Source organism: Rana temporaria, chromosome 3, assembly GCF_905171775.1.
Source record: "Rana temporaria chromosome 3, aRanTem1.1, whole genome shotgun sequence".
NCBI lineage: Eukaryota > Metazoa > Chordata > Amphibia > Anura > Ranidae > Rana > Rana temporaria.
The window spans coordinates 385,133,498-385,277,676 of record NC_053491.1 but is presented as its reverse complement, the minus strand read 5'-3'; the positions used below and the strand labels follow the sequence as shown (position 1 = coordinate 385,277,676).

At 44.6% G+C, this 144,179-nt stretch overlaps 1 protein-coding gene across 1 annotated transcript; it reads left to right on the top strand.

Moving 5' to 3' along the window:
• Positions 1 to 40,494: 40,494 nt before the first annotated feature.
• On the top strand, positions 40,495 to 141,058 carry CREB3L2 (cAMP responsive element binding protein 3 like 2). The gene is made up of 12 exons (XM_040345704.1): positions 40,495 to 40,952; positions 108,994 to 109,210; positions 119,594 to 119,769; positions 120,565 to 120,652; positions 123,930 to 124,117; positions 127,956 to 128,102; positions 129,216 to 129,274; positions 131,511 to 131,579; positions 133,914 to 134,013; positions 137,674 to 137,803; positions 139,440 to 139,650; positions 140,374 to 141,058. The coding sequence occupies exons 1-12, from the start codon at positions 40,857 to 40,859 to the stop codon at positions 140,444 to 140,446; spliced, it is 1,554 nt and encodes a 517-aa protein (XP_040201638.1). The 5' UTR covers positions 40,495 to 40,856; the 3' UTR covers positions 140,447 to 141,058.
• The last annotated feature ends 3,121 nt before the right edge of the window (positions 141,059 to 144,179 follow it).

Sequence of the window (144,179 nt, the reverse complement as noted above, 5' to 3'; positions counted from 1 at the left end):
TTAAGCAGGGAACTGTCTTTCCTAGCTGCGTTCAAAATGAATCCAGAGATGAACAATATTGAGGAAATACTCCTGCTGATGCTGTTGCAGATGATCAGAAGTCTGTCGCTACTGGACTCGCCCATTGATGTCTCAGCACATATCTTTGGGATACTTTGCTAAGGCCCCTTTCACATTGAGGAGTTTTTCAGGCGGTAAAGCGCTAAAAATAGCGCTGCTATCCCGCCTGAAAAACTCCTGCCCAGCTACCTCAATGTGAAAGCCGAAGGGCTTTCACACTGAGGCGATGCGCTGGCGGGAGACAAAAAAATCTCCTGTCAGCAGCATCTTTGGAGCGGTGAGAGGAGCGGCATGTATACCGCTCCTTCACCGCTCCTTCCCATTGAAAACAATGGGAAACCACGGCAATACCGCCCGCAATGCGCCTCTATAGAGGCGCATTGCGGGTGATATTAACTCTTTATCGGCCGCTAGTGGGGGTTAATACCGCACCGCTAGCGGCTGATACCCGCGGCAATTCCGGCGGTATAGCGCCACTATTTTTAGCGGCGTTATACCGCCACCGCAGCTCCCGCCCCAGTCTGAAAGGGGCCTAACTTGTATGTTCAGCTGGGCAATTATACCAACAAGTTCTTCAACTTTACAAAGATGTCTGTAGGCACCTTAGATCTTCTAAAGATGCTGCGACTCCATCCAACTTGCATGGATGCCCAGATGAGGATGAGCATGTCACCTGAGAAACACCTGCTGGTGACACTTGTGTATGTAATTATGTAAAAGTCACATGTATATATTTAAAAAAATATATTTGTGTCAATCATTTTTTTCCTTTTTTTTTCCCTTTACTTTATGTTTAATCTCTTTTAATGAGTTTATAGGTATAAGAAGACACAATAACAAATGGTAGCGTAAGTTAACAAAATACAAACATATCAAAGGAACGGAACATTGATATATCGAAGCCCACACATACACTATATTACCAAATAGCATTGGGTAATGCCTTTATGCCTTATAGGTGGACAACCTTCCCAGAAAAGTTGAAGTTGGACCAACTCAATATTGAACAATACAGACTTAGGCCCCATACACACGATAGAATCCATCCGCAGATAAATCCCAGCAAATGGGTTTCTGCGGATAGATTCTATGGTGTGTACACGCCAGCGGATCTCTTTCCGCGGAGAAATCTCCTCTGGAATGGATTCCAGCAGATCGAATATTTGTTGTGCTGCACAACGAATCCATCTGCTGGAATCCATTCCAACGGATGGATCCGCTCGTCTGTACAGACTTACCGGATCCATCCGTCCAAAGGGATTCCCCGCACGCGTCGTAATGATTTGACGCATGCGTGGAATTCCTTATATGACAGCGTCGCGCCCGTCGCCGCGTCATAATCGCGGCGACGGCGCGACACGTCATCGCCAGAGGATTTCCGCGCGGATTTCAATGGGATGGTGTGTACACTCCATCCCATCGAAATCAGCGGATATCTTTGAGAGGATTTATCCGTGGAAACGGTCCGCTGGACCGTATTCGCGGATAAATTCTCCCGTGTGTATGGGGCCTAAGACTGGGATGCCATGAAAGTTCACATGTGTGTAAAGGCAGGCATCCCAATACTTTTGTTTATTTTACATTGTACATTTTTTTATATGGTCAGTTTTGTTGATGATAATTTTTTATCCTGCACCATTCTGATGGGTGTGAGCACTGTGGAAAACTTGACCTTGGAAACCTGCTTGGCACTGTGGGAGGAGTTACCGGTATATATTGTTGTTATGCCTTAGCCAATGGAAGAGATATGGGAAGAGGTGGCTGATAAATTTTGGGAAAAGACTGAATTACATAGGAGCCATGGACAGAAAACATGTTCAAGTCCGGTTCCTGCAATTTCAATTATAATAAAAGCTTTTCTATTGTACTCTTGGGATTGGTGGATGCTCACATGCACTTTATATGCATTGACGACATGGGGGCCTACGAGGCTGAGGGGGATGCCAGAATCTTTGGGCCTGCGCCCCCCTACAGGAGGGGGTGGAGACAAGACCAGTCACCCGGGAGAGAGAGCTGAAGTGACCGGCCTTTACTGCAGGAAGCTCTCTCCTGCACAGTCGTAAAGTTTCACACTGGATTACTGCACAGATCTGGAAGAAACACACAAAGCACACCAAGATTCAAGTAAGAATACACATGACTAATGTTTAGACATTATTTGTTTATGCTGGAGTTGTGCTTTAAATGATCTTACAGTCTTGCCCTATAATAATGACTTAAGCTTGCTGTCACAGATGTCATCATAAGGATATGTACTCTGGATTGTATCCAAAGGAGTCACCTTTGTCCCTTGCTTCCTTGTTCACAGTGTATTTGCCAAGGAAGTCTTCATACGTCAAATCTGAGCAAACTTAGCTGGGAGGAGCGGCGTTATCCATCACGGGTAGTGTCTGAGTTTTACTATTACGTGAGAAGCTTTACATAGAAGTTGTGCCTTTTCCAGCTGTCAGTGAAATGTTTTCTGAATGTCAACACAAAGCCCTAATCAACCTGGAGCCTCCTTATGTTCTGGAATAGCTATATTGTATTACAACAAAAATACATTAAAGTAGCAATGAAGGCTAAAATAATATGTTTTTCTATTATCTGCATATGGTTTGTAAGAAAATTCAGTATAAATACCTTTTTTTCTAACTTTATTTACAAAAGTACAGTACAGAGGTCACTCAGGACATCAGCAACAGTTCAACAGCATCAAGTTGAGGATACACTATACAATAACACAGGTTGTATCTGTGATTATAAAGCACAATCTGAGAAGTTATAGCAATCATGCACCTAATTTGACCAAAACTCACTGAACAACTGGGTAGGAGCCTGTCACGCTGTACACCAGGGAACCATGCCTCTGTTACCATCTGTCCCCCAGCGATTTAAACTTCAAACCACAAGAAGCCGAGCACGCTCAACGATCAGTTCCAAAAAGAGTTGAATTTACCAGGGATGCATAAGCATCTGAGTATACACAGTCATGCCAGCAGCACCATTTATTTCAAGAATTTTCTCACATGCCCCACTCTATTAGATCAAGTCGTCCAGCTTGTTGATTTTCATAATACTCCTCAGTGAAAGGTGACCATTGGTGCTTGTTGTTGTTTCCAGGAGATTGGGATACAACCTTTCGCTGCACTAACAATAGTACAATGGAGTGTCTATTGGTTTATAGGTCTTACAGATGCCGTGGTGATGAAGCAGAAAGAAGGCCAGATCACAAAGGATCTCATAGTCCATATATTTCTGGATTATGCACCAGACCTTGGTCCAAGAGTGAAGTCTATGACAAAATGCACCTCCAACATGTTACTGTGCAATAGGGAACATCCTGTGACCCAATTCTGTGTATACTACAATTGTGTCAGAAGTTTAAAGTCTGACTCTTGATATCTTCAGCAAATGGATGTCTTATAGGTAAAAAGCAGGATCCTCTCAATCTGTTTGTTTTTGAAAGTAATGCCCATGATCAGTTTCCCATTTAGAGATGCAAGGTAATCCTCAGGAGCAGAAATAAGTAGGCAACAGGACAGTGAACTGTATGTCACAATGGAGAATTTTTTGAACAAGGATGTGAGCCGATGCCCAAAAAATTGAGAATTGGAGCCTAAAAAGAGAGCATGGCATAAGCCAGGCTAGCAAAAAGTCGTACTCTCAAGGCCCATTGGTCTGCAGCCACAAAGTGTCTAGCCTTGAATAGTTCATTTCTTTTCAAGGTTTCGAAGCCTGGGTCAGAAAGGCCTGGGCTAAAAACTGGATTCCCAATGATGGTGAGGAGTGGAAAATGGTCGGGAGAAAGGGTTTCCCTCTGGAAAACCTTGTAGCATATGCGCCAAGTTCCTCCTACTGTAGATGGAATTTGAAAGACCCCTCTCCACTCCTCATCAGTGAGACGTCATTCAGGTACCAAGGCAAAAATCTTCAAGGGGGAACCTACAATGGCTTGCTCAATGGATACCCATAGTTTTGCAGAAGTACAATGGCACCAATCAATTACCCTACTCGGGTGATAAGCAGCTTGGTAAGAGGCAACATCCGGTAACTCCATTCCATCTTGCAGTTTTGGAAGCAGTAGGATTGATTGTGGGAGGCGTGGTGGTTTGTGGGACCATAGAAAAGTTAAAAAAACATCTTATTGACCGCCTTCAAGAAAGAATACGAAATGTGGACTAGTAGAGCCTTTAAGAAATATAGCGCGCATGGTGTTCAGTAATTGCGGGCGCGCTCCCGTGATACAGCGAGCGGCCATAGCCGCTCACTGTATCACCCGGCCCCGCCCCTAGGCGCGCCACGTCACTGGATGTGATTGACAGCAGCGCCAGCCAATGGCTGCGCTGCTCTCAATCCATCCGCTCTAGCCAATCAGCGGCCAGGCTGAGTGGCAAAGAGGATATCGGGACCGTGCGGGACTTTCGACGGGTCAGGTAAGTAAAACGGGGGCTCGTGGGGGGGGGGGGCGGCAACACCAGATGTTTTTTCACCTTAATGCATAGATTGCATTAAGGTGACATTTTTTTTTTCATTTACAACTCCTTTAAGTTTCCAGGTATATAAGGTGGAATGTTGCCCACTTAAACGGGAAGGTAACCTTCGGTGATTGGCCATTGAGGAAGGCAGAGAAATGTTATGGGCTTCGGATTTGTGATTATTGATACATAGGGGCCCCATAAGAGTTTAGTTCAGATAGGAGATTCAGTGGGGAGATAAGTGGATTCGTAAGAAAAGAAAGAGGGTCATTGGCATATGTGCGACTTTCAGAGGGAAGAGTGTCCCTAAAAACGGTCCTATTATGTCTAGGTTGTTTCAAATCCTACGAAAGAAAGTATAACGATTAATGGCGAGAGGGGGTGGCCCTGTCAAGTCCAATTCCTAATTGGAATGGAGCGGAGAGATGGTCATTTACTTTGACATTCAATTAGGAAGGACCAGTTCACCCTATTAAATACATTTTCAGCATTGGTAGATGGAAGATTTAAAAAGGTGTTTACGATATTTCCCTCCTAAATCTTAGTGGTCACGTTACAGCAAAGCTTTGGGATAACCACTTAGATTAAAAAGTATTTAGAAAAAAGTGCACATGACATAGTAATGATACCATATATTGATATATTTTCACACCATCTACAGCAAAGGTATTGAATTTAAATGTAGGAAGGTCAGTGAGAGGCCTCATGTTTGTGCTATCACTCCATATACACTGTATAGAGTCATTTTATGTCTATCAAAAAATGAGCAATTTGCAGTTTAATAGTATATATTGTTCATTTTCAGTGCGCTTCCTTACATCAGATGTCCCCATCATGGTGCATCCTTACATCAGGTGTCTCTATCACAGTGGCCCCTTACATCAAGTGTCAAGTGTCATTTTCAGTGTGCCCCGTAAATCAGGGGTCCGCACCCAAGTACCCCCTTACATCCAGTTTCCCATCAGAGTGACCCCTTCAATAAGGTTTTCCCATCAGAATGCCCCTTTACATCAGGTGTCCCTATCAGAATACCCCCTTACATCAGGTGTCCCTATCAGAGTGCCTCCTTACATCAGGTGTCCCTATCAGAGTGCCCCCTTACATCAGGTGTCCCTATCAGAGTGCCCCCTTACATCAGGTGACCCCCACCAGAGTGCCGGTTTACATCAGGAGACCCTATCTCTGTGCTCCCTTATGTCAAGTGTTTACATTAGAGTGCCCCCTTACATCAAGTGACCCCATCTTCATGCCCCTTACATCAGGTATCCCCATTAGAGTGCCTCCTTTCATCAAGTGTCCTTTTTTTCGTGCCCCCTTACATCAGGAGCCCCCACCAGAATGTCCCCTTTCATCAAGTATAATTTTTAGTGTGCTCCCTTACATCAGGAGCCCCCACCAGAATGCCCCCTACATCAGGTGTCACCATTAGAGTGACCTACATCAGAAACCCTCACCAGAGTGCCCCCTACATCAGGTGTCCCCATCAGAGGGTCCCCTTACATCAGATGTCACAATCAATCTGCTCCCATGAGAGTGCCCTCTTACATCAGGTGCTCCCTTTCGAATGCCCTCTTACATCAGGTGCATCCATCAGAGTCCCCCTGTACCTTTTATCGCCAGTAGAGTAGGCTGTGGGTCTGGACAGAATTTGTTCCATTTCCATCCTCTTGATGCTGGAGACTGGAAAAACATGTGACACCATTGGTTGTTAGGACGCTGGAGGTTCATACAACCAATGACTGAGAAAGGGGAAAACTAGCTTGCTGGCGGTTTGGAAAGAACTTTTACTCCCTCTGGACCATGGTTTACCATTTAAGGATGTCTGATCTATAGCATTATATGCACAGCACGTGCTTGGACAGTTTGTTGTGCCTGTAGTGAATGCACATAAAGTAATGGTATTCACCTTATTGTTCATATGCTTCCTAATAACTAATTTGAAAAAAATAAAAGGTATGTATACAGAGATTTCTTACAAACTGCATGCAGAAAAGCAGTGGGCAGGACAATGTGGGTTATTTTATCCTTTAGCCTTTCCTTTTAGTGCATTCGTTTTCGTCCGAATTTCGGGTATTTTTGTAGCGGAAGTTCAGCTACTTAATCGTTCTTACCAGCGGCGGGAAGGGATGTTCCCTCCTCCCGCTGCCCTCCGGAACTTCTACCACCTCACCCGTGCGATCGGCGAGCCAGAGAACGAATCGGTCGCTGCCGGAAGTTGAGCATAGAGATTTATGCCAGATGGTCCCCAGTCATCTCTATAACCCTCAGAGGCCTGGGTGCGACGTTATGATATCACGTTTGGGCCGGCGGAAGTAAACAATGCCTGGGACACGGTTGGAAAGGCAGAGACTGATTTTTTTTGTTTTTTATCTCGGTCTTACCAGCCTGAAAGAGAGGTGTGGGGTTTTATGGACCCCACATCGCTTCATAAAGGGGACCTGTCACACACTGTTCCTATTACAAGGGATGTTTACATTCCTTGTAATAGGAATAAAAGTGATAAAAAAAATACAGAATTTAAAGAGAAAAAAAAAAAGTGAAATAAAGAATAAAAAAAAAAAAGAGAAAAGTGAAGCTCCCCTGTCCCCGTGTGCTCACGCACAGAAGCGAATGCAAAAGGACGTTGCGCCCAGATATGTTAACATTGTTCAAATCACACATGTGAGGTATTGCTGCGTGCGTTAGAGCAAGAGCAACAATTCTAGCCCAAGATCCCCTCTATAACTCTAAACTGGTAACCTGTAAAAAAAATTAAAACGTCGCCTATGGAGATTTTTAAGTACCAAAGTTTGCCGCCCTTCCACTAGAGTGCGCAATTTTAAAGCGTGAAATGTTAGGTAGCAATTTACTTGGCATAACATCATCTTTCACATTATACAAAAAAAAAATGGGCTAACTTTACTGCCGTGTGACATAAAAAGTTGCAACAACTGCCGTTTTTTTTCCATAGGGTCTTTGCAAAAAAAAAACTATATAGTGTTGGGGGTTCTGAGTAATTTTCGAGAAAAAGAAAATATGATTTTTACATGTAGGAGCGAAGTGGCAGAATTGGTCCGGATGGGAAGTGGTTAAAGGCCATTAAAGGCACAATACAGGGAAAACAAGAAACCTTTGCATATAAACCAACTCCAGGAACACAGCCTGCTAACAAAGTTGCCTTTTATTCCACTATCTCAAAGTAGATGAAAATCCAATCACTAAAATCTTGTATGGGTGTTACCATGTTCATCCCTTCCTGCCCAGCCTCAGTATCCTTTTAACTGGGTTTTTAAACCTCAATGGTATGGAAGGTCTAGCTCATCACATGACCACTGTGATTGGCTGTCACATGATTGGAAGCCAGATCTGCCAGCTTTTGATCATTACTAAAGACCAGGAGCTGTCTTTGACAGCTTGATCACTGTGCTGGAAGTGTGTTGTGAGCCCACTCTCAACACAAAAACCTTGGCAGCCCGTGGATGCATATGTACGGCACGTGGGCGTTAAAGCCCACCCTCTTAGCCACTGTAAATGCGCCTTACGTGGGTGGCAAGAGCTTAATGTTTTAAAAATTATTTTCAATATTTGTAAATCTGAAACTGTTATTAAAATATTATCTGGTGATGCCGCCGTGAAGATCTTTGTTTAGACACATCTAATTATAGGGTGGCAATCAGTGCCGATCCTGACCTCCCTGAGGTCCTAAGCAAAATGACATGTCACATTAAAAATTAAAGTTGAGAAGCGGGGGGAGGGGGTGTTCTGCTGTTGGATATGACATCTTACATTAAAGTGAGAAGTGGAGGTGCTGACTTCTTACCTCTTCTCCCATGCAGCCAGCGAGTTGAGAAGCGGGGTGAGGGGCCGAAAAATGACTTCTCACCAGGTGGGGTCTCTAGTAATTTGGGGGGCCCTCTGCAGCTTTGCAGGGCTCTACGCGGCTTGCATAGTGAACCTATAGGGCGGATCGGCCCTGGTGGCAATGCTCTGTCCCTGTCTTCTATTTGTGCTTCTGTGTTGTCACCCTGTCACATGGGCTTCCAATGGAGACTATAAGTGTCACATTTTACACAGGCATGATCAACTGATGTCACCAGCAGGAACCCTGCCTGTGAAATGCCCCCTGCAAGAGAGCATTTTTACTTTTGCTGGACAACTTTAAGCTCTTGCCTCCTCTGTCTAAATCAAATCTTATCCCCTGTGTCTTAAAACCTATGCCTTAAAATGGCGCTACTTAACTTGTCCTCAGCTTCTATAGGTATTCAACCCTCCGAACAGGTAAGTATACAGTAGATGATGTATACAGGGCAAGGCCTTTCCTTTTAAGTGACCTTGTGATGACAGGGTCAATGCAAGTACAGCTGCTGCATGTACATAATGTTCAGAAATGGCAGTTTAATATTTGGGCTTTGGATTCTTTTCAGTAAGAGCTGTGAAAATGTAGATTAGTCCTCAAGAGGAACTGGTTCTAGCCAGCTCAGCAGATTGTTGTAGAATCCGATTTTTTTTTCTAAATGCACAAAATAATTTTTTTATATATGACTGTTTGTGGGGATAAAAAATTATTTGTTCCCTGTTAGAGCAAATTGCAATGCCTTAAAAGGCTGCGTACACACGATCGGTCAAAACCGATGAAAACGGACTGAAGGACCTTTTCATCGGTCCAAATCCATCGTGTGTGGGCCCCATCGGTCAGTTATCCTTCGGTTAAAAAATTTAGAACTTGCTTTAAAATGTAACCGATGGACGTCTAACCGATAGGTCAAAACTGATCGTTAGTACGCACGACCATCGGTTAAAAATCCACGCATGCTCAGAATCAAGTCGACGCATACTTGGAAGCATTGAACTTCATTTTTTTCAGCACGTCGTTGTGTTTTACGTCACCGCGTTCTGACATGATCAGTTTTTTAACCGATGGTGTGTAGGCGCGACGGACCATCAGTCAGGTTCATCGGTTAACCGATGACAACGGTCCTTCGGACCGTTCTCATCGGATGGACTGATCGTGTGTACGCGGCCTAAGTCTTCTTTTTTTGTTTTTTTTTTGTTTGGCAGTATCAATTTTTTATTAAAGAGAAAGAAAATTACATAATCAAAAGATCACAGATGCAATGTTGTACAAAATATAGATAACAGTTGCAAATCGGTCCACAATGGTCCAAGATATTAACCTTATATCAAAAGCATATCGGACAATATGGAGTACTAAAAGGTGTAATCTTTTAGCAGAGATTATTGCATATGAAATAGGAAACAAAACAGTAGAATAAAATAAAGTGGCCCAGATTCAAGAAGCAATTGCGCCTGTGTAACCATAGGTTACGCAGCGCAATTGCTTACTTGCTCCGGCGTTACGAATGCTCCTGATTCAGGAACATCGCTACGCCGACTGCAGCCTAAAATCTGCGTGGCATAAGGCTCTTATGCCACGCAGATTTTAGGCTGCATTCTTGCGTTGACCGCTAGGGGGCGCTCCCATTGTGATCAGCGTATAGTATGCAAATTGCATACTAACACCGATTCACAATTGTTGCGCGGGCCCTGCGTACGCAAGTTACGTCGTTTCCGTACGGCGTGCTTAGCGTAAGGCTGCTCCTGCTAATAGCAGGCGCAGCCAATGCTAAGGATACCCGTCGTTCCCGCGTCGCGACGTTCAAATTTTACGTCGTTTGCGTAAGTGAATCGTGAATGGCGCTGGACGCCATTCACGTTCACTTTGAAGCAAATGACGTCCTTGCGACGTCATTTGCCGCAATGCACGTCGGGAAAGTTTCCCGACGGAGCATGCGCTTTACGATCGGCGCGGGAACGCGCCTAATTTAAATGATTCCCGCCCCGGGATCATTTACATTGCGCGCGCTTACGCCGGGCAATTTTGCCGGCGTGCCCTCGCAATTTACGGAGCTACTGCTCCGTGAATCGAGGGCAGCGGCGCAAATTTGCGGGGGCGCAGGGCAAAATCGTTGCCCTGTGCCTCCGCAACAAAAGAGCAAATCTCTTTGAATCTGGGCCAATGATTATAAGGCTTTTTTTGCCTTCATCTGGATCAAATGTGGGTTTAGAGTTCTGAGGATACATGGTATTTACAGTAATTTTAAAGCATATTTAAACACAAAAACAAAAATATATATATATTGCAGTGTGGTTGCTGCATTCATTTTCTTAAAAAAGCGGCAGTAAACCTCAACCAAAAAAAAAAAAAAAGAATGGTCCCCTGCAAGTTAATGGCATCATGTGCTAGTATGCATGCTAGCACATTATGAAAGACATACCTATAAAACTGATCCCTCCAGTTTTTACGTTTTCCCTGCTGAAGGGAATTCTATCTTTGCGTTGCTCGACATCCCACAGTTGTTGGTGAGCATGTACATATATCATTTACGCGTGTTTTATATGAGTTTACTATTGAATTACATGAATATACACTGTATACCCTGTAAAAAAGTATATGTAACTAATTTACGTCTGTTTACATATTATCAGATAAGACTGTGTCATAGATGACTGCTGCGCCCAGAAGACGCTTTGTGCGAAACATGTCGGCGACCAGCTGTTCCATTCATCTAATTCTTGTCGCATCTTATCTGTCACAGGGCAATCAATGATCTCTATCATTGTATTTTTTATATATTTTGTTTTCATGTATTTATAATACATTTTGATATTTTTCTATATATTCTTCTGTACCTTGTATCATTGCTCACCTATTCATGACACGACACACCACGAAAAGTCCTAGTTTACTGATACGGTTTCATTACCTATTCAGTTTGTTCTCTGCTCTGGAATTCTATCTTCAATCGGTCTTTCTTCTGGGTTCAAGGGCTTTGGTCAGTTGAATGGCTGATCGATGACGTCACTCCCGCAACTGCAACACAGACATTTTTATTGGACAGCGCACCTATCCCTCTCCTCTTCTCCATAACATAGATGGGAAGGGATCTGTAGTGCTCACATATAAGTAACAATGCAGCACAGGAACCTTTTTTTTTCTACTTTTTCCAAATGCTTGTATGCTGTAATCGTATTTATGATAGCACTGCCACATATAGAAGTACAATGGCGCCCAGCCATTCCTGTTAATAGCAAGCTACAGTATATGCTGCACCTGGGCTGCCTGGGTGGAGGAAATATGGCTACAGTTACAATGAATGGGCTTAGCTGGCCCATGTACTAGGGCCCTTACAATGCTACATTTTATGGAACAAAGGGAGTAAATAGGAGAAGTTCATTGTTAGGGTACAGTACATGTACATGCAGTACATGGCAAAGGGAAAGTGCTTTTTTTGCCAGCCCCTACCCCCAAACACAAATTACTTTAAATGCCATTTTTGAGCAAACCACTCACCCAAAAAGTGACCTCATCCCTGACCTCCAATGCTTCTGGAAAAAACAGCGATGTCACCATGCCTCCCAGCAGAGCTCTTAAAGCTGTTCGAATTTCACCCCAAAGAATATTCTTGTGGAATTTCAAGCTTCCAAGTCTGCAACGAGTAGAGATGAGCTCAGGCATGTTTGGATCCTAGATGAATAGAAACTCACAGCGCTATCCTGTACATCCAATCTTTAAGTGCTATATATAAATAAATATATATATTATATAATCATCATAAAATACAATAGTGCTCAAGATCCAAAAAAAAAAGTGCTACGTGTCCTTATTAGTATCTTTGTAAAGTGCTGGTGCTCAAATTAGAGTATTGTGCAATCTTCCAAATACTGTGTACTGCTGTGCAGACCACGTCACTCCTCCACATACACCAAACTCGGCACCATGGCCCCCTCAAGTGGTCCCACACTCACCAGAGCTTGTGGACTCCATGCTAAAGCTTTAAGAGTCATAAGCACTTGTTTTCTGCAGGCTTTATGACAGGGGTGCCCAACCTTTTGAAGAGTGAGGGCCACTTAAGCAACTTCGTAACCAGTCGCGGGCCACAATAAGCAGAGCGGGCAGATGACAGGTCACGGCTATTTTTCTAGGCCCTCTGATCCGCCCTGATGGGATGATTTCCCTTCTGTTTTTCGGATTGGAGGTAGGCGGGCGTAAACGGACACCTGACTCTCTGAAGAGGTGAATTGAGGGTCCCATTTGGTCGGGCTGGTTGTGTGAAAAGGGCCTAAGACTGCTTTCACACTGATGTGCTGCGGTTTACCCACACTGTGGGTGCAGCGTAGTGCACCTGTGTCTATCCTGCGGGTTAGCTGAACTTTGCCATAGACTCCTCTTGTGGCAAAAGTCAGTGCTGTAGAGGAAACATTGGCTTATGGGGCTCTGCTCCTCAGCCACTTTCTTCCTCTACCACCAGCTTCATTCACACCACTGATGCTGTGGTTTGACGGGTCGGCAATCTGCGATCTGGGCTTGCCAACCGCCATTCCAGAGCAGGAGGTCGCGGGCCACATCAGAGGGCTCCGCGGGCCACTGGTTGGCCACCCCTGCTTTATGACATACTCTGTTTGGGCTCCTTTCCATCTCTCACCTCTCCTCTGGTGCAATGTATTATGCTCAATATCATTTGTCACAAAATGTGACTCTTGCCATGTAAAAGGACAAACAAGAGGACTCCTTGCATAGTGTAACTCCACTTTATTGTACAAACACACACATTGAAAAACACTTGGTGCATGTACTGAGAAGCATCAAACACGGAAGTGCCCCTCACTGGTCGCATGTGACATCACTGATTAACTCTGCCCGGCATGTTTCGCCCCTCCTAGGGCGTCTTCAGGAACACGCATTTGAATACTAGCTCATCCCTAGCAGGGAGTCACAGTGACATCTCCCATGCCTCCCGGAAGCATCGGAGTCAGCCCTGAGGTAAGAATATTTCCCTTTTTTTCAGATGAACACTTTATTAATTGACAGGTATTTATAAAACGCTGACAATTTATTTAGTGCTTTACACATATACAGTATATTGTACAATGACATAAGTCCCTGTCCTCATATACTGTAACTTACATAAAAAACTGTCCATAGATGGATTTAAATTTGGCTGAATTTTGAAGAATCTAGGGCCGTTGCCGCTTGAGAAAAGTCAATCTAATGATCAGTTTCTGACGAATGGGAATGATAGAAAATATTAATTTGATCAGTACCTTTAGCCAATGGGCAGCAGCGCTGTTTAGTGTATTCTGACAGCAGAGGAGTCCTTGCTGTCAGAATACATTAACACAGCGGGAAGGACTCCTCCATCCGCCTCACTTGTGTGGATGGCGAAATCCATTTTTTTTTTTCGATCAGCCTGCTTACATATTATAACACCTCAAGTAAAAACGCCAGACCAGTGTTGAAGTAAGCAATCATAACAACAGTTTGGGTATAGTGGGCCAGATTCACAAAAGGGATACGACGGCGTATCTCCTGATACGCCGTTGTATCTCTGTTTCTATCTATGCGACTGATTCATAGAATCAGTTACGCATAGATATCCCTAAGATCCGACAGGTGTAATTGTTTTACACTGTCGGATCTTAGGATGCAGTACAGTGGCCGCCGCTGGGGGGAGTTTGCGTCGTAAACCAGCGTCGGGTATGCAAATTAGGAGTTACGGCGGATCCCCGACAGATTTTCGCGTTCGCTACGTCGCCGCTAGTCTAGTTTCCCGTCGCAAAGTTAGTCGTCGTTTTAGGTGCCCTAACTTTAGTCAGCAAACGTATTGCTGTCTAAAGTATGGCCGTCGTTCCCGCGTCGAAATTTAAAAAATAACGTCATTTGCGTAAGCCGTCCGGGAATACGGAATTACGCTACGCGCGTCGCCGTTCAAAAAATGACATCACTGCGCGCAAAGCACAATGGGAATTACGAAACGGAGCATGCGCAGTAGGTCCCGCGCGGGCGCGCGCCTAATGTAAATGGCACACGCCCATTTAAATTGGCCCGCCTTGCGCCGGAGGCCGCCGGCATAGTTTTCATCGCAAGTGCTCTGTGAATCAGGCACTTGCGATGAAAACTTGCGGTGGTGTAACGTATCTACGATACGTTACGCCGCCGCACTTCTATGTGAATCTGGCCCAGTATTCTCATATCCCGTCGGATTTTAAGACTCTTTTCCTCAAGGGATCAGAGAAGGTACAGAAGAACCCAAGGGATCACTGAACATGATAAAAGCACATCGCACTAGGATAATGCCCACCTACTACCATGCAGCAGGTCCAGGGACATCTTGCTTGAAAGGATCATAGGTTCCACTATAGTGCTGCCTCTGTCAAATACCAAACAATCATCACACCTCCCCAAGGATGAATATTATCCATCTCAGCCAGCTTTACTCATATTAATACTGAGGTCAGACAGAAGCCAATTAACCTACCAGCTTGTCTTTAGGCCGCATTCACACCTGAGCGTAGCGTTTTCGGTTGTTTTTTCCGGCGTTTTGTTGCACGTTTTGTCGCGGGTATTAACACGTATTCGCGCGTTTGCATACAACGGTGTCCGACTTTTTTAACTTCGTCGTTTTTTATTTTAGCCAATAGGAAAAATGATCATCTCTTTCATCATTTGTTGCTATGTTTGTAGACTTTTTTATCTTCTTCCTGGGTGAATATTCTATTTCACAGAACAGATTAAAGCGACAAAACGCCAGTAGAAACGCTCGTTGTCGCGCTAGACGCTTGAATCGAGCGTTTCCATTAGTTTATATGGGAATACAAACATTCAAAAACGCCCAAATCAGCCCGATTCGCGTGACAAAAAAGGGTCCAGAACTTGTTTGAGCTTCAGGCGTTTTGTAGTGGAGATGTAAACCATCTCCATAGAGAATAATGTATTTTTCCCCCTCTAGCGTTTTATAGCTTCAGGCTACAAAACGCTCAGGTGTGAATGCAGCCTCAGAGTGTAGGAGAAAACCAGAATACCCAGAGTAAACTCACACAGGCCCAGGGAAAACATGCAAACTCCATGCAGATAGTGACATGGTTGGGATTCAAACCGACGACCCTAGCGCTGCTAGGCAGAAGTGCTAACCACTTAGGTCCACTTTAACCGCTTAAGGACCGCCTCCTGCACATATACGTCGGCAGAATGGCACGGCTGGGCACAAGCACGTACAGGTACGTCCTCTTTAAGTGCCCAGCCGTGGGTCGTGGGAGCGCCCATGGTGCGCTCCCGTGACCCGGTCCGAAGCTCCGTGACCGTGACAGCGGGACCCGCGAACCTGATAGCCGCTGGAGTCCCGCGATCGGTCCCCGGAGCTGAAGAACAGGGAGAGCTGTGTGTAAACACAGCTTCTCCGTTCTTCACTGTGGCGCCGTCATCGATCGTGTGTTCCCTTTTATAGGGAACCACAATCAATGACGTCACACCTACAGCCACACCACCCTACAGTTAGAAACACAGATGAGGTCATACATAACCCCTTCAGCGCCCCCTTGTGGTTAACTCCCAAACTGCAATTGTAATTTTCACAGTAAACAATGCATTATAAATGCATTTTTTGCAGTGAAAATGACAATGGTCCCGAAAATGTGTCAAAATTGTCCGAAGTGTCCGCCATAATGTCGCAGTCACGAAAAAAAACGCTGATCGCCGCCATTAGTAGTAAAAAAAAAAAAATAATGAATAAAAATGCAATAAAACTATGCCCTATTTTGTAAACGCTATAAATGTTGCGCAAACCAACCGATAAACGCTTATTGCGATTTTTTTTACCAAAAATAGGTAGAAGAATACGTATCGGCCTAAACTGAGGAAAAAAATTGTTTTATATATATTTTTGGGGGATATTTATTATAGCAAAAAGTAAAAAATATTGCATTTTTTTCAAAATTGTCGCTCTATTTTTGTTTATAGCGCAAAAAATAAAAACCGCAGAGTTGATCAAATACCACCAAAATAAAGCTCTATTTGTGGGAAAAAAAGGACGCCAATTTTGTTTGGGAGCCACGTCGCACGACCGCGCAATTGTCAGTTAAAGCGACGCAGTGCCGAATCGCAAAAAATGTCCGGGTCCTTTAGCTGCCTAAAGGTCCTGGTCTTAAGTGGTTAATTCGTTTTTTCTTTAGGTTGAATTTGACGGACATGAGTCTTTTTTGGCCCTATGTAACTACTTTGTTAGCTGCTTTTTATTAAAAGGGTTAACAATTTCGGATTCAATGTACCTTTTCGTTTCATGTTTCATTTTTTGGACTTGGAGAGTCGCTGATCAGTGAAAACTGGCTCGTGTTCTTTATTCTTTGCACTCCCTGCCTCAACACCCACAATGTACAACCAGTTATATTTAGCCAGCTCTTCTTCTTGACAACTGCGTCCTTGTGAGCAGGCCGTGTCATATTATTTGACTTAATTACGAGTATCACAGGCCTCTGTGTGAGCCAGAAAACCTGTATAAATAGGACACTGTACTGCTAAGCCGTCTTACATAATTGTGAATGCCTCTTACAACTAAAGAGCTTTCTTCTCTCCCCCCCCCCCTCCTTCTCCTGTCTTCCTGTTAACACCCCACCTCGAACCTTCCTCAGGTGGGAGACCTAACTGACCCTAATCCTTGTGCACACGACGCAGGGGGAGCAAGCTGTCTGACAGAGGCTCCCTGTGCAGCTCCCGCACAGGGATATTATTGCCTGGGCTGTTACAATGGGTCCTGTGTCTGCTCATTACCTGCAAACTCAAACACTCTTTATGTCCTCCTAATGTGCGGTATTTATAGTCACATTTATATCATACAAAGGTTTCCTCAGGACAGAATTTAGTACGTGGGCTTTAACCTTTACTAAATCACTGGGGGGGGGGGGACCTAACTTTTCCTTCCATAGAAGAGCTGCTTTTTATAAACTATGTACAGTGGATGTGGAGTCATATGTTTTCACATTAATGCAGAGTTTCACCCAAGCGTGGAAGCTCCGCTTATCTACAACCCCCCCCCCGCCTCCGGTGCCACATTTGGCACCTTTTGGGGGGGGGGGGCAGGTACCTGGTTGTGACAGGTATCTGTCCCCACTTCCGAGAGATCTCACGCGGCTAGGAAGTTCGCCCCCCTTCCTCCTTTCCCGCGCCATACAGAAAAAGCAGTGGGGAACCGGATGTCAGTTTCCCTTACCATGAATGGTGGCGGCTGCACCCAAGAGCCAATGGAAGCATTGGCTGGAGTGCCGACACTGCTAGATTCCAGGACAGATAAGTGTCCTAATATTAAAAGTCAGCAGCTACAGCAGGGGTGGCCCATCAATTGTGGGCGCACGGGCGCTGCGCCCCTATCCATGTATGAATTCAAAATAGGGTGGGCTCGGGGAGCAGAGCATTGCGTCCAGAGCCCTCCCAGCAGGGGTCAAGTCCTGGGGAAAAAAGTGTGGGAACTCCCACCCAAGATCCACTCCCCCACCAAAAAAAAAAAAATGATACGCTCATATGCATAATTACTAAACCGCATGTTTCTTTCTAAATCCCGCGATAACTCGCGGCAGACCTCTGCAATGTCTCCTAGGAACAATGGGCCATATTCTCAAATACTTTACGCCTGCGTATCAGCAGATACGCAGACGTAAGTCCGATCCTATGTTTAAGTGTATTCTCAAACTGAGATACATTTAAACATGCCTAAGATACGACGGCCTGCGCCGTTGTATCTTAGGCTGCAATATTTACGCTGACCGCTAGGTGGCGGTCAGCGTAGAATATGCAAATGACTAGTCACGCCGATTCTCTAACGTACGCTTGCCCGCCATAGTGTTTTAACGTCGTTTCCGTAAGCGATACGCGGCGTAAAGATAAAGATGCCCCCTATGTGGCGTACTCAATGTTAAGTATGGCCGTCGATCCCGCGTCGAAATTTGAAAATTTAACGTCGTTTGCGTAAGTCGTCCGTGAATGGCGCTGGACGCCATTTACGTTACAGTCAAAACAAATGACGTCCGTGAGACGTCATTTAGCGCAATGCACGTCGGGTAATTTACCCGACGGAGCATGCGCATTACGATCGGCGCGGGAGCGCGCCTAATTTAAATGATCCACGCCCCCTACCAGGATCATTTGAATTAGGAGGGCTTGCGCGGATGGACTTTACGCGACGCCGCCGCAAGTTTACAGGTAAGTGGTTTGGGAATCAGGCACTTGCCACTTAAACTTGCGGCGGCGTAACGTAAAGGACATACGTTCCGCCGCCTCAGATATTTAAGAATATGCCCCAATGACAAAAGCTCCCAGGAGACATTGCGGCATCGAGGAAGTGACAGAATACCCGCACACTACCCGATGAATCCATATACAGGAAGCGGCCAGTAACATAAAGGATTACTAAGGTTCGCTTGCCCCTGACAGTGACTCGAGCTGGGCATCGCCGCTTAGTGAAGGTTTGGTTTGGGCGGCTCGGCTGCTCTCGGCTGCTCTAGTCCTGCAAAGGGAACTGCGTTCCTGCTGTAAAAAAAGTGCAGGGACTCCGTTCCCACGCGTTCCTGCAGGACTTGAGCCCTGCCTCCCAGGTGTGTTGCAACAGAGAATGATTATTCACTGTTGCAACATTAATACCCATCACCCGATTGGCTGAAAGGATCCCGCTGCTCTTCGTATGTTTATTGCCTCCCTCCAAACAAAAAAAGTCAGACGGAATTTTTTCATCGGATATTCCAACCGTGTGTGGACCCCATCTGAGTTTTTTCCTTCGGAGTTTAGAAATAGAACATGTTTTATTTTTTTCTGATGGAAAAAAATCCTATCGGAAATTCCAATCGTCCATGTGGAAAAAAAACATGCATGCTCAGAATCCCATCTGAAATTCCAATCATGTGTACAGGGCATAACTGAAAGCCCCTAGAAAGGTACAGGCAGAAAGCTGGAAGGAGAGTGTGCAGGAGTCTGACATTGCACTGATTTAACTGATCTCTGTTGCAATGGTTTGCTGGCTCCGGGAAGAAAATGATAAAATGCTATTTTTTTTTGCAAAAATATGTGCATTTATTGTTTTTCCTTAAAGGTGAACTTAACCTTTAAGAAACTCTTTGGAAACAAACATGCCAATCAAAGCTATGTGACTGAACTAAATGAACCCAGATTTTTTTGAATCAACTCAGCCTAAGCACTGTCACTGGAATAAAGCCCAAGGATGTTTTTATATTAAAGGGTCACTAAAGGAAAAAAAAATGTTGCCCAAAATTAATGTCTGCAAGGTAGACAGACAGAATAGTGTAAGGATTCTGTTAAAAAACTAGTAAATACCTATTAAATTCCTTCATCTATATCGCCTCCGGCATTCTAGTTTCTGTTCTCTCATTCACTTCCTGGTTTGCATCGCTCGTTCATGTAAGAACTACATTTTCCAGTATGCATTGCGGCACGCCCAGTAATTCACACCTCCTTGAAGTCTCTAACACGTAGAGAGCGTCCTGCCGAACAGATGTAGTTCCCAGGAGGGGGTGAGCACGTTACTGATCACCGCAGTAAAGCCTCCCATCACGGTGGTCAGTAAAATCAGACAAGCAGGAAGTGAACAGAACAGAGAAGAAATAGAGCAACTTCTGAGCAAAAACGAACAATGAGGAAGTGAAAAGAGGAATGTCTGCAGGTAAAGGATGCTTATTATGAAAAAAATATGTTTCCTTTACAACCCCTTTAAATTGAAGGATGGCTTCTGATAAAAAATAAAGATGAACTACAATTTTTTACTTTTGCTGCATGTTGTGATGTCAAGAATGTATTCATGCAAACATGTACAATTATTAAAAGGTCCACTTTAATTACAACAGCATTTAGGTTCTGTGGGAGTAGTGGTGCTGCTTGAAGAATTTAGATCAATGGAATAATCTATGAAATGTTTTTATAATGTATTTAGCAAATTTACTCACTTAGGTGTCAGTTTAATAAACTGTGAAGTTTTTTCTCTGTTCAGTTCACGGCAGTTCTCATGAGGAGAATTATCTCCTCTGCAGCCGGTTTAATAAACTGAGAACTTCAGTTCTCAGATGGTGAACAGAGGTGAAGTTTTTCCTCTGAAAACAGCCTAGATCTGTGTAAAAGTGGGTGGACTGCCTGTAATCTCGTGAGATATTGTGAGATTATGGTGCAGCCGAATTCAAAAAGTGAAACTAAAGTTTAAAAGAACATGTAATTAATGTTTTCAGACATGTGATAACATAATATATATATATATATATATATATATATATATATATATAAAAATACTGTATGTGTGTGTGTGTGTGTATATATATATATATATATATATATATATATATACACATACATACATACATACATACATACATACATATACCGTATTTATCAGCCTATTGTGCGCACCCGCGTATAGCGCGCACCCCTACTCTGGACGTGAAATTCCTGAATTTTATTTATTTTTTATTACTTACAGTTTTGGTGTCTTGTCTGGCGTCCATCGGCGGCCTTGTCTGGTCTGGCGTCCGTCTGCGGCCTTCGTGGTGTCCTCCCCGCTGCTCCTGCGCTGTCTCTGAGCCGATCCCTGCTTCCCGCGCTGTGTTTGAACGCCGCCGCCGCCGACATATACCGAACGCAGTACACACGAGCACTCTCGGCTCCTCTTGCATAACCTAGAAGGGAGCCGAGCCTGGCCGACTGTACCCGAGTGTACTGCGTTCGGTATATGTCCGCGGCGGCGTTCAAACACAGCGCGGGAAGCAGGGATCGGCGGCAAAGTTCAAACACAGTGCGGGAAGCAAGTATCGGCGTATATCGCGCACCCACAATTTTGCCCTGATTTTAAGGGCAAAAAAGTGCGCGGTATACGCCGATAAATACGGTATATGTGTGTGTGTGTGTGTGTGTGTATGTATATGTATATGTGTGTGTGTGTGTGTGTGTGTGTATATATATGTGTGTATATATATATATATATATATATATATATATATATATATACACACACACACACACACATATTGTTGTTAATATTCATTTTTAACCCACTGGTGTTGAAATTAGGAAGAAATAAGCCTTCTTTCTCTTATCACACCAGCTTCTCTCCCAGATTCTCCACCTCTGAGCTGGTGAATCTGGAAGGGAGATATTTCAGTGGAAGAGCTGTGAAATCTTGAGATCACGGTTTATTAAACTGGCCGTTTGTGACAAAACATCCATGTGATGTGATGTGAAGTGGAGAATGAGTTCTCTGCTCCTTATCACAGTTTATTAAACCGGCAATGCTCTGTGATAAGCAGTGATCAGCCGTGATCATCATGATCTCGGCTTATCACGGTTTATTAAACGTACACCTGACTGGTGTTATTGATCTGAGAAGGGAGTGACTCAGAGTATAGCTGGATGACTCACAGGTAGCATCAACAGGACCTCCCACTTCTTTCCAGAATGTTCTTGTGTTTTCTGGAAAGAGAGGTGGAGAGGAGGAGCTGCCTGGGGTATTCTAAGGAGCCCTGCCCAATCCCAAATCTGGATTGGCAGGGGGCAGGCCTCCTTAGATTCCATGGGCCAGCCGAGCTGGGGAGGAGTTGATCAGGTGGAAGAGGGAGATGGAGTGTTAGGCTGTTTGGGGCCTTTAAGGGAGCTCCCCAGTCTGGGGGGTGACCTTGGGCCTGGGCTCGGGTGCCGAAGGGACACTCTTACAACCCACACAGGTGTCCTAACCCGGAGGCACAGGAGGAGCAAGATAGGACAGCGAGAGAACACTGCTGGGCAAGTCTCCAGGAGTTCCACAGAGGCAGCCAAGAGGGCTAGTGAGTGTTCACACAGTCGGGAGGACTGGGAGGCACGCCTGAGAGGACTGAGATGCAGCAGTCTTGGATGGGTGCAGAGCCAGTCTGGAGGTTTGTGGTGGCATGGGCAGTGGAGAGGGGCAGCTGCAGCCAGGAGGGCTGGCAGTGCCTGATAAGGTGGTGCAGGGAGCAGTATACCACAGGGACAGCTAGCACTGGAACGTTCCATTTTTGCTTCACAATAGGGGTCCGCGGCCCCTGCCTGCAAAGGGCATCTGCTTTGGGCCTAGTTGAGCCAGGGTCAGTGTCAGGCTTATGGTGCTAGCTGATCCAGGAAGTGCAAGCAAGTGATGTGCTGGAGGATTGAGGAGTGATAGTTTGCAAGCAAGGAAGTGCAGGATGAGAAGAGGAGATTGTATATACCATGGTGTACAGGTCGTTCTCAAAAAATTAGCATATTGTGATGAAGTTCATTATTTCCTGTAATGTACTGATAAACATTAGACTTTCATATATTTTAGATTCATTACACACAACACATTGTTTTAATATTGATGATTTTGGCATACAGCTCATGAAAACCCCAAATTCCTATCTCAAAAAATTAGCATATTTCATCCGACCAATAAAAGAAAAGTGTTTTTAATTAAAAAAAAGTCAACCTTCAAATAATTCTGTTCAGTTATGCACTCAATACTTGGTCGGGAATCCTTTTGCAGAAATGACTGCTTCAATGCGGCGTGGCATGGAGGCAATCAGCCTGTGGCACTGCTGAGGTGTTATGGAGGCCCAGGATGCTTCGGTAGCGGCCTTAAGCTCGTCCAGAGTGTTGGGTCTTGCGTCTCTCAACTTTCTCTTCCCAATATCCCACAGATTCTCTATGGGGTTCAGGTCAGGAGAGTTGGCAGGCCAATTGAGCACAGTAATACCATGGTCAGTAAACCATTTACCAGTGGTTTTGGCACTGTGAGCAGGTGCCAGGTCGTGCTGAAAAATGAAATCTTCATCTCCATAAAGCTTTTCAGCAGATGGAAGCATGAAGTGCTCCAAAATCTCCTGATAGCTAGCTGCATTCACCCTGCCCTTGATAAAACACAGTGGACCAACACCAGCAGCTGACATGGCACCCCAGACCATCACTGACTGTGGGTACTTGACACTGGACTTCAGGCATTTTGGCATTTCCCTCTCCCCAGTCTTCCTCCAGACTCTGGCACCTTGATTACCGAATGACATGCAAAATTTGCTTTCATCCGAAAAAAGTACTTTGGACCACTGAGCAACAGTCCAGTGTTGCTTCTCTGTAGCCCAGGTCAGGCGCTTCTGACGCTGTTTCTGGTTCAAAAGTGGCTTGACCTGGGGAATGCGGCACCTGTAGCCCATTTCCTGCACACGGTGGCTCTGGATGTTTCTACTCCAGACTCAGTCCACTGCTTCCGCAGGTCCCCCAAGGTCTGGAATCGGTCCTTCTCCACAATCTTCCTCAGGGTCCGGTCACCTCTTCTCGTTGTGCAGCGTTTTCTGCCACACTTTTTTCTTCCCACAGACTTCCCACTGAGGTGCCTTGATACAACACTCTGGGAACAGCCTATTCGTTCAGAAATTTCTTTCTGTCTTACCCTCTTGCTTGAGGGTGTCAATGATGGCCTTCTGGACAGCAGTCAGGTCGGCAGTCTTACCCATGATTGCGGTTTGGATTAATGAACCAGGCTGGGAGTTTTTAAAAGCCTCAGGAATCTTTTGCAGGTGTTTAGAGTTAATTAGTTGATTCAGATGATTAGGTTAAGAGCTCGTTTAGATATGCTAATTTTTGGAGTTTTCATGAGCTGTATGCCAAAATCATCAATATTAAAACAATAAAAGGCTTGAACTACTTCAGTTGTGTGTAATGAATCTAAAATATATGAATGTCTAATGTTTATCAGTACATTACAGAAAATAATGAACTTTATCACAATATGCAAATTTTTTGAGAATGACCTGTATATAGTTGGTCCCAAACTTACTTTAATTGTCATCTCATAAGTTCCTATCCCCATCCAAGTTAAATTCCCCTCAATAAAATACAAAAAAAAACAAGTGCAAGGACTGCTTTCTAGTCTCTGGATGCTTGAAAAATGGTGTCCCTGGCTGGGCAGGGTGACAGATGGACCACTACACTCGGCCGCTCCTATGAGGATACTGCTACATGTATCCATGTCAGAAACAAGGAAAATGCATGCAAAATATTTGTAATGTGAGTTTCCTAGTCTATAAAAAACATTTACAAAAAAAAAAAAAATTCCCAGTTGGAACTAATCTTTTTAGTAAAAAACATTTTATACCATAATAACTCAACCACCTAGCAATTTTTTTTTACTTTCGTTCAACTTTATTGTTTAACCACTTCCATACCAGGCACTTACGCACCTTCCCGCCCCAAGCCAATTTTCAGCTTTCAGCACTGTCGCAATTTGAATGGCAATTGCGCGGTCATGCTACACTGTACCCAAACAAAATTGGCGTCCTTTTTTCCCCACAAATAGAGCTTTCTTTTGGTGGTATTTGATCACCTCTGCGATTTTTTTTTTTTGCGCAACAACTAAAAAAAGACTGAAAATTTTGAAAAAAAATTACGTTTTTATTTTTTCCTGATAATTCTTTTGTAAATACGTTTTTCTCTTTCAATTACAGGCACTGATATGGCGGCACTGATGGGCACCGATGAGATGGCACTGATGGACATCGATGAGGTAGTACTAACGGGCACAGATGAGGTGGCACTGATTGGCGGCGCTGGTATGCGGCACTGATGGGCACTCATAGGCGGCACTGATGGGCACACATAGGCGGCACCGATGGGCACACATAGGCGGCACTGATGGGCAAACATAGGCGGCACTGATGGGCACTCATGGGCGGCACTGGGCACTCATAGGTGGCACAGATGGGCACTCATGGGCGGCACTTATGGGTGGCACTGATGGATACTTATGGGTGGCACAGATGGGCACTGATAGGTGGGCACTGGGCATGGATGGGCACTGTGGGGTGGCACTGATGGACACTGTGGGGTGGCACTGATGGACACTGTGGGGCAGCACTGATTTTCCCAGGTTGCCAGTCAGTGCCCATTTGTGGGCACTGATTGGCATCTATTTTATTTTTTTGAATGCTTTTTTTATTTTTTTTTCAGACTTTTTGTTTTTATTTTTTTGCAGGCTTTTTTTATTTTTTGCCCACCCTGGTGGTCCAGGGTGGGCATCCCTGGTGGTCCAGTGTGGCGATCCAAGGGGGGGCTGCGCTGATAAACAATCAGCGCGAACCCCCCCTGTCAGGAAAGCTGCCGATCGGCTCTCATCTACTCGCGTCTGTCAGACGCGAGTGAGGAAGAGCCATCAACGGCTCTTCCTGTTTACATCGTGATCAGCCGTCATTGGACACGGCTGATCACGTGGTAAAGAGTCTCCGCCGGAGGCTCTTTACCGAGATCGGAGATGCAGGGTGTCAGACTGACACCCCGCATCACCGATCGCCGCGCGCGCGGCATGAAATCCTGCAGGACGTTCTGGAACGTCCTGTCAGAATTTCAGAACCACTTTCCAGACATAAATTGGCTATAGGCCGGGCGGGAAGTGGTTAATAGACAAAGTGCAATGACAGAGTACCGTAACAAGCATCTCTCTTCATATCTCATCGGACTTCAGTGAACTGAGATTTGATTGGTTGCTGTGGAATACTGTACTGCACATTATCTTTTTACTTTTCACTGTCTAAGGCCGGCCATACTTGGTTCTAACTTCAGCTGGTTCAGCAGGCACCGGCCGAGATTCAAATCATGAATGGGCAGGCTGAATGTACCAAGTAGATCGATCAATCAACCTGGGTACAACCAGCCTGCCGCATTCTCTTTCTTGCGATTATGACTAGCGGCTGCTACAGCCACTATCTATAATCACTGTCTTCTCCTGGCGGAGATTCCTTCACCTGCCCCCACTGTGTATGGCCTGCCTAATTGCATGGGCCTAAGGAGTTTTCTGGTCGCCTCAATTAGTACACATATGAATACTCACAGGGATTCCATTACATAACATTATAATAGAGAGCTGGGTGTGGACATGTTAAAGGCTTAAGGGCAGGTCCATGACCTTTGGATAATATCAGGAATGGAACTCCAGTCTAAGCTTTTTTTGTCTTTTTAGATAGCGGAGGGAAGAGTTCGAAATTGTGTATCTGTCTGTGACCCTGTCGTCACAATAACAGAAACTATTGGGAAATCCAACATTTTGCAGTTGCCACTAGCACAGGCATAGAGGAGAAAGCTACCAACGTAGTATACACTTATTCTGGTGACAATTTGTAAAAGTGTGATTGTCTCTCACTTTACAGAACTTTCCTTTTATTTTTCTGTTGTGTCTTCAATACAGAAGGTGAAGGGAAATCTTCCCGATGGGCAAGCAGAAGAATATAGCCGATGGTTAATCCCCTTTGTGCAAAACTTGTTGATGGTATCCTACTTTATGGACACAGACAATATAGGTTAGCCTCATGGGCGTGCGCACAAGGGGGCAGATCCACAGAGAGAGTACGCCGGCGTATCTACTGATACGCCGGTGTACTTTCAAATTTACCGCGTCGTATCATTGTTTTGAATCCTCAAAAACAATGATCTTCGTACGCCTTCGGATCTAAGATGCAATTCTTTGGCGTCCGCTGGGTGGCGTTTGTGACGTTTTCCGCGTCGAGTATGCAAATTAGCTATTTCCGACGATCCACGAACGTACGAGCGGCCGGCGCATTCCTTTACGTCGTCTCTAGTCTGCTTTTTTCAGCGTATAGTTAAAGCTGCTATTTGGTGGCGTACGCAATGTTAAGTATGGCCGTCGTTCCCGCGTATAATTACATTTTTTTTTTGTTTGCGCAAGTCGTCCGTGAATCGGGATGGATGTAATTCAGCGCAATGCTCGGCGGGAAATTTAGGGACGGCGCATGCTCAGTTCATTCGGCGCGGGGACGCGCTTCATTTAAATTAAACACGCCCCCTAATCGCCGATTTGAATTACGCGCCGTTACGCCGCCAGAGATAGACTACGCCGCCGTAACTTACGGCGCAAAATCTTTAAGGATTCAAACTAAAGCTGGGTAAGTTACGGCGGCGTAGCGTATCTCTGATACGCTGCGCGGGTGCAGATCTCTGTGGATCTGCCCCAAGGTGTGCTAGGTGCGCCCAGGGTGTTCCCCCTACTGCCTTGTCTCTTCCCCTGCAGCGCTCCAGGCTTCCCTCCTCTCCTCTCCTGCCGGATGTTGCTGCTGGGATATATTAGGATAAGTGGGGAAAGGGGCAGGTAAATATATAATTTACAGACCCCTTCCCTTTCACTCTGTGAGTGATCGGTAGTGTGTGTTTGAGCTTTGGGGAGCACACCCTAATGCAATAGGCTGCACACACCTACGGTTAGCCTAATTTGTAAACACGATTCGACTGCCCTCAGACATTATCTGGCTGCTGGGTCCCTAAATATAAAACATTCGCAGTGTGCAATTGTTCTTGTTTAGCCTATGGAGATATCCTTATTTCACCACCACTAGAATATTTTAAATAGTTTGATATGTCAGACCAAAAGAGAGACATCTGAAGAGGAAGGGGGGACAGAGGGATTTGAGATTTGCATTGGATATAATCCAATGCAATCCTTACAGCCTTCAGAAATGAGTGCTGTAGTGACATAACAATGGTTGGCACGCACTGCTGAAACAAGCAGAATAAAGTGGTAGCATCACCAGCACATAAAGGTTATGCAAAACACAGGGATATTAATTGCTTAAAACTTGTGGCAATAAATGTGGCATCACAAGTTTTTGCCAATAAATGCCCCTGCCTTTTGCATAACCTTGGTGTCTTGATGATGCAACCATTTTAATCTGCTTGGTTGTAAAAGAGGACCATTTTTTTTAATCAGAAAAGGTTTTATTGAAAATATAATAACATCCAGTGTATAAATGTTACATAATATAGACAGGTGTGCACACCACCATAGACATCATGGGCCAGATTCAGGTAGATCTGCGGCGGCGTAACATATCGCATTTACGTTACAAGTTTTACGGGCAAGTGCTTGATTCACAAAGCACTTGCCTGTAAAGTTGCGCCGGCGTAGCGTAAATCCCCCTGGCGCAAGCCTGCCTAATTCAAATGATCCAGGTAGGGGGCGTGGATCATTTAAATTAGGTGCGTTCCCACGCCGAACGTACTGCGCATGCGCCGTCCCTAAAATTTCCCGACGTGCATTGCGGTAAATGACGTCGCAAGGACGTCATTGGTTTCGACGTGAACGTAAATGGCGTCCAGCCCCATTCACGGACGACTTACGCAAACGACGTAAAATTTTCAAATTGCGACGCGGGAACGACGGCCATACTTAACATTGGATACGCCACCTAGGGGGCAGCTTTATCTTTACGCCGCGTATCTCTTACGGAAACGGCGTAAATTTACTGCGACGGACAAGCGTACGTTCGTGAATCGGCGTAACGACTCATTTGCATATTCTACGCCGACCGCAATGGAAGCGCCACCTAGTGGCCAGCGTAAATATTGCAGCAGGCCGTCGTATCTTAGCCATGTTTAAGTGTATCTCAGTTTGAGAATACACTTAAACCATACGACGGGCTTAGATTCGGAGTTACGTCGGCGTATCTACTGATACGCCGGCGTAATTCTTTGAGAATCTGGCCCCATGTTACTTCCAAACATATCCATGCCTTAGTGGGCCAAAAGTACTATACACCATCTCAAGCACGTAATAAAAGGGATATTCAACCGATTCAGACACCTATCTAGGCTAGGTACAAGAATTGGTAAGCAAAACATAAAAGAAAACAGTCTACAAACCATATTATAACATTATCTTGTAGAACATTACAGGGTTCCCTAGGACTTAGCCCAGGTGTGTCAAGCCAGGGGGCCCAGAGCCTCTTGAATTTGCTTGTGTTGCACCTGTGTTGATATATGTAATGTTCCATAAGGAGAGTATTCCTCATATGGGTCACCCAAGTGGCCACACGTGGTGGCATTAAAGATTTGCACCCTATTGGAATAAAATTTCTAGCCTGGAATAAAGCTCGGGAGAAGGCTGTTCTGGTCATCTCCTCTGGAATCACTTCCTCCAAAACGCCCAGTAAACAGAAAATTGGATCAAGAGGTACGTCCATCTAGTGTCGAAAGGACTTCACCCCAGTAACTATGTAGATTTGGGCAGCACTAGGGGAGGAGTGCATAAGTGGGCATCTGTTTAATAGGTTTCTGGAATAGCTGAGCCTCCAGGCCATCTGGAAAGGTGTCCACACCAGTGCCTATAAGCATAAGGCAAGCCGCAGAACCAGTTAGGTGGGGGGACATATAGCCAATCAAGTGTTGCAGTTGGGCAGCAATGTAATAAGGCCAGGAAAAAGAGGGACAGTTGGGGACTATGGGCTTTTCAGGGTAAAACAATATTGATCAGGCAAAGTTTTCCAACGTGTCTGATCACTCCTCCCTTCAACAGGCCTTGATGGGTGGTGTCTGCCAGTGCTCCATTGGCATTAGATCTTTACTCAATATAGACAGAAAAAAAAAACACTGGATTTATCATTTAACATCTAGGAAACCCTTGGACTGGAGTTACGGTATGCCATGAATTTTCTTGAGTAGATGAGCATTGGTGCCACTAAATTTAAAAGGTTTGATATTATGCTCTGTAATCTCCTTTAGAATATGGGTCAATACTAGGTTTTAACATTCCTTTATATTTCTGGCTGTAGAATGTCCAGTCTTGAGATATATGTGACACTTTGTACCCTTATATCTTTTTTTCTGGTTTCTATATACTAGAAACTATAAACCAGTGCCCCATTGTTGCTGTCAGTGGAAGGATTAGTGGCCCACTTGTAGGTGTAGTATGGCCTCCCTGCACAGGTGGCGCTGTGATGGCCGCCGATATGCAGAGAGGGTGCAGGACAGGAGGCCTCTGTAGGTGTCATTAGGGGATCAGCTGTCTGATTGGACACTGCAGCCCTGGATGATCTTTAGTGTGGGCAGTGCTAATAAATAGCACCGACCCTCTGCAGGTGGCACGCATTTGCCACGTAGTTAGGTGAGGGACAGGAGCTCGCTGGCTAAGGACATGTGCTTAGCATAGGGAAAGGTTCCAGTGTAGGAGGGACATAGTAGGGAATGCACACCTGTGTCGCCAGCAAGGAGTTTTTCCGGTCTCCTGGCGCCTTGTTGCCAGCCACTTAAATTTTGCAAAATGAAGTACTACAATGACAGATGATATTTTTATCTCTGGAATTACTGGACAGGAAATCACTGTGTTGAAATCCCTCACAACATTCTACCACTTTCTGTTACTCTGGTTTCCCGACATTTTACATGTCTATCTGTGAATGTTAATAAATGGTTCTTTTATATAAAGAGAACATGTACTTAATACATTGCAAATAAAGCAACATCAGGACTTAAGGGCTGAAGCACACCTTTGCATTGGGTACTCTTATGCTACGTACACACGTTCTAAAAAAGGACGTTTTTTTTTTATGTCATTTAAAATGATCATGTGTGGGCTTCAGAGCATTTTTCGGGTTCTAAAAAATGGCAATTTTTTTTTCGAATATGCTCTATTTTTTCACAACGTTTTTAAGGTTGTAAAAAAATGGTCGTGTGTGGGCTTTAACAACGTGAAAAATCCACGCATGCTCAGAAGCAAGTTATGAGACGGGAGCGCTCATTCTGGTAAAACTACCGTTCGTAATGGAGTAACGCTGTAACAGACAGAAAAGCGCGAATCGTCTTTTACTAACACAAAATCAGCTAAAGCAGCCCAAAGGGTGGTGTCATCCGAATGGAACTTCCCCTTTAAAGTGCTGTCGTACGTGTTGTACGTCACCGCGCTTTGCTAGAGCATTTTTTTTTCACGATCGTGTGTACGCAAGGCCGTTTTAATGATCGGGTTGGAAAAAACTTTGTTTTTTCTAGACCCTTAAAAATGTAATTTTTTATAACCCGGAAAAACGGTCATGTGTACGCAGCATTAATGTTAGTGCACGTTATTTGCATTACATTTTGTAATACTATTCATTTAGAATGACACCTCAATGCACTACTAAGGCGATGCACACTGCCATTTTTGGTCCATTATTGTGTATTGGCAGCCTATTCAAAATCAATGTATTGCTTTAAAGTCTAACTCCATGTTTTAGGCAATTTTAAATAGTTTGTTTTCTACTTGTTGAAAAAAAAAATGATTTTGACCAAGCTGGTCCAAATTAACTATTTCCTTCACTAACACATGCAGTGTCTGCCAGTGCTGTATGAACTATATGTAGCCTCAGCTACATACAGTATACAGTGCTGTATTCCAGCAGTGGGATGGAATCTTAGGGCCAGATTCACAGATATCTGCGGCGGCGTAACGTATTGTCTTTACGTTACACCGCCGCAAGTTTTCAGCGCAAGTGCCTGATTCACCAAGCACTTGCGTGTAAACTTACGGCGGTGTAACGTAAAGCCGTCCGGCGCAAGCCCGCCTAATTAAAATGGGGCGTGTACCATTTAAATTAAGCGCGTTCTCGCGCCGAACGTTCTGCGCATGCTCCGTGTGAAAATTTGCCAACGTGCTTTGCGCGAAATTACGGCGCCCCGACGTATTTTTTTGAACGGCGACGTGCGTTACGTCGTTTCGTATTCCCGGACGTCTTACGCAAAAAAAAAATTGGAAATTCGACGCGGGAACGACGGCCATACTTTAACATGGCTGTTCTAAATGTAAGCCATGAAAAAGCAGGCCTAAGTTTGCGACGGGAAAAACCGACTAGCGACGACGTAAGAGATTGCGACGAACGCGCGTATCTTCGTGGATCGCCGTAATCAGCTAATTTGCATACTCGACGCCGGAAAACAACGCAAACTCCACCCAGCGGCCGCTGGAAAATTACACCTAGGATCCGAAGGCGTACGAAGCCGTACGCCTGTCGGATCTTAGCCAAAAGCGTTGTATCTTTTTTGTGAATTACAAATAAAGATACGACGCGGCAAATTTGAAAATACGCCGGAGTATCAGTAGATACTCCGGCGTATTTCCTCTGTGAATCTGGCCCTTACTGTTTTGCTTTCAGACCAAAATCAAGGGCGAGTGCTGCTCAACCAATCAGAGGAAGATTTGCATTTACTAAAAGAATACAAAGCTTCCTCTGATTGGATGAGGTAGAGCTCATGATGTTATCTGCCATCTTTTCACCTCAGCCAAAACAGAGGAAGCCATTTATTCATTTAAAAAATACAAAACTTCTTGTGAATCCCTACCAGACATCATAGCCAGGTGCTGAACCTTCCCGAAACCCTTATTTACACTTGTGTACACTTGAAGCCAAGCAATTTAGAGGCTTTTCTTGTATCTGCATTTTTCACACATTTTTACAAGTAGTACAGGAGAATCTGAAAAATAGGCATAAGCATGCATTTTTTTTTCAAGAGCTTCAAATAAAGTCTGTCTGTGGTCCAAAAATGTGTGATTCTGCCCAAAAGAATCTTGTCTTGTACTTTTTCGAGCTTCAGAAGTGACATATGCTAACTTGTGAAGGGGACCAATAGAAAAAATGGGATTCTTCATCTTGAGCATTGTCATGCTTTGGGAATCACGAAACAAAACACTAAGGCCTCGTACACACTCGTCAGGAAAAAAAACGTTGTTTTTCCCGATAAGATTTTTGGCAAGAACCGCGGATCTCTTGAAAGGCAAGAACGCAGTGAAGTCTTCGCGCACGACGAGCATGCGCTCGTCACATTCGATGCCGTCACCGCCATCTTGCTTCACCCTACCTATGCCGTGGAAGCTACCGCGCATGCGTCAAAGTCATTTCGAGCATGCGCGGGTTTCCACGGCGACAGGTAAGCATACACACTCTCGGGTTTCTCGTCGGGAAACAGGCCGACAAGAATCTCGACGAGAAAATAGAGAGCAGGATCTCTATTTTTCTTGTTGAGATCCTGGCCAGATTTCCAGACAAGAAACCTGAAAGCCTTGTACGCATGCTCGGTTTACTCGGCAAGAAAGCTCTGCCAGCAGCTAACACACAGCTCCTTTCTCTATCTGCAAAGTAGAGAGTGTCCTGACTTGCCTGCTCGCCCCCTCAAGAGGCTGTCTCCACACCAGGGAGAAAGCCTTGCATTACTTTGTGGAGTTACAGACAGAAGAACAGGAAGTGAGGATTTCTCAGAAGAAATAAGGACATTTAAAAGCAAAATCAAAGGATGAGGTAAGTGAAGGAGGACTGCACTAAGGTAAAGGAAGCTATTTAGGGAAAAAAATTTTTTTACAACCCCTTTAAATCATATGGATTTTACTGTGACAGAAGTCTGGCAGTATTTATACCTGGTGAAAATTGACCCCATTATGATGCCAAATTGCAAATGTAGTTTGATGAACGTGACACTACTCAGCAGATTCGAGGTCACATTCTTAAGTAATCCAGCGCACAGATATCAGAGGCTCTGAAAAAAACCCGACTGTTCTGGCTCGACCTGGAGCACAAGTTCTGTGTGTGTTGTATTCTGGGGTGTTGCTCAGCAAGTTGTCAGATTATAAAAATGATTAGTCTGATCATTAAAATGAAAGTCGTGTAATAATAGATAAGAGCTCACAGTATCAGTGCAATTACTGTGTCCCTGTAATGGGACCACGTGTCAGTAAGACATTCTGTGATTCTAAATATCAAACAGGGTTATCAAACGCTGCACCAGGGTTTGAAGGAAAGGAAATTGCTTGATTCCACCATCAATAGGGGAAATCTGTCACTCTGCGCTATTGTATTCTAAAAATGGGAGGTTTCTTAGCCATCACAATACAATGATCACTGTTGGGAGTTAAAGTGATTGTAAGGCTTAATTTTTTTTAATAACAAACATGTCATACTTACCTCCACTGTGCAGTTCGTTTTGCACAGAGTGGCCCCGATCCTCAACTTCTGGACCTCTGATGAAGCCACGTGATGGGGCGTAACCGGTAAGGATCTGATGGACCAGGAAATAGGAAGAGCCTGAACACCGCTGTCACTGCTGCTTTGTTTTTACTTTGATGTAAGTTTCTACAGCTTTATTTATTAAAAATCCCTTGCTGTACTTCACGATGGAGTGCCTCTTTTGATTTTGCTGGGGCTCAAATCGAGGAGAGAACTTGTGAGGCTATCTGTACCCGTGGAGACAGACAGTAGCTGGGAATCTATGTGGAGGAACCATCCCTGGACCTACCCACACTCATACAAGTCTGAATATACCTGCCTTAAAGCGGATGTGCCACGAAAAAAAAATATTAAAAGCCAGCAGCTACAAATACTGCAGCTGCTAACTTTTAATATTAGGACACTTACCTGTCCTGGAGTCCAGCGCTGTCCGATCGCTCGTCACTCTGCTGCTCCCCCCGCCATCCTCACTGAGGGAACCAGGAAGTGAAGCGCTCTGGCTTCACTACCCGGTTCCCTACGGCGCATGTGCGAGTTGCGCTGCGCCGCTGATTGGCTCCCGCTGTGCTCTGGGAGCCGAGTGTTCCCAGCACACAACGGGGGGAGGACGGGAGGTGAGGTTCTGCCCGCAGTTTACCCGAAACTGTGTGGCCGGAAGTGGGTGCAAATACCTGTCTTTAGACAGGTATCTACACCCCCCTCCCCCCTGAAAGGTGTCAAATGTGACACCGGAGGGGGGGAGGGTTCCGATCAGCGTGAGTTCCACTTTAGGGTGGAGCTCCGCTTTAAGGTAAGCACTCTGTGAGCACAGCACCTAGAAGATTTATACAGAAGATTGTTAATTTCCTTTAAGATTTGGATTGCACAAGGACCCTCATCACTTATTTTTTGCCATTTTCTGTCCACTTCTGTTTGCACTTTGGGACTAATAGCATTTATTGCACATTATTGTCACTTATCACTTATTTTGTTATACATTAGTGGTTTTATTATCTATATTATTTATTTATTTGACTGTAGCCCCTGATGTTAACCCCTTCCCAGCCAGTGTCATTAGTACAGTGACAATACATATTTTTGTCACTGATCACTGTATTAGTGTCACCGGTTCCCAAAAAGTGTCAGTTAATGTCATATTTGTCCTAACCAGTATCGCAGTCCTGCTATAAGTAGCTGGTTGTTGCCATTACAAGTAAAAAAAAAACAAAAAAAAAAAACGAATTCCCTAAATATATCTCATAGTTTGTAGATGCTATATTTTTTTTATGCAAACCAACCAATATACGTTTATTGGGATTTTTTTGTAACCAAAAAATTAGCACACTACATATTACTGATGAATAAAATTTGATTGTTTTTATTGGATGTGTTTTAGAGCAGAAAGTAGAAAATAAAAAAAATAACCTTTTTTTTTTTTTTCAAAATTGTCAGGAGGTGAACACATACCACTAAAAGAAAGCGGTTTGTGGTGAAAAAAAAAAAAGACATAAAGTTTATTTGGATACAGCGTTGCACAACCGCGCAATTGTCAGTTAAAGTAGCGCAGTGCCGTATTACAAATAAAGGCCTGGTCATAAAGGGGGGTAGATCTTCTGGAGCTGAAGTGGATATACTGTATGTACACATTTTTGGTCATGGCATACACTATAATGTCGGCTATGCAAACAAGGATCTGATCGAGCAAGTCTAGGTTACAGAAGTGTACAGTATGAGTACATTGATGTGCCATTGATTTTGAACAATCCTGATCAATTGCATTAAAATTATTCCGATCTGGGCGGAAAAAATCCGATGATAGGAAAGCAGATAGAATGATAAGATCGTTAACCAGTTGGTAACCGCCCTATAGCCAAAATACGGCTACAGGGCGGTTCCTGTACTCTAGGAGGGCGTCAATGTACGTCCTCCCAGAGACTGCGTTGTGCGCGCCCGAGCGGGCGCGCACACGCGATCGCCGGTGCTCGCCGGGTCTACGGGACCCGCAGCAACAGCACTCGCGGTAAGGAGCCAATGGAAGCGGCTCCTTACCACGTGATCGCGCCGTCCAATGACGGCGCGATCACTTGTAAACAAACCGGCGTCATGTAATGACGCCGGTTCCTCCCTCTCCTCTCTGTACCGTTCGGTACAGTGTGAGAGGAGAGGGAGGGGGGGGGGATCGGGCGGCAGCAGCAGCCGCCGCACTGTGGGCTGGATCTGTGACAATTGCAGTCACAGATCCAGCCATCCCTGCGCAATACTCTGCAAAATAAAAATGATGATGAGTGCAATACTCTGCAATACCCCACCCCATACTCTGCAATACCCCACCCCATACTCTGCAATACCCACCCTGGGGGGGTGGGTATTGCAGAGTATGGGGTGGGGTATTGCAGAGTATGGGGTGGGGTATTGCAGAGTATGGGGTGGGGTATTGCAGAGTATTGCACTCATCATTTTTTTTATTTTACTCTGCAATACCCACCCCCCCATACTCTGCAATACCCACCCACCCATACTCTGCAATACCCACCCCCCCATACTCTGCAATACCCACCCATACTCTGCAATACCCCCGCCCATACTCTGCAATACCCCCCCCCATACTCTGCAATACCCCCCCCCATACTCTGCAATACCCCCCCCATACTCTGCAATACCCCCCCCCATACTCTGCAATACCCCCCCCCATACTCTGCAATACCCCCCCCCATACTCTGCAATACCCCCCCCATACTCTGCAATACCCCCCCCATACTCTGCAATACCCCCCCAATACTCCGCAATACCCTCAATACTCCAATACCTTGCAATACGTCGCCTATGGGGATTTTTAAGTAGCAACGTTTGGCGCAATTTCACGAGCGTGTGCAATTTTGAAGGGTGACATGTTGGGTATCTATTTACTCGGCGTAACTTCATCTTTCATATTATGCAAAAACATTGGGCTAACTTTACTGTTTTTTTTTTTTTTTAAGCACAAAACTGTTTTTTTTTTAAAAACACGCGTTCAAAAAATTGCTGCGAAAATACCGTGCAAGATAAAAAGTTGCAACAACCGCCATTGTATTCTCTAGGGTCTTTGAAAAAAAAGCATATATAATGTTTTGGGTTTCTATGTAATTTTTTTAGCAAATAAATGATGATTTTTACATGTAGGAGAGAAATGTCAGAATTGGTCTGGGTGTTCCAGAACGCCTGATGGTGCTCCCTGCATGTTGGGCCTCTCTATGTGGCCACGCTGTGTAAAAGTCGCACACATGTGGTATCGCTATACTCGGGAGGAATAGCAGAATGTGTTTTGGGGTGTAATTTGTAGTATGCATATGCTGTGTGTGAGAAATAACCTGCTAATATGACAGAAACTAGATTTTTTTTTTTTTTTTTTACAGAATTTTCAGTCTTTTTTCTTTTATAGCGCAAAAAATAAAAACCGCAGAGGTGATCAAATACCACCAAAAGAAAGCTCTATTTGTGGGAAAAAAAGGACAAAAATTTCAGATGGGTACAATGTTGTATGACTGAGTAATTGTCATTCAAATTGTGAGAGCACCGAAAGCTGAAAATTGGTCTGGTGATTAAGGGGGTTTTCGTGCCCAGTGGTCAAGTGGTTAAGTACTTGGAACATGAAACAGTCTTTTCAATTTTCCAATCATGTTTTTCACTGGACAGTAAATTGTTCGACAATGATTACAACGAATGTAGATAAAGTCTTATGTACTTATCCTAAGTTCAATGAAGTGTTAATTATGTTATCGTTCAATACCTCCCAACATTTTGAGATGGGAATGAGGGACACCTACTAGCAAATGTATGTAGGCACAGGACACGCCCTCTGCCACACCCCTTAAAAGGAGAATAACCCAGTGGCGGCTGGTGCTCAAAATTTTTGGGGGGGCGCAAACATAAAAAAAAAAGTAAAAAAATTGCAGCCTCACTGTGCCCATCAAATGCAGCCACTGTGCCATCAATTGTCACCACTGTGCCATGCCATCAAACGCAGCCACTGTGTCAACAATTATCACCACTGTGCCATGCCATCAAATGAAGTCACTATGCCATCAATTCGCACCACTGTGCCATGCCCTCAAACGCAGTCACTGTGCCATGCCATCAAACACAGTCACTGTGCCATGCCATCAAACGCAGCCGCTGTGCCATACGATCAAACGCAGTCACTGTGCCATGCCATCAAACGCAGTCACTGTGCCATCAATTATCACCACTGTGCCATGCCATCAAATGAAGTCACTATGCCATCAATTCGCACCACTGTGCCATGCCCTCAAACGCAGTCACTGTGCCATGCCATCAAACACAGTCACTGTGCCATGCCATCAAACGCAGCCGCTGTGCCATACCATCAAACGCAGTCACTGTGCCATGCCATCAAACGCAGTCACTGTGCCATGCCATCAAACGCAGTCGCTGTGCCATGCCAAACACAGTCACTGTGCCATGCCATCAAACGCAGTCATTGTGCCATGCCATCAAACGCAGTCATTGTGCCATGCCATCAAACACAGCCACTGTGCCCCTCAATTGTCGCCACTGTGCCAATTGTCACCACTGTGGCCTTTAATTGTCGCCACTGTGCCCATTGTCACTACTGTGCCCATTGATGCCACTGTGCCCATTGATGCCACTGTGCCCATTGTCACAACTGTGCCCATTGTTGTCACTGTGCCCTTTAATTGTTGCCACTGTGCCCATTGTCACTACTGTGCCCATTGATGCCACTGTGCCCTTTGTCACCTCTGTGCCTATTCTCGCCGCTGTGCCCTGTAAAATGCACTTACCTTAATCCTTCGAAGTCCCTCTAAGTCTTCTCCCGCCTTGGTGATGCTTCAGCCAATCAGGTTACTGATAACCAGAATCGGCGAACCTGATTGGCTGAGACGGCCGTCAGTCTTATCCAAGGAACGCACCCCGTACGTTCCCTGGATAAGACATCCGGGAGACAAGGGCTGTACTCGGAAAGCCTATCAGAGCCGCTGGCTCTGATAGGCACTTCCGCACAGCCAACCAGCTGCCGTTATTCAGGTGGTTGGCGCTCAATGTCCGGCCACCTGAATAGACCAGCGGCAGCTGGCAACAATAACATACATTCATGCAATAATGTATGGTATTTTCAGTGGCGGTGCGGAGCCAGAGGGGGAGGCGCTCCAGCGCCCTCTATGGACGGATCGGCTGGAATAACCCCCAAAAAAGGTTAATTGAATCCACAAATGACTTTTTTTTACCACTACTATTTCTTTATATAGGCTTTTAAAATTTATAAATACAGCAATTTAGAAATTGGATGAAAGGTTCGGCACTGGGAAACACTTTTTAAAGATAAAAAGTGCATTTTATATACAACTATATATATATCAGACCAAAATAAGTGACAAATGAGGAGGAAAGAGGGACATTGCTCCAAATCAGGGACAGTTGGGAGCTATATTGATCTGTTTTAGGTGCATGGCATACGTTTAATAATAAATAGTGTTATTAGCATGTATGATGTTTTAGGTCATCATTTTATAGTATCTAGGGTAGACTATATAAATAGCTGTAATCATACCTCCCAACTTTTTGAGATGGGAATGAGGGACACCTATCAGAAAAAGTAAACAGACATAGGACACACCCCTTGCCACGCCCCCTTAAAGGAGAATTGTACAAAAAAAAAATTGGTTAAACCCACAAGGGCTTTTTTATTACTATTCCTTTATATTGTCTTTTGGAATTCACAAATGCAGCAATTTAGAAATCGGATGAAAAGTTTAGCACTGGGAAACACTTTTTGATAGATAAAAAGAGCATTTTATATACATCTATAGAGATCAGACCAAAATGAGGGACACACGAGGAGGAAAGAGGGACAGAGGGACATTGCTCCAAATCAGGGACAGTCCCTAGAAATCATGGACAGTTGGGAGCTATGGATGTAATAATAAATAAATGTTAGTACAATAACACTAATTACTCATTAATCATATTTTATAATAATAGAAGAGTATACATTGGTTGGTTTATAGTCTGGCCCCAGTATTATGATAAATACGGCTCATCCTCTGAATAAGTACAGCACTTCCAGGTACTGCCTGTGGGCGGGGTTTCCTTTGTGTTGGTCGCTCAGATATTCTTGTCCTTATCTGATTGGTCGCGCCATCTTTTTCTGTACTTTTATTGGCCCTTGTTAACATCAGTCATCCCCCTGATACCGGGTTCACGCCTCCGCTCGCCTCACCATTGGCTCCTGGATTTATCAAACAAACCAAGCTCCGCCCGCATTCCTGAACTTCTCAGCTGCGTTATTCCCTGGGGCATTAGAGACTCGCTGATTGGCTGAGACGCACGAAGCCTGGCGCAAAGAGAAAGACGATTGGTGAAGAGAGAGGAGGGGGCGTGTTTGGAGAGCAGGAGCGGGCGGGGCTGGGTTAGACTGTCAGTCTGATCGTGGACAGTAGAGACGGAGGATATTTGGTCTGTGCGCTCACTATTATTACCCTGACCTCCCACAGGACCTCGTAGACTTGTGATCAAGAGAGAAGCCACTCACATCGCACTGATCCCCCGACATTCTCCTAGCAGCATTGCCCTCTCTGCACACACACATCCTGCAACACTTGGCCCTTCAATTCTGCAACTTGCTGACTTCACATTGAGTCCCTTTAAACTTTTGTGATCAGCTGATTACATAGCTTTTGGAGGGTTCTGCTGGATTTTATTGTCAAACTAATTTCACCTTCTGCCCAGAAATCCAAAGTTGTTTTTTCTTCGCTGCTTTTAAATAACAGACGAAAAATGGAGATATTGGAAAGTGGAGACCCCGTCATCCAATGGGATCGCAAGCTGAGCGAGCTGTCCGAGGTGGCCGAGAGCGACTCGCTGTACAATACGGTGAGGTGATCAGAATATGATAAAAATCATCATTTATATGTATTACACACCGACGTCAAGTATGAGCAAGCGTATTCCGCTGCCAAACGCGACGGCGACAGAAAATGTGCGCAAAGAGCGACCAAAGCGCTGCAGAACGTAAATTTTTTAAGACTGGTCGATCGTTAGCGGTTGGTTTTAGCGGCATGATCTAGCTACCAAAATTTGCCTTGTCAGTTGCGTTGTAGCAGCACATACTTGCGATTGGCCGCACAAATTTTGGAGCATCGTTGGCGAATAATCGCAGCAACACCTAATTGTTTCCTATGTGTCAAACGCGACGGGGACAGAAAATGTGCGCAAAGAGCGACCAAAGCGCTGCAGAACGTCAATTTTTTAAGACTGGTCGATCGTTAGCGGTTGGTTTTAGCGGCATGATCTAGCTACCAAAATTTGCCTGCAGTCAATTGCGTTGTAGCAGCACATACTTGCGATTGGCCGCACAAATTTTGGAGCATCGTTGGCGAATAATCAAAGCAACACTTAATTGTTTCCTATGTTTCGCTAACTGCTATCGATTGATCGCAGGCAGTTTTAGTAGCGCGATCACGCTACTAAAATTTACCTGCGGTCACCTGTGATCAATCGCGCTGATGGTAGTTTACGGGTTGATCGCACAAATCTGGACCATTAGCGATAAATCGATACTACGCTCTATGTTCCCTATGGGTAGCGATCAATCCTTAGGCACGATTGATCAGTCGCGGGTGGTTTTAGTACGGTGATCAAAATAATCACCCCCATGTGCGCCCCTCACCCCAACGCTATATGCAGGTCTACTGTTCTCATCTAGATGTGCGATTATCTAATTTGTAACCCAGGTGCGTTTAATTTCAGTTTTTGTGATTTGCGCACCACATCTATTGGTAGTTCTGTCTAAGTGCCCGCTACTCTTCTGTTTACATGTTACTTTATATAATATTTAATGTAGTCGTTTATATAGATTTCCTTAGATCACACTCAGAATATTTTATATATATATATATATATATATATATATATATATATATATATATATATATATATATATAATATAGAGGGCAAACTTATAATAAAGAGTTGATAATTTATTATTATTATGACGCTGTACGTAGGATTATCATGAATTGTACTGTGCTTCCAAGTGAGAAGATTGACAGCTGTTCCAGATCTGGGGTTTCCTTTTGCACCGTTTGCATTTGCTTTTGTGCTTTCTTTGACTTTTTTTTTTTGTTAGCTCTGAATTCCGTTGTTACATCTGGAATAAGAGAAGTGGGAGGAGCTATAACTGTAACAAACGTTAAACCACTGGCGTTCCTAGGAAGGGTATAAAAAGAGCCAATTACATTGCAGGATTTTCCAGTCCTATTCTTCTACATGATCTCATCTTTAAAGGGGCCCCCCGCTCAGAGTTTACAGATGTTGCACCTGGAAGAAAGCCAACGATTGTTGCCAGCTGTGATTAGGAGGGGGTGGGCGGAGTCATACAGGATCTGAAAAGTAGAACTTTTTGAAGTGTCGCGTTTTAAAACGACAAATGTTACATTTATGTGGCTTTTGAAAAGAGGAGACCAAGTAGTCAGAAAGCGATGACAGCAAACGGTTAAAAGACATCAGTTTCCAGTGATGCCGGTTGGTGGCAGTGAGTGGGCGCACCACGGGTACATGTCATTTGTACAGCGTCTTGGGATGTTTTGACACTGACAGCATTTATAGAAACTTTGTCTGGCTGAATCCTCTTTGCTAGGAAGTCACAGATACTTGTGATTGGAAGAGCGGGACCTACGAGGGAGTTTATCACCTTCTTAGGAAGTTCCTTCTGTTTAAAATCCGTATAGTATGTAATGCTTCCATAATTAGGCCAAAGGCAGATATACATCTGTGCATTATAGCTACACATGTTACATGTATTGGCGCACTGTGACGCCATTCATATCGAATTGCGCCCCATTGCATGGCAGCACAATTGTGGCACACGTTTTGTGACATATCTGGCTTTTTTGGGTCCTTCAGAAGCCCATTGATTTCAGTAGGCTGCCTCAATGCAACGCTCGTTAAAGCGGAGCTCCACCCTAAAGTGGAACTCACGCTGATCGGCACCCTCCCCCCCTCCGGTGTCACATTTGACACCTTTCAGGGGGGAGGGGGGTGCAGATACCTGTCTAAAGATAGGTATTTGCACCCACTTCCGGCCACACAGTCTCGGGCAGACTGCGGGCATGACATCACCTCCCGTCCTCCCCCCGTTGTGTTCTGGGAACACTCGGCTCCCAGTACACAGTGGGAGCCAATCGGCAGGCGTAGCGTGACTCGCGCATGCGCCGTAGGGAACCGGGCAGTGAAGCCGGAGCACTTCACTTCCTGGTTCCCTCACCGAGGTTGGCGGGGGGGGGGGGCAGCAGAGTAACGAGCGATCGCTTGTCCTCTGCTGCGGACGGCGCTGGACTCCAGGACAGGCAAGTGTCCTAATATTAAAAGTCAGCAGCTGCAGTATTTGTAGCTGCTGGCTTTTAATATTTTTTTTTCAGGGGAGCTCCGCTTTAACACACGACATAACACGCTTTATTGCGCATGCTTTAAAGCACCGCACAAATGTAAATGGACCTTTAATCAAGTTTTCTCCATGGCTAAATTGCTAAGGCCTTAAAGCATGTTCATATTGCAAGGGAATTTTCACAAACCTTAGAATAGCGTAAAGCTATGCGCACTGCGATCTCCTTTGCACAAATTAATTTCAAAAACGTATTTGCCATCAAAGGCAATGCTAGGGCTCGTTCACGTCTTATGTGCTGCTGCGCATTTTTGAAAATCTCACAGGTAACTTTTTTTTTTTGTTTCATTTCATGCATTTTTTAGGCCTAATTCACACTTGTGCAGGGTGCAGATTGCATTTTGCATTTTGCGTTTTTTCAATACACATCTTTAGGCTGGATTCACACCTAGGCATTTTTTTGTGTTTTTTGCATTTTGCAGATTTTCACTACAGAATGTGTTCCATAGGAAACCATGGTAAATGGACTGTAGTGCAAATCTGCAAAATGCAAAAAGCACTAAAAATGCCTAGGTGTGAATCCAGCCTAAAACCATTGAAGTCTATGGAACCAAAAAGCCTGTAGGTGCTTGCAATATCTCCTTAACCTACACAGTTAAAGCGGAGCTCCACCCTAAAGTGGAACTCCCGCTGATCGGAACCCTCCCCCCCTCCGTTCCCACATTTGACACCTTTCAGGGGGGGGGGGGGTGCAGATACCTGTCTAAAGACAGGTATTTGCACCCACTTCCGGCCACACAGTCTCGGGCAGACTGCGGGCATTACGTCACCTCGTAAGAGATATTTGCAGAAAATCGGGCACCGATGTCTACGGCACAGGCGCACTAAGCGTGCCGGGTCTTGAATGGGATAGTGACATCATCGCCGCTCCGGCCAGTCACAGCCCCGGAGCAGCGATACCCGGAAGTCACTGCGGGTATCATAGCGGCGGCGGAGTAGAGGAACGAGGGTCGCTGCGGGGGCTTTGATCTAAGGTAAGTAATTCATAATGAGCTAGTATGCTAGTCAATTGTCACTTGATCAGGCAGACCTTCCCACTCCCTGGACTAATTGCCCAGTTAAAGGGATGACAGGGCTGGGTGGAAAAGGGTTAATCAATTCTCACCATAACATGTATGGTCATAGTGTACCTTTAGGCCTGGTTTACACCTATGCATTTTATGGAAAGGACAATTTTTTTTCTGGTTTTTGGTTCCATAGACTTCAATGGATGAAAATTGTGTATTGAAAAAAGCAAAATGCATCTGGAACATGCAACCTGCATAGGTGTGAACCAGGCCTAAGCTTACCTTTACGTCATAGAGGCCATTGTTTCCATACACTGCACTGATGATGGCCAAAAAGCCTGAAACAGCTGTATGTAGTTTGGAATAAATAGCTCTATGATAATAGGCTCAATTTGCACTCTACTCCAGAAGTGCATCTGGCTAATGGGGCATAGAGGAATGATTTCTATTGTTGGGAGGGTTTATATAGACAATTAGGGCTTAATTTACTAAAACTAGAGAGTGCAAAATCTGGTGCAGCTGTGCATAGAAACCAATCAGCTTCCATTTTTTTTTTGGGTCAAAGCTTAAGGCCCCTTTCACACTGGGGCGGGAGGTGCACTGACGGTATAGCGTCGCTAGTTTTAGCGGCGCTATACCGTCGGAATTGCGGCGGTATTCGGCCGATAGCGGTGCGGTTTTAACCCCCGCTAGCGGCCAAAAAAGTGTTAATACGCCGGCAATGCGCCTCTGCAGAGGCGCATTGCCCGCGGCATTATCGCGGTGTCCCATTGTTTTCAATGGAAAGGAGAGGTGGAGGAGCGGTAAACACACCGCTCCTCTCACCGCTCCAAAGATGCTGCTGGCAGGACTTTTGGAGCGGTCCCGCCAGCGCATCGCCTCAGTGTGAAAGCCCTCGGGCTTTCACATTGATACTGCAGGTCAGGAGTTTTTCATGCAGTATTTAGGCGCTATTTTTAGCGCTAAACCGCCTAAAAAACTCCTCAGTGTGAAAGGGGTGTAATTGAACAAGTTGAAGTCAGAAGCTGATTGGCTACCATGCACAGCTGCACCAGATTTTTCCCTTTCTAGTTTTAGTAAATCAGCCCCCCCAGTTATGTAGTATTTAGGACTGTGTGTGGTTACACTCCTGTTTCCCATTATTTGGTCGTAGTGAGTTGTTGTCGGATCAGGGGAGGCCATATAACGTTTGCGTGTTGGTTTTGCATTTAAAGCCCCATTTCTATGCATTAAACAGATGTGTAAACAGAGTCGCGGGAAGATGTGTGTTTGTCCAACAGGATCTGCTGAAAAGTTCAATCCGTTGCCGTTGAGATGAAACACTGACCTTTCTAACAAATCCCCATTGTTTGAAGAGGACGTTTGTGTGTTCTTCTCCTTGGCTGGTTGTTATGCACCAGTCCTGTTTGTATTCCTGAACCATTATCTCCAGTGTCACCCCCATGAATGGCTACTATCATGACAAGCACGTCCCTCTCTCTATACACCTCCTGGGAAACCAGTCAAGTTCATCAAATGCACTTTTGTTAAATGTATGTCAATGTAAAAACCTTTTCTTAGTTTTGAATCGAATAGTGGAGGGTTAGAACCCCTCACTGTTTTTTTACTGCTGGGGAAGAAAGAGCTGGATGTTGCTGGGCATCCTCTAGCCAGGATATGATGAGGGCTGGGACTTGCTGCAGCTTCTAATGTACATTGTGATAAGCTCACAGTGTGCAGTGAATATCAGAGTAAGCAATTTCAGTACAGTAGAGAATCCTGTACAACTCTGCAAGACTGGAGGGAAGGCTATAACAAAAGGCAAAACGTTATTATTTAGTTGTAGATAGGGTGGAGAGGGATTAGAACTCTTGATAGTTTTTATTGCTGTCTGTGTCCCCATTAAGGAGATTCACCCTTTCTATTTGCCCTGTTTACCATTCTCATTGAAAGTAAAAGAAAATCCCAAACTTTAGGTTGTCCCCAGAAAAGTAATAGAGGGGAAATCTTCCAATAGGGACACCCAAGAAATTCCCTTAAAGCGGATGTGCCACGAAAAAAAAATATTAAAAGCCAGCAGCTACAAATACTGCAGCTGCTGACTTTTAATATTAGGACACTTACCTGTCCTGAAGTCCAGCGACGTCCGCAGCAGAGGACGATCGATCGCTCATCACCCTGCTGCTCCCCCCTCCATCCACGCTGAGGGAACCATGAAGTGAAGCGCTCCGGCTTCACTGCCCGGTTCCCTACGGTGCATGCGCGAGTCGCGTTGCGCCCGCCGATTGGCTCTCGAGTGTTCCCAGCACACAACAGGGGGGGGGGGCGACGGGATGTGACCCAATGCCCGTCTTTTGCCCGGCATTCATGCCAGAAGTGGGTGCAAATACCTGTCTTTAGACAGGTATCTGCACCCCCCTCCCCCCTGAAAGGTGTCAAATGTGACACCGGAGGGGGGGAGGGTGCCGATCAGCGCGACTTCACTTTAGGGTGGAGAACCGCTTTAATTTGCAGGGATTTTCTCTCACTTCCTGTTTGGCTATGGGACAGAAAGTGAAGGGAAAATAAATAAATCTAACAGGGGTTAAAACCCTCCATTGCTCTATCCAAAATGGGGGGGGGAAAAAGCTTTTCATATAAATCTACTTTTAAAGTAAACCTTTTTTTGTTATTACTTTTGAACAGGGCAGGAGAGCGTTAACCTGTTCAGTTGTCTGTGTTATCTGGGAGAGATCTTTCTATCAGAGACACAACAAAAATAAATCCTGTTTTTAGTGTATTATTAGAACACTACAGTCTCTATTTTTTATTGTTGTCTCTTTACTTCATGTTCCAGCAATAGCGTTGTCACAGGAAATGAGGGGGAACCCTCCACACAGTACAGAACTGAGAGAAAAGGCTTTGGCCTTTATAGAGGATGTTTATGTTCGAGAGTAAATGGAAAGCCTTTAAAGCCCCAAAAAAACGTTCAGTTTAACACAACCAAATACATTTCACGTGCTGTAAAAATAACATCAGTTGTGTAAAAGTCTTAAGCCTCGTACACACGGCCGAGGAACTCGACGTGCCAAACACATCGAGTTCCTCGGCCAGTTCAGCACTGAAGCCGCCGAGGAGCTCGGCGGGACGAGAGCTCCCATAGAACAACGAGGAAATAGAGAACATGTTCTCTATTTCCTCGCCGAGCTCCTCGTCGGCTTCCTCGGCCGAAAGTGTACACACGACCAGTTTCCTCGGCAGAATTCAGCCAGAAACTCGGTCGGAAGCTGAATTCTGCCGAGGAAACTGGTCGTGTGTACGGGGCCTGATGCCTCGTACACACGATCGGTTTTTGTGACAGGAAAAGTGCAATGTGAGGTTTTTGTCAGGAAAACCGACCGTGTGTATGCTCCATCAGGCCCCGTACACACGACCAGTTTCCTCGGCAGAATTCAGCTTCCGACCGAGTTTCTGGCTGAATTCTGCCGAGAAACCCGGCCGTGTGTACAATTTGGCCGAGGAAGCCGACGAGGACCTCGGCGAGGAAATAGAGAACATGTTCTCTATTTCCTCGTTGTTCTATGGGAGCTCTCGGCCCGCCGAGGTCCTCGGCGGCTTCAGGGCTGAACTGGCCGAGGAACTCGATGTGTTTGGCACGTCGAGTTCCTCGGCCGTGTGTACGGGGCCTCACACTTTTTCTGTCAGTTTTCCTGCCAAGAAAAGATTGAGAGCAGGATCTCAATTTTTGTGACAGGAAAAATTGCGTCTGTATGCAATTACGACGCGGAAAAAAATGTGCATTCTCAGAATCAAGCAGAAGAGCCGAACTGCCTATTGAACATCATTGATCTTGGCTTGTTGTACGTCACTGCGTTCTTGATGTTCGGAATTTCAGCCAAGATTTGTGTGACCGTGTGTATGCAAGACAAATTTCAGCCGTTTTCCTTAAAAAAACAAAAACGTGTTTTTCTTGTCGGAAATCGCGATCGTGTGTAGGAGGCATAACAGTTCCCTTTCTTTAGAAAGCAGTCAGAGGCTGAGTAGAAAAACCTGTTAGCAGTTACATAGAAGGACATTGGGGGTTATTTACTAAAGGCAAGTGCACTTGAAAGTGCAGTTAAAGTGCACATGGAAGTGCAGTCGCTGTAGATCAGAGGGGGACATGTAAGGAAAATATAAAACAGCATTTTAGCTTGCACGTGATTGGATAATAAAATCAGCAGAGCTTCCCCTCATTTCAGATCTTCCCTGCAGATTTAGAGCGACTGCACTTCCAAGTGCACTGGCAGTGCAATTGTAGTGCAAAGTGGATCTGGCTTTTGTAAATAACCCCCATTGTGTGTGTGGAAGCAGTGGTCTCTGCACAAGCAAAACTTTTTTTTTTTGCCATTTTGGATAATGGGTTATAGCTCCTGCCATTGTTTAACCATCTAATTGGGGAGATTTACCTTCACTTCCTGTCCCATAGCCAAAACAGGAAGTGATAAGAAATGATGTTTCCACAGAAATCTTTATTTTCAAACGTCTGTAACAGGCTGCACTCAAAGTTCATATCTTTGGAGAAAAATCTATTAAAGGCATAACACCGATTATAGTCCAATGTATTCTATATGTAGAGAACGTCATCGTCCCTAGGATGTCATTAAACTTTTCCCTTTTTCTCCTAACATGAGTTATACGGGTGATTAGCTGGAAGACCTGTCATTAAACTTCAAGAAGAAAGTTATATATGTCTTACACATGGGTGTTACAACAATATACTTATTATTTCACTGTAATTGTATGTTGTAGGTTTGTTTGCTTGTTTAGTCTGATCAGCTGATTATGTGAACCTTTCTACAATCGGATGTGTGTTATACAGTATCTGGCAAAAGTGAGTACACCCCTCAAATTTTTGTAAATATTTTATTATATCTTTTAACGTGACAACACTGAAGAAATTACACTTTGCTACAATGTAAAGTAGTGAGTGTACTACTTGTGTACTACAGTGTACATTTGCCGTCCCCTCAAAATAACTCATACAGCCATTAAGGTCCAAACTGCTGGCAACAAAAGTGAGTACACCCCTAAGTGAAAATGTCCAAATTGGACCCAATCAGCCGTTTGCCCTCCACGGTGTCATGTGACTCGTTAGTGTTACAAGGTCTCAGGTGTGTATAGGGAGCAGGTGTGTTAAATTTGGTGTTATCGCTCTCAGTCTCTCAGGCTGGGTTCACACTACTACACTACTTTTATCCTACTTTGCTCTGTGTTCAATGTTTCCCTATGAGAGCGTCTTAACTGGTCCTACACAAGTCGGTCCGACTTTAAAAATGCTCCCTGTACTACTTTTGGTCCTACATTGATCCTACTTCAGGCCCATTGAATATCATTGAAGTCGGACCAAAGTAGTATCCTGTTCATGAAAGTAGGATGGATGTAGGACCAATGTAGGATAAATGTAGGACCAATGTAGCAGAGCAAAGTAGGATGAAAGTAGTGTAGTAGTGTGAACCCAGCCTCATACTGGTCACTGGAAGTTCAGCATGGCACCTCATGGCAAAGAATTCTTTGAGGATTTGAAAAAAAGAATTGTTGCTCTACATAAAGATGGCCCAGGCTATAAGAAGATTGCCAAGACCCTGAAACTGAGTGGCAGCGCGGTGGCCAAGACCATACATCGATTTAACAGGACAGGTTCCGCTCAGAACAGACCTCGCCATGGTCGACCAAAAAAGTTGAGTGCACGTGCTCAGCATCATATCCAGAGGTTGTCTTTGGGAAATAGATGTATGAATGGTTCCAGCATTACTGTGGGAGAGGTTGAAGGGGTGTGGGGGTCAGCCTGTCAGTGCTCAGACCATACGCCGCACACTGCATTAAATCGGTCTGGATGGCTGTCGTCCCAGAAGGAAGCCTCTTCTAAAGATGATGCACAAGAAAGCCCACAAACAGTTTGGTGAAGACAAGCAGACTAAGGACATGGATTACTGGAACAATGTCCTGTGGTCTGATGAGACCAAGATCAACTTATGTGGTTCAGATGGTGTCAAGCGTGTGTGGTGGCAACCAGGTGAGGAGTACAAAGACAAGTGTCTCTTGGTTACAGTCATGCATGGTGGTGGGGGTGTCATGGTCTGGGGCTGCATGAGTGCTGCTGGCGCTGAGGAGCTACAGTTCATTGAAGAAACCATGAATGCCAACATGTACTGTGACATACTGAAGCAGAGCATGATCCTCTCCCTTTGAAGATTGGGCTGCCGGGCAGTATTCCAAGTTAAGGACCTCAAACACACCTCCAAGATGACCACTGCCTTGCTAAAGAAGCTGAGGGTAAAGATGACGGACTGGCCAAGCATGTCTCCAGACCTAAACCCTATTGAGCATCTGTGGGGCATCCTCAAACGGAAGGTGGAGGAGCGCAAGGTCTCTAACATCCACCAGCGTCATGGTCATGGAGGAGTGGAAGAGGAGTCCAGTGGCAACCTGGGAAGCTCTGGTGAACTCCATGCCCAAGAGGGTTAAGGCAGTGCTGGAAAATAATTGTGGCCACACAAAATATTGACACTTCTGGCCCAATTTGGACATTTTCACTTAGGGGTGTACTCACTTTTGTTGCCAGTGGTTTAGACATTAATGGTTGTGTGTTGAGTTATTTTGAGGGGACAGCAAATTTACACTGTTATACAAGCTGTACACTCACTACTTTTATATTGTAGCAAAGTGTCATTTCTACAGTGTTGTCACATGAAAAGGTATAATAAAATATTTACAAAAATGTGAGGGATGTACTCACTTATGTGAGATACTGTGTGTGTGTATATATACAGTTGTGCTTATTAGTTAGCCACATTTGGCATGTCATTTTTTTGGGGAGGGAGTGGGGGCTTCAGGAGGAGTGGGACTTCCTGTCCCACTTCCTCCTTCCGCCCAGGGACCGCTAAGGCGATACGTCATATCGCCTTTTGGCGGCCCCTCCCTGTAGGCGATCGCCTGGGACACGTGACAGGTCCCAGGCGATCGCCTGACCAATCACAGGGCGCAGCGCTGCTCACACATGCGCAGTGAGTGCCCGGCCGTGAAGCCGAAAGTTGTCACGACCGGGTGCCCACACTAACAATGAGGACGCCGGCCAGAGGGGGGGAGAGGAGCGGAGCTCCGGCCGGAGCGTTGCTGGACAGTGGAGCAGGTGAGTGCATGTTTATTAAACACTTTTTGTAGCTGCTGACTTTTAATAAACATTAAAAACGCCTGGAACTCCCCTTTAACCACTTAAGGACCCCTTCACGCCGATATACGTCGGCAGAATGGCACGGCTGGGCACATCCACGTACATGTACGTGGCTCTTTAAGCCCAGCCGTGGGGTCGCGGGCGCACGCACGCGACCCGGTCCGAATCTCCGTGACCGCGGGACTCGCGGACCCGATCGCCGCTGGAGTTCCGCGATCGGTCCCCGGAGCTGAAGAACGGGGAGAGCTGTGTGTAAACACAGCTTCCCCGTTCTTCAATGTGGGGCTGTCATCGATCGTGTGTTCCCTTTTATAGGGAAACACAATCAATGACGTCACACCTACAGCCACATCCCCCTACAGTTAGAAACACAAATGAGGTCACACATAACCCCTTTAGCGCCCCTTGTGGTTAACTCCCAAACTGTAATTGTCATTTTCACAGTAAACAGTGCATTTTTAATGCATTTTTTGCTGTGAAAATGACAATGGTCCCAAAAATGTGTCAAAATTGTCCGAAGTGTCCGCCATAATGTCGCAGTCACGAAAAAAATCGCTGATCGCCGCCATTAGTAGTAAAACATTTTTTTTTTTTAAAATGCAATAAAACTATCCCCTTTTTTGTAAACGCTATAAATTTTGCGCAAACCAATCGATAAACGCTTATTGCGATTTTTTTTTTACCAAAAATAGGTAGAAGAATACGTATCGGCCTAAACTGATAAAAAAAATAATGTTTTATATATTTTTGGCGGATATGTTTTATAGAAAAAAGTAAAAAATATTGAATTTTTTTCAAAATTGTCGCTCTATTTTTGTTTATAGCGCAAAAACTAAAAACCGCAGAGGTGATCAAATACCACCAAAAGAAAGCTCTATTTGTGGGGAAAAAAGGACGCCAATTTTGTTTGGGAGCCACGTCGCACGACCGCGCAATTGTCAGTTAAAGCGACGTAGTGCCGAATCGCAAAAAGTGCTCTGGTCTTTGACCAGCAATATGGTCCGGGGGTTAAGTGGTTAAATGAACGAATGTGTTTTCAAAGTGCAATTCCTACAGTATATATCATTTAACACTAATCTGTTCCAATTGAAGCAAGGTCACAGTGTTGCTGACGCAAAGTAAAAACCAGGTTTACTGATCTCATTACCGCCGTTCTTGCGGCATATCCAAGTGCTCTATTCTTGGGGAAAAATGCTTTTTAAGATGGTGACCGCACACAATTATATGTACTATCAGTGGGGTCGAGTTACTATTTCCTGGATATTTTAAACAGTATCTAAGAACAAAGGCCTGTAATTTGTTGCCACTGACTGGTTAGCTGCTGGTTACAGCCACGCTCCCACTAATAATAGAGTCTCAGATCTGTGTCACCACATCTGGATGTACATAGGGGCTTGCTCAACTCGGCAAAGCCTTTGAAATTGGAGCTGATCCGGCTTCTGTCTGCAATGGACTGTCAGCTCTGCGTTTGACTGCTGGATATGGTGCCTGGCTAAACGTATCAAAGCTGCATGCTTCAAATCTTTTTTGGGAGACGACAAACGTCAACACTTCGTAGTAGCCAATTATTTTTTTCTTATCTTTTGCTACACATAAGGACACAAAAAAAAAATCATCCCTGGCATTCATTATTCATTAGAGGTCACCTCCTGGTACATGCAGATGACAATGTTTGTCTAGACGTGCTGAATCTGCGGTGACACGGATGAGCTGTCTACCTGGTGTTTTTTTTTTTTTAAATCCTTACTCAGTTTGCGAGTGTTGTCTCGCGAAACAAGCAGAATTTAAGCTAATGGGGTGTGCAGTACCGCATTTGTCCAGAGGCGTGGGAGCGACGGCGACGCTCGGAACAGTTCAGAGCCCTTTGGAATCACTCAGAAATACTCCGTTCTAGAGTGTTTCTGAGCCTTTCTGAGGGTTCCCAAGATCAGCCGAGCTGTCTCCGAGTATTTCTGAGGCTCTCCGGTGCCCCCCACCTCTGGCCACATGCGGTATTGCATGCCATAGAAGTCATTGTAGAAAGAATTATCTTTGACTTCTATGGGGAAACTCGCTTTGATATGCGAGTGCTTTGGATTACAAGCATTCTCCTGGAACAGATTATGCTCGTAATCCAAGGTTCCACTGGATATCACATAGAGCTGCACAATTAATCGTTAAAAAATTGTGATCTCGATTCTACCTCCCTGACGATCTCCAATCCAGAGTTTGATGATTCTTTCATATAACAAGTGGAAAGACTTATCAGCTGTCACAAGAAAATATCTGGGCAGTCTGCCAAGTTTTTAACAGGAAACATTGTGACTAACGCTTCCCTCTTAGATCAAAGGGATAAACTTCTTTGTGTTAAGAAAAAATCTGGGCAGTCTGCCAAGTTTGTAACAACTTGAAACATTGTAACTAACTTCCTTCTTAGATCAAACTTCTGTGTGTAAATGAGGGAAGTTTAACCACTTAAAGTCTAAATCTTTTTCTAACACTTTTTAAGTTAAAATTCATATTTTGTTTGCTAGAAAATTACGTGGAACCCCCAAACATTCTATATATATTTTAGCAGAGACCCTAGGGAATAAAATGGCAATTGCTGCAATATGTTATGTCACACTGTATTTACCCAGCGATCTTTCAAATGCAATTTTTTGGGAAAAAATACACTTCAATGAATAAAAAAAAAAATCACGAAACAGTAAAGTTAGCCCATTTTTTTTTTTGTTTTAATGTGAAAGATGATGTTATGCCACGAGAATCGTGATCTATATTCTGAGCAAAAAAATTGTGATTCTCATTTTAGCCAGAATCGTGCAGCTCTAATATCACAGCACCCTGCCCCAGTAGTCATCACAAGAGCCCTCTAACCTGATGCAAGCAGTGGGCAAAGTGCATTTACATGCATACTGCTGTAGGTAATGCCTATATATAATGCTGAACCTCCATGACCTGAAGAAATCCAATGAATAAATAGAGTGGGAAGACGACGGTCAGGCTGGGGAGGAAAAAGCTAAATGATGCTGGGCGTCAGCTGGCCAGGAAATGAGGCAGGCTCTGTATCACTTACTGCATCTTCTCATGCATACTGTGAGAAGCTCACAGTGTGCAGTGAAATCAGAGTAAGCTATTTTAGTACAGGAGAGGAGTCTGTACAACTGTGCAAGATTGAAGGAAAGAAAAAAGCAATACAGTGGGATGGGAAGGGAAAAAAGCAATATAGATACCATCACATCTAAGGATTGTAAGCTATAAAGTACATGTTTGGGATTAGATATACTTTAATAAATAAATTTAGCTTTTTGTGACCGAAAAAATATGAAATTGTTTCCAACTGTCTCTTTATTGGCATCTTTCTTGCAGCAAAACCACAAAGAGTGGTGTAGTTCTAGAGGAGTCTGGCTGGTTGGTGCCAGGCAGATTCAGAAACATATAATAACACTGCTAAATACATATCTCAATGGGGCCTAAATCCACAAAGTGAGTGCAGCGCAGCGGGGGTTGGGGGGACGTTACACAAAGGAGCTCTCAGACCAGCAGTGGCGGAGTTTAACTCTGCATAATATATACACAATCCTTTGTTACTGTAATGTGATAAGTGCCATTTAAAGGCTACATGCATGAACAGTAACAAGGGGAAGATTGCTATAAAAGTGTCTGTCCCAGCATAAATACCCACTGGATTTAAAAGAGACTGAAAATGTGCATAGACAGCACTGGCCCCTGGGGTTGTCCTGTTTTTAGTGCCATCAATGGTGTTATAATGGTTTTGGTACAGATTGTCTGGTTAGCAGGGTGGTAGCATATAAATCCCAGAGCAGTGATGGTGAACTTTGGCACCCCAGATGTTTTGGAACTACATTTCCCATGATGCTATACTACACTGCAGAGTACATGAGCATTGTGGGAAATGTAGTTCCAAAACATCTGGGGCGCCAAGGTTCGCCATCATTGTCCCAGAGTGTTCCCGCAATTTCCTTCCTTGGTTTGTGGTGAAAGAACAGCTAATCAAAGATTGAAGCACCACAAAACAGATTATTAATGATCCAGATACGGTTTTATCCCCATGGATTAATAGTCCAGGTACGGTTGTATCCCCATGGATTAATATTCCATATAATATTGTATCCCCATGGATTAATAGTCCAGATACTATTCTATTCCCATGGATTAATAGTCCATATAATATTGTATCCCCATGGATTAATAGTCCAGATACTATTCGATTCCCATGGATTAATAGTCCATATACTGTAATATTGTATCCTGATGGATTAATAGTCTAGATACTATTGAAACACAGTGAATTAATAGTCTAGATACTATTGAGACACAGTGGATTTAGACCCCTTTCATACTGAAGCGTTTTTACAGCGTTTTAGCGTTAAAAATAGCGCTATTAAAACGCCCCTCTCCATTGAAATGAATTGAAAGTGCCGTAAAAACGCCTTACCCTTTCACACTGAGGCGTTGCACTGGCGGGGCATTGGAGCAGCTTTTGGGCGCTGAAAAAAATGCTCCAAAAACGCCCCTCTCCATTGAAATGAATTGAAAGCGCTGTAAAAACACCTTACCCTTTCACACTGAGGCACTGCAAAAACGCCCTAAAACGTTAGGGTCTTAGCGGTGCTTTACCAGCACATTGGGATTGCAAATGAGGCTTCGCTCGAATAACGCTCCAATAACGCTAGAAAAAACGCTTGAAAAATGCTCGAAAAACGCTCTAATAACGCTCTAATAATGCCCCAGTGTGAAAGGGGCCTAATAGTCTAGATACTATTGTAACACAGTGGATTAATAGTCTAGATATTATTGTAACACAGTGGATTAATAATCTAGATACTATTGTAACACAGTGCATTAATAGTCTAGATACTATTGTAACACAGTGGATTAATAGTCTAGATACTATTGTAACACAGTGGATTAATAGTCTAGATACTATTGAAACACAGTGGATTAATAGTCTAGATACTATTTTAACACAGTGGATTAATAGTCTAGATACTATTGTAACCCAGTGGATTAATAGTCTAGATACTATTGTAACACAGTGGATTAATAGTCTAGATACTATTGTAACACAGTGGATTAATAGTCTAGATACTATTGTAACACAGTGGATTAATAGTCTAGATACTATTGAAACACAGTGGATTAATAGTCTAGATACTATTTTAACACAGTGGATTAATAGTCTAGATATTATTGTAACACAGTGGATTAATAGTCTAGATACTATTGTCACACAGTGGATTAATAATCTAGATACTATTGTAACACAGTGCATTAATAGTCTAGATACTATTGTAACCCAGTGGATTAATAGTCTAGATACTATTGAAACACAGTGGATTAATAGTCTAGATACTATTTTAACACAGTGGATTAATAGTCTAGATACTATTGTAACCCAGTGGATTAATAGTCTAGATACTATTGAAACACAGTGGATTAATAGTCTAGATACTATTGAAACACAGTGGATTAATAGTCTAGATACTATTGAAACACAGTGGATTAATAGTCTAGATACTATTGAAACACAGTGGATTAATAGTCTAGATACTATTGAAACACAGTGGATTAATAGTCTAGATACTATTGAAACACAGTGGATTAATAGTCCAGATACGATTGTTCCCTATGGATTAATAGTCCAGATAGCCCTTGGATTCAGGCTGGGTTCACACTTTTGCTGCATGCTATTTACAGCAGGGGTCCGGTGCGTCCCAGTTTCAAGGCTGATTGAATTCGGACCTGAAATGGACCAAAAGACACACAGGGCACCTGTGCAAATTCGCAAAGTGGAGATATGTGAACCGGCTCCATAGAGAGCGGCCGGTCACAATCTCCTACTATGCGAATTGAATGCGAATTGCGGGTTGGCCCCATCCAATTCACATAGGCGTGAACCCAGCCTTATAGTCATGATACAACTGTCTCCCCTTGGATTAATAGTCCAAATTCGACTGTCACCCCATGGATTCATGAGTTTGCTTTCCTGGGAGGAAGAGTTTGAACGTTGATTGAAGAGATTTCCCGCCATGCTAGAAGATCTTTGCCATCCACACAGAAGATGGTCAGAAGTTCTAGACTCTTTCCGTTCTTTATAGTGGACCTTGTATGAAAATCCAAAGGTCAGCCTTTACTGACGGCCTCCCAAGTACCAACAGCTTAAATTCCAATAATTTTTTTTATAAATAATAAAAAACTTAAAAAAAATGACATTGTGCCTGGCTCACAATGTTTCCAGGAGATGTAGATAACTTCACTTGCCTCACACCTGCATCCTGGAAAAGCTGTCTGCTCAACATCCTGCACATACCTGTTGTAGGAGAGTTTTGAGGTGGGGGAGTGGGAGCTCGCTGTCATTGCTGACCTCCTTTTGAAATGCTATTTGCATGGGTGCCTCTGATTTCAATACTTTCTGAGTCACTGATCTGGAACAAGCATGCAGCTAGTGAAGTCTGAGGGAAGCCAGAATACATCTGCATAGTTATACTTGCTATAAATAGATTGAAATTCAGCTGGTTCAGTCAACTTTGTCAGAAGTCGATCTAACGATCCATCTATTTACTGATGCCTTCAGATCAACATAAGCTTGAAAATAGAGTTTTCAGGAGGAGAGTTTGACAAAGGCCATCTGTTTTACCCTGAGAATTAACTTTTCCTATTTGCTTCCTTCTGATCTATAACATATAAATCTATAAAATATAATGTAAAAGTAATTTGTTCAAAAAGTAAAAAACAACAACAATGATCCTGCCAGAAATTAGAATTTTGTGCGCTCTGCCTGTGCTGAGTGTTTACATTGTTCCTAGCTTCTCTGCGAACTACAAAACACCTCCCCATATGTTATGCAGAACAGGAGAGGAGTTTTGTACTCCTAACACACTTCCTCTGTAGCATTGTCACTCTAGGACAGGAAAATTATTACTGGCAGGATTACCAGGTGAAAATAAGGGAAAGTACACCATATGTTGGACTGGTAAGCTGCATTGTTTTTACATTTTTTGGCATTTAGATACGCTTTACAGCTTTATAAATCGGTGAATCTGACATACATACATTTTACTGCAGGTAAATCTTTCAAGTATATTGTGTTATCAATGACAGCGATTGATCCAGCGATTGTTAGGGTACTTTCACACTAAGGCATTTGGTGCGCTGGTGGTAAAGCGCCGCTATTTTTCTGCGGCGATTTACCGTCGCGTTTGCCGTAGTGGCCGAAAAAGGGTTAAACCTGCCTGCAAAACGCCGCCGCAGCAGCGGTTTGCAGGTGATACAAGTGCGCTGCACCATTGATTTCAATGGGCAGGGGCGCTATAGGAGCGGTATTTTCACCGCTCCTACCGCGCCTCAAAGATGCGGTTGGCAGGACTTTTTTTTACCGTCCTGCCAGCGCAACGCTCCAGTGCCTTTGGGCTTTCACACTGGATAGAAAGGAGCAGCTCTTTCAGGGCGATTTGCAGGCGCTATTTTTAGCGCAATAGCACCTGCAAAGCGCCTCAGTGTGAAAGCAGCCTTAAGAGATAGTCTCATTCACTGGTTTATACCGTGCATAAGGAACGTATTCACAACGCTTCACTTTTTCCACATTTTGTTATGTTACAGCCTTTTTCCAAAATGGAATAAATTCGTTATTTATTTCATCAAGGATGTCTCTGTACATTGCTGAATTCATCTTTCCTTCAATCCTGACTAGTCTCCCAGTTCCTGCCGCTGAAAAACATCCCCACAGCATGCTGCCACCACCATGCTTCACTGTAGGGGTGGTTTGGACCAAGTGATGAGCGATGCCTAGTTTTCTCCAGACATGTTTTGTTTCATCACACCAGAGAATTTAGTTTCTCCTGGCCTGAGAGTCCTTCAGGTACCTTTTTGCAAGCTCCAGGTGGGCTGTCATGTGCCTTTTACTGAAGAGTGGCTTCTCTCTGGCCGCTCTACCATACAGGCCTGATTGGTGGAGTGCTGTAGAGATAGTTGTTCTTCTGCAAGGTTCTCCTCTCTCCACAGAGAAATGCTGGAGCTCTGTCAGAGTGACCATCGTGTTATTGGTCACCTCCCTGACTAAGGCCCTTCTCTTCTGATCGCTCAGTTTGGCCGGGTGGCCCACTCTAGGAAGAATCCTGGTGGTTCCAATTTTTTTTCCATTTACAGATGATGGAGGCCACTGTGCTCATTGAGACCTGCTGCAGAATTTTTTCTGTACCCTTCCCCCAGATCTGTGCCTCGATACAATCCTGTCTCGGAGGTCTACAGACAGCTTCTTGGACTTCATGGCTTGGTTTGTGCTCTGACATGCACTGTTAACTGTGTATAGACAGGTGTGTGCCTTTCCAAATCATGTCCAATCAACTGAATTTACCACAGGTGGAATCCAATCAAGGGTGATCAGTGGAAACAGGGTGCACCTGAGCTTAACTTTGTTCATTTTGAGTGTCATGACAAAGGCTCTGAATACTTATGTACATTTTTTTCGATACTTTTTTTTTTATAAATTTGCAAAGATTTCAAAAAACTTCTTTCACGTTGTCATTATGGGGTATTGTTTGTAGATTTTTAAGGAAAGTAATGAATTGAATCCATTTTGGAATAAGGCTGTAACGTAACAAAATGTGGCAAAAGTGAAGCGCTGTGAATACTTTCCGGAAGCACTGCACTCTTCTAATGCCGCGTACACACGACCGTTTTTTTGGTTCTAAAAAATTAGGTTTTTAATGGTCTAGAAAAAACAATTTTTTTTTCAACCCGATCATTAAAACGGCCTTGCCTACACACGATCGTGAATAAAAAATGCTCTAGCAAAGCGCGGTGACGTACAACACGTACGACGGCACTATAAAGGGAAAGTTCCATTCGAATGGCGCCACCCTTGGGGCTGCTTTTGATGATTTTATGTTAGTAAAAGACGATTTGCGGTTTTCAGTCTGTTACAGCGTGATGAATGTGCTTACTCCATTACGAACGCTAGTTTTACCAGAACGTGCGCTCCCATCTCATAACTTGCTTCTGAGCCTGCACGTTTTTTTCACGTCGTTAAAGCCCACACACGACCATTTTTTACAACCTTAAAAACGACAACATTAAAAACGCAGTGAAAAAATAGAGCATGTTCGAAATTGTTAATGGCAATTTTTTAGATCATGAAAAATGCTATGGAGCCCACACACGATCGTTTTTAATGACATAAAAATAAAACGTAATTTTTTAGAACCCGGAAAACGGTCGTGTGAACGCGGCATATGTGTTTATTATCAGCCTCCTGTTTGTCTGGCTCTATTGCCCAATGTTTGGGATCACATCTCTCACACCTCTGCCACTGCGCTATATCAGGGAGCTCTTTATTAGCTGAGGACATGGTTAGCTGACCTCGGAACATATGTGGCCTCTGAAGCCTTCCGAAATATTGGTGAGAACGCAAATCCTCTTAAACTTTCCGTCGTTGCAGCAGACATTCTAGAAACGGTTCTAGAAATTCCTTTTGTCCGACTTTCACCTTAAATGACTTTCCAGCTGCGTAGCAGTAGGAGTTTTGAATCCTCGAGAGGAGATAATTCCACTCTTTGTATGTGCGTTGCTTTTCTGCTCCGTCTCATCCAGTGAAGAGGTTTGGAGGGTCCCCTCCAGCTAGGATTGTTATACTAGTTGATGAGTTTAGTGCCTTGCGGAGCGCTAGCTTTGTCCTTACATGCCCATCACACCTGGTCAGCTTCAAGAGTTGGATCAAAGACCAAGTCGTCTCATGTTGGTTGCTTAGTGATTAGCACTTCTGCCTTTGTAGCATGAGGGTCCTTGGTTCAAATGCCAACCAGGATGCTATTTGCATGGAATTTGTAGGTTCTCTTTGTGCTTGCATGGGTTTCCTCCTAGTATTTTCCTCCCACACTCCAAAGTCATTCTGGTAGGTTAATTGGCACTAGTATGTGTATGAATGCAGGTTATGGATTGACCTTGGATTGTAAGCTCCTTGAGGACAGGGACTGAGGGTTATACACAATGGCCCAGATTCACATAGTGTGGGCGCACATTACGCCACCTTAGAGTAACCAATGTACGCTACGCCAACGCAGCGCAGAGAGGCAAGCAATGCATTCAGCAAGCCAGTGCTCCCAACGCTGCGCCAGCGTGGCGTGGGATTCGAAGGCGTACGCCGGCGTAGGTGGAAGTGGGCGTGACCCCATGCATGGAAGTGGGCGTGACCCCATGCAAATGATGGGCCGAGCACCAGACAGATACATATCACGAACTGCGCATGCGCCGTGACATGGATGCATCCCCCTGCGTCTGCTCACAACCACGTCGGAACAACTGCCTAAACTACGCCGGATCACTGCGTACGGCGTGAACGTAACCTACACCCAGCCAGACACACGTCCAAGGTAAAATACGCCGGCTTGTGTTCCCTGGTGCAGACCTTTGCATGTCTGCTGCTGGGTTGCACCTCCTTTATGGGGAATAACTTTACGCCGGATGTACAACTTACGCGCACCTCGCGTAGCCTGCGTCGGGCGCACGCAGGTTCGTGAATCGCCGTATTTCCCTCATTTGCATGTTTGAATGGCTAATCAATGGGAGCGGCACCATGCACCCAGCCTAAATGTGCGCCCACCCTACGCTGGCGTAAGCAAGCTACGTCGGCGGGGTGTAGCCTGGTTTTTGGCGCATATCTGTTTGTGGGTCTGGCGCACAGATACGACGGTGCACATTTGCACTTACGCCGGCGTAACTTGTTATACGTCGGCGTAAGTGCTTTGTGAATCTGGGCCAATATATGTAATTCTGCATACATTCTTAGTGGTATATTAATACTTGAAATAATGCCCTAAAGCTGGTCACACATGGATCAAAATGTGGCTGGTTCAGCAGGGATCCGCTGAATTTTGTTCTATGTATAGGTTAGCTGGTTGTGTACAAGTCGATCTATCAATCGATTTGTGTAAACCAGCGCTGCACGACTATATACGTCGGCAGAATGGCACGGCTGGGCAGATTGACGTGTATATATACGTTGTTCTTAAGGCCTGGGGTTGGGCGCGTGCGCGCGCTTTGTGAGTCTGACAGCAGGTCCCGCGGACTCGATGTCCGTCGGGTGTCCCGCCATCGTCTCACAGAGAGGAAGAACGGTGAAATGCTAATGTAAACAAGCATTTCCCCCGTTCTGCTTAGTGACAGTACACTGATCACAGCTCACAGCGATCGGGAGCGGTGATCAGTGTCATGTCACACATGACACAGTGTCATGTCACACATAGCCCATCCCCCCTACAGTTAGAACACATCCCTAGGACACACTTAACCCCTTCCCCGCCCCCTACTGGTTAACCCTTTCACTTCCAGTCACATTTAGATAGTATCAGTGCATTTTTATAGCACTGATCGCTGTATAAATGTGAATGGTCTCAAAATAGCGCCAAAAGTGTTCGATGTGTCCGCCATAATGTCGCAGTCATGATAAAAATCGCAGATCGTCGCCATTACTAGTAAAAAAAATGCCATCAAACTATCCCCTATTTTGTAGACGCTATAACTTTGGCGCAAACCAATCAATAAACGCTTATTGCGATTTTTTTTTTATAAAACAATATGGAGAAGAATACATATCGGCCTAAACTTTTTTTTTCTATATTTTTGGGGGATATTTATTATAGCAAAATGTAAAAAATATTGCTTTTTTTTTCAAAATTGTCGCTCTATTTATGTTTATAGCGCAAAAAATAAAAAACACAGAGGTGATCAAATACCACAAAAAGAAAGCTCCATTTGTGGGGAAAAAAAGATCGTCAATTTTGCTTGAGAGCACTGTCACACGACCGAGCAATTGGCAGTTAAAGCGACGCAGTGCCGAATCGCAAAAAGTGCTCTGGTCTTTGGCTAGTCAAATGGTTAAGTGGCTGAAGTGGTTAAGCTAACTTTGTTATTGTGGATAGAGATACTGTTGTATACGGAGGACTTTTTCAGAGGGACATTTCATGCACTCTTTTGGACGCCTCCCTGAGGCTGAAATCACAATTCTAAGGAAAATCTCTAAGTGTTAACTGATAAGTCTTTTTTTTCTGCCTTCATTCCTTTCACAGATAACTGTGACCTAGCACTGCCAGAATTCTCCCATCTGACTCGGGGTGGGCTGGACATTCTTCACGTTTCTCTTGGTGGGAATCTCTGCATCTGAGTTTGTTTGGTTCCTCCTAATTTTCCCTGGAATGCGTTAACATGGTCTCAGCGCACTTTCTTTACACCAGAGATCTACCAGCTGTGATATGTTTTCATCTCACATCTACATTTCAATCTCATAGGCTGTTTTTAATCTTACTTTTAGAAATGTTTTTAACACTTCCAGCAATTCAGCCTGTATTTTAAAATGTATATAAAGGCAAATATTTTTTTTTTTTGATAACATATGGAAGGGTTAGAACCTCAGTCAGGTTTTTGTTAATGCAACGTACATCTGTGCAGCATGAATACAGTATGTACATACCCAGTGATCATGAACAAAGTCCACCAGGGACCCTCTAAGCTTATAATAACACTTCTTATAACCACGTAGAGTCACATCTTCAAATTCATCGCAATGGGTGGCTGAGATCCTGTCCCCCTAAAGCAGAATAAACAGCACAGTGCTTGTGCTGTGTAACCTGCCCCTCTCTAAACTGTAAAAAACCTGCCTGATCCTGCCACTTCCTGTGTCCCCCTCTCTGTGCTGACCACGATAATCATGGCTGCTGAGCCCTGGTCACTGTGGTCAGTGTACATCCTTCTGTCATCCGCAGCTCTCCTCCCTGCCTGTCAGCTCCATGTCTGTGTCTCTGTCTCTGTCCCCCCCCGTCGCTATTAGTACAAATAAAATCTTAGAGATTGTCACTCTCTAGCCCCTCTATTATAGCCAGGCATAGCACACTGTATACATGTTATATTAAAGGAACACTAAAGGCAGAATTTTTTTTTTTTTAAATAACAAACATGTTATACTTACCTTCACTGTGCAGCTCGTTATTCACAGAGTGTCCCCGAGCTCGCATGGTGGAAAGCTTTTGCGAGTGCGCTCCCGTGATACAGCGGCGGGCATAGCCGCCGACTGCATCACTCGGCCCGCCCCTCGGCGTGCCTCGTCATCCGCTGTGATTGACAGCAGTGCCAGCCAATGGCTGCACTGCTATCAATCCGTCCAGCCTAGCCAATCAACGGCCAGCCTGGGAACCGAAGAGGATCACGTGGACGCGCGTGGGACTTTCGAGGGGTCAGGTAAGTAAAACGGGGGTTCGGGGCGGTACTGTTGAATGTTTTTTCACCTTAATGCATAGGGTGCATTAAGGTGAAAAAACATTTACCTTTACAACCCCTTTAAATACCTTTTTAGAGCTATCAGGCCGGTCACTTGACTCGCGACCACTTTACATCTTCGATACAGGGCTACTGCATAAGGGGCTGAGCGGCCATGTGACCTTCTCGGCTGACGTCAGAGGGAGATCTCGGCACCTCCTGCAGTAGCCCTGTATCGGAGATGTAAAGCGGCCGCGAGTCACGTGACCGGCCTGAAGATATTTACATGCTTCATTTTAATATAAAACATATACAGTGTGCTATGACTGGCTATAATAGAAGGGTTGGCAGTGATTTAAAATTTTGGGTTACCAACATTTTAAGGCATCAGCTCCTTCATGCTCCTAACTTTGTGGGAACAGTTTGGGGGTGGCCCCTTCCTGTTCCAACATGACTGCGCACCGGTGCACAAAGCAAGGTCCATAAAGACATGGATGAGCGAGTTTGGGGTGGAGGAACTGCCTCAACCCGATAGAACAGCTTTGGGTTTCATGTATGGGCAGACTGGTTGTACGCAAGTTGATCTGTCGATCGACTTGTGTACAACCAGCCTGTTGGGTTTTTCTTGAATGATCAGTGCTGCCAGCTATAGCCAGCAGCACTGATTACTGTATTCTGACGGCGGGGAAGTATCCCCGCCATCAGAGCACAATAACTCAGTGGGAGTGATTCCCCCATCCACTTCAGATGTGTGAATGGGGGAATCGGATAATTTTATGATTATTGTATGGGCTGCCAAAGGCTTATATCCAAAAGTTGCTTGCACAGACCGTATCATCATGTTCTTGGTAAGAGCGCCCAACCTTGGCAATCAACAGCCAAATCTGCTATCCTCCTTCAGCCCTTTCCTGTCTATGGCTCCATTCACACCTTGGTAAGGCTCCATTCACACCTTGGTGACAAAACGCCCGACGCTCGTGCCGCTGGAGGGGAGAATTGCCATTGATGTCTATGAGATGGTTCACATCTCATAAACGCCGTACGCCTGCCACCTGAAAACAAGTCCCGGACCCTTTTTTTCAGGCGGCATTGGCGTTCGGCCATAGACATCAATGGCAATTCTTTGTGAAAAAAAAAAAGTAACCTAATCGCGGCAAAATACGCCGCGTACGCGGCGTTACAATGTGAATGGGGGCTATGTCTCTCACCAACTAATAGAGACACATGCATGGTGAGGTTGGTTGGTGTCGGGGGTCCGACCCTAAAGTGGTATGTCAGCATTTGCATAGCAAGTGCCCCTTCAGTTCTAGGGCTCTGGGGCACTCAGTAAAATAAGACCAAAGTAGGTAAAGCCTACTCTCTGAGCCACAAAGCGTGGTAAGTGAAAAAAAGACAAGCCAGCATAATTTCTAAGATTAGAGTCCATTTTCTGTTCAGCTTTCACTCCCCCAGTTTTTTTCAGTTTTATCTCAGCAGTTCATTATGTACACATTATGCGTAGAATATTCTGGGAAATCTCTGTTATCTTGAATAAATAGAATCACTTAATGTGAATTGTTATGCCTCCGCTGTTATAAAGTTTATTTTTGCTTTCGGCATTCCCAGCTAACGATCTGCCGCTTATTTTTAAACTAATAGGCATTGGCATGCAAGTGATTAAACCTTCATTCCAGGCACAAAAACATTTAATAAAATATATTCCTCAATAGCCACAGAGGATATAACTCCAGCACAACAAACACAATTGAAAATCCAGATATTCAATGTAAAAGTAACAGTATCATCATTGCTGTGCTGTACGTGTAGATGAGGGTCTCTCAGCCAGGGTCCTGTGGAACCAGAGGTTGCTAGAGGTAGAGGGTGCTAGAGGTTCCTTGAGCAATGCAGAGTTTCTACCTCCCAGTAACCACTGTTATCAATGATATTTTAAGCTATGTGTAAGGGGGCAGTTTTGCCGCTACAAGTTTACATTTAAAGGTCTTGTCCCTCCCCCAGCCTGTGACTGGACACTGAAAGGAGAAGCAGCAGACTGATGAGCTCATCTCTCTGTCACTCTGTACTCCTATCCTGCTTCTTCTCCCTCCCCAGGCCTTAAAGGGATTGTAAACCTTCCTGTTTTTTCACTTTAATGCATCCCATGCATTAAGGTGAAAAAACATCCGATGATTACAGGCACCCAGCCCCCCGTTTTTCTTACCTGAGCCTTCGAAAATCCTGCGTCGAGAATGCGCTGGATGTCGGCCCGGTCTTCTTGGCTCTTTTTTGGATAGATTGATAGCAGCGCATCCATTGGCTCGCGCTGCTATCAATAAAATCCAAATGACGCGGGCACCGGGGGGGGGGCGGGGCCGAGTCTTGTGTCTATAGACGCAAATGCTGGACTCGGGAGCGCGCCCGCAACGTAACCCCCTTGGGAAAGTCCTGTTTACCAATTATCATTGAAAGTGAAAGCAAATCCCAAATTTTGGGTTGGCCCCAGAACAGGAATAGATGGGAAATCTTCCAATGGGGACACTAGTTCTGGTGACCTTGTGGTCCCCAAGGAATTCCCTTAATTTGCAGGGATTTCCTCTCACTTCCTGTTTGGCTATGAGACAGGAAGTGAAGGGAGATTTCTGCAATGGGACACAGATGTTGAAAAAAATCTTACAGGGGTTATAACCCTCCCTTACTTGCCTGTAGTTCTACTCTAAAAGCTGGTTTAAAATGGGTCCCCCTTTATTTCTCTAGGAAGGACACTTTATTTTTTTTTAGGGGACCAAATTGGCAGGCTTATTCATGTCCCTCATTCAGAAATGTAACTGATTCCCCCAGCTACACATTTGAGATTGATGCGTAAATCCTCCCCATTGGGCCATTGTATTCTGACAGTGGAACTCCCCCGCCATCGGAATACACTGATCAGCACTGCAGCCGGTTGACTGCAGATGCTGATCAAAGCAAAATTTTCCAATAAGTTTGTTCATGAGGAGTTGATCAATAGATGAACTTTGCAAGAATGGTAACGGCCATACGTGGATGGAAATTCTTCCAGCCAAATTCTGATCCATGTATGTATGGCCAGCTTTAATGCTTTTTTGGAGGACTAAACATCTGCGTTTCAGCAACAATACATGAAGTTTAGGCAGTGGCGTCATTAGCATTGTTCCTGCTTCAAGGCGTCTTTTCAAAATCAAATGTTTACTCCTTTTCTCCAGCTGACCCCTAATGGATGGTTTACTGTAGACATCTGTAATTTTTTTCTTCGAATCCCATCCAGCTCTTCTGTCACTGGTGGAGGAAGGGAATAGAGCTGAAAACTGGCCAAACTAAACACAGATGTTAAAATGTTATTTGGCGAGGGGGAGGGATCATTAATGGTTGCCAGATGCGATTTTATTATTCTGTTGTGTGGTTGCTAATCAGACTGGCACTACACCAGATTTTTAAATGGTGACCCACTCTTTGTACTTTTTAAAAAAGGGATTGTCCACTTAAACTCTTATGCCGCGTACACACGATCGGAATTTCCGATGGACAAAGTCTGACAGACTTTTTCCATCGGATTTTTCGATCGTGTGTAGCCCCATGTGAGTTTTTTCATCAGAAATTCCAATGAATTCCATCGGAGTTTTAGATATAGAACATGTTGGCCCGGATTCACAAAGCACTTACGCTGACATATCTCGAGATACGCCGCGTAAGTGTAACTATGCGCCGTCGTATCTGTGCGCCGTGCCCACAATCTGAGATACGCCTAAAAATAGACTTCCTACGACCAACGTAACTTGCCTACGCTGTCGTATCGTGGGCGCATATTTACGCTGGGCGCATTTTCCGCTCCCATTCTATGCACATATGCAAATGAGGGAGGTACGCCGATTCCAAAAAAAGTTGCGCCCGGCGCATCATATACGCGGTTTGCATAAGTCGTACGTCCGGCGTAAAGTTATTCCCCATATAGGAGGCGCAACTCATGCAAAGGTGGACCAGGGAACACAAGCCGCCGTATCTTTTGTCGTTTACGTTGTACGTGAATATGACTAGGCGTAGGTTACGTTCACGTCGTAGGCAGTGATTCGACGTATCTTAGGCAGTTGTTTCGACGTGATTCTGAGCATGCGCACTGGGATGCGGCCACGGGACGGCGCATGCGCCGTTCATTTTAAGTACTTCTTTGGCGCTTGGCCCATCATTTGCATGGGGTCACGCCTCATTAGCATGGCTCACGCCCACTTCCACCTACACTGGCTTACGCGGAGGAAACCCAGCGTATCTTTAAGAGCGAGTGGGAGCAAGTGCTTTGTGAATCCAGTGCTTGCCTCTGCGATGCGCCGGCGTAGCGTAAAAGAGATACGCTACGCCGGCATAAATATGCGCCGATGTATGTGAATCCGGGCCGTTCTATTTTTCTACTAATTCATTAGGTTGCACAACTTCTCTTTTTTTTATTTACACTTTTTTTTTTAAATTAATGAATTTATATCATCAGGTAATGCGTTTATTTGCATTATTGAAGGTGCTGTGTGGTTGCATTAAAATACTGCTAAGAGCACAACGTAAATCTGAGTTTCTGAGACAATAGGAATACATAACCATGAATAAAGAATATTTCTGCTAAAACATTAAAGTAAGCAAACCTATTCGGTGAGTCCACTGGAGGGAAAAGCCAGCAGGCTAAAATCGTCTGAAGTTTAAAAATTCTTTTAACAGGCCTGTCCACATAAAAGTTCTATTTTAGGTATGGGCGGAAACTAGTGGGGTTTTTCAGCCCCTGGCTACTTGTGTATGTCTTGGTTATTCTAAAACCTAGTACACACTGCTATTTTTTTTTTTTTTTTTTAGTTCCACCAAGAAGGCTTGATAGCTCAGGTCAGAGCCGCTAAACCAACAATCCGATGTTAGTACAGCAAATTTCCCTGCTATTCTGTTGTGTTCTGAAAGGGGGATGCAGCCCCCCCCCCTCCTGGCAGAACACTACAGTCAGCGCTCTCAGAGGAGCCGGTCAGCAGACCTTTTTTTCGGTCATGCTCCTTCGCCAGAAGCTGGACGAATGGCCGACCAGCTGTAGTACACACGGGCCAAATGGTGGCCGGTTTCTATTGAACCGTCTGATGATGCCCGACATTCAGCCTGTGTGTACTGGGCTTAACAGTGAGATCTACCTGCTGTAATTCCCAGATTGTTATTTTTACAGTTTACTGGATTTCCAAATGCCGATGCAATATTTTTACCACAAAACCTTAAAGCGGGGGTTCACCCTATAAACAAGAACATTTTTTTTTTTTTTCTTTTAGCATAAAATCAGGCATTGTAGCGCGAGCTACAGTATGCCTGTCTCGAATTTTTTATCCCCGTACTCACTGTGTAATCGTACATAGACGATTCCGACTGCCCACGGGGAATGGGCGTTCCAATCCAGACGGAAGGTGATTGACGGCCGGCTCTGGCGCGTCACGCTTCTCCGGAAATAGCCGAAATAGGCTTGGCTCTTCACGGCGCCTGCGCATAGCCTGTGCGCAGGCGCCGTGAAGAGCCGAGACCTACTCCGGCTGTCTTCGGGGAGCGTGACGTGCCAGAGCCGGCCGTCAATCATCCTCCCTCTCCATAGGCACGCCCATTCCCCGCGGGAGTCGGAATCTATAATGTACCAGTACACTGTGAGTACGGGGATAAAAAATTCGAGACAGGCATACTGTAGCTCGCGCTACAATGCCTGATTTTATGGTACAATGTTGACACTGAGGGTGAACTACCGCTTTAACTAAGTGCTGTTCTTTATTTTTGATGAAACTGCATACTTTTCAATGATACACTATAATTAAGTGTATGAGCTTGAGAAATGTGGATTCCTGTCAGACCCCTGCTAAGGTCACTGACTGGATAGGACTTTCCTGTCTGCCCTAGGGAACAATTCACCTTGTTTTTCCAGTTTGGCATAGATCAAAGGTGTCCGCCCAGTTAGCCAGAATTGAAATTGAAACACCACACCACTGCTAGGAGATTCAGATACAGCTTTATTCCATTGAAAGTCAGGTATGATCCAAAAGTAGCCGAGTTTAACCATTTCCATACCAGGCACTTACGCACCTTCCCGCCCAAGCCAATTTTGAGCTTTCAGCACTGTCGCACTTTGAATGGCAATTGCGCGGTCATGCTACACTGTACCCAAACTAAATTGGCGTCCTTTTTTCCCCACAAATAGAGCTTTCTTTTGGTGGTATTTGATCACCTCTGCGATTTTTTTTTTGCGCAACAACTAAAAAATTACGTTTTTATTTTTTTCTGTAATTTTTTTTGTAAATAAGTAAGTTTTCTCTTTCAATTATGGGCACTGATATGGTGGCACTGATGGGCACAGATGAGATGGCACTGATGGACATCGATGAGGTAGTACTGACGGGCACAGATGAGGTGGCACTGATTGGCGGCGCTGGTATGCGGCACTGATGGGCACTCATAGGCGGCACTGATGGGCACACATAGGAGGCACTGATGGGCACTCATGGGCGGCACTGATGGGCACTCATGGGCGGCACTGATGGGCACTCATGGGCGGCACTGATGGGCACTCATGGGCGGCACTGGGCACTCATAGGCGGCACAGATGGGCACTCATGGGCGGCACTTATGGGTGGCACAGATGGGCACTGTGGGGTGGCACTTATGGGTGGCACAGATGGGCACTGTGGGGTGGCACTGAGGGGCACTGTGGGGTGGCACTGATGGACACTGTGGGGTGGCACCGATGGACACTGTGGGGCGGCACTGATTTACTTATGTTGCCAGTCAGTGCCCATTTGTGGGCACTGATTGGCATCTTTTTTTTTGGCATCTTTTTTTTCCCAGACTTTTTTTTTTTTGACTTTTTTTTTGCCCCCTTTTTTTTGGTTTGCCCTTCCCTGGTGGTCTAGGGTGGGCTTCCCTGGTGGTCCATGTGGCGATCCGAGGGGGGGCTGCGCTGATAAACAATCAGCGCGAACCCCCCCTGTCAGGAGAGCCGCAGATCGGCTCTCCTCTACTCGCGTCTGTCAGAGAGACTCCGTGAGAGACTCTTTACCGAGATCGGTGTTGCGGGGTGTCAGACTGACACCCTGCAACAACGATCGCCGCGATGCGTGCCCCCGGGGGCGCGCAGCGGCTCAGAATCCTGAGGACGTCATATGACGTCCAGTCAGGATTCTACAACCACTTTGCCGACGTCAATCTGTCATTGGCGGGCGGCAAGTGGTTAAGGGGTCCAAGTTTGGTGGCCAAACAAGCTGTTGATAAGGCCTGTGCTTGTAATTCACACTGGAAAAAATACCACGGTAGGTCCAGTTCACTTCTGGCTTGTTCATATTGTTGCCAGTCAAGCCCTGATGAAGGGTGCTCTTGGACTCCAGAAACGTGTTCAATACTTTTTGGATTGTACTCCTGACTGAAAGCGGAGGTCCAATCTAAAAAAAAAAAATAGCCAAAAAGGCTACAAACAATTAGAAAAAAAAATAACCTTTTTTTGAGAGATCCTGCGTAGGTGAGGTGCTCGGAGGAAAGACTTCTCTTCATTCCAATATTTTACAGGAGGCTGAGATTTAAAGAGGAAACTGGTTATTTTGAGAGATGACACTGTTGCGCTCAAACTTAGAAGGTGAGAAGGAGAAAATAGTAGGATGCAGAAGAAATAAGATGCCCATGGGGCGTTTGACTCACTTGTTTTAAGTTTTTACAAGATCATAAAATTCTATCTTGTTGGAGAGGTGCATTGTGAATGTCTTGTATCAAATTAACCCTTTCAGTGGCTACTGTTCAGTAGATATGGTAGATATTTTGGGCTGGGACATCATAGGCCAACAAAAGTCCTCCAACCGTGTGTGTGCCAGTATGCCCATTGCCCAGCCAATAAGCTGCAGCGCTGATCAATGCATTCTGACAGTGGAGTCCCTGCTGTCAAAATTCAACTACACAGCAGGAGGAATTACTCCATCCACCTTGCTTGTTTTTTTTGTTTTTTTTGATCAGCCAAAAAACTGATCCATGTATGGCAATACTTATTGCTGAGAAAAGTATTGACGTTGCCACTGCTGCCCTGATTTTGAAAATACTGCATGCCTGGTTTTCTATGATCTTTTAAGACCTAAAGGGGTTGTAAAAGTTTGTTTTTTATTTTCTAAATAGGTTCCTTTAAGCTAGTGCATTGTTGGTTAACTTACCTCTTCCTTCGATTTCCCTTCTAAATGTTTTTTTTTCTTTGTCTGAGTTTTTCACTTCCTGTTCCTCCTCAGTAAGCTTGCCCCCATCATCCGAGCCGTTTTGGCTGGAGGTTAGTCAGCGTGCTCGCCCCCTCCTTTGGGACTATATCCCTGCGGGGAGATGCTGTGACAGTGTCTCCCTGCAGGGATGTAGTCATTTAGAAGGGAATTCAAAGAAAAAGGTAAGTGAACCAACAATGCACTAGCTTAAAGGAACCTATTTGGAAGATAAAAAACAAACCTTTACAACCCCTTTAAAATTAAGTAATAAAAGTATAAAGTATATAAGTTAAATAAAAGTATACAAGCCTGGAGTCTTTGATCTATATTTTTCTTGATGCATGCTTTGTAAGAGGCAAGGGACTTTGGAGGCTAGAGTTTGACAAGAAACTAGTATTTTCAGGAGCTCAGCATTGGCAGCAATTTCAGTACCGGTTGGCTTTAATGGACGACCGTTTGTGGTGCGTATGGTCATCGAATTTCCACACGTTGCTTCTAAGCAGTGAAAAAAGGCATTTGGGATGAGGAGCCAGTCAGATATGGAGGTGGTATGAAGCCAGCTCTGTGCTGTACAATGGATGAGGTGTGTACGACTCTGTGGAATGCTGCCCTGTACCCTCCCGGAGGAATGTGGCCGTCTGCCCTAAATCCTCCTCTTATATGAGCTAAATCTGCCGTCTTCAGCCTTTTCCTTTTGAAAAATGTAATAAAATATATATATATATATATATATATATATATATATATATATATATATATATATATATAGATATAGATATAAATATCTATCTATCTATATCTATATATATATATATATCTATATAGATATATATCTATCTATCTATCTATCTATCTGTATATCTACATATATATATATATTAATATAATAATAAAAATCGCCTTTTTGTAATTTGATTTTTTTTTTTCACTTTTACACCATTTATTGTGGGAATAGTAAAACAACCACAGTGACAGATCTCATACAATAAAATAAGGTTGCAATACAAAGTGGTAACTTGCAACCGCCCAGCTTGTAACAGTGTACAACATCGGAAGCAGCACCAAGACAGGCAGCAGTGAGGCTGAGATGGTACATATGCAGCTGTCAGGGCCAGCTCCAAAGATATAAAATGAGAAGACGATAATTCCAGGGGCACGGGGTGCAAATGGAAGCAAGGAGTGAGACCAGGCATTGCGTTTCAAAGGGTTCCCTCTTTTTCAAGCCGTGGAGTTTTTGCAGGCTCTGACCTAAAGAAATATTAAACTGATTGTAACCCATCACCTTGTAAAACAACCCATTCAGTTTAAAATAGAAATGAAAGGCAAAACATTTTTGTATAGCTATAAAAAAACATTATAAATGCCCTTTTTTTATAAGTGATCACATTCCCTCTAATCTCAGCTGCATAAGAGCTGGGGGAGGAGAAACAGCAGCACACTGAACTGGAACTGAAAGGCTGTGGGGGGTGTGGCATGTGTCAGGGCAAGTCTGATTATTGTAGGATAGCACACTGAATGGGTTCGGACGATTTTTCGTGTATGGCCAACATAAGGCTGTTCTACAATCTAATTGTACAAAGATTGGTTAGCTGGCCACACATGTTCTCATCTAATTGTAAACTATCTGGACATTTTAGGTCTCATTTATACCAGGTGAGTTGAGCTGCGTTGATCTGAGTTGAGGCTGAATTCAAGGATGCAGTAAATTTTGAATAGGTGCTACAAGTGGCACTGGCAGCTTCTGTCATCCAGAAACTTTCACAAACGAGCATGCTTTCTAATCACAACACTTTGTGAACTTTGCAACTCACAAACTGTGATATCAAACTGCAGCAGAACACTCCAAGGTTCAAATGAGCTTTGTTACCTTCTTAACCTGCTGTCACCCTAAGTGCAGATGATCTCATGGCTTGACACCAGAATAGTTCAAAGGCCAAAAAATAGTTTGTTTCACAATTGATTGTGATTAATTACAGGATTAGAACACTGACAGTTTATTCCATCTCTAGGCCCAGGTTCACACTGGGTACGATTTGGTATGATTTGAGATGCGATTTCACATGTCAGAAATCGCATCTCAAAACGGCGGCATTTGCCGGCAATTGTCGGCAATGGCACCATCCTAATCGGTGCGACGCCGCATCTGCGGCGCTGCACCGATTTCAAAAAGTAGTTCCTGTACTACTTTTTGCGATTTCGGGCGGCGAATTACATTGACATCTGTGCAGAAACCTGCACAGATGTCTCTTAAATCACGGCCGAAATGGGGACTGCCAGCGGGAGTGAAATCGTGCGAGTTCAGCTGAACTTGCACGGCTTCGATCCCGCAGGCCAGTGTGAACCTGGGCTAATGGTGAGATCCCTGTTCTGAAAAAGTAAGAGTTTATAGGAGAGCGAAGAAGAATAAAAAGCAGGAAAGAAATTGATTAAAGTGGTTGTAAATCCTAAAAAAAAACTACAAGTCAAAGGCATAATGACGTCGCTGCCAGTAACGGCACATGGACTGAAGCAACGGCACATAGGTGCCATTGCTTCAGTTTTCCCCAGTGCACATGCAGGGGACAGGGGGTATATCCTAAACCGTGCAGGTTTGGGAGATATACTGGGTAGCTACAGGTAAGCCTTAAAGTGGAGGTCCGCCAAAAAAAAATAATAATTAAAAGCCAGCAGCTACTAATACTGAATCTGCTGACTTTTAATAAATGGACACTTAACTGTTCAGGGTGGCCGCGATTTTGGCAGCCGAAGCCGAGCAATCCCTCGGCTCTGGGCTGCCCCGCCGCCATCCTCGTGAGGGAATCAGGAAGTGAAGCTTTGCGGCTTCACTTCCCGGTTCCCTACTACGCACCCTCACTGGTCCCTGCTGTCTCCTGGGACCAGTGTGTTTCCCAGAAGACAGCGGGGGGGAAGGGGCGTGACACCCGCGGTAGTCTATACCCGGAAGTGGGTGCAAATACCTGTATTATACAGGAGGGGGAGGGTTGCAAAAAGCAGAGGTTTACTTTTTGTGTGGACCTTCGCTTTAATATAGGCTTACCTGTAGCATAAAGTGGTTGTAAAGGGTTTACAACCACTTTAAAGTGGTTGTAAGACCTTCAATATATCCAGTGGAGTAACTGCCCCCAGATGATACACAGAGATTCAAAAAATCCACCTACATAAATTGTATGTGTCTATCTGCAGTCTTCTCTATATGTTTTTAAGTTCAGAAAAAAAGGGGGCCGAGAGCTGAAGGTACACTCTGCAGAGCTCAGTGAGGAGAGCTCTGACAGCTGATTGGAGGGGAGGAAAGGGACCCCCCCCTGCCCCCTTCACAAAGGAACAGACCTGAGGCTGTCAACCAGCTAGAGTTCCCTCCTCTGTCGCCCTTTTTTCTCTTGGTGTCAGGAAAACTTGTCAGAAGTGACTCATACAGGCAGCAGACAAAGGTGATACTTAGACCTCTTAATTGCGACAAGCACACTCTATGGAGGAATATGCTTTGTTCATAGTTTGTCTGAGGTTTACAACCACTTTAAATGTAAATGGAGATATTGTAGCAATTAGCAAATAGATCATTGTGAAAAACAAGGAAAATGTAAACCTAGGGTGAACTGACATGCGCCTTACATACATTACATATATCGAACCTGCTTTACCTGCCAAAGGATGTGTGATTCTGTTCAGCCAGTCTTGTAATCTCGGCGCCCCTTCCAGACAGCATAGGCAAATTTGTAATCTCCAATACATTGGCACACCATAATCCCTCCTGCACCAAATGATTTGGACCAGTGCACAAAGAAAGGTCCATAAAGACATGGGTGGGACAGTTTGGGGTGGAGGAACTTGACTGGCCTGTACAGAGTCCTGAAACTCGATAGAACACCTTTGGGATGAATCAGAGCAGGGGTCTCCAAACTTTCTAAACAAAGGGTAAGTTTAATATCCTCCAGAATTTAGGAGGGCCGAACTGTGGTCATCGGGAGTAAAAAGTATCCTGGCACCTATCACTGGTTTCAGTGGAATTATTAGTGCCCCATTGTTGGTGTCAGTTTGAGGACTAGTGTACCATCATTGGTGTCAGTGGGATTATTAGTACCCCATTGTTGATATCAGTTTGAGGAAAAGAGCCCCATCATTGGTGTCGATGGGAGGAATAGTCCCCTATGGTTGGGGTTAGTGGGATTAATAGTGCCCCATCGCTGATGTCAACGGAAGAAATGATGCCCCATCATTGGTATCAGAGGGAAGAATAGTGTCTTGTATTATTGGAAGAAAAAGTTCCCCAAGGGCCGGATAAAGGCAAACAAAGGGCCGCATTTGTCCCCAAGGCCACAGTTTGGAGACCCATGAATTAGAGCAGAGACTGTGAGACAGGTCTTCTCGTCCAACATCAGTGACTGACCTCACAAATGCGCTTCTGGAAAAATGGTCAAACATTCCCATAGACACACTCCTAAACCTTGTGGGCAGCCTTCCCAGAAGAGTTGAAGCTGTTAAAGCGGTTCTCCACCCTAAAGTGAAGTCGCGCTGATCGGCACCCTCCCCCCTCCGGTGTCACATTTGACACCTTTCAGGGGGGAGTGGGGTACAGATACCTGTCTAAGGACAGGTATTTGCACCCACTTCCGGCCCGGCAAAAGACGGGCATTGCGTCACATCCCGTCGCCCCCCCCCCCCGTTGTGTGCTGGGAACACTCGGCTCCCAGCACACAGCGGGAGCCAATCGACGGGCGCAGCGCGACTCGCGCATGCGCCGTAGGGAACCGGGCAGTGAAGCCGGAGCGCTTCACTTCCTGGTTCCCTCAGCGTGGATGGAGGGGGGAGCAGCAGGGTGACGAGCGACTGCTCGTCCTCTGCTGCGGAAAACGCCGCTGGACTCCAGGACAGGTAAGTGTCCTAATATTAAAAGTCAGCAGCTGCAGTATTTGTAGCTGCTGGCTTTTAATATATTAAAGTGCACATCCGCTTTAAGGGTGGGCCAACTCAATATTGAACCCTGCTGACAAAGACTGGGATGCTATTAAAGTTTATGTGCGTGTAAAGGCAGGCGTCCCAATACTTTTGGTAATATAGTGAATGTATTCATGGATATGTGACCTGAACGCAGACATTCAGTTATGCATAGAATATGGCCTTAAACGCGAATAGCGCTCAGAACAGCACACAGGAGCTGCGTATTTCAGCCTCTCATTGATTATACCTGTACTTCCTGGGTGCCGGCATGCTCCTGGTTTTTATACAGTAAAGGCAAAGCACTCATGTGCATAAGCCCCAAATATTATCCAGTTTGGATTTGATTTACTGTAATTTTTTATTTATTTTTTAGCAATGGATTCATAACTTTCGTCCTTTACATTTTGTCTTCATAATTATGAGCCTGGAGTTAAATAGTTAAGTTCAGTCCTTGCTCCACGGTGCATAAAACAGCTCCATCTTGTTCTGTTCATCCAGCCTGTCTCGAGGGGCCTTTTGGCTTCCTGGAAAATTCATATGTAACTCATCGCAGCTCTCAGAGATATGCAGGCCGGCTTTGACATGAGTGCCATTTATTCAGGGTTGCTTGAAGTTTGCCAGTTTCCAGGCCTCTGCGGATTGCATTGGACAACCCTGAGGTAAATTGTGGCCAAGAAGTGACGACGGGGCCACAGAAAACGCCTTTGTCTGAATCCGCTATACACTGAGGCTTTGTCCCTTCTGCAGGAAGACTCAGAAATGTCGCTGTAAATGATTGTGCTTTTATATTTTTCTAATTACAAGAGTTTGTGTTTATGAGGGCGACTCCTTTCAGGCAAATCCTGGGATGAAGGTCCGGCCAGTCAGGCTCATAATTCTGGCTTAAAAACTGTAAATTACACCCTGTGATCTTATTGTGAGGAGATTCTTTATGAAACGTTACTTCAGCCAGTTTTTTCCCCCCATAACACAGAGACCAGTGTGCATGGTATGTTAACCTTTAGTGGCCAATTAGAACGTATCTTTTATTCATGACAGAAACAGAAACCTGAGGCTGGATGGCTCAAATTTTGGCGGTTTCTTGCTGAATCAGCTGAAATTTGTGCCGTGGGTATCTCTGCTGGCACCACACAGGTTATCAGGATTACATGCGAGAACCCCAGCGGGGGGTCCTGGTGATTAGCTGCGGGTGCAGCCCCATTATAAAGCAATGGAAGGCTGCCAACTCTTGCAGCTAATCGCCACCACTCGCATACTGTATAATCACTCATGCAGCGATCACATGCGAGTAATCGTCCTGGACGTAGGCAGCCATCATCCATAGCCAATCACTTACTTGTGATGGATGTATGAGCGAGTGGCAGTGATTGGTGGTAGGAGCCGGCAGCCCCTCGTATTGCTTTAGATGGGGCTGCTTCCCACAGCTAATCGCCAGGCACCCCATTGGGGCTCCTGTATTTAATCTGCGTTGGATGCATTCACTATTTTGTCTGTAGAGTGAGGCCTTTTCACACTGATGGCTGGTAAAAACAGGCCGTGGCTTTAGCCCTCTTTCCCCAACCTAAAGTCCACATTACAGCTGAAGGGGGCTGTTCACATGCCAAGGCAAATGAAACATGGCACTGCCTGTCGAGCCCAGCCATTCAAGTCAATAGGGCCACGCTACAACCACAAACCAAACGCATGGCTTGCAATTTCGGTGCAGTAGTTTCAAGTTCAATTTTAAATCCAAGAAATGATCATGATATCGGGGAATGCTGGAGAGGTCACGTTCTGTAGAAGAAAAGTCGGCTACACTAAAAACTCTTCATGACATGTTTTTGCTCTGACCGTTCAGAGGACACCTAGTTCCCAGTACCGGGGATATTGCTCAAACCTCCGCCTCTGCAGCGGACTCTGGTATAGGGACTGGGGTCACCATGGACTGTAATTGTTTTGGCATGTGACTCTTCTACAGCTAGTAATATCTACTTAATATTTTGGTATCCGTTGTTTATACACTTTGACCTTGAATGTAGGCATAGTATGTTTGTGTATAAACTGTTGCTTTTATTTCTTCTGAGAATAAAATTGAGAAATTAACATTTACACGGTCTTATTGCATTCGTTTTATTTTTAAACCACCTTTGTACTGTTGCATAAAATAAAAAAAAAAGAGCGAGGAGGTGGATGTGTATTTCTGGAGTGTCTTTATAAACAGAGGTTCAGAAAACACATGCAGGTGTCAAGTGTACCTATATATGTATGTGATATGACTGTCATTGGACAGCTCAGATAAAAGTCACAATGTACAGAGCCAATCAGAGTGGCTCTGTACCTTGTGATCGCTGTGAACCAAGCATTTAAAGCCACAGTGTTTGCTCACAGCCACAGTATGTTTGCATGGTGTATACTATTGTGAATGGGCTGGATCTGTTTGTAAACACAATGGGAAGGAGGATTGAATACTGATAGAAGTAGAAGGTGTCCATTTCAAAAGCAAAGAAATTAAGATGGAGGTAACAAATTCCGTTTTTGGTGTTTTTTTTTTTTTATAGCCTTACTCAAGGGGCCTTACTCAGTCACACTGCAACACTGGAACCAAATAAATTATTTAAGACAGATAGTAAATACAGCCAAAAGAAAGTTCTAACAACTATTTTTTTTTTATAAACAAAAAAGTCAGTGCTACTACCCATACGTCACATGGAAAGCAGAGCTCCCGGGTGATCAATCCACAGTCGCTGGCTGCGTAGAATAATGAGGAAAAGATGATCTGCACTCCGGTTGTTGCTCTTAAACAATTGACGTATATAAAAAAATCAATTGTTTAAGAGCAATGACCGGAGTGCGGATCATCTTTTCCCCATTATTCTACGCAGCCAGTGACTGTGGATCGAGCACCCGAGAGTTCTACTTTCCATGTGATGTATGGGTAGTAACACTAAGAGCCGGTTCACACTAGGGCGACACGACTTCCAGCGCGACTTTCAGAGGCGACTCCGACACGACTTGAACATGAACCACAGGGCGATCTGGGGCGATTTACAACAGGACTTGAAGTCGTCTCCAGGACAGGAGACTTTCCAGTGGCCAATAAAACAACAATCAGCTCTGGGAGAGGGAGGGGGAGGGAGGGGTGCAGGAGATGTTTCCCTGAGAAATGTATGTTATCTTCCTGGAAAGTAGCTTCAGATAAGACCCGGTTCACACTGGCGCGACTCGTCAGGCGACACAGCCGCCTGACAAGTCGCGTCCCATTGTAGTGAATAGAACCGTTCTAATAGGAGCGACGCGAGTCGCTCCGACTTAGAAAAAGGTTCTTGTACTACTTCGGGGGCGACTCGGGGCGATTTGCATTGACTTCTATACAGAAGTCATTTTGCAAATCGCCTTGGAAGTCGTTTTCAGGTCGCCTGGCCAAGTCGCCCCCGAAGTCGTGCCGCCCCTGTGTGAACCGGCTCTAAGACAGTGATCCGACTTCTGAGGCGACTTCCACTGAAATCAATGGGTACAAATCGCCTACAAGTCGGATTGAAGTAGTACAGGAACCTTTTCTGAAGTCGGATCGCCTTGAGTCGTGTGTATTAACACCTCTCCCATTCACTTCCATTGTTTTTCTCTACAGCACGGCTTGGGACGACTTGAGGCGACATGAAGTCGGATAGCAAGTCGCCCCAGTGTGAACCGGCTCTGACTTTTTTGTTTATAAAAAAATAAAATTGTTGTTAGTAAATACCGCCAAAAGAAAGTTCTATCTGTCTTAAATAATTGATTTGGTTCCAGTGTTGCAGTGTGACTGAGTAAGGCCCCTTTCACACTGAGGAGTTTTTCAGGCGGTACAGCGCTAAAAATAGTGCCTAAATACCGCCTGAAAAACTCCTGCCCTGCATTCTCAATATGAAAGCCTGAGGGCTTTCACATTCACACTGAGGCGATGTGCTGGCAGGAGAGAAAAAAAATCTCCTGCAAGCAGCATCTTTGGAGCGGTGAGAGGAGCGGTGTGTATACCGCTCCTCTCACCGCTCCTTCCCATTTAAAACAATGGGAAACCGCGGTAATACCTTTGCAGAGGCGCATTGCGGGCAGTATTAACCATTTTTCGGCCGCTAGCGGGGGTTAATACCGCACCGCTAGCGGCCGAATCCCGCTGCAACTCTGACGGTATAGTGGCACTATTTTTAGCGGCGCTATACCGCCACCACACCTCCACTGCTCCGTGTGAAAGGGGCCTAGTTGTCAGTCAAATGATCACAGCACTGAAACCTTAGTGCCGGTTCACACATGGGCAACCTGACTTACAGCGCGATTTCGCATGGCGACTTCAGCGAGACTTGGAGCAACTTACACGCGACTTAAAGTTGCCTCCAGGACAGGCGACTTTGGCTGTGGCCAATGGCAGAATAATCAGCTCTGTGGGAGGGAGGGGTTTGCCTGAGTAAACTATTTTCTCTTCCTGTAAAGTTACTTCAATTAAGACAGTGATCTGACTTTGGAGGCAGCTTCCATTGAAATCAATGGGTACAAGTCGCCTTGAAGTAGTACAGGAACCTTTTCTGAAGTCGGAGCGACTGCAGCAGTGTACATTAAGACGGCTCTCATTTACTTCAATGGAATTTCTCATGTCGGGCGACACAAGTCGGATCCCAGGTCGCTGTAGTGTGAAGCGGCACTAAAAGATGGCCTAGTTAGACTAGGCTCACTACAATGCGTGTGCGGTTGATGCGTTTTTTTGCAATTCATTTTTCACATGTTTTTTAGTGTTTTTTTTTTTTGTTTTGTTTTTAGTTGCAGGAGGAAAGTGGTTGTTAAACACAAAGCCCCACTATAAACGCATGCACATCTGTTTTTGAGTTGGTTCCATGGAAGTCTATGGAGCCAAAAACCTACCGTTTTGCATGTAAAAAAAGTCTGCACACCTCTCAAAAAAAACATTTTGCAGAAAACTGCAAAGGTGTGAACAGGAAATAACAATAAATGGATTGTAATGTGTTTGCAGATCTGCAAACACGCACAAAAAACTGACTATTGGTTAAATGTAAGAGAAATGAATCGGGGAAGTATGAATGAATGTTACATAGTTGCATAGTAGGTGAGGATGAAAAAAGACACAAGTCCATCAAGTCCAACCTATGTGTGTGATTATATGTCAGTATTACATTGTATGTTATACAATTATGTATATTATGTTATACTTCCCAGATCATATTCTCCTGCGTTTAGAATGATGTACATGCGTTTTTCTAATCTGCCCCAGGACGCACAGATCCTATTTTTTCTAGATACTGCTAAATTGAATGCCCCGAAGGCAGATAAACGCATATAAATAAATATAATGAGGGTTTAGTGTATTTTGAGTAAATTGCTGTGTACAATGTTTGAGTTGGCACAGTTTGGTGCAATGCCTGCCTGGGCAATGTGGGACTAAGTGGTTGGGGGTTCGCAAAAGTCTGCCAGGAGCCCCCTTGTAGAATACATGTGACCTTATCCTTCACTATCCAGGACAGACCAGCCTGAAGCACCTTCCCATGCCATGCCCGCAGGATACTGACGTGATGTTTTCTTTATTAACACTTCTATTGTGTGCGGTTTGGCAGCTACTTTGAATGTAGTTAGTATCAGTATGACCGGTCACACCAACCTCAGGGCAGGGACCTCAGATCTTATCTCCCTAGTAGTACTAGCTAGAAATCGGAGTGCGTGAGGCTGTATAAGCGAGCTTTCCTATAGAGCGGGGAGACATTTTGTTACCTGAGATCTGTTAATGGATAGAAACCAACTAAACAAAAGTTGGCGCATGTGCCTTTCACTGTTCTGTAAATTATCTGAGTTCCTAGATGGCATTCCCTGAGGCCAGGAAAATGTCATCTACATACATAGGGCCAGATCCACAAAGAACTGCCTATCTTTAGGCAGGCATAGTGTGAGTGAGTGAGTGAAAAACGTATATAGCGCTGCACATGCGAACTGAATCGCCTCTGGGCGCTTGTTGACCATTTCTTCTTTGACCTCAAAAGAGATACGTATCTCAGATACACTACGCCGCCGTAACTTAGAGCGGAGGGTTCCTTATCCAGAAAGAATTTGCGCCGTAAGTTACGGCGGCGTAGTTTAAATGTGTCGGCGTAAGGGCGCGAAATTCAAATGACTAAGATGTGGGCGTGTTTTATGTTAATTCATCTTGACCCTGCGTAAATGACGTTTTTTTTTGAACGGCATGGGGGTATCCCAGTGCGCATGCTCGAAATCACGTTGCAAATAGTCAATGCTTTCGACGTGAACGTAATTTACGCAAAGCCCTATTCGCGAACGTTTTACGCAAACAACGGAAAATTCGACGCTGTCCCGACGTCCATACTTAACATTGCGTACGCCTCATAGAGCCAGGGGTAACTTTACGCCGGAAAAAGCCTTACGGGAACGACGTAAAAAAATGCGCCGGGCGGACGTACGTTTGAGGATCGGCGTATCTAGCTAATTTGCATACTTGACACGGAAATCAACGGAAGCGCCACCTCGCGGCCAGCGTATATATGCACCTAAGATCCGACGGCGTACTAAGACATACGTCAGTCGGATCTAGCCCACATTCAGGCGTATCTTGTTTTGTGGAAACAAAACAAAGATACGACGGTGCATCGTAGAACGCCGCCGTAAGTTCTTTGTTGATCTGGCCTATAGAATTTGTCTCTGAATTGCCGTCCAGCTACTTCCTGTCCAGACGTCTTGCTATCCAATGATATTGACTCGGCAGCCAGTAGTGGTCAGCACTTTGGAAAATCCATGTTTGTAAAGTAGCCATCAAATTGTTTTACCTTCAACTTAAAAAAAACGTTATTTATTTTCATAAATTATTTCTTATTCACTTGCACTGTGCCTTTAAACTTGCTACAAATTTGACTTCTTCGGGAAGAGTCAATTCCCTAGCACAGTCCCCTCCTTCCTTGGACTTACTGTACTTATTGCCATATAACACTCACTTTTTCACCCTGCAAATCGGTTGCAAATAGTGTGTGCGTGTTATACACCGACACTGCAATTTGGGCTGCCTCAGATAGAAAGGGGGGGCGCGAAAGGGGGTTTACTCAGCGGCCTCTGTAATAGAAAGTCTTGTCTCCTGGGCCGGCATTGGACCAATGTTCTGTCTATCCAGGAGGTGAGACTTTGTGTTAAGCTGGCCGCAGAGTAAACAGGAGATTCTCGCTGTATGTAATCTGACGGCACTTATCCCGCCCCCTCCCTGAGATGGACATTGATCTGGCTATTTCATGGCAATGGGAAGGCTGCAGATGGGCATTGATCAAGCTGCATTAATGGGCAATTGTGACGCTGCAGATGGGCATGGATCAAGCTGTATTGATGGGCAATTGTGAATCTGCAGATGGGCATTGATCAAGCTGCATTGATAGGCAATTATGAAGCTGCAGATGGGCATTGATCAGGCTGCATTGATGGGCAATTGTGAAGCTGCAGATGGGCATTGTTTAGGCTGCATTGATGGGCACTGACCCTTATTTTGCTTCAAAATTCTTTATTTAAAATGCAACTGACATGTTTCCTGAAATTTCCCTCTTAAAATGAAGGTGCGTGTTATACGCCTGTGCGTGTCATATGTCGATAAATACAGTATTTGTTTATTTCAGGTACTTATATAGCGCTGTCAATTTACGCAGCGCTTTACATATACTTCATAGCCCTTGCTTCTTCTGGGAGCACCTAATTGCTGTCTGTGCTGGCCAAGCTCCTTTACTCCTTCCTTCACCTCCCTACCTGAAATTTTATGTAGATGCTGCTGTAGGAGTGAAATAAAATACAATAGAGCAGCTTTTCTCAACCATTTTACCTCCTTGAACTATTTTCCAGGTCTAGGGGGAACCCCTGATAGAACAAATCCATCTGGGGTCAGTGGGAAAATACCCCTTACACTGTAATGCTCCCCTTACAGTGGTAGTAAGAATGCCACCCTACCAGACAGCCAAAAGGGTAATTGTTGTCATTCCACTGGCTCTTTCAAGTGGCATTGGCCCCGGGAATATGCAGGCACCATCAAATAGAAGGTCAATCAGCCACAGCTCAAGGAACCTCTGGAGGAAACCTGGTTGAAAATGGCTGCTATAGAGTATCACTTGAATCTGCTGGAGCTGCTGACATCACATCCATCATGGTGGCGTTCAGTGGTAGTCTCAGGGCTTTTGGGTATCTACGCAAGGGAGGCTTTTACAGGTAAACAACATCCATAAAATACCCTCAGGCCCCGTACACACGGGCGAGAAACTCGACGAGCAAAACACATCGTTTTGCTCGTCGAGTTCCTTGTGAAGCCGCCGAGGATCTCGGCAAGCCAAGTTTCCCCGTTGACTAACGAGGAAATAGAGAACATGTTCTCTATTTGGCCCGACGAGATGCTCGTCGTTTTCCTCGGCCGAAAGTGTACACATTCTCGGCAGAATACGGCTCCGATCGAGTTTCTGGCTGAATTCTGCCGAGAAACTCGGTCGTTTGTACGGGGCCTAAGGCCTCATGTACACTGCTGCTGCTAAATGGACGTTTAGGAGCAGTTGGGCATTTTTAAACATCCCGTGTACATGAAGGCTAAATGCTCATATAATCTCATAAGGGGATGTTAAAATGAATGGTCTGGTGATCTCTTAAGATCTCTTAAGATTTTTGTGAGCGATCTGCTGGAGAGGGATGTTGGCCGAACAACTAATCAGTCAAACATCTAGCCATCAAGAAGTTAACAAATGACCTTTTCTCCCAGGCATCTTATGCCGCGTACACACGACCGTTTTTTCCGACGGGAAAACTGCTATGAGAGCTTTTGCTCGGGAATCCCGGCCGTGTGTATGCTCAATCGCAGTTTTTCCAATGGTAAAACTGACGGACAAAAAAAGAGATCAGGATCTCTTTTTTCCCGTCAGGCCAAAAATCTGAGCAGGAAATCCGTCCGTCTGTATAGTTTTCCGACTGGCAGAAAACTGCGCATGCTCAGAATCAAATATGAGAACGCTCTTTCTGGTAAAACTAGCATTCGTAATGGAGATGGCACATTCATCACGCTGTAATGGACTGAAAAGCACGAGGCTCTCACCAAACTTTTACTAACACGAGGATCAGCAAAAGCTGCCCAAAGGGTGGTCGCTGTTAGAATGGAATTTCCCCTTCATAGTGCCGTCGTACGTGTTGTACGTCACCACGCTTTGGACGGGCGGACTTTTGGTCTGAGTGTGTGTATGCAAGACAGCCTGAGAGGAATTCTCTTGGGAAAACCTTCGGATTTTTATCCGACGGACAAAACGCACGTGTGTACTAGGCAATAAACATGCACATTTTATTAAATCAAGGACATAGCTATACTAATAGCAGACAATACAACTGCTATGGGGCCCAAAAGCACAAGAGGGCCCAGAACTGTCCAATTCAACTATAAGTTTTAAAGAGAGCACTACTTTCATATAGTAATGCTTGAGTATGGCTTCTATTAAATCAGTAGGCCTCATGGGCCCATAAATGTCATTTTGCTCCAGTTTTAAGTTTATTCACTTCTCCTGCACAGAATTAGCTTGTTTTTGTCCCTGTTAGTAATCACCATGGCCAATTCATTATCTGTAACTTGGTCCTTAAAAGGAAGTTGTTGGTTACATAGCCTGGACCCCCGGTGTGTGTGTGTAAAACATGGCATTGCAAATGATGTTAACCTAACCTATGAGGAAATTTGCAAGACGATACCCTGCTTACGCCTTAGGTTCTTGGAAAACAATTTTCATTTGGTCCTGCGTTGATTCCAGGGAGAATGAATTATTCAACCCCCAGCATAGACCCACACAGAACGGCATTGTCGCTGGCTGAGGCCTATAATGAGCCAATTATCTGCGGGATTAGTGGGCTAGAAGAATATAATAGATGCATTTCATGAAGATTACTGTACCCGAACATACTATATACTGTATGTTTATGTATATAGGTGTGTCTGTGTATATATATATATATATATATATACTATATATACTGTATGTTTATGTATATAGGTGTATCTGTGTATATATATATATATATATATATATATATATACTGTATGTTTATGTATATAGGTGTGTCTGTGTATATATATACTATATATACTGTATGTTTATGTATATAGGTGTGTCTGTGTATATATACTATATATTTATGTATATAGGTGTGTCTGTGTATATATACTATATATACTGTATGTTTATGTATATAGGTGTGTCTGTGTATATATATATATATATATATATATATATACTATATATACTGTATGTTTATGTATATAGGTTTGTCTGTGTATATATATACTATGTATACTGTATATTTATGTACCGTATATAGGTGTGTCTGTGTATATATATATATACTGTATGTTTATGTATATAGGTGTGTGTGTGTATATATATATATATATATATATATATACTGTATAGACAAACGCATACACACAGTACTGTGCATAAGTTTTAGACACTTCTGAAAAAAATCTATAAAGTGCTTGCAAAGATAATGCAATTATTAGTTTTATCAACAGGTAGAAATAGACTGAATCAACATTTGGTCTGTTTGCCTTTAAAACAGCATCAGTGTGAAAAACTTTTTCTGGATTAATGGCTTGTCATCATATGTTGAAGGAACGACGTCAGCCCTAAAGCCTGCACCTTTCAAATTCAGCCTCCATTGAACTCCCCTATTTTTATTTTGAGCCTCCCTTTAATAAGATGTCCTGCTTTTCCATTAGACAAAGTTCTTTTTTAACATTCACAGTTAGCATATTCTTTGTTTTTTTCAATTTTTAGGAAGTGCATCGCTAAACCAAAAAATGGAAAATTCTTTATTGCGGTGACAGCGGAAAACTTTTTTTTATTTTTTTTTCAAATTATTTCTTTTCAGTCACGTGTAAAGAGAAGGGATTTTGCAGGCCTGCGATCTGTAAGCTGTTTCAGATTGAAGTCGCCTCCCCAAAGCTGGGCAGCCAAGCGGTTCCTGGTCAGGGAGGGGCCCGTTCATGATGGGAGCCAGATGTGAGTACAGACTGGACTTGGCTGTCTGAGTACCCAGGAGGCCAATTCCCTCCCGCTGTGTGCCAAGATCTCTCCTCCGCCCCATCTCCAGCTTCGTCTTATAGCAGGCTTTCTTATGGCATGAACAGTTCACTTCAGCCTCAATCACACAGGCGGCAGCCTCTCTAAAAAGCAATCTGTGGTGGATTGCTTTTTATAGAGTGGTACAGAAACAACTACCAGGCATTTAGGGCCAGATCCACAAATAACCTGCGTAACTTAAATCTTCCGATTTAAGTTACACCGCCGCAAAATTTCTACCTAAGTGCCCGATCCACAAAGCACTTACCTTGAAATTTGCGGCGGTGTAACTTAAATGTGTCCGGCGCAAGGCGTGCCGAATCTAATGGGGCGAGTCCCATTTAAATTAGGCACGCTCCCGCGCCGGACGTACTGCGCATGCTCCGTCGGGTAACTTACCCGACGTGCATTGCGCTAACAGACGTCGCTCCGACGTCATTTGCTTAGACGTTAACGTAAATGGCGTCCAGCGCCATTCACGGACGTCTTACGCAAACGAGGTAGAGTTTAAAATTTCGACGCGGGAACGACGGCCATACTTAATAGGGCTTAGCCCTATTTTTACACGGCGTAACTCTACGTAAACAACGTAGATTTAGCGCAACGGGCCCGTCGGAACGTTCGTGGATCGCCGTAAGTGTTCATTTGCATAATCTAGGCCGGCCGCAATGGCCTCGCCACCTAGCGGCCGGCCTAGAATTGCATCCTTAAGATCCGACAGTGTAATTCAATTACACATGTCGGATCTTCTGCCTATCTATGGTAAACTGATTCTGTGGATCAGTTCCATAGATAGAAACAGGGATACGACGGCGTATCAGTATATACGCCGGCGTATCCCTTTTGTGGATAACCCCCATAGGACCTGATACTACCACTATATTGAAGGCCTGATTTTTTTTTTAGCAGCCAAAATAGGATTTTGAATGTGAATGCTGCGCAGCTGCAAGTCTAGCATTTGGCTTGTGGCTGCAGCACAGACCCAATCACTTGACAAGGGGTACAATTATGTCATGGCCAGTGCATATGTGCAACCCCATCTGTTGGGGGCAATGGGGGGGGGGGCAGTAAAACCATGGCTAAACCACTGACTTTTACTGCCCCTCTTGCCCTGACCACCTGTATGAACGCGCCCATCTGTCATCTGTTTGCCATTTTCATTTTAACTATCTGCACACTGAAGAATTTGTGATTCTGTTTGGTCAGTCTTGCAATCCTGGCAGACTTACCATACAGTGAAGGTTTTCAGTTTCAGTTTTGGGTGGATGCAGCTTTTTTTGCATAAGAAAAGGACATGCTAATCCTGATTGGTTGCTGTGAAGAAACACACACATTTTCCCCACAATTTCATGGGTGAAGTCCAATGATCTTTATTGAGATAATCGTCATCGCTCGGCGCAGGATCTGTTAGGATGTGAGGATATTTGCGGTACGGGAACATTCTCGGAATAAAGTGTAGCCTCTGGCTAAGCCTGCTTTCCCCAGGAATGTCTCCTCCATTCTCCGTGGGGCGATGGATTCCTGCCATATAAAAGGAGTCTTTGTATCCTGCCAGGTAACACCTGGGCTTGCATTTCAGAGAGAGTGAGGCGTCTGGACAGAGCTGGGACTTGTCTGAGTCTATCTACCTGCCTGCCGGCTGCACAGTACATAACTGTAACCCAATGACACCCAGCTCTGTTATTAACCCTCTGTGTACCTGCACCCGGGAATTGGACAGTCCAAACCGCAATGGTTGCAGTTCTGCTTTAAAAATCATTGGCTGCAGATAGGCTTTCATTTGTTTGTTGCTTTATTAACCTCCAGCCAAAACTGTATGTCCATCTTGTCCACAGGATGACAACACCGCTATGTGATGTCATTGCAGAATGCGCAGTGTTGTCACCCTGTTAAAGGAAGTGGAAAAATACCTGGCAGGACCAACAGGTAATTTAACTGTTATAGGGGACTGAGAAAACCAAATGTTTTTCATTTTATTTTGCTTAAACTTTTTTTTTTCTGTCCTAAGTGACCCTGCACACCAGCGTGTATACGATGGGGTGTCCTCAACACAAACGCATGCTGTGATGTACTATTGCACCACATCACAGTGTTAACTTATTTATTATTTAGTGAGTGAGTGAGTGAGAAACTTATATAGCGCAACACATGCAAACTGAATCGCCTCTGGGCTTTATTTAAGCTCTGTTTCCACTACTGTGAGTTGTTGTGCGACTTGACACATGTGAAGTCGCATGACAAGTCAAAATCCATGTATTTAAATGGCCCCTGTTCTAATTGGTGCAAAAAAAGTTTTTGTTCTACTTTGTTTAGACATCGGTGCAACTTGTTCTCCCATGGTTCTGACCAGTCGCATGACCTTGCATCAAACATTGTAATTGCGTGACTTTGGGGTCGCAATAGTGCAAACCTAGCCTTAGTGCCATTGCACACAGCCTGTTTAGAGTAAGGCCCCTTTCAGACAAAGTGGATCCATCCAACCGGATCCGCCTGCTCAGCGGGGGATCTCTCCACTGAGCCCCGCTGAGCAGGCAGATGACGTGTCCGCTCCGCTATGCAGAGTGGACACGGACACAGCCCGCTCTCCTCTATGGGGCGGTAGGATGGAAAGGGACTGCCTGTCCGCTTCCATCAGATGGTCATCCGATCCGCCGGACGGCTGTTTTTAGTAAATTTTCATCAGATCGGATGCCCAGCGGATGTCAGCAGACCCCATAGAGAACAATAGGTGGTGCAATCGGGTCCGCCTGAAAAACAGACAGGACGACCCGATCGGTCCGCTTAGTAAAAGGGGCCTTATTGCTGGCGAATTCCCTCCGCCCAGGGGCATCGTACAGCCTGTCATTGATATGAATGGCCATGCACTGCTATACTTGTGTATATGGCGGTGCTATCGTAAAAATATGAGTGCAACATTTGCAAATTGTTTTTTTTTATACATCTGTACTTGTCGCTGTGCTTGTATATACCGCAGTGCTATTGTAAACACAAGTGCAGTGTACAAGCACATGTCATGTCAGTGACAGGCTGTACACCACACTTGGGAGAAGGAAATATCCTGGCAATTATTCAGAATGGGCTTAGCCTGCCTGTGTGCAAGAGCCCTTCAAGTTAATAAAAAAAACACTTAATTTAACAAAATGCAAAGCGGCGCCTTGCGACATTTGTTTTCTCAGTGTTCTTGCATTAAGCCAGCAGTAAAGTGTTCCTAAACCCACAACAGTAAAGATGAGTCTGTATATGCAGCAAAGCATGCTTGTTATACTCACTGTAGAATCTAAGGGGTTAATCCTACGCATTGTGTAAAAAGGCTGTTTGATCCAGTCTTCTCTGATCCTCCCCTTTTTCTACTTTTTCCCAATCCATCTCCTGATAGTACAGAGTTGGGGGGCACTCTGCACATGCTCAGTTTGGTGTGTATTGCCGGAGAATTTTTTTTCTTTTTGGGGGAAGGGTGGGGGGGCAATCAACACTGTCCAGACAGAGCGTCAGGGGTCATGCAGCCTCATAGGACAGTCAGAGGCAAATGAAAACTCCTCCTACAACCTTTAACCATACACTGATAGAAGTCACAAGACTGCTATACACTGTAAATGAAAAAAGGTATTTAGCAGTTTATATTAAAGCGGGGGTTCACCCTTAGAGGGCACTTTTCCCCCTTAGATTCCTGCTCGTTTTGTCTAGGGGAATTGGCTATTTGTTTTAAAATATGAGCAGTACTTACCCGTTTACGAGATGCATCCTCTCCGTCGCTTCCGGGTATGGGCTGCGGGAGTGGGCGTTCCTTCTTGATTGACAGTCTTCCGAGAGGTTTCCGACGGTCGCATCCATCGCGTCACGATTTTCCGAAAGAAGCCGAACATCGGTGCGCAGGCGCAGTATAGAGCCGCACCGACGTTCGGCTTCTTTCGGCTACGAGTGACGCGATGGATGCGACCGTCGGAAGCCTCTCGGAAGACTGTCAATCAAGAAGGAACGCCCGCTCCCGAAGACCCATACCCGGAAGCGACGGAAGAAGATGCATCTCGAAAACGGGTAAGTACGGATCATATTTTAATACAAATAGCTGATTCCCCTAGACCGAACGAGCAGGAATCTAAGGGGACAAGGGCAAAAATTTAATAAATGGGTGAACTCCCGCTTTAAAGCAAGGTTCCGCCTAATTATTTTTTGGTTTTAAAGTCAGCAGCTAAAAAAACTGCTTCTGACTTTTAAAATAAGGACACCTACCTGTCCAGCGTGCCTGTGATGTTGGCACCCAAAGCCGATCTCTGCCTCTCGGATGCTGATGCCGCCATCTTCGGTAAGGGAATCAGGAAGTGAAGCCTTGCAGCTTCACGTCCTGGTTCCCTACTGCACATGCGCGATTCACGCTGTGCAATGCCACTGGTCCCTGCTGTCTTCTGGGACCCGTGTGTTTCCCAGAAAACAGCGGGGGGGGGGGGGGGCGGACGTGTCGTAGATTCCCGCAGATGTTACCTGATAGGTGGCAAATGTGACACCGGAGGGGGGGGGGGGGGGTAATCCGGACAGTTGAGGTTTCATTTTTGTGTGGACCTCCGCTTTAACTAAAATTACATTTTCATCTTTTCTTGTTCGCTCCTTGTGGCCCTTTAACTAGGTCCAGGCCCGTCACTACAGGACAGGCAAAACAAACAATTGCTTGGGGCCCCGAGCTGGCCTGGGGCCCCCAACTCCCCCTTCCCAGGCTGTAGCGTGGCCGAGCTCCTCTTCCTTCCATCTGGAGTCCTGTCAGTCCGGCCGTGTACCGCACGTGGTACAGGAGATTCAGTTTCCTGTTCCCGGCCGGACTGACAGGAAGTGCACACTGAGTGCTCACTTCCTGTCAGTCCGGCTGGGAAGGCAGGAAACTGACTCTCCTGTACCACACGATACCCGGCCCGGGCACTATCTGATGGGACTAGGGAAGAGGCAGGGGGAAGAGGAGCTCGGCCACGCTACAGCGGCAGCCTACAGGGAAGAAGGGGAGGTAAGAATAGAAAAAAAAATTAGTATATCGTTAACGTAGGCTTTGCATGCGGGGGGGGGGGTGCTTGGGGGCCCCCATTTTGCTTGGGGCCCCCAAATTACTTCAAACGGCCCTGACTAGGTCTTAAGGTGGGGTAGCGGGACAGACTTTGCGCTTTAAGTTTCTTTACTAGTCTGTGTAGCACCTTTCTTTGATATTATTATATCCTCATTATAAAATAAAATGCACCATTACAAGGTATACATCGCCATATTATTCAAGAAATCTACATGTACTAGCGTAATAACTAAGCAAGATTTATTTTTATTTTTTTAGCGTAGAACCAATACACTAATTGGAATTTCGGGACATGCTGGGAAATATTTCTTGATTAGTGGCTGATCCACTGATCCATGTATTCTGACAGAGGAATGGGCTGCCGTCAGAATACAATGTATCAGCGGTGGGGGGATTTTGCTCCATCCACTTCACTTGTGTAAATAGAGGAATATATATATATATATATATATATATATATATATATATATATATATATATATATATTTTTTATCCAGGCCTCTGGCTGAATGAAGAAGAAGAAGAAGAAGAAGAAGAAGAAGAAGAAGAAGAAGAAGAAGAAGAAGAAGAGAAAAAAAAACTAGCAGTGTATAGGCAGCTTTAATGACTGATTCCCCGGATGGGTCTGTTTACAGGGAAAGAGGGGCCGCACATCACACTGAGCCTGGGGATCCCTTTGGTCCACATCCAGGAAGGATAAGCAATCTCCACAAATGAGGGAGGTGTAGGGGAGTGCAGATGTGAAGATGGTCCCCGGTTGGTGCAGGGCTGGAAGATGAATCAGAAAAGTATGTGTCTTGCCTTCTATGAGGCACAGCGCTGGGATGATGCAACGCACCCCTGACTCACTGCAACACCATCTGTGGAAAGTGTATGCAGGACGCAGGAGCTCACATCTGGCGCACATCCCCTCTCCTTCCTGGCAGTCTAACCCTCCCAGTCCCTTAAAGGGGGCGTCCCATCCTCAGCAGAATTTTGTAGTCTTGCAAAAGTTCTGCAACTTTTACGAACTTGCTTCTGCACTTTTTTTGTCACGTGTTTTAATTTCCAGCAGATGTTGCATTTTGCAGCCCTGGAATATGGCTCAAAGCTGCTGTCTGCATACAGTAAAAATAAAAATGAAAAGCACGTCGTTGCTGAGTGGTATCCCATGGTACCAAAAATAAATACCATTTTTTCGGACAAATGTCTGGAAAGTAAAATCAAAGAAAGGAAATATTTTTTATCGCTTTGTTGCATTCGATGCATATGGAAAATAAAATTAAAGCAGAGATTCCTGTTGCGATTCTAAGCGGCTAAGTGTGGCCGCCGGCCCTGTTCACTACAATGACAGGTCGGCTGGGGCCGCAGTTTTTCACGGCTGTCCGCACAGCCCGCCATTACCTGTGGTGATCACAGCTGGACACAAAATAAACAAAAATGTTGGGATATATTAATGAATTACAGAGCTGCATTCATTTGTACCTTTTTTTTTTTATCTGTTTGGAAATTAGCTTTATATTTTAATATTTCTATTGAAAAAGATCTGGCAATAAGAAATATACCATTTAATCAATAGCCCGCTCTTGGGTTGTCATTATATCAGAGACATAAGCCCATAAAGCAAGAAGAAACAAAGATAACAAAGACCATCATCAAATATTAACAATGGAATATTCTCAAGTAGCCTTGTTGGCAATCACAAAGGTCAGACATTTCTTGTAGTTGGCCACCAGGTTGGCACACATCTCAGGAGGGATTTTGTCCCACTCCTCTTTGCAGATCCTCTCCAAGTCATTAAGGTTTCGAGGCTGATGTTTGGTAAATCGAACCTTCAGCTCCTGCAACATATTTTCTATGGGATTAAGGTCTGGAGATGGGCTAGGTCACTTCAGAACCTTAATTTGCTTCTTCTTGAGCCACTCCTTGGTTGCCTTGGCTGTGTGTGTTGAGTCATAGTCATGCTGGAATACCCATCCATGACCCATTTTCAATGCCCTGGCTGAGGGAAGGAGGTTCTCACCCAAGATCTGATGGTACATGGCCCAGTCCATTGTCCTTTTGATGAGGTGAAGTTGCCCTGTCCCCTTAGCAGAAAAACACCCCCAAACATAATGTTTCCACCTCCATGTTTGATTGTGGGGATGGTGTTCTTGGGGTCATCGACAGCATTCCTCCTCCAAACACGGCAAGTTGAGTTGATGCCAAAGAGCTCGATTTTGGTCTCATCTGACCACAACACTTCACCCAGTTCTCCTCTGAATCATTCAGATGTTAATTAGCAAACTTCAGATGGGCCTGTACATGTGCTTTCATGTGCGGGCGCTGCAGGTAGTAGTGTGTTACCAATTGTTTTCTTGGTGACTTTGGTCCCAGTTGCCTTGAGATCATTAACAAAATTCTCTTGTGTAGTTCTGGGCTGATTCCTCTCCGTTCTCATGATCATTGAAACTCCACGAGGTGAGATCAAGCTTGGATCCCCAGACCAAGGGAGACTGAAGCCTCGTACACACGACCGAGGAACTCGACGGGCGAAACGCATCGTTTTCCTCGTCGACTTCCTTGTTAGGCTGTCGAGTAACTCGACAAGGCAAGTTTCTCCATTCCCATAGAGGAAAAGAAGACATGCTCTCTTTTTGGCTCGACGGGATCCTCGACAGTTTCCTCGTTGAAAAGTGTACACACGACCGGTTTCCTCGGCAAAAAAAAAATCCCAGCAAGTTTCTTGCTGGTTTTTGCAGAGAAACTCGGTCGTGTGTACGAGGCCTGACAGTTATTTAGTTGTTTCTTCTATTTGCGAATAATCGTGCCAACTGTTTGTCATCCTCTCACCAAGCTGCTTGGCGATGGTCTTGTAGCCCATTCCAGCCTTGTGTAGGTCTACAATCTTGTCCCTGACATCCTTGGACAGCTCTTTGGTCTTGGCCATGGTGGAGAGATTGGAATCTGATTGATTGCTTCTGTGGACAGGTGTCTTTTATACAGGTAACAAGCTAAGATTAGGAGCACTCCCTTTAAGAGAGTGCTCCTAATCTCAGCTCGATACCTGGGAGCCAGAAATCCTGCTGATTGATAGGGGATCAAATACTTATTTCACTCATTAAAATGCAAATGAATTTATAACTTTTTCGAATAGCGTTTTTCCTCGATATTTTTGTTGTTGTTTTGTCTCTCACTGTTAAAATATACCAACCATTAAAATGATAGACTGATCATTTCTTTGTCAGTGGGCAAACGTACAAAATCAGTAGCGGATCAAACGCTTTTTTCTCTCGCTGTATGTCTCCTTCGATAAGACTGGCGCCGGGGTATCTGCACAGTGTATGATACAGAATGATTGCCGCAATGTTGTGTCTGTAGGCAGGTTAAAACGTAGGCTATCGAGTTGGGCAGCAGTAATATAAACCTAAAGGAAACGATGGATATGTCAAATAATAATCAGGCAACCCCCAGCGATAAGAGAGGATATCTCAGCCCCAGCTGTTTCCAGGATGATAAGCCCCCTTTAAGACCGGCTTTTCCACCTCTAGGTTTCTGTATTTTGGCTCTGATAATATCCCAGTGACTCATGGAAAAGCGATCAGGTTGCAAATGGGGTGTTTGTCTGGGTTTGCGGCTCCCCTACGTAACTGTCTGGATTTACTTTTCTTTTTTTCGCAGTTCGAAGATCAGCAGCGCCCTGTTAACCCCTGCATTGCCAGAACGACCTGAAGAAGGTTACAGAGCAGAGTTACCCTGGGCCCTATCTGACTCTGTAGGGGTTAACAGGCCCCACATTAAACCATAATCACAAGGTCTTGCCAAATATTTCCTTGTCTGCGCCCCACAATGGAGGAGGATAGCCCGGCTTTAAAGGAACACGAGCCATAGGGACCCACAGCACTCCAGCTGTTGTGGAACTACAAGTCTCATGATGGGACTGCAAGACGTGTGACTTCTGGTAGGGGCGTGATGGGATTTGTAGTTTCACCACAGCTGGAGTGCCATGGTTGCCTACACCTGGATCTTTTCAAGCATGAAATAAGTGGCGGGTGGTTATAGCACACTTTATCTATGTTTCAGATTGTATACTACTGCAGATGGTGTTTGTTTCTGTGGAATAAAAACGTAATAAATATGTCCGCTCACAACACCACCGCTTCTCTCCAAACTAATATGATTGACATATGGGGGACAAGAGCGTGCGTGAGGTGGGGGACAAATGGGAATCATACTAACAAGGATGGGAGTGAAGATCAAAAACTGTTTTTTTTCTCCAAAGCTGTCCGCAGATGACTCCGTTTTTTGTGAACAGCTCACCCCATCCACACAAGTAACATGGATAAAGGAATCCTCCCTATCGCGCTATTGTATTCTGACAGTGGGGAATCTCCGCTATCCTAATACACCAATCAGCACTGCAGCACAGTCCTGTTCAAGATTATTAGATCAATTCCCTCGAACAAGAACGCCCATATATTTCTGCTGAACCAGCTGAATTTCGATCAATCTATGGCCAGCTTTGGGCTCACCCTACACGTTTACAATTTTTCTGTACAATCTTTATTAGATCCAGGGATTTTTTTCAGCGTGAACGCGGGGGGAAGCACCTCCGGCATAGAATGTATGTAATGGCAAGGGGTACTAGAGTGTGCTGGAGGGTTGATTGATGCTGGCTGCTAGGGGGACCTATGGTCGCTGGGGGGATCTATTGTTGTGGGTGGCCTAGTGTTGCTGGGGAGGTTTATTGTTACTGGTGGAGGATACATTGTTGCTGGGGGGGGCAGGGGGGACGGACGACCTACTGTCGTGGGAAGGGTCTATTGTTACCGGCTGCTGGGAGAGCTATTGTTGCTAGTGGAGATCTATTGTTGCTGGGGAGGGTTTTTTTGTGCCGGCTCTTTTGTTGCTGGGGGTATCTATTGTTGCTGAGCGGGCCTATTACTGATGGGGCGGGGGGAGGGGGTCTGTTGTTGGCTGCAGGGGATCTATCGTATTGCTTTTCTTGTGATCAGTATGTTATGTATTCTCTAAAAGGGATGCTTCCTTGAGGGTGGGTAGGGGCGGAACCAAGGGATGGTGCTCGGAGGTGGGTAGGGGACGGAGACAAGGGGTGATTCGAAAGGAGTCTTCTATTCCCTGAGAAAAAAGCCCTGATTAGATCTACCAACTTTCTTTTTTTATCATTAACTTTTTTATTTAAAATTTGTTTAAAAGAAAATACAAACATGGGCCCAGATTCACAAAGCACTTACGCCGAAGTATCTTGAGATACGCCGCGTAAGTGTAAATATGCGCCGTCGTATCTATGCGCCGTGCCCACAGAACTAGATACGCCTGAAAATAGGCTTCATCCGACCAACGTAACTTTCCTACGCCGGCGTATCGTGGGCGTATATTTACGCTGGCCGCCTCATTGTAAATATGCAAATGAGGGAGATACGTCGATTCACGAACGTAGTTGCGCCGGCGCATAATATACGCGGTTTACGTAGGTCGTACGCCCGACGTAAATGTTATTCCCCATCTATGAGGCGCAACTCATGCAAAGGTATGGACCAGGGAACAGCCGTCGTATTTTACGACGTTTACGTAGTAGTACGTGAATAGGGCTGGGCGTAGGTTACGTTCACGTCGTAGGCAGTGATCCGTCTTATCTTAGGGAGTATTTCCGACGTGATGCTGAGCATGCGGACTGGGATACGTCCACGGGACGGCACATGCACCGTTCGTTTTAAGTACTTCTATGACGCTTGGCCCATCATTTGCATGGGGTCACACCTCATTAGCATGGCTCACGCCAACTACCACCTACGCTGGCTTAAACTAAGGAAATCCAGCGTATCTTTAACAGCGAGTGCTTTGTGAATACTGTGCTTGGCGCTCTGCGCTGCGGCGGCGTAGCCTAAAAAATATACGCTACGCCGGCATAAATATGCGCCAATGTATGTGAATCCGGGCCATGGTATACAGCGCTACAAGTAGCACAAACTAAGCACACAAAGTTGCAATTAAAGAACAATTAAAATATTCAAATGAGATACAGGCCTAGCTGATTAGATAAAGATTCATTGGAAAGTTTAGGTAGGTCCTTTATATTACCGTATTTATCGCGGTATAACGCGCTCTGGCGTATACCGCGCACCCCCAAAGTGGCCCCCAATCCTGTGGGAAAAAAAGATTTTTTGTTTTTTTGTACTTACAGTTTTGATGTCTTGCGCGGCGTCCATCTGCGGCCTCGTCGGGTCCGGCGTCCTTCTGCGGCTTCGGGTGTCCTCTTCGGCGGGTCCGGCGTCCATCTTCGGCGGGTCGGGCGTCCATCTTCGGCGGGTCGGGCGTCCATCTTCGGCGGGTCGGGCGTCCATCTTCGGCGGGTCGGGCGTTCATCTTCGACGGGTCCGGTGTCCATCTTCGGCGGGTCCGGTGTCCATCTTCGGCGGGTCCGGTGTCCATCTTCGGCGGCGTCCTCCTGCTCGTTTTCCCGCCACGACTTTGAATACTGCGCCCGCATATAGCGAGCGCAGTACACTCGTGAATCTTCGGGCAGGCTCGGGCGCCTCTCGCACTGACGTCCTGTACGCTCAGGACGTCAGTACGAGAGGCGCCGAGACTGGCCGAAGATTCACGAGTGTACTGCGCTCGCTATATGCGGGCGCAGTATTCAAACTCATGGCGGGAAAGCGGGTATCGGCGTATATCGCGCACCCACGATTTTGCCCTGATTTTCAGGGCAAAATAGTGCGCGGTATACGCCGATAAATACGGTACATAGTTTTGGGAAATCCAAGGTTGATTATACAAAGATTGTACAGTCAGATTGTAACGTGTATGGTGGCCTTTAGCTTTGCTAATATTTTGGTAATGAGTCCCGTCTTGGGTCCCAGTATGGAAAAAATAAATAAAAATTGGGGGTTCTCGCATTTTGAAGGCCCAGCTTTAAAGTAGAAGAGCAACATAAAAAAAAGTTACTGACGGCAAATTATTAATTTTAGTGCAATCTTCTAAATCCTGTTTAACTGATTTTGATATGGCCCAGCTTTTATGCTTTTCTCTTTTTGTTTACATCCTGACACTCATCTTCTAGACATCTCTATACATCATCTCATCTTCTAGACACAAGTTTGCAGACATGGAGGCTGGCGCCGTGGCGGGATGGATGATAAGCACCATAAGCATCCAGTCTTTGTATCTGCCTGTGTTTGCAAACACAGGCCTTACAACAGTGATGGCAAACCATGGCACCCCAGATGTTTTTTAACTGCCTTACAACATAGGTTAGATGGCATAATAGGTAATGTAGTTATTTGAATTTTTCAGAAGGTTCGTTAAAGCTGAACTCCAGCCACAAATCGCTCATTTTAAATATATTCCTCAATAGCCAAAAAGAATATAAATTCCACTTTTGTGAGCTTGAAAGGTGTTTACAAACCATGGTATTAAGTTATAAAAGTAATGGTGACATCATCATTGTGCTGTACATAGCCTGTGCAGAGAGTAGAGCTGTGGGAGGGGCCTTACAGGCCCCACCCACTACAGGCTACCTGCAGGAGGGGGCAGAGACAAGACCAGTCACCCTGCACAAGAAGAGAGGGCAGCAGTGAGCGGTCTTTATTACAGGAAGCTCCTGCATGCAAACTAGTTTACACACATCTAGGAAAAATACACAAAGCACACCAAGATTTAAATAAGAATACACATGACTCTACCTGTACCTGTATAATATTTGTTTATCCCAGAATTTAGCCTTAGAGCAGTAGTAAACCGCATAAAAAAAGAAAAGAATAGGCACCAGGCAGTTTAAGTCATAATGAGCTAGTATCCATCGCACACTAGCACATTATTATTATACAGAATTTGTATAGCGCCACCAGTTTGTGCAGCGCTTTACATGAGGGCAGACAGTACAGTTAGGCCTCGTACACACGACCGAGAAACTCGACGGGCGAAACACATCGTTTTGCTTGTCGAGTTCCTTGTGAAGCCGTCGAGAAACTCGAGAAGCCAATTTTCTCCATTCCCGTCAAGGAAATAGAGAACATGCTTTCTTTTTGGCTTGTTGAGTTTCTCGACAGTTTCCTCGACGTAAATGTACACACGAACGGTTTCTTCGGCAAAAAATATCTCCCATAAAGTTTCTTGCTGGTTTTTGCCGAGAAACTCGGTCGTGTGTATGAGGCCTTATAATACAATTCAATACGGGAGGATTTAGAGGGTCCTACTCATTAGAGCTTACAATCTAGGATACTACGATAGACTTACCTGAAAATAAAGCCCTCCAGCGGCACGCTGTCACTGCTGAGGGCGCTTCCATCTTCACCCGGTCTCCTTTACGGGTTCTCATGCTTTTGCGATATGAATGGCCGAGCCGGCGATGATGTCACTCCCGCATACAGTCACTGTTTACGACACAGGTCTCTGAAGGAACAGCACAGGTATGCCGTTCCTTCAGAGAGGATGATCCAGTGACATCACTGGCTGCATCTAAAGTAAATAAGTAAACGCTGCACGTTTAGGAGATATTTACTGTACCTAAGGTACGTTTTTTGGAGCCTGTAGTTTTATTTTTTTGTATCAAAGTACCATGAGAAGAAATTTCCTGGAAGTAGCCTGGATATGAATTGACACATTCAGTACCTGAAAGAGAAATGGTCTTTTCACAGCCCCGAGACAGACAGGAGGAGGGGGCTGTGTGGAGGCCCGTGGATTCCATGTGTGTTTGGAGAGACATTTCTTGCTGCTTGGCGGTGGGTTCATGCTGAGTTCAGTCTACCAGTACTGCATGGATTGTAAACACAATGATGCTTTGTATAAGGAGACTCTATATCCTCCCATACACCTTCAGATCTGGCTGCCCAATACTTCTTCTTCTTGGCAATAGGACTCAATTGGCAACCAATTTGCCCCTCCATGGAGACTGGCAGGTCAGCAGATATTGCAGGTTCTGGAGGACGGTCTGCCTGTATTGTAGGTAGGAAAGTAAAATGTTTAATTTCCACATACACATGATTGCCTCCCGTGAAAAATCAGATTTTCCATTCTGCCTAAAAGCTATTCTACCATATTTGAAATTTGCCAGCAGCCTGCACATGTGCCAACTATCTGTCGAGAAAGTCTACAACAAGTTGAGTAGGGTCTTCAGAGTCTGGCGTGTGGACATTATGGAGAAGAGCAGAGGTGGAGGTGTTTTAAAAAAATTCTGCCCCCGAGGGTAACTACGGGAACTGCACTACTTCTCTGTGGATACAGTACAGCAGACTTTTTACCATGGATGAACCCTTGAAATAACCTTCAGGTCTCAAGGAGCCTCTACCAATAATTACTATGGCCCAGATTCTCGTAGATCGGCGTATCTGTTGCGGCGGCGTAACGTATCCGATTTACGTTACGCCGCCGCAACTTACACGGGCAAGTGCTGTATTCTCAAAGCACTTGCTCCGTAAGTTGCGGCGGCATTGCGTAAATCACCCGGCGGAATTCAAATTTGGCGGGTAGGGGGCGTGTAGCATTTAAATTAAGCGCGTCTCCGTGCCGAACGAACTGCGCATGCGCCGTCCGTAAAATATCCCAGTGTGCATTGCTCCAAATGACGTCGCAAGGACGTCATTGGTTTCGACGTGAACGTAAATGCCGTCCAGCCCCATTCACGGACGACTTACGCAAACGACGTAACTTTTTCAAATTTCGACGCGGGAACGACGGCCATACTTAACATTGGCTGCGCCTCATATAGCAGGGGCAACTATACGCCGGGAAAAGTCTAACGTAAACGTCGTAACTTTACTGCGTCGGCCGTGCGTACGTTCGGGAATTCGCGTATCTAGGTAATTTGCATACTCGACGCGGAATTCGACGGAAGCGCCACCTAGCGGTCCAAAAAAAAAATGCAGTTTAGATCCGACGGCGTAAGAGACTTACGCCTGTCGGATCTAATGGATATCTATGCGTAACTGATTCTATGAATCAGGCGCATAGATACGACGGCTCGGATTAGGACTTACGACGGCGTACATGGCGCTGCGCCGTCGTAAGTCCTCTGAGAATCCGGGCCTATATCTACAGCTCATAGTACATTCACTTGGACTGTATGTTGAGACTTGAGAATCAATAAAACAATAAGGTATCCTCCCTAGTCCCTACATTGGTAGTTAGATAAAAGAATATACCTTACATTGGTGGTCAGTGTAAAGAATGTCCCTTACATTGGTGGTCAGTGTAAAGAATGTCCCTTACATTGGTGGTCAGTGTAAAGAATGTCCCTTACATTGGTGGTCAGGAGAAGAATGGTCCTTACATTAAAGTGGTTGTAAAGGCAGAAGTTTTTTTTATCTTAATGCATTCTATGCATTAAGATAAAAAAGAACTTCTGCGTGTAGCAGTCCCCCTCAGCCCCCCTAATACTTACCTGAGTCCCATCTCTATCCAGCAATGTCCACGAGTGTCTTAGCCATCCAGGACTCTCCTCCTGATCAGCTGAAACGCAGCAGTGGCACCATTGGCTCCCGCGACTGTCAATCAAAGTCAGTTAGCCAATAAGGGGAGAGAGGGGACGGGGCTGGGTCAGGGCTCTGTGTCTGAATGGACACACAGAGCTGTGACTCGGCTCGGGTTCCCCTATAGCAAGCTGCTATAGGGGCACCCGTGATTAGAGCCAGAGGCTCTTATAGGCTTCAAAAAAGAGTGAGCCTGGGTGCAGAGCACACCCAGTTGTGTGACGATAGCGAATTAATATTAGCTATTGTCACACTGATTCCCCTCCTGGCCAATCAGGAAGCATGTCATGATACCCATCACCTGTAAGGAGAGGCGATCCGATTTGGCCACTCAGTGGGAAATATGCTTTGTGAATTGGTGATCAATGTGAAGAATGCCCCTTACATTTGTGATGTAAAGAATGTTCTTTTGGTGGTAAGTAAGAAGAATGATCCTTACATTGGTGTTCAGGAGAACAATACTCCTTACATTGGTGGTCAGTGGATAGAATACGGCTTACATTGGTGGTCAGAGTAAAAATTATCCTTACATTGGTGGTCAGTGGATAGAATGTTCCTCACACTGGAGGTCAGTGAGAAGAATGCTCCTTACATTGGTGGTCAGTGGATATAATGTTCCTCACACTGGAGGTCAGTGGGAGGTATGCTCCTTACATTGGTGGTCAGAGAAAAGAATGCTCCTTACATTGGTGATCAGAGGAAAGAATGCCCCTTACATTAGTGGTCAATCAAAAGAATGCCTCTTGCAATAGGCGTGCGCACAGGGTGTGCCAGGGCACACCCTAATCACCCTGTGTGGTGCAGATTGCACCGAAATATACTGCGTTAAATGTGCACTAACACACAGAAAAATACAGCATTAAACGGCACATAACACACTGAAATATACAACGTTAAACATGCCCCAATGCACTGAAATATACTGCATTAAACATGCAGTAATGCACAGAAATATACAGCATTAAACGTGCAGTAACGCACAGAAATAGACCCCTGATATTTCACCAAAGCTCCCTAATGGGGCTCCTAAAATAAAAAAATATAATAAAAATAAAAACTACTGACACTGTCCACTGCCCGACTGACACCAATCTCTGCCATACTGACACTGTCCACCGCTCTACTGACACCATCATTATACTGAATATACACATGCACACATGCAAATATGTTTGCGCTTTGGGGTGCACACCCTAATGCAATAGGCTGCGCACACCTATGCTCCTTGCATTGGTGGTCAGTGTGTAGAATGCTTAGTGAATTGGTTATCAGCGGAAGAATGCTTCTTACATTGGTGTTCCATAGAATGAATACCCCCCTTACAGAGACAATAGCTTAAAAGATCATTGGTGCCCATGGTTGTTTATATGAGAGTCAGAATTTGTTAAAGAAACCCCTAGCAACCTCTGGAGAAACACACATAGGTAGATTCAGTAAGAGTTAGGCCGGCTTATCAGTAGATAAGCCGACCTAACTCAGAATCTACGCCGACTTATGTTTAAGTGTATGCTCAAACACAGATACGCTTAAACATATCTAAGATACGACAGCTTGCGCCGTCCTATCTTAGATTGCAATATTTCGGATGGCCGCTAGGTGGCGCTTCCTTTGCGGTCGGTGTAGAATATGTAAATGAGTAGATACACCGATTCACGAACGTACACCTGGCAGACGCAGTACTTTTACGCTGTTTACGTTAGAGATAGGCCGCCTAAAGTTAGAGCTTAGCCCTACATGGAATAGTAATGTTAGGTATGGCCGCCGTTCCCGCGTCGAAATTCAAAATTTTTACGTCGTTTGCGTAAGTCGTCCGTGAATCGGGATTTACGACGTTTACGTCTACGTCAAAATCAATAGGCCCGTGCGGCGTACTTCGCCGCAATGCACACTGGGAAATGTAGGCGCCTGGCGCATGCGCAGTAGAAAAAAACTTCAAAAACGTAAGGTCAAGCCTTATTAACATAAAACACCCCCCCCCCCCTTACACACATTTGAATTCGGCGCCCTTACGCCCGCCCGCTTTAGGCTACGCCGCCGTAACATAGCAGGCAAGTACATTGTGAATCATGTACTTGCCTCGCTAACTTACGGCGGCGTAGCTTAAATGCCTTAAGCTACGCCGCCGCAAAGTTGCGGCAACGTACGTGAATCTAGGCAAGAGAGTTCCACAGAACCCTGGTTGAGAAAGTTTGCAGTACAGTAAGTGAGTGTTGTCACCCTAGGCAGGAAGTTTGTTACTGGCAGGATCAGCAGATAGAAAAAAGCCTGAAAAAAAGAAAACGGATGCAGTCACCACATGTATGGACTAGTAAGCTGCAATTTATTACTTTAACTGTAAACCATGAAGCTTTATAACGTTACTCAGATGGTGCTGTGTACTTTGTGTCTTGGTTGGAGAGACGTTTGCTGTGGTCCTAGCAGGAGGTCTGGACGTTCTCTGGTGGTCTGTTTACATAGACCTCCCTTTCCCTTTCTACACAAACCTTAAACTATTCTCCATGTTAGTTCTTCTCACCATCTGTAGGCGGATGTTAAGTTTGTCCAGGTCACTCTGACTTGGTGGCTTTTTTCATTGTTTACCTGAAAGGTTCCAAGACAAACTTTATAGTGCTTACTGTCAAGGCTTAAAAAATGCTAATGACAATTCCTTATGAGTCCTGAGAAAAGGATTTAGGGGGCCGATTAACAAATAGTAGCGGAAACCTAGACTATTTGCTCATACCAGAGAGATGAAGCCACATTGGTTACTTTAAGAGGTTTTTGTAATTTTGTTTATTGTAAATCGCCTCCCAGTGTAGACGTATTCCATTGGAAAGAACACCATAAACATTGTATGAGTCCAGAATAGATACAAAACCTCAGTACAATACAGGAAAATGACTTTCTGTAAAACCGTAAACCTTCTCTAACCATTATCTTAAAAAAAAGCTGCTGACTTTTAAAATAAGGACACTTACCTGTCCAAGGCGCCCCCGATGTCGGCACCCGAAGCCGACCCGTCCCTCAGTCCTCAGATGCTGCCACCGCCATCTTCGGTAAGGGAATCGGGAAGTGATTCACTTCCTGGTTTCCTACGACACGAGTAGCGCTGCGCAATCCGAATGGTCCCTACTGTCTTTTGGGACCTACGTGTCTCCCAGAAGACAGCGGGGGGAGTGGTGTAGATACCCGCAGATAATGCGGCTATCTATGCCCGGAAGTGGGTTCAAATACCTGTATTATACAGGTATCTGCACCCCACTCCCCCCAGAAAGGTGCCAAATGTGACACCGGAGGGGGGTTCCAAAAAGCGGAAGTTCTATTTTTGAGTGGAACTCTGCTTTAATAACACAAATTTTTATGTGCCATTATGAGGTTTTTAGTTGAACTTGGTAGGTTTGGTTTGGTTCCTTATATGACACAAATGGCCAGTTTATTGTCCTTTTGGGGGGCCGAACTGTGGCCAGTGGGAGTAAACCATGCCCCATCCTTGGTATTTGGGGAAGGGATAGTGCTGCATTGTTGGTGCCCCATCGTTGGTGTCATTGGGAGAAATAGTGCCCCATCATTGGTATCAGTGGTAGAAATAGTGCCCCATTGTTGGTGTCAGTGGAAGAAATAGTGCCCCATCGTTGGTGTCAGTGGTAGAAATAGTGCCCTATCGTTAGTGTCAGTGGCAAGAATTATGATATCAGTGGGCAAAATAGTGTCTCGTATCAGTGGGCTTCAGATAAAGGCAAGCAAAGGGTCGCATCCACCCCCGGCCACAGTTTGGAGACCAATGGTCTAGACCAGGGGTCTCCAAACTGCGGCCTGAGGGCCCTTTGCTAGTTTTTATCCGGCCCTTGGGGCACAATTTCTCCCACTGATATGAGGCACTATTTGTCCCACTGACACCAACAATGGGGCACTATATCTTCCACCGATCCCAATGATGACATACTATACCTCCTACTAATAGGGGGAATACACCTCCTCCTATTGGCTACCAACCCTAAGGCCATATTTATTCTGACTGATGCTGGGCCCGTGACATTTTCTGCCCCTGCTGGCCACAATCCGGGCCGCCTAAAGTCTGAAGGACAATAAAGTGGACCTGTGTTTGAAAAGTTTGAAGACCCCTGGTCTAGACTAGAGTTATATAAAACAATCCAGTCACCAACAAAAAAATTCAGAGATCATTTTTTTTGTCCATCATGTCTTTTTATTACCTTTGACCTTTGAAAGCAAATTGACATATTTGTGTGTTTTTACATGGCCCCAGGGTCTGATGTAGTGTAAGGCCTTTTGGTATTGTGTCTTGTTCATCCCGTGTTCTTTTACTAACTGCTGGACTCCTATTTCCTTTGTAGCCTTTCTCAGAGCTCCTGGATGACACCGCCCTGCTGGATGCGCTGGGACAGCTAATCTGCGATCCGTTCCTGACCGATAAATATGAAATGATGGAAGTGGACAACCTAAACTCACCTTCTCCTATGATCAAAGCAGAACATAGCTACTCCCTGTGTGGAGATTCCCGCCCTCAGTCTCCATTCACCCATGGCTCCTCTGATGACAACTTCAGTGATGGTAAGATCAGCAAGCCCTAGGCATGGGATGGGGGAGGTTAAATTGGATGTCGCGTATTACCCAAATTACCCTCAAATCTCCCTCTCCTCCTCTAAATCATGTCTCGGCATTCATTTTTCTTTTGCCTTATTGCTGTAATGATATACATCTTTTATTACTCCCTGTGACCTCATCACAAGGCTTGTAAAATTCATACAGGGACAGCTACTGGGATCTCAGTTCCCACTGACATGGGCACACCCACAGAACTACATCTCCCAAGACTCCTTTCCCTATACACAGTGTGCGGACAGGCTTTTGGCAGTCCATTCAGAGATTCCTAGACAGTTAATTTTTTTGGCCACTGGACGTCCTTAGTCTGATGGTCAGCATCATTCAACACACTTCCCCTGAGCCCAGGTCTTCCCGGAACACCTTCCCAGCCTGTGACTGGATAATATGGGAAAAGGCAGTAACTCGACGGGCGAAACACATCGTTTTCCTCGTCGAGTTCCTTGTTAGGCTGTCGAGGAAATAGAACTTGCTCTCTTTTTGGCTCATCGAGTTTCTCGACAGTTTCCTCGACGAAAATGTACACACGACCGGTTTGCTCGGCAAAAAAATATCTCCCAGCAAGTTTCTTGCTGGTTTTTGCCGAGAAACTCGGTCGTGTGTACGAGGCTTTACTCTGCTTTTTCCCCCCAATTAACACGCTGTTTGTCAGCACATTAGCAGATTAAAATCTGATTAAAGAACCCAATGCTTTAGTTTCATAGATTTTATATGGGCGGTGCGATTTATGTTGTACGTAAAAGCTGGCTCACTTCAACCTGTCTATGTTGTTGCATTGACTGTATAAGCCATTGTTGGCAGCACCTGCTGCCTAAAAATAACCATGAAAGAGGTGCTGATGACGCTGAAAAAATCCACACCTGTGTATGTAAAGTCTGCACTGCGCAGAAACTGAAATCTCTGACATTTATGTGTCATTGCTGTGCTTTGCTGACTGTTCCCCCACCCCCCCAGCAAAATGAGACCCAAAAATAACATTTGTAGTGTTCTTCTATGGGACTGCTGGAGAAGTCAGCTCTGCGTTGTTAAATATTGCTCCTTACTAGAACGCTTTTGTTTGAAATACTTTCTGTTAGGAAACTAATATTTTCTGTTGAAACAGTTAAAGGGGTTGTAAAGGTCCCCGTTTTACTTACCTCACCCCTTTGAAAGTCCCGCGCGCGTCCCCATGATCCTCTTCGGTTCCCAAGCTGGCCGTTGATTGGCTAGGCTGAACGCATTGATAGCAGCCATTGGCTGGTGCTGCTGTCTATCACATTCGATGGCGGGGCCGAGTGACACAGTCGGCGGCTATGCCCGCCGCTGTATCACCTGAGCGCGCCCGCAAAAGCTTTCCACCATGCGAGGTCGCTCGCATGAAGGTGGAAAGCTCTTGCGAGGAGGAGCCGAGACAGCCGCCGAGGGACCCCAGAAGACAGGATTCGGGGACACTCTGTGCAAAACGAGCTGCACAGTGGAGGTAAGTATTACATATTTGTTATTTTACAAAAAAATAATTTTTTTTACTTTAGTGTTCCTTTAAATTAATACTAAGGCTTCTTTTTTTCCTTTTCTAAAATAGCAAACATATTATACTTAACTGCACTGCACCCTCCATCAGGGTGCCCCCACAGCAAGCAGCTTGCTGTGGGGGCACCCAAGCAGGCATGCGTCTGAGATGCGTGTGTGTGTGTCAATTCACACATGGAGCTGCGGCTCGGCCCCGCCCCTCAATCTCCTGGTTGGCTCACTGACTGTGATTGACAGCAGCAGGAACCAATGGCTCCTACTGTTGCAAAAAGCCAAACAGGAGTGCGAGTCCCCGGAGAGCCAAGGCTTTCGTAGACCTTGCTGGATTGAGATGGGACTCAGGTAAGTATTTGGGGGGGGGGGGGGGGGGACTGTTGCACAAAGAAGGTATTTTACCTCCATGCATAGAATGGGTTTAAATACACTTTAACACAATTTAAATCTAAATAGGCAACATTAGATATTGTATGTCTTCATTTGTAAACATATTGTAACTTCAATGCAAATTGAGAAAAACGATATCTCTTACCGAGAAATAAGCTTATATCTCTAAAGCTGTTTTGAGTGTTTGGCAAATGCGCAAAATTGCGCCTTTTTGCATGCGTTTACAAAACACATTAAAATTGCTTGTTGCGTTTATGTTGCTATTCATTCTAAATAGCACTCCAAACACGGCGCACAGACACATGTTTTTCTGCATGACAAAACATGTGTCTGTTTGCCGCGTTTGGGGTGCCATTACTAATAAAAGGCACCGCAAACGCGTGCATTTTTAACGTGTTTCGTGTGTTATGAATAAGCGCCATGAGGCATGAAGCGCGTTAACATTTCTTCTTTTTGCATTCCTGTGTGCTATGTATTTTTATACATGCTTGTGAGAAGGATTAATAAAGATACCTGTACTACTTTTTAGCAGAGTGTGCGGCCGTTCAATTCACTTGTTGGTGTTTTTTGTAAACACATACATAAACGCGCAGTTTTGCGCACATCTACCAAGCGCTCAGATGTGAATGGAGCCTTAGGCCTCGTACACACGGCCGAGGAACTTGACGTGCCAAACACATCGAGTTCCTCGGCCAGTTCAGCACTGAAGCCGCCAAGGAGCTCGGCGGGGCGAGAGCTCCCATAGAACAACGAGGAAATAGAGAACATGTTTTCTATTTCCTCGTCGGCTTCCTCGGCCGAAAGTGTACACACGGCCGGGTTTCTCGGCAGAATTCAGCCAGAAACTCGGTCGAAAGCTGAATTCTGCCGAGGAAACTGGTCGTGTGTACGGGGCCTGAGAAATAGAAGTTGGTTCCTCAGTAAGAGATGTTGTTTTTCTCAATTTGCATTGACGTCATATTATGTTAAAATGCGCAGGAACGTGGCATTTGTCACACGTAGGGTAGACCATTGAGATGAATGGGATGCCCTATATGTGTCGCATGAAAACATGCACACAAAAAGGGTGCGCTTAGAGAATGCTAGGTGGAAATTATGCCTTATACATTGGGAAAATACTTTTATAAAATGTGGAGGTTTGCATGGCCACTCCTCAGTATGTCGTAGCTTTTGATGGTAGGGGTGGCTATAGGGACAGCATGCCTTTCAATTATCTTTACAGGGAAGGCACAGGTTTGCTTTAATGCCCCATGTACCCCCAACACATACTTACTCTTCTTTCCACACTCCTCATTACTCTTTGGGGCCAGAGGAAATATGTCAGAGCATGGGACTCCCTCCATGTGATAGCTCTGAGCAAATTTATACTGTCACATGGAGAGCTCCTAGCCATGTATAAGCTGGGACTCCATCAACTCTTATTTACGCAACAGAACAGAGCGGCGGGGAGCAAACGGAAGCTACGTACTCTATATGTTGTTGGCGAGGATTTAATTAAAGTAAATTTGTCACTTTGCCCTGGGTGTATAAAACATGGGGCAATGTTAATACAGGGCGGTAACTAACAACACTTTATTCTGGATTACCAGATAGTTTGCATAATAAACACAATGTTGATTTAGGGATCTGCTAGAAAAATAATTTATTAATTTATTTGCTCACACTCGAGTACCATGCCATCCATTTGCTGTGCGTTTCAAAAAGTAGCTCACTAAGTTTGGATTTTAAAATCGCACTGCACAGAACTGCATGGGATTCACACAGGAACCACACAGCAGTTCCTAGTGGGAATGGGCCGTTAAAGTGATTGTAAAGTCAGTTTTTTTTTTTTTTTTTCAATAAAAATAACAAGCATGTTATTTGTTATCTGTTGCAGTGGATTTGCACAGAGTATCCCCAATTCTCCTCTTCTCGGGTCCCTCTTCGGATTTCCTGGCCCTTCCTCCTGTTGAGTGCCCCCACAGCAAGCAGCTTGCTATAGGGTCACCCGAGCTTCTCACAATGTGCATTAGAAGCTGCAGCCAATCCGATAGACACCATCTGATTTCCTAGTTGGGGGACGTCCACCATCATCTAGGTCTTTGCTCCCTAGACTCACTGTCTCTGGCCCACCCCTTTCATTCATTGAATGCCAGTTCTTCCAATCCTGGTGGATGAGAATCACATGTGGGTGTTACCTTGGGTGCTCTTAAAGGGGTTGTAAAGGTTCGTGTTTTTTCACCTTAATGATGCAGAGTGTATCACACGGGAGCGTGGCTGCAAGGTAACCCCCTTGGGAGAGAGCTTCCCAGAGGGGGTTAGCTATTGTGGGGAGGAGCCGAGAGAGCCGCCGTGGGACCCTAGAAGAAGAGGATCGGGGCCACTCTGTGCAAAACGAATTGCACAGTGGAGGTAAGTATGACATGTTTGTTATTTAAAAAAAAAAAAATTAACCACTTTAATGCAAATGCGGCCTCCAAACTGGCATTAGCCCATTAAGGCATTTTTATATTTGCATAACTCCCAAAAGCCAGCCCACGTCTTGTATCAGAGATGAGGCAGAGTGTAGTGATGTTTCAGGAAGCAGTACAGTCCCCTCCCACCAGTCATGATCTGCCTGCATTGCAGAAAGAAGCATAGAGACCCAGTGACACTCTGTCTACCATAAGGCATACAATAGAAACAGAAATTGTAATATATATATATATATATATATATATATATATATATATATATATATATATATATATATATATATATATAATTATGTAGATGAGGAGGGAAAAAGGATAAACCAATGGACGGCACGTCAGCTATTAGATCTTTTTTTAAATTAAACTAATTTGGAATTATTATTATTTTTTTAACTGACATTTGGCCGGTGAGGAACATCCGCACGTGATCCTGGAAATTTATGGCAGCTGTTAACTATTTGCTACATTTAGCAACAGCTCTATAAACAATTGTTATAGCGATTTTTACATCCACATCGCTGTAATATGGGCTTCTATCGCTTGTAGGACTCGTGTTCACTTCTCATTGTGTATTTTACACAGAAAACAAGGAAAGACATGACAGGTGTGGCAGCTTTTCTTGGTTCTGATGAAACAATATGTGATGCTATAGATAAATAAGGGGAAGACTTCCTTGAATGTCAGGGTGCAGGAAGGTGGATGATGAACTTGAACAATTCTTTAGCATACAAAAGCACCTGTCATTTTGAAAATCACCATGAGCAAAGCACGATGACCTGTACAGCAACACATATTCTCTAATTTTGTAGCCTGAGCTTTATGAATGCTGAACTGCAGGAAAACTGCTAAATACACTGACTAAATACATATAAGAGGGTTGTTTTACCTGGTGAAGGATTTGTATTTCTGTCCATCCAGCCTTGAGAGCATGCACTGCAGCACACCTAACTGGGTCCTTGTGCTGCTTCTCCTTTTGAGACTCTGAGCTCTGCTGTACGGGGACAGTAAGAAGCTGAACACAAGTCAGATTCAGATATTTACACGGCTTGTGTTTTAAAAAAAATACAGTTAATTATGTATTATTGAATACAAAGCTGCATTATACATAGGGGTTGATTTACTAAAGCTGGAGAGTGCAAAATCTGGTTCAGCTGTGCATGGTAGCCAATCAGCTTCTAACTTCAGCTTGTTCAATTAAAGCAAAGCTCCATCCAAATGGGGAAGCTCAGCTTATCTGCCTCCTCCCCCCTTTGGGAGGGGGGGGCTGTTTTTTTTTTTTTGACAGGTACCCACCCGCTCCCGCTTAGACCCCTTTCACACTGGGGTGGTTTGCAGGCGCTATTGCGCTAAAAATAGCGCCTGCAAACTGACCTGAAACAGCGACTGCTGTCTCTCCAGTGTGAAAGCCCCGAGGGCTTTCACACTGGAGCGGTGCGCTAGTAGGACCGCTTAATTTGGAGCGGTGAAGGAGCATCTTTGGAGCGGTGAAGGAGCGGTGTGTTTACCGCTCCTCCACTGCTCATTCCCATTGAAAGCAATGGGAAACCGAGGCGTAGACATCGGAGCCCGCTTTTCTGCAAATATCTCCTTAACGATGTAGGTTAAGGAGATATTGCAAGCGCCTACAGGTAAGCCTTAGGGCTCTTCCACACGGAGCGGACCTTTTCTGGGTCCGCTCTGTGTGTCCGCCAAAGCTCAGCGGGGATCCCCGCTGAGCTGTCGGCGGATAGGGCGGTCCCCGCACACAGTGCAGGGACCGCCCTGTCTCTGCTCCGCTGTCCCCTATGGGGGACCGGATGCAAATGGACCGTCTGTCCGTCTGCATCCGGTCCGTTCCGCCGAACGGAAGAAAAATAGGGTTTCTTCCGTTCGGAAAAGCGGATCCCGACTGACGCGGACGCTAGCGGATGCTCCATCCGCTAACGGACGCGTTCCCATAGGGATTCATTACAAGTCCGTTAACGGACTTGTAATGAACGGACGAACGGTCCGCTCGTGTGAAAGGACCCTAAATGCCTTTAAACGTTGACAAAAAAACCTGGAAGTTGATTGGTTTCTATGAAAAGCTGCACCAGATTTTTCACTCTACAGTTCTAGTAAATTAACTCCATTGTCTCTTATATCTGCCTGGAGTTCAGCTAAAGGCCCCTTTCACACTGGGGCAGGAGGCGCGGTGGCGGTATAGCGCCGCTAAAAATAGCAGCGCTATACCGTTGGATTTGCAGCGGGATTCGGCCGCTAGCGGTGTGGTATTAACCCCCGCTATCGGCCGATAAAGGGTTAATACCGCCCGAAATGCGCCTCTCCAGAGGCGCATTGTGGGCGGTATTGCCGCGGTTTCCCATTGTTTTAAATGGGAAGGAGCGGTGAAGGAGCGGTATACACGCCGCTCCTCTCACCGCTCCAAAGATGCTGCTGGCAGGAGATTTTTTTCTCTCCCGCCAGCGCATCGCCTCAGTGTGAAAGCCCTCAGGCTTTCACATTGACTATGCAGTGCAGGAGTTTTTCAGGCGGTATAGCAGCGCTATTTTTAGCGCTGTACCGCCTGAAAAACTACTTAATGTGAAAGGGGTCTTAAAGTGATAATAATTCCCTACATAAGCCCACTAAAGTGACTAGTTTCAAGTTATGCAGTGATGAAGTCAATCCTTCCACATAAGCTGTACTTGTTTATCTGCAACCCTCTCTTCTCGGGAGCCTTTTCAAATACACATCAGATGGTATTTCACAGCTTCCAGGAGGCAGGGGGGTGGTATCTGAGGTCACACTGTACAACACAGGGCTGAGTGTAATCTGAGACCTGAGTGAACGGAACAGCTACCCCCCCCCCCCCCCCACATACACAGTTTCATAGGGAAACATGCACTTCCTGGAAAACTCTCATGAGACTGAGAGAGAGAGCTGTGCATGATGTCATAAGCCTAGGGTTTTTACCAGACAAGAAACAGGAAGTGTATAAGGGATTATAAGTATAAGGGCTTTACTGGCAGAAAAAAATATGTTTTACTATCCAAAGTTAAAACAACTAGGGCAGAAGATTTAAAGATGAAAAATTACTGAAGTTCCGCTTTAAGGTCACCCCTCCCTCCCCCCCAAGTAGAGATTACTATACAGTGTAAGTTGTAGAAGTCTATGCTGGGGTTATTTATCTACCTGTTCTAAATAGAAAAAAGCTGGAAGCCATGAGGTGTTGGGTTTCTGCACAGACGTCACTTTCCCTGCTGGCTGACAGTTCAGTCCTCTCCCTGATAGTTGCCTGACCAGATTACAGTTGTTTGTCATTCCGCACAACCGACAAGTGAAAGCATGTGGGCTGGAGGCAAAGTGCAGCCTTCATTCATATTGCACAATAATCTGCTTACTATGCATTTCTTAGGGGATGTGTAATGCCATTCTTTAGAAATGACATACAGTACATTGTATGTGTGGTTTTCATCTCCTAGTTGCTCAGAACTGCCACTGAAAGTCACAAGCGGAAACTGTTTGCTCCGTTACAGTATGTGTATTGACACCATTGTGTGATGAAGTGCAAATGAGTGGGCTGTCAGCGCATCACAACTAATGTAAAAATAGGCCCGGCACTTTTTTTTAATCACACAATGCTTAGAGCATATGTCTGTGCGTCGTTTTGTTTTTTTATTGCCTGACATTGTAGATGTGCGTTTGGGTGCAAATAAAGCTGGCCACACTTTGAATTCCCACATCCAGGCAAGTGAGGTGGATAGAGGATTCCTCCCTGCTATGCTATTGTATTCTGACAGAATACAGTAATCGGCTGCAGTGCTGATTCAACAAATATTTTCCAACAATCCCGTTCACGAGAAGTTGATCACAAGATCGACTTCTCACAAACTGCAGCGGCCATAGGTGGATCAAAATTCGGCCAGTCCTTGCTGAATCAGCCAACTTTCGATCAATCTCTGACCAGCTTAAAGGGGTTAAACACCTTCGTGTTTTTTCACCTTAAAGCGGAGGTTCACCCAAAAATCCACTTTTTGACATTAGCTCTGGGCGTTTCTAAGCGAAGAGGAGTTGATTGACGGCTGCTAAGGCGCGTCACGCTTTCCGAAAAAACCCGAAGTGACACTCGGGCGTTTACGGCGCCTGCGCCTGCCGTGTAGAGCTGACTGCCTATACCCGGAAGTAATCCCCCGCTCGGAGCCGGATAACAACGGCTCGTATAACGATAAGTACAACAAAAAAAAACAGCATACTGCAGATGTTAGCAGTATGCTGGAGGGATGTAGCTAATGTAATAAAGTATATTTTTGGGTGAACCCCCGCTTTAATGCATTCTATGCATTAAAGGGGTTGTAAAGGTACAATTTTCCCCCCTAAATAGCTTCCTTTACCTTAGTGCAGTCCTCCTTCACTTACCTCACCCTTCCATTTTGCTTTTAAATGTCCTTATTTCTTCTGAGAAATCCTCACTTCCTGTTCTTCTGTCTGTAACTCCACACAGTAATGCAAGGCTTTCTCCCTGGTGTGGAGTGTAGTGCTCGCCCCCTCCCTTGGACTACATGAGAGTCAGGACACTCTCTACGTTGCAGATAGAGAAAGGAGCTGTGTGTTAGTGGGCATCCTGACTCTCCTGTAGTCCAAGAGAGGGAGCGAGCACAACACTCCACACCAGGGAGAAAGCCTTGCATTACTGTGTGGAGTTACAGACAGAAGAACAGGAAGTGAGGATTTCTCAGAAGAAATAAGGACATTTAAAAGCAAAATGGAAGGATGAGGTAAGTGAAGGAGGACTGCACTAAGGTAAAGGAAGCTATTTAGGAAAATAAATTGTACCTTTACAACCCCTTTAAGGTGAAAAAACACCTTGCCCTGTCCGGCACCCCATTTTACTTACCTGAGCCCTGAACTTCAGTGGGCGCAATCCCGCGTCACTCTCTCCACTGCTTCTCAGCTCTTCATTGGATAGATTGATAGCAGCGCAGCAATTGTCTCCCGCTGCTGTCAATCAAATCCAATGATCCGGGGGCGGGGCTGAGTCATACACTCGGCGGCTATTGACACAGAGTGTATGACATGGGAGCGTGCCCGCAAGGTAACCCCCTCGGGAGAGAGCTTCCCAGTAGGGGTTATCTATTGTGGGGAGGAGCCGCGAGAGCTGCTGTGGGACCCCAGAATAGGATGATCGGGGCCACTCTGTGCAAAACGAACTGCACTGTGGAGGTAAGTATGTCATATTTATTATTTTTGTTAGTTTTTTTTTTAAAGTGAACCTTTAGTGTCATTTTAACTTTTCATTGCATTGCAACAAATATCTGCATTGCGTTACCATGCATTGTGGTAATGTGTTATAATGGAACCTCTGGTTTTTATTTTTTGGTCGTTACATGCCCTCCAATGCAGATTACCAATCATTGTAGGGTGGCACAATACAAAGCCACTTTGAAAGGTTCTCTTGAAAGAGCCCCCCATCATGTTCCTCCAATGGAGATGCAAGCCCAATGCCTTGTGTAACCTCATGTTTGTGCCTACATGGAATTATTGACTTCTTATCCTCCCTCATGTGCCACTGTGCCAGTATATGGGCCTGGTGATCTGCTGCTCGGACCTGAGTGTCATTCTGGGAGGTAGGGGAGTAGGTCACATGTTACCCCAGTAACTGGTCCATGAACTTCCCAGGAGCTGTGATGGAGCAATGAAGCAGTGGGTTACAGGGTTGATCTTTTGAACCTGTCGCATTGTACTCAGTGGTTCCAGAATGGTCTCCTTAAAGGGGTTGTAAAGGTTTCCTTTAAGCTAGTGCATTGTTGGTTCGCTTACCTTTTCCTTCAATTTCCCTTCTAAATGTGTTTTTCTTTGTCTGAATTTCTCACTTGCTGTTTCTCCTCAGTAAGCTTGCCCCCATCATCCGAGCCGTTCTTGCTGGGGGTTAGTCAGAGTGCTCGCCCCCTCCCTTGGGACTACATCCCTGAGGGGAGACGCTGTGTTCACATATCTTCATACTAATCCCGTGTTTTGTTCTTTACAGGTGATCTTGCTGGGGAGGACTGGTGTTTCGGAGGACAGCTCACTTCCAACAAAGTAAAGATGGAGGTTCCAGTGCAGGAAAGCCCAGGTCTCGCTCCTTCCGTCACCTTGACGGCTAACACAATGACAGCGCCTCTTGAAGTAGCTGTATTACCACAGCTGCCTGAGCCAGATCAGGTAAGAACTGTGTTTGTGTGTGTGTGATCAGTGATGGGTTGCTCTCCTCTACTTCACTTCTTTAATTTCACTAAGCTAAAGCCTGATTGGGTGGTCTGCTGAATAATGCACACCATTATTGGTTTTACCATTGACTTATTGAATGACCCTACATGAGTATAACTATAAGTGAATGGTCAGATTGTGATGCTTGTAATAACCAGGATTCCACAAGGCAGATATATAATGAGTATGCATCGGCGTGCGCACAGGGTGTGCTGGGTGTGCCTGGGCACACCCTAATCAAGCCATACGCTTGCCTCCCAACTGCCTTGGATTAGGCGGGGCCATAATGAGGTCTGAGTTAAATCTCAGAAGAAATAAAAAGACCAACTGGTCCATCGAGTCTGCCCATAGGCGTGTGCAGAGGGTGTGTTGGGTGTGCCTGGGCACTGCCTTGGATTGGGCAAGACCATACTGAGATTTGAATTAAATCCCAGTGGCTCGCCAATCCAGGCTGAATCCCAGAAAAAAAAGCACCTCATCAGTGTGAAAGCACCCTTCTGGGGGAGGGAAGACCAAACGCTTATTTTATGGCCACAGGGAGGCTTTTTTTAATTTAATCACGCCCCTTTAAACCCCTCCCATTGTAAATGCCATTTGGCCACACCCACAATGTGTCACGGCTTTGCGGTGCACACCCTAATGTAATAGGCTGCGCACACCTATGTGAGTATGAGATGAGTTTATGAAATGAACTTCTATCCTGCAGAGGTTCCAGGAAGTGGTGACATCTCTTCTGTTGTTTGCTTGCAGATGAAGCCCCTGAGCCCCAAATCTCTGCCCGAAATCAAGCTGGAGCCACATGAAGTAGACCAATTCCTCAACTTTTGCCCCAAAGAGCGTGAGTATCCCCCAAATTTATAACAGGAAATGATGCCAACAACAACAAAACATAAAGCAACATAGTGACCACAAGCAACAGATTGTAGCATTTTTTATTTGCGGGTTAGAAAACATAATTAATTAAAATTTGAATGACATGGCTATTCGTACCTTATGGGATTCTTATGCCGCGTACACACAATAGGAATTTCTGATGAAAAAAGTCTGATGGAAGTTTTTTCATCAGAAATTCCTATCGTGTGTGGGCCCCATAGATTTTTTTTTCCATCGGAGTTTGGAAATAGATCATGTTTTGTTTTTTTCTGATGGGAAAAAATCCTATGGGAAATTCCGATCGTCTGTGTGGAACTCCGACGGAGGAAAAAACACGCATGCTCAGAATCAAGTCGACGCATGCTCGAAAGCATTGAACTTAATTTTTCTCGGCTCATCGTAGTGTTTTACATCACCGCGTTTTGGACGGTCGGAATTTAGTCTGACAGTGTGTATGCAAGAAATCAGATTTTAGCCCATAGGAAATCCTATCGTGTGTACAGGGCATTAGATGACTGAGCTGTTTCATCTGCCCAGTCATTATACAGATAATTGAAGTCCCTATAGCTTAGTAAATGAGCAGAAGCTCTGCTGACTTCCATCATCCAATCATGTGCAAGCAAAAATGATGTGTTTTTTTTTCCTTGCACGTGATTGGGTATTCTTTGCAAAGTGAAGTCTTACCTCATTTACTAAGCTCTGGAGCAACTGTCCTTTGCAAAGAGCACAGTCTATTTGCCTTTAGTAAATCAACCCCTAATGCCCTGTACACACGATCGGTTCGTCTGATGAAAACGAACCGATGGATTTTTTCATCAGATATCCGATAAAGCTGACTTTCATCAGTCTTGAATACACACCATCGGTTGAAAATCCGATCGTGTCCAATGCGGTGACATAAAACACAACGACGTGCAGAGAAAAATGAAGTTCAATGCTTCCGAGCATGCGTCGACTTGATTCTGAGCATGCATGGATTTTTGACCGATGGATTTGCCCACAGACGATCAGTTTTTTCTATCGGTTTTTTAACCATACGAAAATTTTAAAACGGGTTCTATTTTTTTTCACTGATGGGGAAAAAAACTGATGGGGCCCACACACGATCGCGGTTCGTCCGATGAAAACGGTCCATCGGTCCGTTTTCATCAGGCGAACCGATCGTGTGTACAGGGCATAAGTCCCAGGATTGGGTCACAATCCCTAAAGCCCAACAAAATGTTCAGTTTAACTCAGATAAATGATCTCTTTGCTTTAGAGTAAAATCATTTACATGGGCCCAGATTCAAGAAGCTATTGCGCCCGCGCAACCATAGGTTGCGCGGCGCAATAGCTGTTTTGCTCCCGCGTAGCGAATGCCCCTGATTCAGGAACATCGCTACGCGGACTGCAGCCTAGGATGTGACAGACATAAGCCTCCTTATGCCTTCATATCTCAGGCTGCATTCTTGCGTTGGCCGCTAGGGGGCGCGGCCATTGTGATCGGCGTATAGTATGCAAATTGCATACTACCACCGATTCACAAAAGTTGCGCGGGCCCTGCGCACGCAAGGTATGGAGTTTCCGTACGGCGACTTTAGCGCAAGGCTGCTCCTGCTAATAGTAGGGGTAGCCAATGCTAAAGTATAGCCGCCCTTCCCGCTCGTGAAATTTAAATTTCACGTCGTTTACGTAAGTGATTCGTGAATGGCGCTGGACGCCATTCACGTTCACTTAGAGGCAAATGACGTCCTTGCGACGTCATTTGCCGCAATGCACGTCGGGAAAGTTTCCCGACGGAGCATGCGCTGTTCGCTCGGCGCGGGAGCGCGCCTAATTTAAATGATTCCCGCCCCCGGCGGGATCATTTACATTAGGCGCCCTTGCGCCGGGCTAATTAGCATAGCGCCCGCGCAATTTACGGAGCTACTGCTCCGTGAATCGCGGGCAAATCGAAATATTTGCGTGGGCGCAGAGCAAAAATCGTCGCCCTTTGCCCACGCAAATATTGCGCGGATCTACCTGAATCTGGGCCATGGTCTTTATAAAGTTATGTAGGGCATAATATATACAGTATTTTTATTTATTTATTTTTGCCAATTGGAAATGTTTTTCCTCTGATATCATATATGAGATATACTGTACAATGTTTTTTTTCTTTCTGGAAAATGTCTTTATAAAATGTTTTATAAAAACAGATTACACATAAACCGGATCAATGCATTACGAGTGTATCAAGACAAAAGTCACTCAGTCTGTTTTCTTTTCCAATAGTTTTTTTTTTTGAGATTTACAATTTTGGCAAAATGTGACATACTAGAATCTAGATACAAAACTGTGTTCCCCCACAATCAAAAGGTGCATACAAAAAAAAAACATTAAAGAAAAAGGATAACACTGTACAGTTTGTTTTCAGCATGGTGTAGAGAAGGACCCTTGGGGCTCTTTCACACGGCGGCCCGTTCAGGTCCGGCTGCCAGTTTTTTTGGCGGACCTGAAAGGGCGCTCCGTGCTCCTCTATGGAGCCGCAGATGTCAGCGGTGACATGCCTGCTGACATCCGACCCGCTCCGATCCGCCAAAGTGTGATGGAGGAAAAACCTACTTTTCCATCCGTCTATCGGATCGGGTGAACACGGACAGACGGTCCGTGTTCATCCGATCCCCCCATAGGGGACCGCCCTGTCATCCGTCGGCTCAGCGAGGATCAACGGAGCAATCCCCGCTGAGCAAGCGGAGCTTCACGGGGCGGATCATTACTGATCCGCCCCGTGTGAAAGGGGCCTAGCTCTCTGTAGAGAGCGAGCTAGAGCGCTCCAATACGAAAGTATCCATTGGTATTATTAAGGTAATAATAAGTGCACTATCATCACTTATTTTTAATTCTTTATTCTTACTTGATTATACATCCTTATAACAAAAAAGTAAATTGCCAGGAGGTGCTCCCTCTAATGGTGGCCAGGAGCTGATACAGAAGCTAGTGGAAGTCTTGGTACTTTTTTGTGCATTTTATAAACTGGAATGAATAACCTGCCCTAAACACGTTGTGTATGAATAAATGGGTACTGTATCACATCTGTGAGATGTGAATAGAGTGTTAAGGTTTGACTGAAACTCTTTTGTAACAGAAATTTTCCATAACATCTCCATAATATGGGCCCCTTCCTAGCCCAGGCCCCATTGCAGCCACCAGGGCTATTGTGTGAATTGTTATGCCACTACAGTTTAACTGTTGCCATAAAAAAATATTTTGATCTCTTTTAGAGGCATCATCAGACACATTGCAGCTGCCCCCTACTCCTCCCAGCAGCCATGGGAGTGATTCTGAAGGATGCCAGAGCCCCAGCAGGTCCCTCCCACCCTCCAGTCCTGTCCAATCACAGTCCGGGAGCAAAGTGACAGCTCGCAGCCCCTCGGCACTTTCGAATTCCCCCCTTCTGACTGCTCCACATGTAAGTACTTAGCATTTATTTTCTTTGCAGTGTATAGTACACAAAGATCTTCAGCTGGTTGTATGGGCCAATTATGTATCACAGTGCTTTAAAGAAGGCTGATGTTAGAAGCAGGTTTTTATGATTCCTTTAGTATCAGGGTGGTGGAAATAGGTTATGTAAGTGTAATCTGCAGTCCTTAAAGCGGAGTTCCACCTAAAAATGGAACTTCTGCTTAACCCACTCCTCGCCCCCTTACATGCCACATTTGGCATGTCATTTTTTTTGGGGGGGAGTGGGGGCTTCAGGAGAAGGGGACTTCCTGTCCCACTTCCTCCTTCCGCCGAGGGGCTGGAAAGGCGATTAGCTTAATCGCCTTTCACAGCCCCTCCCTGTAGGCGAGCGCCTGTCCAATCGGACGGCGCCACGCCGCTCGCGCATGCGCACTGCCGCTCGCGCATGCGCAGTGGGTGCCCGGCCGTGAAGCCGAAAGCTGTCAATGCCGGGTGCCCACACTAAGAATGAAGACGCCGGCCGGCGAGGAGCGGACCCCCGGCCGGGGCGCCACTGGAGCCGTGGAGCAAGTAAGTGTTTGTTTATTAAAAGCCAGCAGCTACACTTTTTGTAGCTGCTGACTTTTAATAAACGTAAAAAAAAGGTGGAAAACCCCTTTAACATGTGTATTATGTGCAACAAAACTGTAGATAATCATGGGTATCATTTTGCAAAAGATAGTATGCCTTGCACTGCTGAGCCTGCAAAGTCGTGTTGAAGTGAACCTAAAATCAGATATCATTTTCATGATTCCTATGTAAGTGTGACACTTCCAGGTGTTTATTACCTCTCACAGGGATCACAGTAACAATGCCTTTTTGTTCAGAAGGACAGAGCCATCTTTGTTAAGGCATCATCCAGGGTCATCATCTACTTCCTGGACTGAGATGCCAGCTTAGATATGATAGGGGGGGGGGGGGGGGGGTTTACTAAAACTGCACACAGAATCTGGTGCCAATCAGCTTTCAGGTTTTATCTCAGCCCAGACAAAGTTACTGAACTTGCGCTAAAAGAAGACATTTGCACGATAAAACGTGGCGCTTTTTCTTACTAAAGAAACACAGAATGTTCACTTCGCAAAGTGAATGTTCTCTTAGTTTAGTAAACAAGGTGAAGCCGTGTTCACTTTGAAAGCCCATTCTTCTGCAAGGGAAATTATAATGTGATCGGATGATTGAAATGAACACAGTTTTTTCCTATTGAATAAGCTTAGTGAACATTCACTATGCTCTGTGAACAGTCTGTAATCATTTAGTAAACCAACCCTGTGTAAATTATATGGCCTCCTGTAGCATATACTTCATTGTCATTCTCTTCAAAGCAGCACGGAATAGGTTGGCACGATGGAGTGGATTTATCCAACTAATATCAGGTTGCAGAGATCCTTGAGAGAGAATGCCCAGGATGGAGATTTCAGTCAACACTAGACTGTGTTATACAGAGCTCTGGTGGGGGGGAAAGCTTGCAGTGGAAAACTGGCAGTAGGAAGCTAATGGTCATTTGATGACTCAATGTACAACGTATTCTCCCCCATACTGATTCTGAGAACACAATTGTCCTATTCATCAGTGACTCACAACTTACATGAGCGGCTGGGCATGTTCGCATTTTCTCCCTGCAGAGCTTCAGCCATCATAAACCAAACATTGTCAAATATGCCTCTTGCTGTGGAGGAACAACAAGGCCCAGCAGAGCCTACCACAGAGCTGTCTTCCCACAGTCTCCCTATATATTGCATAAATCACCTCACTTTAACCCATTAATGACCAAGGTGTGTGTAGTACATACCCATGCCAGGGCATACATTTATGCCGCTCATTTTTGTATTTTATAATATATATAGTACATGCTCCAGTGCCTGTGGAATAAGGCCCAGATTCAGAAAGGACATACGACAGCGCAGCGCCATGTACGCCGTCGTAAGTCCTAATCCGACCTGTTTTATCTATGTGCCTGATTCATAGAATTAGATCCGACAGGCGTAAGTCTCTTACACCGTCGGATCGTAACTGCATATTTTTTCTGACCGCTAGGTGGCGCTTCTGTCGAATCCCGCGTCGAGTATGCAAATTAGCTAGATACGCGAATTCCAGAACGTACGCGCGGCCGACGCAGTAAAGTTACAACGTTTACTTTAGGCTTTTCCCGGCGTATAGTTGCCCCTGCTATATGAGGCATAAGTGCGGCACACCAATGTTAAGTATGGCCGTCGTTCCCGCGCCGAAATTTGAAAAAGTTACGTCGTTTGCGTAAGTCGTCCGTGAATGGGGCTGGACGTCATTTACGTTCACGTCGAAACCAATGCGGCGTACTTTGGAGCAATGCACACTGGGAAATTCCATGGACGGCGCATGCGCCGTTCTGCAAAAACGTCAATCACGTCGGGTCACAGTAGTTTTACATAAAACATGCCCCCCTGATCCAAATTTTAATTAGGCGGGCTTACGCCGGCCGATTTACGCTACGCCGCCGCATTTTACGGAGCAAGTGCTTTGAGAATACAGCACTTGCCCGTGTAAGTTGCGAAGGCGTAACGTAAATCAGATACGTTACGCCCGCACAATTGTACGCGGCTGTAAAAAAGAATCTTGCCCTGAATGTGCTGAAGTGGGCACATGAATATGCAGCTGCTTACTAACATCCCCAATGAGCCCCCATTCACACCTAGGCGTTTTGTCGCCTGTAGTGTGACGCCGCTGCCACCAGAGGGATGATTTAACATTGCCCTCTATGGAGATGGTTCACATCTCCACGCCTGCCGCCTGAAAAAAGGTCCCGGACCTTTTTTTCACGCGGCTTTCGGCGTTCGGCATAGGAGATGGAAACCATCTCCATAGAGGGACAATCTTGGGGCACATCTAGGCGGACAATCGCTGCGTTTTGTCGCCGCAAATCGCGGTACAAAACGCCGCTATTTGTCGCCGCAATTCGCGGGACAAAACGCCACGAATTTGTCTGCCTAGATGTGAATGGAGCCTTATGAGGCTGGCCTAAATATCTGCTCCCAGCTGGTTTTAGATAGAGTGAAGAAGGTTTGGACCCTTATTGCGTGCCCACTGGGGGAAGATTCACCTTCTCTATTTGTCCTGGTCACCATTTCCTCAGAGACAGAGGTGGCATAAAATCCAAACATTTGTATGTTGCCAATTAGAGCAAACAAATCCCGCAATTCAGTCAGAAATTCACTTTTGGAGATTTCTTCATATTATCTGTTGCGTCTCTGGGACAGGAAGTGAAGGGAAAATCTCCTCAGCTGGACACAGACCAGAAAAATAATTAAGTAGGGGTTTTAATGTATTGTGCATGAATTGCCTTTCTCAATGGTGGTGTCCATAAACACATCTTCCTAACCCATACTGCGATCCATTTTCTCGAAGTTTCCTCCATCTTAATAAGTTAAGAAATGTCTTGAGAGATCCTCAAACCTCATTCATTGCAATAGAATTAATCTATATATACAGAACTCTAATAGAGGATATTTTCTAAACCACGGACAAAACCACTGAGATTAGCACCACATCCCTATACTGCAAAAGTATGTTGTGGGATTTTAAGGTGCGTATACTAGTAAATAGATCAGAGAAAAAGTTAAAAGAAAGACATTTTATTTTAACATAGGTTAAAAATGATATGAAAACAGTATCACAGCAAGTACATATAGTATGGTCCTTATGGATACAGCAAATATAATGTAGTTCCCAACATGTTTCGCCCTCAATCTGGGTTTTTTCAGGGTATCTCAAAAATCTGTAATCATTTTATATTTATTTCCTCCTAATACATTTTATTCTAAATCTCTCTGCAGAAGCTTCAAGGAACAGGGCCCCTAATGCTCACTGAGGAAGAGAAGAGGACCCTTATAGCGGAGGGATACCCCATTCCTACTAAATTGCCCCTCACTAAGGCTGAAGAAAAAGCTCTGAAGAAAATCCGCCGGAAGATTAAGAATAAGGTCAGTGAAGTCACAAACTTTGTAAATAGCATTTATTAGCAAATGTATTTTCTTTTGCCTGAGCAGGCTGTTAATGTAGAATTCTAGACTAATACTATGTAAGCCTATGTGTTTTGGCAGTATCTGCTCATTTGTAATAGTCAAGGGGCCGGATTCAGGTAGGATTGCGCTTTTTTTGCAATGATTTTGCCCTGCGCCCCCGCAAATTTGCTCCGCTGCCCTCAATTCACGAAGCAGTAGCTCCGTAAATTGCGAGGGCGCGCCGGCAAAATTGCTTACTAAGAGCCTTATGCCACGCAGATTTTAGGCTGCAGTCTGCGTTACGATGTTCCTAAATCAGGAGCACTCGTAACGCCGGGGCAAGTAAGCAATTGCGCTGTGTAACCTATGGTTACACAGGCGCAATTGCTTCTTGAATCTGGCCCAATGTTTTTTTTTGGAGAGGAGCATTCCAGGGGGTATGAGGACCATAACTCAGTGATGGGTGGGTGGGTCCATTACTCATAAGTCTAGTAAGCGGTGCTCAGATTCCGGTGGCCTAAAGTGCCAGTCCCAGGTATCATGAAAAGCTATGCATTGTATCAGTAAGATTAGCAGTCAGTTTTTTTGTTGATGAGCATCCAATGGATTTTGGATTGTACTGCCGCCAGAGACAGGGAATCTGACAGCCAAGCTCTAGATATGGTTTGTGTAGTGCAGGGGTAGGCAACCTCGACCCTCCAGCTGTTTTGAAACTACAAGTCTCATGAGATATTGCAAGACAATCACAGGCATGACTACTAGAGGCAGAGGCATAATGGGATTTGTAGTTTCACCACAGCTGGAGGGCCGAGGTTGCCTGCCCCTGGTGTAGTGGCTGAAAATCAGAGTTGTTAGCCGGCAGAGGCATTTGGAAAGCACATTGGGTTTCATATTGAGTTATGCCACTAGAATTTATGTTGAGGTATCAGAGAAATGAAACCTCTTAATTCCATTCACAGGTTTTTGGCTTTCATAGAGATGTTTGAAGATATAAAAAAAGTCATTTGTATTTAATGGAAGTCACAAAGTCTGCGTCTAATATTGCTATAATTGCTGCTAGTCAAATACCCTAACATATGTTTATCTCGGCAGATCTCAGCCCAGGAAAGTCGAAGAAAGAAAAAAGAGTACATGGACAGCTTGGAGAAGAGGTAATTGGTTCGTAGTGATTTGTACTATATCAAGTTTAGAAAGTTTACATCTGGGCAAAATAAAATATAAAAACACAATTTAGTACATGTCTGCAATACCTGCACATGTCACCATGTTTTGTTTCATTATAAAATTATGCAAGTAAAAAAAAAAATACCTGTTAACATCCAGTGAGCTCCTAATTTCCTATAGTGAGCTAATAACACCTCCCAAGTAACATTGTTAGCCCATGCTGAACTACAGAACATCTCTCCCCTCTCCTCACCTCCATAACATAAAGGGGGTGTTTTTTAGTGCACCAGGGAGAACTTAAAGCGGTGGTTCACCCTCATTACCAACATTTTAGCATTAAATTAGGCATAGTAGCGCGAGCTACAGTATGCCTGTATTTATTTTTTTAGCCCCGTACTCACTGTGCAATCGTATAGATAAGATTCCGACTCCCCGCGGGGAATGGGCGTTCCTATCCAGAGGGAGGATGATTGACGGCCGGCTATGGCACGTCACGCTCCCCGAAGATAGCCGGAGTAGGTCTCGGCTCTTCACGGCGCCTGCGCACAGACTATGCGCAGGCGCCGTGAAGCGCCAAGTCCTATTTCGGCTATTTCCGGAGAAGCGTGACGTGCCAGAGCCGGCCGTCAATCATGCTCCCTCTGGATAGGAATGCCCATTCCCCGCGGGGAGTCAGAATCTTATCTATACGATTGCACAGTGAGTACGGGGCTAAAAAAATAAATACAGGCATACTGTAGCTCGCGCTACTATGCCTAATTTAATGCTAGAAAAAAAAAATTGTTTTATTAGGGTGAACCCCCTCTTTAAGCAGGGTTGACAGCACTGCTTTGGCTTTGGCAATGATTTCATCTCTCTACCGGTAAGCTGAGTACACACAGATTAAAATTCAGCCGGTTCAGCAGTGACCATCTAAATTTCGATCTGTGTGTGTTGCCCTGTTTATTAAGTAGGAGCCGATTGGTAGATCGACTTCTGTCGAATGAGACTGTTGAAACACTTTAATTCGATCAGCTGCTGCGGCCAGTCTGCTACTTTAAGCTTTTATGACATTAGGACCCAGTGACTGTAATGTATCTCTCCCTGGGTTTGAACTGATCTCTATTAACAAAGAGATACCTTGCCCCAACCTATAACTGACTTTCACAGAAAAGAGCACATGGAAGAGCAAACGCATGAAAGACAAAACCAGAGAAAATTCCTAGCTCAGCTCACCAACCAGTCTTACCAACCAAATTAACCTGTCCAATAGTATCCGTTAAAAACAGGGGTTTAGTAAGCACACATTTGCAAACACATGCCTAAGCTGCAAGGCCTCTTCAAGGCACCCTGTATCGCTTGCAGTCCTAATACTACTGATTTTATGAGCGTCTTCACAGTGGGCGCACATGCATTCTAATGGATAGATTAGTGGCAGATGGGCCTGGCGCTAGCCCAGTCCTCCTTAAATGCACAGGGGGCACACTGGACACCCAGCATATAGCGCAATGGCAGCACACGTGCCCAGTGTGTCCCCTTACCAAATTTAGTCAAAAAGGATTCGCCCCGGGACTTTAAATGAAGTGGGTAACGTTTCCGCCAGTAAAGATAACAGTAATTGTATAATATGTAATTTATTCAAGTAAAATTGTTTACATGCGTAAAGTAAAATTGTTACATACATAGATAACACCAACAATTGCCAATTGAAACCATACATAAACAATAAATATTGGTACACAAGTATAATAGTGGACAGAGTACACGGGCATCGTACTACCCGACTAGCCTAGTTTCGCAAGATCCAGCTCGCTCTTCAGGGGGTGTGCAACACTGTACCACTGAGCTTGACCATGGCTACAAGTGTGCGGCCCCAAGACGGCAGCAGCAGGTGCCTCAAAAAAGGTAGCTGAGGGAGCAGAGTCAAAAAGGGACAGAGAGCAGGCATGGCATAGGTATAGTGATGTATCCATAGAGACCTCATAGTCCATAAAAAGTATAGGCTGAGTATGGTGAATATCCCAAGTATAAAAGTAAGACATAGCAGGCAATCTCCACAGCCGTGTGTGTCCTCAGTGAAGAGTGAAATGAAAATTTACACCAGTAATAAACAAATGGCCCCTACCCCCATGTATAACTGGTTTTCACAGCAAGGAGCACATGGTAGGGCAAATGCACAAAAGACAAAACCAGTAAAAATTCCCAGCTCAACTTACCAAAAAGATCTCTATGCTTTGTCCTTAGGGTGGAGAATTGTTCTTCAGAAAACAGCGATTTGCGTAAGAAAGTGGAAGTTCTGGAAACCGCTAACAGGTAAGATAACACTTCCTTTCCTCTAATAATTATCATTAGGGTAGAATTCTGTGTCCCTATTGCTGCACTACCAACCAATTTCGGATTAGGTGGTATAATGTGTAACATGAGTAAGGCTGGCCATAAATTACACTATTTTCTTGTACAATTTTCCTTTTAGATTAATCAAAATCATATAATATGAGGTCTAATCTAAACACTTTCAATTTGTATTCAATCAGGCAGGCCATTGCACTACATAGTTGAAGGTAAATATAAAGAAAATGTGTATAGTGTATGGCCAGCTTTTTGTATTTCTAGTTAACAGTTAAAAGTATTTTGAAAAAAATAGGTCCCTGTCTATATACATTGTGCGCAGCTAATGTTTTTATGACAGTGCAATGGTGCCCCCTAGTGTCTAAACTATAGTTCTTGGTATTCTGAAGATATTGTGCTGTCGTTTTTGGAATTAACTTTTAGAGCCTGTTAAGATCACATTGGTTTCAGAAGAGCATTTAGCTCAGAGTATCTGCATAGGCAGCATTTTGCTTGGACAAGCTAAAGAAAACATAGAAACCCTCGAAGCTGTAGATTGTTTGGTCTATAGGCTTCATGTACACGTGACGTTTTTACAACTGCTCCTGAACGATTTATCTTGACAGATAGTAACCCACGTTTAAAACGTCAGTTTTGCTGCGTTTACATGCTGCGTTTAGCAGCGTTTTGCTGCGTTTTGCCACGTTTGCGTTTAGAAGTGTTTCAACAAAAAACTTTTTTTTTGTAATGGGCAAAAACAAAAAACGCCTATAAACGAAACGTGGCTAAACGCAGGTTACCACGTTTAGCCATGTTTAGTCGCGTTTGGAGTCTGAAACTTGAAAATTTTCGCTGTCTGAACCAATTTTTTTGCTTTCAAAGAAATGCTGTTAACTGCCTAAAAGCGGCAATAAACGAGACTGTGTACATGGTCACATAGAATAACATTGAATGAGTTCAAGGGCAGTTGAAAAAAGCGTCCAACTGCCTCTGAACGTACGTTTAGCAGCGTCCTGTGTACATGGGGTCTTAAGCTAAACCAGGGCTCGCCAAATCTCAGTCGCCATGGCGACTAGAAATAGCATCCTGGCGACTTGGCTTGGAAGGTGGGAAAAAAAAAAAAAAATTATTATTATTTTTTTTTTTTGTGAAGTGCCCAGCTCTTCCTTGTGTGAGCTGGCGCCATCTGGTGGTGGCCGTTGGTATAACAAGTTAAGCATTACAAGTTAAACAGCAATTCTAATGTAATTTTTCACTATTTTCACTGCCATCTTCTTCCCTCTAATTAGAACCCCCAAACATTATATATATTTTTTATCCTAACACCCTAGAGAATAAAATGGCGATCGTTGCAATACTTTCTGTCACGCCGTATTTGCGCAGCGGTCTTACAAGCGCATTTTTTTGGGAAAAAATTACACTTTTTTGATAAAAAAATAAGACAACAGTAAAGTTATCCCCATTTTTTTTAATATTATGAAAGATAATGTTACGCCGAGTAAATTCATACCCAACATGTCACGCTTCAAAATTGCGTCCGCTCGTGGAATGCCGACAAACTTTTACCCTTTAAAATCTTCATAGGCGACGTTTAAAAAAATCTACAGGTTGCATGTTTTGAGTTACAGAGGAGGTCTAGGGCTAGAATTATTGCATCTTGCTCTGCCAATCGCGGCGATACCTCACATGTGTGGTTTGAACACCGTTTACATATGCGGGCGCTGCTCACGTATGTGTTCGCTTCTGCGCGCAAGCGTTTTCTGGCTCCTAACTTTTTTAGCTGGCTCCTAGATTCCAAGCAAATTTGTCAAACCCTGAGCTAAACTGTCTCCTGCCATTTGGCTAAAAATTTCAGTGTAGGGCCATACTGTATACAGGCCCTTCATACCCATTACATTAGTATGGGTTGTAGTAGCATGCGGAAACTCATGTTACATGTGCTGAAGTTCCATTAATTTTGAATAGCACCCCAATACACTAAGGCAACCTGTTCACACAGCGGGCGTTTAGGTGTGTTGGCAGCCCATTGATTTCAAAGGGCTACCCTAATGCAGCGCATGTTAACACACAACCAAGGCCCGACAAACCCCAGTCGCCAAGTCGCAATGGCGACAAGAAATTTTGTCTTGGCACCTTGGCTGTCACCCGAATGCTGCATACACCCACGCTATGTATCCTGGGCACCGCTTGCCCATCTGCGGTCCCAAGTCTGGCATAGCGAGTGCTGCCGTGTTTAGCAATAAGTCCCTAGGTAACTAAAACTTGTTTTCAGACCTGACATGCCTTTTAATTCTCCTCCATGTTATCTTTTTTCCTCAGGACCCTCTTGCAGCAGCTGCAGCGTCTCCAGGCCATGGTAGCCGGCAAAGTTAACCGCTCATACAAAGCAGCGAGCACCCAAACTGGCACCTGTCTTATGGTGAGTATCAGTCCTGACACCTACTGTATGAATTCCAGTCTAAAGTCACTCTGCCTCCTTTCCATGACGCCTTAATTGTTTGTGATGTCACCAATTTCTGTTTAACCGCTTGCCAACCAGCCGCCGCAGTTTTACAGCGGCAGGTTGGCTCTGCTGGGCGAGATCACGTAGATCTACGTCATCTCGCCGAGCAGCCAATAGGGGAGCGCACGCCCCTGACGGGCGTGCCCGGCGATCACTCGTTACAGAGCGAGAACCGGGAGCTGTGTGTGTAAACCATTTTCCCTCCCCGGTGTCATGTGACTCATTAGTGTTAAAAGGTCTGGTGTGAATGAGGAGAAAGTTCATTAAATTTGGTGTTATAGCTCTCAATCTCATACTGTAAGTTCAATATGGCACCTCATGGCAAAGAACTTTCTGAGGATCTGAAAAAAAGCATTGTTGCTCTACATAAAGATGGCCTAGGCTATAAGAAGATTGCCAAGACCCTGAAACTGAACTGCAGCAAGGTGGCCAAGACCATACATCGGTTTAACAGGACAGGTTCCACTCAGAACAGGCCTCGCCATGGTCGACCAAAGAAGTTGAGTGCATGCTTGCTGCAGAGGTTGAAGGGGTGGGGGGTCAGCCTGTCAGTGTTTAGACCATACGCCGCACACTGCATAAAATTGGTCTACATGGCTGACGTCCCAGAAGGAAGCCTCTTCTAAAGATGATGCACAAGAAAGCCAGCAAACAGTTTGCTGAAGACAAGCAGACTAAGGACATGGATTACTGGAACCAACCTGTGAAGCTCTGGTGAACTTCGTGCCCAAGAGGGTTAAGGCAATGCTGGAAAATAATGGTGGTTGCATTTTCACTTAGGGGTGTACACACTTTTGTTGTCAGCGGTTTAGACATTAATGGCTGTGTGTTGAGTTATTTTGAGGGGAAAGCAAAGTTACACTGTTATACAAGCTGTACGCTCACTACTTTACATTGTCATTTCTTCAGTGTCGCCACATGAAATAATATACTAAAATATTCACAAAAACACATGAGGGGTGTACTCACTTTTGTGAGATACTGTATTTCTCATAGGCCTTTATAATTAAACACATCTAAATTCTGGCAAAATTAACAGTTACTATTGCAGTACAAAATCTAAAGACTGTTAAACTGCAATATATTCCATTTTTGTTTTGGGTTCCTTTGGATATCCTGGATTACAGGTTGTACAGTGTAGGAGCTAACCTTTGTAAACTAGAAGAAAGTGTCTGTGCTGGCGAAAGGAAGCAGACTCCAGCTGTTGTTTTTTCAACGTGGGATCTCATTGGTTACTTTTGGGCCACGCTCTTTTCGTTCCTGTGGTTTTTGAAATTGTCCATTGTTGTGTCTCAGCCAGATTGGCTCACATTTGTGGGTATGTTTCAGCTTCTTGAGGGTACCTAGAATAGCCTTAATGAAACAACTGAGCCATTTTAACCTTTGCTTTGTTTAAAGGATCTATTTACATACCTTTTCTTCCTGTGGCATCTATTACACTGTTTATCCATTAATCTAAACCTTTCTAAATATAACGAAACTAGATCTTTCCAGGTCATGGTTTCATTGTGCTTAGTCGCACCATAATTAGAACACGTCCTTGGTGAAGTCCCCCTCTCCTAAATACAAAGCGACGGTGACCATTTTGTATCACAGCGTCTGGAAAATGAAAAGTTTGCAGGCTATCTATTTATCCCTTGAAGTTGCTACTTTAAGTGTTACTTTTGTTACCCAAAGAAAAGTAAAAGAGTCAACTAACTAAGCCCTTCCCAGCAGGAGAGCAACCACTTTTCCCTTGTTCTTCTGCTCGTTTAAAGTGGTTGTAAACCCCATTCATGAAATTTGAACGAAGAACAAATATCTCTTGTGTTTACTTGTCTTTCTCCAAAGCTCTAAATGTAATTTCTCTCTGGTGCTTCATTCATCTGTTATCAGCATGAGCCACTTCTGATAAGTTCTTTGACACATGGGATAACAGTAGGTGAATACTTGTGTTGGGGAGGGAGATTAGAGGTAGATAAGCATTTAGCTTGTCTATTCAGACTACAGCTCTGCATGTTCCTTCCGCTGCCTATGTGGAAGGGGGGGGGGTGTCCCCTTCCTCCAATCAGCTCTCACACAGTGTAAATGCAGTCTTTCCACCCTTCTCTATGTACAGATGAAGAAGGTGCAGAATGATCTGCACTTTTCAAAGGGTGTAGAAAGGGGAAGGCTGCAGATATACAAGTAAAACTTATGTAGGAGGATTTCTTTCATCTCTGTGTATCATCTGAGGCTATTCACTTCACTGGGTATATGTGAGGGTTTACAACCACTTTAAGCCAACGTGAAATACCTAGAACTTCCCAGTAAGGCCTCAGTTACATGGACGGTAAAAATGGGCAGTTGAACTACAGTTTTACCACCTCCCAATCACCCATCTAATAGATAACATGTATTCAGAGGGGGGTCTTACACATGTCATTCAGTGTCTGCTACCCCTCTCTGCCAATCCCTTCATTGATTTCTGCTCACCCATCAAATAAAATGTAAAACACAAACAACATTTACAAAGCCATCTACAACTCTGCACCCAGCTACATCACTAAACTCGTCTCAAAATATCAACAAAATGTCTCCCATGACCTCCTGCCCTAGCTCCCTCATCACCTCCTCAAAGGCTCACCTCCAGGACTTCCCGAAAGCCTCTCCCATTCTCTGAAACTCTCTACCTCCATTTTTCCTACTATCTCCTACACTTTTAGGTGATCCCTGAAAATCCCTCTCTTTAGAGAAGCCTTTTCTGCCCCCAGCTAGCAGCTGTACTTTTATTTTCTCCATCAGCTCATTCCCCCCAGTTATTACCTTTTGAATCACCTGACCGTTCCCTTATCTATCGTGGATCGCTTTCCATAGGCATGGTAAAGACTGGTTCCTTCTAAACAAGGCCTAAAGGTTAGAATATGATTCAATCACCTTCTCCCATGTGAAAGCATTTAGTGCCACCTAATTGAGTAAGCTTCGACAAAGAAGTTTGGAGGTTACACAAGGCTTTTTCTAGGCTCAGTGTGAGAACACAGCAGCATAGGAGTGAGGGATCACAAATATATGCTGCTGAAGAGGGAGATGGGGGTGTTAATTGATCCTCTTACTTTGCCAGTGAGCGGCTGAGATGGCCGCTTCCAGCCCCTCCACAGCTCAGCGCTCCAATGAGCGTGGAGGAGCAGAGAGGAGAGACGCCGACTGACAGTCAGCAGCTCTCCTCTCAGGGATCTGTGAGAACCGAGCCATCGATGATGTTCGGTGGCTCTGTTCTCATTGCAGAGACGGCGGGGGACAGCTGCAATATCGGTCTGATGCTGCATCCACATAGGCAAGTATGAATCATAAATAAAAATAAAAAAAACATACTTCTCTTTTAAGCACAGAGAATGTGTATGTATGTCGTGATTTTTATTTTTTTTGCCCAGAAATACACAAATGGATTGATAGGCTAAACGTATGATAATAATGATCCAGGTCTCAAAAGAGCTACTTTGGGGATGTCACCAGAGTATTAATAGGTTGGTTCTTAAAGTGGCTGCTTTAGTGCATTATGCCGAGTATGACGAAAACTATATACAACTTGTTTTAAGTCTTTCTCCTTTGTTCCCACAGGTTGTGGTTTTGTGCTTTGCAATCATATTTGGAAGCTTCACACAGACATTTGACCCCTACCCATCAGCCACCAAGACAGTGCAGGAACCAAGCGGACTTTCAGCACCAGAATCATATGCAGCATCAATAGGTATGTCAGATCTAATAACCTCTTCCCATCTGCAATCCCTACATTACCATTCCCTTGCAAGGTCTTCCAAGTAAGCTCCTCCTGCCCATAATTTGCTGTAACTGACAGCTCTGGTTTAGCACCACTAGGAACCACTCTACCACTGGTTTCCAATGAAAATCACATGGGTTTGTTTACAAAATAAACCCTCCAGCTCAGTTGTCATTGTGCCCCACATAGAAAGAAGCACATTGGCAGCAGCAGACGGCAGGTTGCAGCTATTAAACTGGTGTACACACTATAACAATTTATTTTAAACGTTATTCAATTATTATAAGCTGTTTAGTGTAAATTGCATTCAAAAGAACATTTTTAACTATCAGCAGCTTAAATTAAAAAATAAGAGCCAAGAGATTATTAAAACAGTGTACAAAATAAAAGCTAAATATGCCTTTAGTCTAACAACAGGCTGACACACTGACACTGTCACTGTCCCACTGACACAAGGCCTTATAGTCAAGAAAAAATTGAGACCAATGAGTATAAGAAAAAATGCTGCTTGGGGCCTAATGTCCAACCATAGTCATTGGTCGGGTGTGTTGGCTAGGATTTTCAAGGCACTGATAACAAAACCATTAAGGTAATATAAAAGGAGATTTATTAACATAAAACAAAATACACATTTAAAAACATAAGGGACAGGCCCCACATATTAGAAGGCAATGTAATAAAACAAAAACAATATGTTGTCTAATGGGTGGAGCCAGCCAGCAACCTTGAACGGTTTTGCGGTAGATACCGCTTCTTCAGGAGGGTCTATAAGGTGTATAAAGAATTGTACAATAGAAACAAGCATATTAGAAACAATATGAAAACAAGATTTGATAACAACATAGCAGTGATGCACTGTCAGAGGGAGTCACATATGCTCACCTAGGCTGGTACAAGGATCAGGCACGGGCAATAGCCCCCCGTGGCGCACGAGGGGGAATGATGTGACAGGCTTCTGGGTAAAAAACAGTAATTGTTTTAAATAATGTCAATAAGGTAAGGTGGAATGAATAGGGAGGGGCCACCAGGTGAGGAATTGAAATTACGGTAGAATCTAATATGCTTGTTTCTATTGTACAATTCTTTATACACCTTACTGTATAGACCCTCCTGAAGAAGCGGTATCTACCGGGAAACCGGTTGAGGTTGCTGGCTGGCTCCACCCATTAGACAACCCATTGGTTTTTGTTTTATTACATTGCCTTCTAATATGTGGGGCCTGTCCCTTATGTTTTTAAAATGTGTATTTTGTTTTATGTTAATAAATCTCCCTTTATATTACCTTCATGGTTTTGTTATCCTAGCCAACACACCCGACCAATGACTATGGTTGAACATTAGGCCCCAAGCAGCATTTTTTCCTATACTCATTGGTCTAAATTTTTTCAAGTATATCTTCTGGATGATGGCACACTATACACCATGTATTAGCTATAATTGAGGCGATACTCTCCCCTTTGACTACTGAGCCTTATAGTCAAGCTAACCAAAGCTGCTAAACTTTGGTCTAGACATCTAGGAATTGATGATCATGAAATGGTTAATGTGTAGGAACATGGCAAGATACATTCATTGCAGGTTACTGATGGACTTCTTATTGTCTTAGTGCGTTCTAGGAGTCTCCTGATCTTCGAGGAGCATCATGGCTGGGAAGAGCTGCACAGCTCCGCAGTGACCGTTGATTCACATGACGCCTGGGACAGAGGTGCAGAGATCATCTCTCAGCATCACAAAGCAGCAATAGAGGAGATCAGCCGATCCCAGGAGAAATCGTACACCCTGTCCAATGACAGTCGAGATGGAATAGTACGGCACAGGTGAGAATAGCTGGGAACACCTTGAGACTCTTTATACTAGTTGTATGGATTGCTTTCATTTTATGCAGAGGTTTTAGGGGGCATAGACCTCTTTCATGCCCCACTGTCTGGAGTGGACCTGTCAACTGCTACTAGATGAGGGCAGTCATTGATTACCTTCTTCTGAAAATATTTTTTGCTACTTTCAATAAAATACTATATATTCACCTTAATTTTGCTTCTAAGTGAATATTGGGTGCTCCTTTTACCTACCCCTACAAGTATACGTGGAAACGGCCTCGAGGCCGTACCCAGAGGGAGAAGCCCAAGCCCCTCAAAAGGGCTCACCACCAGCCCTCTGTTAAGTTGGGCCGGAATCATCGGGAGTGAACTTTCCCTGCCGGTCCCCACCGTCACCCACTCACAGACCCCCAACTGAGCGAGTCAGTCCAGCGCAGTCGCCTACCTTTTAAGATCTTCTGAAAATGCCAGTTGGCAAGCTGTCAAACCAAAATCTTAGCCCCTTGTGGGTGGCATTAGGAATAGTAAAGATGATGTAGAAGGTTTTATAAAAAAAATAGATTTTGCTCATTAAGATTAGCCTGCATATCAAATTGGAACATTTTTGTCTATTTGAACTTTTTTCAACACCAGGCAATTGGCATATGTAGAATGAAAACTCAGTCCAACAGAAGGGTTCTCTTTAAAGGGTTCAGTGAATGATCCTTCTTTTCTTTCTTTCAGGTATACTTCGGATTTTGGAAAGAATGAAACGAAAGTAATAGAACTCGACAGGCGAGTGAATGCTACTTCCTAATGGATGATCCTTATCCACCATCTCTTTCCACAAACCCCTCTTCCCAAACACTTACAGCCACCCCCTCAAGTTCCCACACAGACCCGGCCTTTTTGGACTAAACCCCGCTTGACGGGTGACATAGGTCGGGACCCAAGACTTGACATTGGCGGATAATCTATGATCGTAGCAAGCAAGACTTTGCAAGGTACCTCTGGACCTTCTTTATGCATCCAGCAAAATCCTCAAAGCGGAACCATTTCAGTGATCCTTTTTTTTTTTAAAGGACTCAGAAAAAAGACATTTATATGTTAATAAATTATATATCCCATGCCTGTTCAGTTTACCCCTCCAAAAATGGAACAAAGACAAGCTGAGGCAACCTGGATATTTCAAAGCCAGGTAGTTACCTATAAGATAAGACTATGAAATAAGATATATATTTTATATAATGATGTTGCCTTATATAAAGACCGGAAAACAATCACAAAAGGAATATAGAAGGGAAAAGATGAAACAAAAGAACATAATTCCTTAAATTTATAGGGAAACCTCCAAGCTGAATGCAATATTTAATAGTTTAAATTAAATAGGCAAATCTTTTTTTTTTTTAATGCATTGACTGGAGGACATGAAAATGAAAAATTTGGAAAGTATGGGACTACAGGAGGAACTATAGCCTGTCTCAGACTAGTTTTCAGATAGCATGACAGCATTTACACATAATACAATCCCAGCCAACGGGCAATCCTTCTCCCTTTTTAAAAAGTAAAAACTTTCAGCTTAGAAGAGCTACATTTTAAATTGTGTGCAGTAGGGGACTGCTTCTGCAGCTCACAATTCAAAAAGAGAAATGGCAAGTTCATTACACCGGATATCATGCACGTTGATGAGTATTTTATGTGAATGGATTTGTCCTTTTAATATACAGCCCAAAATAGAAGACGTTAAAATCCAGGGTTTATAGATTAGAATTATCGAGTTGTATGGAAGCAGTGCCTTTCCAGCTGATATGAACTACATGTCCTTGCAGACAATACAATGTAATATGGGGAAAAGTAGTTCCATAGACATTACTCCAATGTGTTCTTAGGTCCCACGTCAATGACATCTTGCCCTGTGTCTCTCAGTGCCTTAAATCCTGATCCTTCTGAACATCTCTGGCTATTGTTTTACTTGTCGTCTTACCCTTTGTAGGCATTGATAGCCCTGCTGTTAAAGTGGGGGTTCACCCTATTGATAAAAAAAAAAAAAAAAAATTCCCTCTAGCATAAAATGAGGCATAGTAGCGCGAGCTACAGTATGCCTGTCTTTATTTTTTTATCCCCGTACTCACTGTGCACTCGTAGATAAAAGATTACGACTCCCAGCGGGGAATGGGCGTTTCTATGGAGAGAGAAGGTGATTGACGGCCGGCTCTGGCACGTCACGCTTCTCCGGAAATAGCCGAAATAGGACTTGGCGCTTCACGACGCCTGCGCATAGTCTGTGCGCAGGCGCCGTATAGCGCCGTGAAGAGCCGAGACCTGTTCCGGCTGTCTTCGGGGAGCGTGACGTGCCAGAGCCGGCCGTCAATCACCTTCCCTCTCAATAGGAACGCCCATTCACTGCGGGGAGTCGTAATCTTCTATCTACGATTGCACAGTGAGTACGGGGATAAAAAAATAAAGACAGGCATACTGTAGCTCACGCTACTATGCCGAATTTTATGCTAAAAAGTTGTTATGGAGGGTGAACCACCGCTTTAATACACTTCTATGGAAACAGAATAGATTTTTCAGTGGGTTGAGTCTTAACTTTTCCCTTGTGACATCTCTGCATGTGGGGTCCCAGCTCCACCCTTATAAGGGTGGCTTACTAGTTGTGTATAATTGTACATTTATTGTTCACACAAAAAAGCAATAGGAGCACTGAGAATCTTTTTGAAAAAAAAAAAAAAAAAAACAGTTTTGGAAGAAAAGTATCAATTTTGGATGCTCTAGTCCCTAAACAATTCATACCATTTGTTTTAAACAGTCATGCCCCTTAAGTCCCCTTCCTCTCCACGCAGCCAATTAAATGTCCCTCCTGCTGTTGTAAATAGTATTTATTAGTTACATTTGCTATTTTCCCTTTATCATACAGCCCCTGTAAGAATAACAGGTCCTGCTATCTTTCTATAACAGACACCTTTTAACTAGCTCAGCGTCAGAATATCAACTTTCCAACCCATCTAAAAAAGGAGATGCAGTTGCCTAGTTTTGGTCAAAATTCCATGACACTTTGCAAGCTAGTGGCTGGCCAGTGGCTTTCTGAGAATTTTGGAATTTATGATCTATTACAGCTAGAAAACATGACTCTTATGTGATAAGGCAACATGAGAAGTGCAAGAACCCACAGCAACCACATAATAAGTTGCTTATCAAGTACCAACAGTGCTGGAAGTTCTCTATTTGCCATGTTGCAAGGCCAAGTTGCCACCAAAAAGTATGTGACAATGACTTCTGGTTGGCTTCATTACTGCAGCATTATGGGAACTGTGCACATGTGCATGTGGGAACATCCTACACTGTCTGTGCGCATGGATAAATTAATCATATTTATGGGTGGGTTGGGAGGCTCAATCCACTTTGTGATCCGTTCATTCTTATTGGTTACTATTTATTTCTACACATCGTTGCTCTTGGCACTGCTTTATTTCATAGATAATCCTTTTATTAGGAAAGATTCCTCACCTCAGTTTCCATGTCGGCATTTGGCAATTTAAACTTCTGTGCAATTTTACTACTTTAATACAATGCACCATACATCTTGTGTCTGGCGCTGTAAAGGGGTTATATTGTTGTTCCTTGTCTGTTTTGTTTTTGTTTGTTTTTTTTGCTTCTCTGTTTTGGTATAATATTTTTTATAAAACGTAAAATGGAAAAACCTAAATAAAAAAATAGCTGCATACATGGTCGTAAGTGGTTATTGTTGTGGTTCATTTGGCAAAGGCGCTATGTTTACATTCAATGAGTGTAAATCTATCAATTATGAGCAAAATTCCCGTTTTTTTTTGTGTATGCCTGGGAAAAGTTAAAAAATATATATTAAAGAGGATCTTCACCCAAAAGTGGAAGTTCTGCTTTTCCACCCCCTCCCCTATTGCATTTGAAAACTGAATTTATTTTGGGAGGGAGCGGGTACCCGGGTACCTGTCACAACCAGGTACCTGTCACAACCAGGTACCCCCTCCCTTCCTCATAGGCAATGCTAGCAGGACACTTCCTGTTCTAGTGGTGACACACAGATACAGTACAGGGAGTGAAGGTTGTCACCCTAGAACAGGAAGTCAGTTACTGCCAGGATCACTAGTTGAAAATAAAAGAAAAAAAGGGTCAAAAAAATTTAAACAAATGCTGCTACTACATCGAAGGACTGGTAAGGTGCAATATATCACATTTTGTTCTTGGATTTAAATTAAAGTTGAACACCAGGCAGTTACATACACAGTTACATTTTTTTACCAGCCTGAATATTTGTGACTATGTGCAGCCACTTTCTGATTCACACACCTGTGCCACATGGCACAGCCAAGATTGTGACACCACTTTCTCTGATAAAGAACACACTGGTTTCACCTACCTGTCATCATACTGCTTGCTGAAAAAGGAAGTGTCCCCAAAATGTCAAGGTCTTCCTTGTGCTTGGCCCTTACCGTAATCTTGTCTACTATGTTAGACTGGCAGTATAAGGGCTGCTGTGTAGGGAATAACGGAAAGCTGATATGAAGACA

What these genes read in the sequence shown, in the direction of transcription:
- CREB3L2 (XM_040345704.1), top strand. Translation starts at nt 40,857, where the DNA reads ATGGAGATATTGGAAAGTGGAGACCCCGTCATCCAATGGGATCGCAAG. An exon ending in CAACTTTTGCCCCAAAGAGC is followed by an intron (nt 120,653 to 123,929) that starts GTGAGTATCCCC and finishes GATCTCTTTTAG; the next exon opens with AGGCATCATCAGACACATTG. An exon ending in ATGGACAGCTTGGAGAAGAG is followed by an intron (nt 129,275 to 131,510) that starts GTAATTGGTTCG and finishes CTTTGTCCTTAG; the next exon opens with GGTGGAGAATTGTTCTTCAG.